Below are 122062 nucleotides of genomic sequence, written 5' to 3'. Positions count from 1 at the left end.
GACAGACAGACAGACAGACAGACAGACAGACAGACAGACAGACAGAGAGACAGATAGACAGACAGACCGAGAGAGAGAGAGAGAGAGAGAGAGGAGAGAGAGAGAGAGAGAGAGAGAAGAGAGAGAGAGAGAGAGAGAGAGAGAGAGAGAGAGAGAGAGAGAGAGAGAGAGAGAGACAGAGAGACAGAGAGAGAGATGAGAGAGAGAGAGAGGAGAGAGAGAGAGAGAGGAGAGAGGGGGGGGGGAGAATGTACGGAGGGCACACCTCTCCCTCTGCTTTCCCAGCGTGTCGCAGCCTGTGGGTCAGCCCACTAGTATTTACTCTCCTAGGAGCTCAACTGGTAAACAGAGCCTTGTAGGAAAAGAAGGGACCAGGAGACGGACAGCGAGAGGAACCAGCGCAGAGAACGGAGAGAACGTTGGTACTCGTTTGTTTCAGCCTTGAGGTTCCGATCACAGGAAACACAGAGGTAGAGGAGGTCTTCTTCTCTTCATCACCACCACCATCATCATCATCATCATCATCATCATCATCATCATCATCATCATCATCATCATCATTCACCGAACGCTTGAAAAGGTGGGTTACACTGGTTTACTCTATTCATTTTCTTTCTCCATCCTCCTTGCCATTGCTAACATTTTCCCTCACCAGTGGCGGAAAGTAACTAAGTATTTTCACTCAAGTACTGTACTTAAGTACAATTTCGAGATACTTTTACTTTACGTGAGTATTTTCGTTTTAGGGAACTTTATACTTTTACTCCATTACATTTCAAATACAATATTGTACTTTTTACTCCACTACATTTATCTGAACCCATCAGTTACTAGATTTGACATAGAAAACATGGCAAAAATGTATGAAGATGATATACTTTCACATTTGAAGCCTGTCGACTGCAAGAGGACGTAATCAGAGCAGCATAACTGGACCACATACCACTTTAACATTAACCTTTAATCAGAGCAGCATGACTGGACCACATACCACTTTAACACAACCTTTAATCAGAGCAGCATGACTGGACCACATACCACTTTAACACAACCTTTAATCAGAGCAGCATAACTGGACCACATACCACTTTAACACAACCTTTAATCAGAGCAACATAACTGGACCACATACCACTTTAACATAACTTTTAATCAGAGCAGCATAACTGGACCACATACCACTTTAACATAACTTTTAATCAGAGCAGCATAACTGGACCACATACCACTTTAACATAACCTATAGAGGTCAATGGATCGAGGGTTGAACGCTCCCAAGCACTGGAACACACAAACGTTATGTAGAATGCATAGTTTTACTTTAGATACTTAAGTACATTCAATAGCAAATACTTCTCTACTTTTACTTAAAGGAAAACTCCAACATTTTGGGAAATTAGCTTATTTGCCATCTACCCTGGAGTTAGACAAGAAGATACATACCTTTTTTCTTCACTGTGCATGCAGTAGGAGTAGGAAGACGTGCACCGTTATCCTAGCTTAGCGTCAGTCACTGGAAGTAGGTTCCTCCATTAGCCTAGTTCCCAACGTCTTCCTACTCCTACTGCATGCACAGAGAAGAAAAAGGTATGCATCTTCTTGTCTAACTCCAGGATTCCCAAAATGTTGGAGTGTTAAGATACATACCTTTTTCTTCTCTGTGCATGCTGTAGGAGTAGGAAGCCGCGCACCGTTAGCCTAGCTTAGCGTCAGTCACTGGAAGTAGGTTCCTCCATTAGCCTAGTTCCCAACGTCTTCCTACTCCTACTGCATGCACAGAGAAGAAAAAGGTATGTATCTTCTTGTCTAACTCCAGGGTAGATGGCAAATAAGCTAATTTCCCAAAATGTTGGAGTGTTCCTTTAAGTAGAATTCGAATGGAGGACGTTTACTTTTACCAGAGTACTCATTTATCTGGGTATTTCTACTTGTACTTGAGTAAAGGAACCGTGTACTTGTTCCAACACTGTCCCTCACTAACGTTATCTCCCACCAACACTTTCCCTGGCTGTCAGTCTGTCTCTCCATTGTATTATAGGGAGTCGCTCTGTCTGTCTGTGTGTTTCTGTCTGATGTCTGTTTCACAGGTTTACTCCTCACTTATTTATTTGTATTTATTCATTTACTCAGTTAATTTGATCAGGGACAGTGCATATCAATCAACAGTTATACATTTATAAATTAATTAAAAAAAAAATTAACTGTAAATATGCCAACGTTAGCACGGTTGCTAGTTTTCTCTTTTGATATTTCTATTGGTTTTTTTAAAGATTTTTCACATACAGTTACTTACATTACCAAACACACATTGGGACAGAAGGGGGGGGGGGGGGGGATTCCTCCAGTTCATCTATGCCGTCATGCCAGCAAAAACAGATCAAAAGGAAAAACAAGCAAAAAAAGGAAATCTAACCCAGACAGGCACTGCACAGTACTGCACTTGCCTCGAGCCCATTCACATGTAGGCATACATATATATATACATATATTATTTTTTTCTATCCAAAGTCTGTCCATACAATGGGGCATTGGGCCTTTAGAAGGATCTGAAAAATTGTAGCAGGAAATAGTCCAATAGTGGGGCCCACACATCCTGAAAGGAAGCGTCGTTGCCTCTATGCATTGCAGAGAGTCTTTCATGGGGTAGCACACCGAAGATCTCTCTGTACCACATCTGTATGGATGGAGGCCTATCCTTAATCCAGTTTATCAGAATGCATTTCCGGGCTGAAAGCAGAAGTTTATCAAATAGTTTGAATTGTAAGGGTGTCAAATTAATTTCCTTTGATGGGAGTCCCAGTAAAAAAGCTCCTGGATCCTTCTTTATTTTCACCTTGAAAATGTCGCTCAACTCACGTGCCACTTGGCCCCAGAACCTGGATATACACTTACATTCCCAAAAGTAGTGATAGTAGGTGCCCAGATCTGTTTGACATTTCGAACATAATGGAGATATTGAACGGTCCATTTTGTTTAGTAACACAGGTGTGATGTGTAATCTGTGAAGAATTTTATATTGTGTTTCTCTTAGTCTGTTACACGTATAAACCTTTTTAACTGAGTCAATGGCCTCCTGCCAGTCGTCTTCAATATATTCACTGTTAAAATCTCTTTCCCATTTGCGGATGGTAACTCCTGTGAGTCCAGTGAGTACAGCAGTGAGTAAACGCTGAGATGAAATGTGATACCTTACTACAGTTGGATAAGAAGTTCTCTGTTTTACTGTAAATGGAGCCCATTGGCGTTGGCAGCTGTAGTGAGTTAATAAAATGTCGTATTTGCAAGAAACCAAAAAAAAAATTCTTGGGAGGTTAAATTGTGTTTGCAGTTGCTGAAACGACATCAACACACCATCCCTAAACAGATCCCCCAATACACGAAGCCCTAGTGAGTGCCAGGTCTTAAAGATGGCCTAACTGCGCCCAGGTCCAAATTCATGGTTGCTAGAGATTGGTATTAGCAATGATCTTAGGTCTCCTCTCCCTGTGTAGATGGTAATCTGTCGCCACACTCTGATAGAGTTATAGATAATTGGATTGCCTCGTATCTCCCTATGAATCTTATCTTTATTACCGGTTACCAGTGCCCATAGTGAGTTTGGTGAGCAGCCCCACGAGTCCACACAGTTCTTATTGTGTAGATAGGCTTGTAACCATTCCCAGATGTAACGAGCGTGACAGGCCCAATTATAGAAGAGTATATTTGGCATGGCAAGGCCTGCTTTACTGGTTGGTAGCTGCAAGATTTTAAATCTTTGCCTGGGTCTCTTTCCATGCCAAATGAACTTAGAAAAAGCCTTCTCCAGATCTTTAACATCTTTTTTGGATACCCATATGGGAAGCATTTATAAGGGGTATAGAAGGCGGGGTAGAATGTTCATTTTTATTAGACTCGCCCGTCCCATGACCGATAGTGGGAGGTCATGCCACCGTTCCAGATCTCTCTTAACCGCTGTGGTGACTGGGGCCAGATTCAGACGTGCCATATCTTTTAAGTTGGGAGAGACTTTAATGCCAAGATATGTGAATCCTGACGTAGTCCATTTAAAATGAAAATTATCTGGGATGTCTGATTGGGTCAGGGTTCCTAGTGGCATTGCCTCAGATTTACTTTGGTTAATTTTGTAGCCTGAGATAGCGCCGAAGTCTTTAACAATTGACAGGACAGTAGGCACTGACCTCTTCGAGGAGGACAGAAACAGTATAATGTCATCTGCATATAGAGCTATTTTGTGGGGGGTGCCCCCTGTCGTGAGTGAGACCCCCTCAATTTCATGATGACACCGGATAGCCTCTGCTAGCGGTTCGAGTGCTACGGCAAACAGTAATGGGCTTAGGGGGTCCCCTTGTCTTGTGCCTCTTGCCAAGGGGAAAGGCTCAGAGCAGGTACCATTGGTAAGGACACAGGCCACGGGAGAGTGGTAGATGGTTTGAATCCACTTAAGGAAATCCCCTCCAAGTCCATATCTCTCCATGACGTCGAACAGGTACCGCCATTCTACTGTATCAAAAGCTTTCTGCGCGTCGAGTGACACTGCTAGCGCTTTGTGTTTCAGCTGATTAGAGTACTGTATAACATTCAGTAACCGCCTCACGTTTGCAATGGAGTGTCGGCCTTGTACAAAACCTGTCTGGTCTGGGTTTATTATCAGAGGCAGCAGTCCCTCTATCCTCCTTGCTAATAATTTGGAGAGTATTTTACTATCCACCGCTATCAAGCTATCTTTTTTAAGGATGAGAGATATATTAGCCAAGTTCAGAGTTTGGGGAAGACTGCCTCTTTGTAATGAGTCTGCATACATCTCTCTCAGAGGTCCGACTATAACCTTACTCATTTTTTTATAGAATTCTGGGCCATAACCGTCCGGGCCTGGGGCCTTACCCCCTTTAAGGGTTTTTATCGTTTTGAGTATTTCTTCCTCTGTTATATCTTTACAGAGAGACTCTCTGTGTTCTTCAGATAGTGATGGAAATGTTATTTTATCAAGAAAGTTTTTCCTCTGCAAGTCAGAGGTTCCACACTCTGAAGAGTATAACTTTTGATAAAAGGATTTCATAATTCTATTTATATCCTTAGAGGTGTGATGGCTAACTTCGTTGTCATCTTTGAGGGAGGTTATTGTGTTAGAATTCTGTTTACCTTTAGCCAGTCGAGACAAAAGTCGACCTGGTTTGTTTCCCGATTCATAGAACTGGTGCTTTGCAGCGTAAATGGTGGACTTAGCTTGTTTTGTCAGAAGTTGGTCTAGAGCTGAACGGGCGGCATCTAGTTGTTTTGCCAAATTATTAGCCCAGGAACGTTTACATTCAGATTCCAATTTTAAGATACATTTTTCAAGTTCCAGTTGATTTTTGATGGCCTCTTTTCGTTGAGCCGAATTGTACGAGATAATACAGCCCCGGAGATATGCCTTTGCTGCCTCCCATAATGTGGAGGGGCTCATCCCGGGGGTTTTGTTTACCAAGAAGAAAAACGTCCATTTGTTAGTAATATATTCCAAAAACGGGGGGCTGCTCATCAAAGAAGGATTCAAACGCCATTGTCTACTGGCAGGGTCCCTATATGGCATGTGGAGAGTCAGGCTAACTGGACAGTGATCCGACAGCGTCTGTGTGCCTATTATACACTCCTTAGTCCTATCCAATATCATTCTAGATGTCAGAAAAAAATCGATTCTAGAGTACACCTGGTGAGGTCGAGAGAAAAAAGTGAAGTCTCTTGTTCTTGGGTTGAGTACTCTCCAAACATCAAATAGCTCCAAATCATTACATAGCTCTCCAAGTCTGACACTTTTACGAGACGGGGTAGGTCATGGGGTTGACTGGTCAACATTTGCATTGGGAGCGGAGTTAAAATCTCCCCCAATGATGGTGTAGTTAATTGAGAATGCAGATATTGCAGACAGTAATTTAGAGAAAAAGGAGGCCTCAAATACATTAGGAGCGTATACACAGCCCAGAAGGATATGTTCACCATAAAGGAAACCTGATAGCAAGACATATCTCCCTTCATCGTCAGACACCGCCTTTTCTAGGGTAAATGGGAGATTCTTATGTACAAGAATAGCTACTCCGCGGCTTTTTGTATTGTAAGAGGAGTGATATACCTGGCCTACCCAGTTACGCTGTAATTTCATATGTTCTATGTCAGACAGGTGAGGTTCCTGTAAAAAGGCTATTTGACATTTTTCCTTTTTCAGATAGGACAATATTTTTTGACGCTTGACCACATTATTTATACCCTTCACATTGAGGGTTATAATATTAAGATCACTCATGTCAAAAACTAATATAATACATAATGTATTGCATGAGTGCGTACTGGGAGCCTATTGAAGCTAATGTGGGCAGGTATCTAAATGGCTGGAATAAGGAGGAGGTGAACGGAGGGGAGAGGGGGTGAAGTACATAAAACAAAATAACCCTACTGTCTTGTACAGACGGGTTACACATAAAACACATAATGGATGGGCTAAAATGATTAACATCGTTCCAGTGAAGCTGAGAGGAGTCCCGCCGCAGGAGAGTAAAAGGCCAATCTACCGAGTGATAAAATCCCTACAGAGATCGGCCCCTCTCCGCACACCCCCCCCCATCCCCACACCGCCGTATCAATTGGTAGTAAATAGTTACAGAACCCAACAGTACTGGAGCTTCACTCCTTGTCTGTAGGTGTAATTTCAATCAGATATTTAAAGATAATATAGGCTACTCGCATCCGATAATTTGACCAAAAATAGTATGACCATTTTCTTCTCTGTTTAATCCCTCTTATTTATTATTACCATTATTTTTGTCCACATATTATGGCCCTTATGGAGTTAAAGGACAAATTGCAATCAGGAGAAGAGGGGGGGGGGGGGGGGTATATAATAATAATAATAATAATAATAATAATAATAATAATAATAATAATAATAATAATAATAATAATAATAATAATAATAATAATAATAATAATAATAATAATAATAAGACAAAGATAGTTGTACCACTGATCTATAATCATGATTTTGAATCCATTGTTTGATATCTGAAGGAGTTAAGAGTATTTAAACCATAAATCACATGACTAAAGCATATCATGAAGCTGTATAGCCCATATCAGATAAAGTGATACAAATTAAATTAAAAGAAAAGAAGAAGAAAAAAAAGAAGAAGAAAGGCGGGGAGAGCCCGGGAGATTATGGTGACTATAAAAAAATTATCATCATAACCATGAACTACTGTAGCACTCCATAGGTTATAGATATGCTTGCCATATAGTTTTATCCAGACTACTCCATTCCAACTTGTTACAAAGGGTCAGATTAAACCGAATATATGTATTTATTGATTGATATATATTGCATAATATTTGTATATCGTTTGATATCTCTTGTGTATTCTTTGTACATATACACGGAATATCCCTTTAACCTACTACAGACCATAATATTTCGTTCTCTTATTGGATGGCGTGCCACCAGCGCCAGTGTCTTACCCCCAGAGTCGAGTTCAAAGCTACCGTCAAGACATGTCTGTACATGCCCGGTTTTGCCCAAGACTACGAGACAGAAATGAGGTGGGCACTAGTTTATTCCCCGTACATATAAATATGGCGCAGGTGAATACAGAAGTAGTTCAGTTCAGTTCAGTTCAGTTCAGTCTTAGTAACAAGTTGAAGCCTCACACTACGATACAACGTGCTGTGAAGTGGGTCCGTATTGCCCCAAAATAGAGTCTTGTCTTATCCTAATACGTTTGTTCAACGTATCGTTCGCTCCTTACTAGTAAGCCTTCATCACGAGTCAAAGACCAAGTGAAGTGAGCAACTGTGCGTCTAAATAGAGCACTTATAGCCGCGTGCGAATAGGATAGGAAAGTATCAGAGCTTGGTTGAATAACGTCAAGTTCAATTTAGTTAATGTGAAGAACCGCGCACCGGAGGATCTACACCGGTGAATGCAGAGCCCCTCTCCGGCTGGATTATTATTCTTATTGCTTTGAACCAGGCTGTTGGATCGGATAAGAGTCGTCTACACCCACTGCTGTGGGATCTACCGTGAGGAACATCATTCGAGCCCGTCTCTATTGGAGAGGCTGACCGGCTTCCACCTGTGCTGCACGCATACTGGGATTACAGCGGCTGCCTTTCGTCCGCTGATCCAGGGAGTAATACCGCCTCCCCGAGCAGGAGCTTATTGAGTCCCCGTGGAACCAGACTTTGCATTAGAGCATTTGCTCCCCCTGCTGGCTTACAACCGGTAGGAACCCCCCTACCAGTATCCCCTAGATATAATTCCTAATATTCAGGTTGTATTCTTATCTCATGCGTAACCAGAGAATGGACATTCCTTATTGATTTGCCTACGCACATTCCTTTGCCTTATAAGCGTATTCAAGTAAAGTATATTATGTACTCTTGCTGCTAATAAATACTTAAATCCAGATTGTGTGGAAACCGTATCATTGTGGGGAAGTGTTCTCATCATATACTCGTGTACGGTATGGCCAGTATAATGTACATAAGACGGTAGTGGTTTAATGATACCATACTTGATTAATACAGTCAGGGAATTGTACCCCTCAGTTACACAACTCATTGTGGGGGTTGGGGGAGCCCCAATATTTGTGTGTCTGAAATCAAAGCTGGACATTTCAATCATAAAAACTAGTCTTTTAATACATAATAACCTATACCAGTATAATGTGAAGTGTGCCAGTAAAAAAAATGGGGAGGAAAAAAACAAGAAAAAAAACAAGCAACAAAACTAGAGAGAGAGAGAGAGAGAGAGAGAGAGAGAGAGAGAGAGAGAGAGAGAGAGAGAGAGATAGAGAGAGAGAGAGACCTCAGTCCGTTCTGCATGAGCGCATTCCATCAGTCCGATCCATGTTTAGGGTGGGCAGTACCTTTAATCCACGCCTTTCAGAAAGTCTTCTGCTTCTTGTGGGGTCTTGAAAGAGTGGTCCTCGCCGTTGTGTGTAATAGTTAGTCTCGAAGGGAAGCGCATTTTAAATCGTATCCCTTTTTTGATGAGCTGATCACACACAGTGTTGTATTTACGTCTTTCCATCCTGGTCTGATAGGAGATGTCTGGTCTGATCAGAAGTTTATTGCCCTCGTAGTTCAGTACGCCTTTCGCCCGTGCTGCTGTCGTAATTCGTTGTGCATCTCGCATAGTTTGAAATTTTATGACCACAGGTCTGGTTTTATCAGGCTGGATGTCTCCTGCAGCCCTGCGACACCTGTCAATCTTCACACTGCCTTTTTCTGTATCGATATTAAGCAGAGTTGGAAGCCAGGTCTCGAAGAATTTAACAGGTTGTGTGCCCTCTGTCCCCTCTTTCAAACCCATAATATAAAACGCTTTCACGTCGGCTTTGATTGTCGGCATCTTCCGCCTGTTGTTGCAGAGTCGTCACTGTTTTTTCCAGCTTTTTCAGTCTTGATATTGTCTGACAGTCGGCTATTAAAGCCCTCCAGTGTTGCAGTCAGGGCAGTAAGCTTTAAGTCCATCAGGGCACTTATCTTTTCAGTCACATCGCGAACCACACGGGCAGCGATATTTTCCCATTGACTTTCCTCGCCGCGACCACCCGCAGCGCCAGGTTCAAGTTCAACTTCGGCGTCGTCCTGTTTGTTTGTCGCTGAGCGAGTTTCAATTGCGGCGCGTCCTTGTCCTTTCTTCTTCTTTTCCTCGTTGGTTGACATTATTAGGGTTACTTCAACTCTACCATGGATTAAAACTTTGTTGACTATAAGTAGTGTTTAAACTAACATTTTCTCGGTGGGGTTTGGGGAGAACAGCAGAAGCGTCTCTCATCACCGGAAGTGGTCACCGGTTGCTAGTTTTCAGTTGTAGTCCCTGGGCTAGATGTTTAAGCCAGAAAAGAAACAGAAAAATAGAATGGCATTAACCCTTTCACTACCACACTACCAAAGGGTTAACCCTTTCACTACCACACCGTCTGTAGTGTGGTAGTGAAAGGGTTAACCTTCTGTATAGTGTGGTAGTGAAAGGTTAAAGCTAATATTAAAAACAATTTAAAACATATTCTGTTTACTCACTGACTATAACTTCATCCTGGGAAATACCAGCAGATCAAAGAGCCATGTTCTTTAGCCAAACTTCTATCGTGTAAAAGTAAAATACTCTGATAGAGTAGTAGTGCTGTGGTAAAAGCACTCCGTTTTAGAATTCAACTTAAGTAACAATAGACAATTATTTGACGTTGAATGTACTTAACTATAGAAAGTAAAAGTACTCAGTACTTCAGAGTTGACCACTAAAGGTTATGTTGAAGTGGTTAGTGGTCCAGTAATACCTGCTTATCGCTTCCACTTGAAGTTGACGTGCTTGAAAATCTACTTTTCACACGTGCCTGAAAAACGTACCTCGTAAATTGCGGCAGGGTTCAGATCAATGTAGTAAATAAGGTAAAAAACTACAATATTTCATTGCAAAAAGTACAACATTCCCATAAAATGGAAATCCTCAAGTGACGTACAAGTAACTCAGAATTGTACTTTAAAGGAGCACTTTAACTTTAACCCTTTCACTACCACACTACAGAAGGTTAATCATTGCACTACCACACTACAGACGGTTAGTGTGGTAGTGAAAGGGTTAACCCTTTGTCGTGTGGCAGTGAAAGGGTTAACCTTCTGTATTGTCACAGTGAAAGGGTTAACCCTTTTGTAGTGTGGTAGTGAAAGGGTTAAACAATGCTGGTTTATGTTGTACATAATCTCACTCACATCCAAAACTCTAAACAGTCCTGCACACATGAATCTAGTTTGACAGTTATTGTGAGTATATTGAGAACATGAATATGGCCACCAGTGATTGAATCATTGATTGGATGTTGAATGAATGAATGAATGAATGAAAACTTTATTTAACAGATTGCAGAATGGGTACAATACAGTACGGCTCAATACATACAATTGTTAAGGGGATGCAGACCTGAGAAAGACGTTTGTCTTGTTTCCATCAGGGTCCCCCATTTTCAATTCATATAGACATATATGACATACATGACATACAGATAGTCAGTACTGCTACATCTATACATTTATGACATACCAGATTTGCAAATACAGTACTGTTTGTGATACAGAAGGAGTCAAGAAAAGGGAGTATATACATTTGACGTAGAAACTGTACATTGGAGGAGGTTGGGTGGGGGGGGTTGGGTACATTGGGATATTGACAACCATACTGGGTAATTTACATTGGAGGTGGTTGGGGGGGGGGGGGGGCGGGGGGCACACTGTATAAACAAGTAACACTGTACATTGAGGGGGGGGGGGGGGAGGAGACACTGTACAAACAAACACAATTGTACATTGAACTATTGACAAAACCATACTAGGTAAATGACTGTACATTGGAGGGGGTTGGGTTAGGATATTTACAGGGGCCAGTGTTGAATTGCAGTCTCCCGTAGGTGTCCCTTTAGAGAGGTTTTGAAAGTGGGTAGTGATCCACATTCCTTTACAGCTTTGGGTAGGGCGTTCCACATTGATGTGGCATAATTGCGAAACGTGTTTAGTCCCTTATTTGAGCCGAATCTGGGTTTAACATGATTTGTGGAGCTCCCTCTGGTGTTGTGATCGTGGTATTCACTGACCTTTGGGAAGTATTTTGACATGTACATGGGTACCTTGGTCGTGTAGTGTATCTTGTAGACCAGGCCCATTGCAAGTTGTTGTACTCTGTCGTCTACTCTAAGCCATCCTAGGTTGTCAAAGTGGGCAGGGGTGAGGTGGGTTCTAGGAGTAAGGTCAAGCAGTAGTCTGACCAGTTTGTTTTGAGATGTTTGTAATTTAGTTTTTAGCGCCTTTGAGGTGCTTTGGTACCATGAGGTGCAAGCATAGTCGTTGTGTCCTTGTGTTGTGTTAGTTACAGCTCAATGAAATGATGTAGATGAAAAAACATCAATACCTTGTCTTATAGAGATTGCTACCTTATCATTTGATTGAACTGTAATTAACACAACACAAGGAATTCAATGTCACCTGATGACGTCACTGGTGGCCATATTCAAATCGATTGACTCTCAATAACTGTCAAACTAAACAAAGTGCCCCTTTAAGTAGAAATACTGGAGTACAAGTAAAAGTAAGCAACGTTTTATATAGCACCTTTTACAGACCAGGGTAGCCAAAAGCCTGTTTGATTGATTGATTGATTGATTGATTGATTGATTGATTGATTGATTGAAAACTTTATTAACAGATTGCAAAATGGGTACAATACAGTACGGCTCAATACACACAATTGTTAAGGGGATGCAGACCAGAGAAAGACTTTCGTCTTGTTTACATCAGGGTCCCCCATTTTCAATTCATAATGACATTAATGACATACGCAACATACAGATATATCTCTTGACATTTCTGACATACAGGTATACAGTACTGTTACATTTGTGACATACAAGATATGCAAATATACAGTACTGTTATCCTAACAGAAAAACCGAACAGAAAATATATACATACGAGGGGGAGGAAACTGTACATTAGGAGGGGGTGGGTGGGTGGGAGAGAGGGGGGGTTTGTACATTTACGGGGGCCATACAGATATACAGATATATATCATGACATTCTTTTATTTGAATTTTTTATGTTTTTTGTAGATCTTTTATTGTTTTTTGCTACCGGGCAGTCCGGTAGAGAGAGAGAGAGGAAGAATGGGAGATAGACGGGAGAAGACATTCGGCAAAGGTCGAACCCAGGACGGCCGTGTTGCACTGCAGCGCTGTACGTGGTACACCACCCTGGCACCACATATCATGACATTTATGACAATAAATGTAAACAACACAGCTGCTTTTTAAAAGTGTTTACAGAGACCGTACGATCTTAAGTCCATGGGAAGAGCATTCCATCGCCTGGGGGCCACGGTTCAAGTACTTTGAGTACAAGTACTTTGTTACTTTCCAATCCTGGTCTTGGGTGATGTGGAAGCAAAGGAAACAAGAATTTGATTAGAAAATAAGGGTTGTATGCTGTGAGGGTGGGGCGTGCACACTGCGATGCTAACCCTTTCACTACCACACTACCAAAGGGTTAACCCTTTCACTGCGACAATACAGAAGGTTATATATTCGTACTGGCATCGCGTCCCGCTCTTAAGCCATACCGAGATATACCTCATCTCATAGTGTACTCCATCAACGAATAAAAAAACAATACACCCATCACTTGCCAAGCCCCGCCCTAGTGGCGTACTATATAGTACTAGGCGTGGTCACCACTCACTCTTCCTCTTTTTTCGTTTCCATCATAGCGGATGCATGACACCCTATGCAACTAGTTGTTGTGAAAAGTTTAGAGAAATTGCGTAATATTGAATGCTTACCGGAGATTTGCTTACCCCTGGAATCTTCGGGGCATGTTCCAACGACACGTCGGGTCTATTCTGATGTTTCCTCATCTTGTGGCAGCAGATCGAGGGACAGCGTGCAAGGTTTGGCTATCAAGCTGGCTCGCACACAGGTAGGCCCTGTGTCATCAGGCATTGATGCTAGTGTTAGTAATGCTGGTTGTGTTGTTACACAACCAAGTTGTGTGTCGGCGCCAGGGGCGGGATGGCTTGGTGAACGTTCCCCTGAAGTGGACGGTTTCCAGGCGATCCTGGAGCGTGCTGCTAACACTAATGCTAAAGCTAATGCTAACGCTAATGCTGAAATGGGTCACTGTTCTAATGTTCCCTGCCGTGGGATGTTGCCGCTTTTCCCTCCTCTTAACCGGTTCATTGATGAAGGTCAGTCGGTAGCTAATGTGGGGGGTTTTGCTGAGTCCTATTTACCCTTTTTTCGGATAAATGGGTTGACAACAGGGTGCAGGGCGGGTGTGCCGTGGCTAAGTAGCCAGGTAGCTTTGATCCTGTGCCCCGGCGGGGTTGGACGGTGTCCCACCCGGAAGCCGATGCTTGAGAGCGAATCGGCTCGGCGGGTGGCAGTATGGACGGATGAGAGCTATACTGCTGCAAGATGGAATTTAGCGGCGGCCAGTGTTGTGGCTCAGCTGACTGTTTTCCTGTCCACATTAGCGTCGGGTAGTGGGGCTACGGGACCAGCCGACGCTGAAAACATTTTGCATGTTTGTGGTGTTATAGAGATCTTGACTCAGTCGCAAGCTATAACTGCGGGGAGGATTAGGATGCTATCAACGCTTGTTAATAGGCATTTCTGGTTGGAGCAATCTCCTCTTGGGGAAGAAGAAAGGTTTTCTCTCCTCACGGCTCCTTTTTCCACAGAGGGACTTTTTGGTCGTTCTGCGGAGGCGCAGGCGGTTGTTGATCTGGGTCCCACACCGCCTCACGCTATGCAGCCAGAGGTTGGAGCACGGCCTCGTCAGCGACTGTGGCGAGGCCCTCGACAGGCGGCCATGTTTCCCCCGCCAGTGGTACCCTGGGCGGAGAGTCAACAGGGGTCCACAAGGCCGACAGCCTTGGCGGACGAGGGATCGGCCATATTGGGTGTACTCGGCTTGGGAAATACAAGCCGTCGTCATTCTGCCGCGAACAGCCCGCTCCCCGTTCACTCCTCTCTCCGTTACCAACGGAAGCAGGGCTCTGATCGTTTTCCTTTGGCTGCGGGCCACGAACCTTCTTTGAAGCGCATGCGGCCCCACTTTTCGCTTCTCATGGGGACAGGGGCTGACACCCAGTTGATGGCTGAGCCTGGGTCTGTCCGTGAGAATGTTGTGCTGTCGCGTGGCTCCCGCACCACACGTTGTGTGATGGGTGAGCCTGGTGTTACGGCTGCCACTATTTACAGTGGTCAGCAGGGGGACTCGAGGCCTCTGCGTTTGAATGCTCAGCACGGGTTACCCCGGCCTCGCCTTCGCCAGGCGGTGTATCACGCTGATGCCTCCCACTCCCGTGAGAGCGGCAGTGGTCTGCAAAGAAGAGGCGTGCGTGATTTGGGTGATAGCAATATCACTGCAGGGCTACGGCGTGTAGGAACCCATGGGGTCCTCACGCCTTGCATGTCTAGCTGTAGAACAACTCCTCAGCATGCGCTAGAGGGGTATTCAGGGGGGGAGCGTATGTCAACCAGTTTGATGGCAGCTTCTCCCGTATCAAACCGGCCCTTTCTGTCGGGGTCCCCCCTTGGGTGCGACCGCCCTGTCCGCGTTGGCGGGTTCAGGGGCTACGCACAGCGGGAGGGACCGGGCCACCTATCTACTGTTCCTTGCGGCCCAGCGTCAGTTGACGGCGGGTGCGCTTTGGGATTATTATCACATATGGCGACAAGAATGCCATTTGGAGGAGTGGATGGAGAGAATGTTGAGGCAGGGGCTTGTGTTGCAGTTTGCACAACCCCACCCTCCGTTTTCAGGTTTGGTGCAGACCCTATTGTCAGGGTCAGCAGCAGTGACAGCTCTGGCCGACGAGATCCAATCTCTGTTGGCGAAGCAGGCCATAGTCGTGGTCCCGAGAGAGGACGCGATGTCAGGCATCTACTCCCGTTATTTTCTGGTGCCCAAAAAAACGGGAGGGGTCAGACCTATACTGGATCTGTCCGCGTTCAATCGTCTGATTGTGGCGAGACCATTCAGGATGTTGACCGTCAAACTCCTGCTACTTGCTGTCAGAGGGGGAGACTGGTTCACCTCCATAGACCTGAAGGATGCGTATTTTCACATCCCGATTTACCCTCCTCACAGGAAGTTCCTACGGTTCCTTTTTCAGGGTGTAGCGTACGAATACCAGAGGTTACCGTTCGGCTATTCTCTGGCTCCCCGCACATTCACCAAGTGCGTAGAGACTGCGCTGGAGCCTCTACGTCGTCAGGGAATACGGATTCTATTCTATCTCGATGACATTCTGCTCCTCAGCCGGTCGGAGGAGGTCGCCAGGTCTCATACCAGGCTGGTGGTGGAATTCCTCACCAAGCTGGGTTTTGCTGTGAACTGGAAGAAGAGTACGCCTCTTCCCAGTCAACAGGTGGAGTACTTGGGCTTGACGTTGAGGTCAAGGCCCATGATTGTAACCCTCTCAGAGCAACGGAGGGTGTCTATCCTCCACGCGCTCTGGGGTTTCCGTCTTGGAAAGACGGTCACGGCGCTGCAAGTGATGCGCCTGCTCGGTATGATGGCATCTGCTCACGCGGTGGTTACTCTTGGCCTCCTCTTCATGAGGAGGATACAGAGGTGGTTCTCCAGTATGAGAATAGACTCGGTGAGGGACAAATGGAAACGGTTGACGGCTCCTTTGTCGATATGGTGGGATCTCGCCCATTGGAGGAGGCCTTGTATCCTCACCAATGGGGTCCCCATGGGCAGCAGGCGCTCACACGTCACGGTCTTCACCAACGCTTCCCTCACGGGTTGGGGAGGGACGTGTCGGACCAACGCAGTGGGGGGCAGCTGGACGATCCATGCTGCCCGGTCTACCCTGCACATCAATGTGTTAGAATTGAGGGCGGCCCTCCTGGTCCTCAAACGGTTTGTCCACCTGGTGGTAGGCGAGCACGTTCTGATCAGAACGGACAGTATGATGGCAGCGGCGTATATCAACAGGCAGGGTGGAACTCGATCCATCCGCCTGCACCGGGCGGCGGTCGAACTCTGGCTATGGGCATCTCGCAGGCTGGGCAGATCATCCCCCCTTGGGGGTGGATGCCTTCTCGATGTTTCCATGGCCGCCCGGCCTTCTGTACGCCTTTCCCCCTATACATCTGTTGAGTCAGCTGTTGGATCGGATATGGAGGGAGCGCAGGACAGTGATCCTGGTCGCGCCGGACCGGGGCACGGCGGTGTGGTTCCCGGTCCTGATCCAGCTACTAGTAGCTCCGCCGTGGCCTATTCCTTGGTCGGCGAAGGCCCTCACTCAAGCACACGGGTCGCTGTTTCAGCCCCCGGTGTTATGCCAACGTCTGATGGTTTGGCTGGTGAGAGGATAAGTCTGGAGAGGATGGACCCTTCTGTGGTTGATACCATCCGGAATGCGCATGTTCCCTCCACTGTCGCGCTTTACGCGGGCAGATGGCGTATGTTCCAAGAGTGGTGTAAGGCGAGGGGCAGGGACCCGGTGTCTTGCCCCCTGGATGCTGTCCTTATTTACCTTCAGTCTCTCCTTGAAAGACTGTCGGCTTCAATGGTGAGGGTATATGCAGCAGCTATATCCTCTTATCATGAGGGATTTGAGGGTGATGTTTTGTTCAGCCACCCTCTTGTGAAGCGTTTCCTGCTTGGCGCTCGACGCGTTAAGCCGGTAAAACGCTCTTTGGCTCCGAGTTGGGATCTTCAATTGGTCCTCGGTCGGTTGTCCTTGGCCCCGTTTGAGCCTCTTGAGCAAGCGCCGTTGGAACAGCTGTCGTTCAAGACCGCGTTCTTGCTGGCCGTCACCTCCGCTAAACGCGTGGGTGAGCTTTGTGCTCTCTCGGTACGGCCAGAGTGCCTGTCTTTTCGTTCCGATTGCGGTGCCACTCTGCGGCCTAATCCTGCCTTCGTGCCTAAAAATATCCGGAGTTCTTTCCGCTCCAGGGATATTGTGGTTCAGGCGTTTCATCCCCCTCCTCACGCTAGTGAGTTGGAGGCGGGCCTTCACCTGTCATGTCCGGTCCGGGCTTTGGTGGTTTACCTCAGCCGTACTCAGGGCCTCAGGGCTACCGATCAGCTCTTTGTCTGTTACGGTGGCTCTCGTGCTGGTAAGGCACTGTCGAAACAGCGCCTGTCCCATTGGTTGTGCGAGGGCATTGCCCTTTGCTACACGTTGGCCGGGCTGGCTCCCCATGGGGGCGTCAGGGCGCACTCCACTCGTGGGGTGGCAGCCTCTGCCGCTCTGCTGGGTGGGGCCTCGGTGGAGGACATCTGTGCTGCAGCTTCATGGTCCTCCCCGGGTCCCTTCGTAAGGTTTTACCTCATGGACATGACCAGGGGTTCTGTCTCCCAGGCGGTTCTGAGGTCTGTGGCCTCTCCTGCTTCCCGTCCTTTGGTGGGGTAGCAGGGGTGTGTGGGTGTGGGCCACGATGTGTTGTGTCACACGTGGTTACGCCTGTGCTGTGTGTTCAAGAGGTTCTAGTTCCCTCTTGTTCGCACTCGGGTGGAGTTGACTGCGCCCCCTCTTCATTAGGAAGGATGGGGTGACGGGACTCCCCTCCCCCTGATGTGGGCTTACGGGTCCTCAGGGGGTACATTTGTCGGGCCTCGCGTCCGCTCTACCCCATATCTCGGTCTGGCTTAAGAGCGGGATGCGATGCCAGTACGAATATATAACGACAGGTTATGTATATAACCTAGTTATATGAGTACTAGCTAAGCGTCCCGCTCTTAGCGTGCCCTGAGTTCCCTTGGGGAATTTTTTTTTTTTTAAACTTAATTTTTGTGCGTTTATCGCTTTACCGGTCAAGCATGACCAACAGATACAGGGTGAAACGGGATATAGAGCAGGGGAAGACATTCTGGCAAATGACGGCGGGTCCGGGAATCGAACTCGGAGTCCACCAGATCCGTGACGCAGCACGGTTTTCCCCGACGCAGAAATAGCGCCGAGATATGCGGTGAGCTACTGGAGCCCCCCTTGGGGAAACTTTTCTTGGAAACGATTTTCCGAGGAAGAGTGAGTGGTGACCACGCCTAGTACTATATAGTACGCCACTAGAGTGGGGCTTGGCAGGTGATGGGTGTATTGTTTTTGTATTCGTTGATGGAGTACACTAGGTAAATGAGATGAGGTATATCTCGGTATGGCTTAAGAGCGGGACGCTTAGCCAGTACTCATATAACTCGTTAACCCTTTCACCGCCACACGACAAAGGGTTAACCCTTTCACTAACACATTACAGACGGTTAACCTTCTGTAGTGTTGTAGTGAAAGGGTTAACCTTCTGTAGTGTGGTAGTGAAAGGGTTAAAGGGATAGTTGTGATTCTTAGAACCCCGGCCCTATTTCTTACTCAACAATGATGATGTTTATCAATTGAATCCTTTCTCAGCACAATCTACACTGTTGCTCATTACAATACTTATTAATCTCCACTCATTGGAGACCTTAAGCGACCTTGGGTTCTATGAAAGGCGCTATATAAATTTGATCTATTATTATTATTATTGATCATCCATAGCAACACTATACTATCACCGACATCTAAGAAGGGAGATAATCCCCCCTTTCACTACCACACTACAGAAGGTTAACCTTTCACTACCACACTACAGAAGGTTAACTCTTTCACTACCACACTACAGAAGGTTAACCTTTCACTACCACACTACAGAAGGTTAACCCTTTCACTACCACACTACAGAAGGTTAACCCTTTCACTACCACACTACAGAAGGTTAATTTTTCACTACCACACTACAGAAGGTTAACCCTTTCACTACCACACTACAGAAGGTTAACCCTTTAACGTTAGGTTATAACTATAACCAAGTTCTGTTAGTAATGGTGACGCTCGGCGTCACTCACGCACTGTACCTCGCTTGTGCACGCGCACTGAATAAAATTCCACAATGTACCTTTATCCCAATATTCGTCTGACCACACCCCTCATCAGCTTACCTTCATAAGCAGGTGTGTGGCCACCTACTCGCCTCCTTCCCAAGCTTTCACCACAAGGTGAGATCAAGGGCTGCAGCGGCGTTGGACGCCGAGCGTCACCATTACTAACAGAACTTGGTTATAGTTATAACCTAACGTTCTGTATCGTAACGGCTCTCGCTCAGCGTCACTCACGCACAAGGGAGGCCGAGCGAGAGCCATCGGCCGACAAATACACCCCGCTGAGGCCCCCCACAACCATCAGATCAGGGAGGACCGAGCCCCCCCGACCCCCCCTAATGGAGGGCACCCCCCCTATTGGGGGACCACGGGAGGGCGACGGACCCGACCGTGCGAAGAGGCACTCAAGCAACTCAACGCACAGGGTGAGCAGACCCCACGACTACCCACACGCACAACCCGCATGCCACCCGGGAACGAACGGAAGGAACGACCTTGTTACTGCCCCCAGAAATCACGGGGTCAAGAGCAAACCCAACCCCGTGGCAAGGCCGTAGCAGCGGAGCGCGAAGGAAGACCCAGACCCACCAAAGGGACTGGACCCCCTGGAAAACGGGGGCCCGGAGAAGTCCATGATGCCAGCATCAAGACCCCACCAGGTGGTCACCTAGTGACTCCGCCCCCCACATCGCCAGCGTATTCGGACAAAGGCCCCTCACAAGAGCGGGCCCTGTCCCCCCAATAGCACACCGCCTGGCACACTGACCCTGCAGGACAGGCAGCCAGCATGGCCGTAAGACCAAGGCTTGCCACGGAAGCAAGCAGCGCACCGGGGAAAGACCAGGCAACAGGCTGTAACCCGAGCCTGGAGTACTGCGGACGAGACAGGCGCCAGAGGGGTCAGCTGAAACAGCCGCCCCGGCGGAAGGTGCGTATGCTGGCGTTGTTGACCACCATGACAAAGCCTCACTCAATGAGGCAGCGAAGGCTGACACGATCGGCAGACGTCATGAACGTGCAGGGGCACACTCAACCGGGAACCCGGGAGTTGACACTGCACCAACACACCAGAGAACCAACCACCCAGACGTTACCTTATGCGGTGGTTGGTCCCATAACCCCTCAAGAAAAAACTCCAAAACGTACCTGTGGGCACTACCGCAGTACAAGTGTTTTAGTTTCCAACAGGGTTATCCCAGGCCTACGGGTTGACGAAACATTACTTCGGACCGGGCCCGGCGATACGGGGAGCACAGGGTCCCCAGAGGAGGTCAAGACCACCCCAACAGGCCCCTCTTCGCCATGTGTAAGAGAAGAGCAAAAAGAATGGAGAACCAGCCCCAAGCACCCCGTACTTGGTATTCCCAGGAGGTCTCCCAACCAAGTACTAACCAAGACCAACCTGCGTAGCGGCCGAGATCTGACGAGATCGGGCGTGTACAGGTCGGCACGGCCGTAAGCCATTACGACAGTGCAGAGTACCATGTACCCACAAGAGTCTCCATAGCGCCCAATCCTGTGACACCCGGACCGACCTGGCATTTCTCCCCCCGGAAAAAAGCCCAAGTCCCTCAGGGTACCTGAACAGCAGATCTGCATCCCCGGCGGACAACGGGTTTAACTGATCCGGACCAGCGTGACCAGAACCAGTCCTGTGCCCTAACCACGCCGACATGCCAACTCCAGGAGAAGGGGCAGATATGCGTGTTGATCCTAAACATGAAAAGAAGGCGCCACCCAGACGTTCGGTGCGAACCACGCCTGGTGGCCCACCCCCAGGGCGTGAGACCCTTCTACGTAAGTTCAGATCCATTCCGTCATCATCCCCCGATATGAACAAGAATCCGTCGACAACCAACATAGGTCGTCGGAAGAGGAAAAAAAACCCATCCCAGTTGCTTTATAAAAACGCTGTTTTAACCCCAAGCAACCAAGGCGCGCCAGTCAGTTGCTTGATGTTCAACAGAACACCCCGAGCTAGCACTATGTGTGCGTTGGGCATATCCACATCAATAACAGGCTATTTAGACCTTCATTGAATCCCCAAGGCGCCCAGGGGAACGACAAGAGGGGTGTGATGCTTCCTAACCCCAACTCTTTTTAATAACAAAGAAAGAAGCATCAACAACATAAAATCCAAGCTGCACAGCCGGGAGTAAAAACTGTTTACATTTTCACATCCAGTCACCCCTTACTTAGAGGGTTTAGACCGAAATTCCCCAGAAAGCCTTCCCACATGAGTCGTAGTATGAAAAAGACATGTCAACTGTGAGTCACGTGACCAACTGACTCAAGTGTACACAAAAAATCGAGCGTAGCAGACACGTAAGCCCTACGCTCTAACCCGACACTTTAACACCACAGACCTTACGTAAAGATCTAACTCACGGAAGCCGTCGTCATAGCAACGTATATGCTATGACGGGGGGAAACCCCGCACACGACTCCTGTTTGTAATAGGAGCCGTGTCAGGACAACCCTTCCCCCCCCCTCCCCCGCCAAGTCGTTGAACGGCTCGGCCCTGACTGGCTCAACAGGAAATGAGAAAAAATCCCCTTGACCAATCAAGTGGGAAGGAGGGGTTTATTCGGCACCCCCTCACAAAAAACCCTTTTTCCCTACACACAATAACAACTGTAGCATTTTGAGACCTTTGGTAGAACGCTAATGTATAGCGTAAGCTAATACAATGCCCGCTACCCACAGACTGTGAACAGGATTTATAACAAAACCAAGTCGTGTGTGTGAATCCTACACCCGCTTTCTATGTTGTTCATAGAAAAAACACTGACAGAGAGTATAACGGCTAGGCCGTGGAACGTGTGTATATGAGCATTACTGCAACTAACACAACAGTGTTGTGAATCAACATTACTTTGCTTAAGCAACAGATCATACAACCAGCTTCTACCTGCATGTGGAGCGTCAGGCTAAGATAGAACCTTTCTATGACTGAGTGTATGCTTGCAGACCTTGCTTAATCTCATAACACAAACGTGCCTCATCCCTCAATGTAACAATGCAGATTCACATTTCGCAACCTCATCATATGTATTGTTGAAGAAACACACAGTTTGTTTGGCCAAATAATATAGTCCCCCTTTAAGGGGACTTTTTATTTATTTAGGCACAAAATTATCATGAGGGCCGGGGAGGGTATAGAGGGGACCACAGGGGGAAAAAGTCACTCAGCGGCGTCTGCTGCCTTGAGCCGCTCGGGTTTTGCCACCCCGAGAAGCCCCGGAGGGACGGTAGTTAATCGGCTGCTGGTCTCGTCGTTCCCTACCGTCTCCTCCGGTCGTGGATGGGCCGGCGGCAGCAGAACCACGTCTCTCCTCCTGGCCTTCTTGGACGGGCCAGCAGTGGTGGCGGAGGCAGTGGTAGGCACGGCGGAGGGAGCTCGACGTCGTGGAAGCCTTCTGACTCCACCGGCAAGGACGGGAGGCGGAAAATGGGGTTGAAGAACGGATCTCTCCTCTGCCATCTCTCTGCACATTGAGGTCATCAGCTGCAGGGCCTTCCCGAATTGTCCAGCATCGGAGAGGTTGGCCGTCAGAAGAGGGGCTCTCTTCTTCTCTGGCACTCGAGCCTGCACCCAGCCAAAGGTGGCGCTGGTTCAGGGTAGCCAGGGCGGGCACTTTCCCAGAGGCTATGGCCTGCACCTGGGTAAGATGCAGTACAGCTCCTGCCGCCTGGGTGATCTGATCGCGTTGCACCTCGGTCAGATCCGTGCCGCCCGTCATTATCCCCGATACAAATCTAACCAGCTGCGCGATGTTAGAAGCAGCAGCCAGCGACTGTGTACCAGCAATAAATGACTGGTCACCCCAATATGCCAATCGCCTAGCCGATTTTCCTTGGAGAACCGGCTTGCATAACGGCTCCCACACCACATCCGGACAGAGGAGAGCGGCCATCGGCCTATCAAGCCATGGCACGCCCTCTCTCATACCTTTGACCAACCCCGCCACCCGCGTAACTGGTACGTAGGCGGGGGTAAGTCCCATGATGTGAGACACCACCTGGCCCCGACGAACATAGGCCCCCATTGAGGGGAAAAATGGGTAGACAACGTCCACCCCTCTCACCGGGCGACGCTGCCAGAGATGACCTATGAGATCATCGGGGGCAGGAGCAGGCAATGGCAGGAGCCGTTTGCAGCGGCAGCTACCGCCATGAGCTCGGGGAACAAAGCCTGCAGTTCCCCCTGCTGACCTTCCTCCACCGAACCCGCATCCCTCACATGCAGCAGGCTTCGACCGGTTGAGGAGCCACAGTCTGATGTGGCTGATAGCAGGGCATCCTGCCGATGAGGCCGAGGTGGTTCCCCGACATCCTCGAACAAGGCGCCCCAAGGAGACATTTCTCCCCCCTCCAGTGTTACCTGGACAGGAGGGATACTCGCCTCCACAGGGCCTTCAAACAAGAATCCGTCCGACCCTTCCATGTAATCCTCAGTTTCCATCGGGCATGCAGAGACCGACGCATCCTCGCTGGTCTCCAGCAATTCCCCAAACCCAGGCCGTTCGCGCCTGCAGGACACCATCTTGCGACGTGAACGGGCAGACGCGAAAAGTTTGCGTCGCAAATCCTCCGGAACCAAAGAAACCGGCCGCTCATGAACGGACGATTCCCCGGAACCAGAGTCGGGATCAGGCCACCGCCGGGGCGGCGGCACCGATGCACCGGCTCCTCGGAGAGGCAAACTACCCATCGGCTGTCTCCCGGGCTGGGCCGGCAACCACGAAAGTGGCAGCAGCCCCGCACCAGCGCGCACGACAGAGGCGGGAATGGAGAACCGCTGGTGAAGAGTGGGTCTACTCTCCGAGGTAGACATTATGACTTAGATTTTCCTTTTTGAATAGTTATGAGAGAAGAAAAAAATAAGCACAATGTAAACACGTCTCAACTTTCTTCAACTAGCAACACGTCAAGTGGGGATCTCCGAAGGCACTTCCTTGTGGTGAAAGCGAAGAAGGAGGCGAGTAGGTGGCCACACACCTGCTTATGAAGGTAAGCTGATGAGGGGTGTGGTCAGACGAATATTGGGATAAAGGTACATTGTGGAATTTTATTCAGTGTGCGTGCACAAGCGAGGTACAGTGCGTGAGTGACGCCGAGCGAGAGCCGTTACGATACAGAACTACCACACTACAGACGGTTAACCTGTCTTTTGAAGAAACGCCGTTTTGGCAGGAAAACGCGGTGTCCTACTGGCAACGCTGAAAAGGTGTTTCCGTTTTGGATACTCCATGCCATGTAATCTGCGTGAGCCGGATACGGAACCGTTGTTGCTCAACGCCCATGCGCAGTAGAGACCCGCACGGTTATTTCCAGTGTTTACAGCAGAGCTGTCACAAATAGCTGCGGCTACCATGTGTTGTCAAGTTATTATTATAAGGAGCCCAGTCCAAGCTACAACAGTCTGCATTCCCTTAACAATTGTTTGTATTGAGCCGTATTGTATTGTACCCATTCTGCAATCTGTTAAATAAAGTTTACATCCATTCATTCTAGCATTAACGTTACCAAGCTGCTAGCCACAATGCTATACTGTTATAATGGCATATCCCAATCACGTTAGCACGTAAGCTAACAAACTTCGCTGCTAGCCACAATGCTATACTGTTATACTGGCATATCCCAATCACGTTAACACGTAAGCTAACAAAATCGGCGACGATCTTTTTGTGAGACTAAACTCCGCTCTTGGTCGTCAATTGTGTTGATGTTAGTTTTGTTTCATCAACAAATGAGAGGCAGAACACACAGTGAATGTATCCGTTTTGTTTATTGCACTTTTATTGCACTTTCTTTGCTAAAAGATAAATGCTACGTTGGCTAAATGGCTCATGCGAGGCATTTAAAGATGGTGGATTGTTGATTTTTAGCAGGAAGTGTATTGGCACATTCAACTTTTCTGATTGGTTGAAAATGGCCTTCATGTTTGAACTACATCGCCACCTACTGCTACTGCTTTGGCATTGTACTACATGTACATCACTGTGCTCAGGAGGCAAAAACGATGTCTAACTTGCCTGCCATTACGTTGCGTTCTGAAAAGCGAAACTGACCCTGAAAACGAAACGAAAACTGCCCATAGTGTAACCGCAGCCTAAGGGAAGTGTTGATGATATCTAGCACAGGGCTTGAAACACTATTAAACACCCGTTTGAAGAATGCTGTAGGTAGAGGAGTCACATTCTGAGGCCGTTTTTCAGAGCTCATCTAATGTGATGCATGTGAATCTTCTCATGGTTACATTGTACGGTTTGCTGTGTTAACAGAAATGGCTATGGGGTGACAATAATATGTACAAGAGGCATGGTTTCCATCTTTGGCCTTGCTCTGCTGGCAGCGGTTTATTCAGTCACATTGACTCATACCACAGCAGCTCATGTGTTCTCCTCTCCGGGAGAGGCATGTGTGGGAAGAAGAAAAAGTAGGAGGGAAACAAGACGCGTCTCTACTTTTCGTAGCTCCATTTCTGCAGACCCCTCTCTGATTGGTTGAGCTCCATTTCTGCAGACCCCTCTCTGATTGGTTGAGCGAAGCCCCTCTCTGATTGGTTGAGCGAAGCCCCTCTCTAAGGTACGCGAGGGAGGTGCGCGTAAGGTTATCGAGGTTATCGTGCCAAGAAGATAAAAAGCAAAAGTTGCCGCAAATGTAATGCCGCAAATATAATGTTATGTTATGTTCGATATATTGAAGTATATATTGAATGTATAATACATTAATATGGCAGCAAATCTTACAAGACGCGTCAGCAATGATGAGCGTTTTCCCTGTACGCCATGTGAATCTAATCTGGATGCGTACCCTGAACTTGTGGTAGGCCTAGACTTTCGTCTTGTTTACATCAGGGTCCCCCATTTTCAATTCATCGTCTTGTTTACATCAGGGTCCCCCATTTTCAATTCATGATAACATATATGACATACACGTAGACAGATAGACAGTACTGCTACATCTAGACATTTATGACATACCAGATTTACAAATACAGTACTGTTTGTGATACAAAAAGAGTCCAGAAAAGAGAGGCTATACATTTGACGTAGAAACGGCATGTCCTACCATGCTCTGTAAATAACTTATGTACATATACCGATATGCCCTACTCTGTTTACTTGTTTTATTGCACAATGTCGTTCTATTGACAGGACCTAGCATGTCCTACCATGCTCTGTAAATAACTTATGTACATATACCGATATGCCCTACTCTGTTTACTTGTTTTATTGCACAATGTCGTTCTATTGACAGGACCTAGCATGTCCTACCATGCTCTGTAAATAACTTATGTACATATACCGATATGCCCTACTCTGTTTACTTGTTTTATTGCACAATGTCGTTCTATTGGATTCTATTATATGTTATTACTATTGTATTATGCACATCGTTGCGGGCAAGACCACCCGCATTTCATTGTAAACTTGTATGCCGTGACAAATAAAACTCTTGACTTGACTTGACCACCAGCCTCTCTCTCTTAAGGCATTAACTGGGTTAATTAATCTAAATTATATATTGTAACTGTCTAGTTAGGCATTAACTGTGTTAATCTAAATGTTACACTGGGTTAATCTAAATGTTAGGTATTGTCACACCAGGATCAGTTGGTATGATGAAACACATGTTATTATATGTTTGATTGAAATGTTGTGTCTTACTAATAATAACAGAAAGACAGCGTAAACAATATAATTAACTCTGAATATAATAATGAGGAAAAATAAACAGGATACACAACATGAGATGAGGTTATATGTAGAACATGGTACAGTTACAGTAAGTGGGGAGTGCGTCATGGTACAGTTACAGTAAGTGGGGAGTGTAAACAAGTTGAACTTGTCACGTGAAATAACGTTATGTGAATAAACCGCGAAATGTTATATAACGTTACAATGTACAGTTTCTGACAGCTGGCTGTGTTGTGAAATGTGCATAACGTTATGAATAAACCGCGAAGTCACGCGAAATAACGTTATACGCGAATCTGGTAGTACATTTCTTTTTATCTTCTTGATAATGATAACATTACATCCACCTTTTACCGCGTGACGAGCTAAACCAATCAGAGAGGGGCTTCGCTCAACCAATCAGAGAGGGGTCTGCAGAAATGGAGCTCAACCAATCAGAGAGGGGTCTGCAGAAATGGAGCTACGAAAAGTAGAGACGCAACCAAGACTTATATACTCCCAACCTGGCGTAGACAGTAGAAGCTCCGCCTATAGCGCCCTCCAGTGGACACAGATATATACGCAGTCATGGGAGTAGTAGAGGACAGTTACAGTTAGTTACAACCATACATACACCCTCTAGATTCAACACTCCCATTTATGGTTGCTTAGTACACTGTATGAACTCTTCAAAACTATTTTACAAAGAAAATAACACAGTCTTAGAACATCAAAAAGAGTATGGCAGTCAATATTTACACACCAAACATGACCTCTGCAAATCTCCTCAGTTTCAATTTTGAAGCAGGCTTCGTCATAGCGTCTGCTACCATGTCATCTGTTGGACAATAAACCAGTGTCATCCTTTCTTCTCTGATGACAGATCTGATGAAATGGTACTTTATGTCCATATGCTTACACCTCTGTCGACACACAGGGTTTCTCGCAATGGCAATAGTACCCTGGTTGTCCTCATAAACAACAGTTTTCTTCTATACATAGTTATCCATCCCTCCGAGCAGTTGCTCTAGATAAATACACTCCTGTATCGTCATGGCCAGGGCCATGTATTCGGCTTCACAAGTTGACAGTGCCACTGTGGGCTGCTTCTTTGTTTTCCATGAAACCAGTGAGCTGTTTGTGTTTAAACTAACACAGTATCCAGTAGTACTCCAGTAGCCCTAAGCCTCCGCTGCTCTTTCTGAAACAAAGTAGTTTATCTACTCTACCTTTGAGATAACGAAAAACATGTTTTACCGTGATCCAGTGTTCCTCTGTGGGATCAGCAAAGTGCTGTGACAACTTACTCACTACAAAACATAGGTCAGGGCGGGTACATGTTGTTAAGTAGATGAGGCTACCCACGGCTTCCCTGTACATTTTTACATCTGTCAGTTTCTGAGCATCCTCCTGGTAATCAAGTTTCTGATCACATGGTGTTTCCCTTGTTCTACATTCCTGCATGTCAAAAAGTTTCAGGATCTTTTCCACATATCTCTTCTGGGATACTGTTACACAATTTTCCGACTGCTCAAAGCCCATGCCTAGGAAATGCTTTAACCTGCCAAAGTCTTTCATTTTGAATCTGGTGGAGAGCATACCTTTCACCTGATCTAGGTTCCTAGAGTTGTCTGCTGCGATGATCAAATCATCCACCCAAATGACGATTATCACTTTTCCTGACTCTTTTGACTCCCGGCCTTGAGTAAACACAGGGGTCTACTGGATTCTGTAGGAAGTGATCCTCGATGAGGCATGTGTGAAGCATCTCGTTCCAATTTCGCCCAGACTGTTTCAGGCCGTAAATGGATTTTTCTAGCTTGCACACTAGCTTCCCCCCTTTTTTTTCGTAACCTTCAGGTTGTTCCATATATATCTCCCTATCTATGGGTGCATGCAGATAGGCTGTCTTCACATCCATCTGATGTAAAATCAGATTGTCCTCAGCTGATTTCTGAACCACTACCCTTACACTGGTCAGGTTGGCTGTGGGGGAGAATGTTTCACCATAGTCTATCCCAGGGGTGGGCAATTATTTTTCCCAGGGGGCCGAATGAGCAACTGAAAATATGTTGGAGGGCCAGGCCAAAATTCCAAACTCAATTATGCATAATATAAATTTTATTTCTATATAAAAAGCAGTAAATGGCATTGTTTTGACCCCTGGTAAGAGTGTATGTTATTATTTGGCAATTAAAAGGTGAGATTAGCTTTCAAAATTATAATTTATTCAAATAGAATTTATTTCCAAAATGATAAACAAAATGTGAAACATTAATAACAAAGGGCATTTTGAGTTTCATATACTATTGAAACAAGGATTTTCTTAGCTTTCTAAAGACATCGCATCATCTTATAGCCAAAATAAACAAGACATGTCACTGAACTGTGTAAAGAAAAGTGTCCCAGTTTTGTAGCCTTTTTTACTTTACATGCCTATATTAAACATTTAATGTTTTCAGAACTGTGCAAAAAAAATTAAAAAAAAGATCAAGTGTCCCATTTCACTTGTTATATTTCCACAATTTAGTGTTCTTCAGTTCTTTTTTTTCATTCAGTGTGAGAAATCCAGTCTCTGTTGAGCTTTAACAAGTCCATCAAAGTCAGGTTGCATGTCTGAGGTGGAGATGCGAAGCACAGCTGCCAGATGTTCATCAGTGAGAGAGGATCTGTACCTGGACTTGGTAAACGTCATGACTGAGAATGTCTGTTCACATATGTAGGTGGATCCAAAGAGAACCAACATCTTCTGAGCATGTCTCCTCATGTTTGGAAAGTTCTCCTCCTTGAGAGCAGAGTAGAACTCTAGCAGTGATGCTGACTTAAAGTGCTCTTTCAGTAGTGAATCAGACTGCAGGTCAATGAGTTCAAGCTGAACAACTATCAACACTGCAGGTAAAGGGAGAGGAAACCAGCTGCATTTCATTCTCAACTTTTTTGAAATCTTGAAAACGCCTTGAAAATTCATCATGCAGTGCTCCCAACATGGATGAGTACCTGTGCCGGTGATCAGCTGATGGTTTGACTTCTTTCAGGGTTTTCATGTGTTTGAGATTGTTGCTGCCTAGTTGCCTTGAAATTAATTGCAACTTTGTCATGAAGGCTTTCACATGGCTATGCATTTCATGAGCAAAAATGCCCTTGCCCTGCAGTTGTGTGTTCAGTAGGGATGGGTACCATTCACATTTGAACCGATACGGTACCGGTACCTGTGAATCGATACCGGTACCCAAAAAATCCAAACTTCAAATAACCACACTTTCGACCGTTTTCGGCTTGCCCCAACTGCTTTGTTGTTGAATCATGTCAAATCCTAGGTAAGCGTATATAGTGCGTGTGAACGTTGACATGAAAATAAAAAAGTAAACAAAAAAAAATAAAACAAATAATTAAATCTTTTGCGGGCCGGTCAGAATCATCCCGCGGGCCTTCGATCCCTTCCTTGATTGAGTACACCCACTTCCCTCCCACTGTCTGTCTGCCCTCTGGCAATTTGGTGAGGGTAAAGGTGTGGTTGTCCTCTAAGGACCTCATCTCCTCGTCCATCGCTCTCTCCCACTTACTCGACTCTGGGGACACTATGGCTTCCTTAAAGGACTGAGGCACGCCACACACCGCTCGGTAGCAGTAATCAATACTGGCGAGTGTACTGTCATCCTCGTCACTACCTCTCCGGGCATAATCTTTCAGATATCTTGGGGGTTTGTGTTCCCTTGAGGGATATCTCCCACTGCATGGGGCACTTGACGTCACCCTCGGGTGCTCCTCGTCATCGCCCTCTGGGGGTGTCTGGAGGTCTGCCTGCACGCCTGTGCTCAGTACACTAGGCTGTGGTGTCTCTGTCCCTCCATACCTTACCCCGGAGTCCAACCATGGCTCCTCTGTCGATTTCGCACATTGTCTTGGTGACAAATTTCACTAGTCTGTGCTTTTGCACCTTCCCTTTACCGGGATAGTAGACTAGGAGTGCGGGGCTCCTTCTGTCGTGTCAAAGAGTCCTTTTTCACATCTGGACTCAAGCTTGCCTCTGTCCTGCTGGTAAGCATAGCACACTGATCCGAATTTGTGCATTCTGGCTAGATTACATCTTTTCCCTGTCATTGCTTTATATGGGGTGGTGCCCTGTTTCTGGTGTAGGCGGCTTCTTGTACCGCATAATGCCACAGGCTCTTCGGTATGTTACTATTGTCTAGCTTACACCTGGCCATTTCAAAAAGAGTGCGCCATTCCCTCTCTGCTACCCCGTTCTGATGTGGGGAGTAGGGACATGATGTCTCGTGTCTGATCCTGTTTTTTCTCAACAGTGATTGGAACTCTCTGTTTGTAAACTCGGTGCCGTTGTCTGACCTCAAACATTTTACGTCCCCATAGGGGGGACATCGGCAAGGAACTTCGCCGTGGCTTGGAGTGCATCATTCTTTGCTTTAAGGAAATAGACGAACACTACGCCGGTACCCACATCTGTAAAGGACTGTACATAGTTAAAGCCACCTATGGACTCATTCCTTACTGGACCGGCTAGGTCGGTGTTAACTCGCTCCAGTGGTCTCTTTACCTTCTCTGTGGGGTCCCTGTTCCTTGTTTGAGTAAACTTCCCCCTTATGCAAACTTCACATTCTTTGTCAGGTCTATGCTTTTCACCCTTAATGTGCATACCGTCTGTCACTGCTTGCAGCTTTAGTAAATCCTCGTGATTACAATGACCCATAATTTCATGCCACATCTGGATGTCATGACTAACAGTCACATTACATTTATCATTATTATTACACTCCATTTGTAGGTAATACATTCTTCCATATACGTCAATGTTAAACCGTGTACCATCTTTTTCTACAAGAACATCTTTACCTTCACTGAAGAACACTTCGGCACCGTTAGCAGTAGCGGATTTTACTGAGAATAGTTCTTGTGGGAACGAGGGTATATATAGAGCGTCCTTTAACGTCACTGTACACCGGCGCCCCTTAATGTCTATAAGGCATACCTGTGCGTCTCCTCTCCCCTGCGCCAACCCGTAGGTGCGTTTCCCGTCCGCCAGCTCCATGCTGTGTCCCTCCGGCTCGAAGGATTTATCAAAGTTCTTGAAACTATTCCTGTCGTTGATGATGTGGGACGACTCACCTGTGTCCTCGATCAGTCCCCTCCTCTGGAACTGCTGTTGCTGCGTTGGCCGGGCGACACCCGTAGTCCGCGCCCCGAAAACGAAGTCCTCTCGTCCTGCCGCTCTCCGGGCGTCATCTCGACTCGCCTCACGATCACTGTTGCCGCCATCTTGTCTGTAGTCGTCATTTCGTCCACAGCCGCCATCTTGACCATAGCCGCGATCTCGTCCATCGCCGCCATCTTGTTCGTGGCCGCGACCTCGTCCGTCGCCGCCATCTTGTCCATAGGCGCCGCCTCGTCTCTGGCCGACATCTTGCCCATGTGCGTATCGGGCACTCTGGTCTCGTTTCTTTCGGCACTCTTTGTCTGTGTGCCCCGATGATCTGCAGAAGTTGCACCAGACCGTCTTGTTGCAGTTATCCCTCCGATGCCCATTCTCTCCGCATCGCCAACACGTCAGCTCCGTCGTGGGCCTGGCCTTCTCCCTCGGTGTCGCTCGGGCTTTCAGTGCTATCCCCCCCGTTTCCGCGGCGTCTGGGTGGATATCCTCTGAGGCCTCAAAGTTCCACAGCTTGGCTTTGAACTGCCCCAATGTCATGTCCGTTGAACCGTGGGTAACCAGTAGCGTGAACGGCCTGTACAACTCCGGTAGTCCTCTCATCACCATTGCCATCATTAACCCTTCGCCGGGTGCCTCTCCCGCACTCTTGAGCGCCGTCATGATCTGCTCAGCTCGGATGATGTATTCTGTCATCGTCTCTGTGTGCCCCTTCTTCAGGGCCGTTAACATTACGTAGAGGGACACTACTCGGGGCCTTCCCCGTCCGATGTAATGCTCCCTCAACACTCCCAGGCTTTCTCTGCCTTTGTCCTTCGTGTCGCGGAATATTAGCCCCAAGCTTGTATCGTCGAGCAGTGGTGCCAACTCACAGTATGCGTCCGCATTAAGCTTGTCGTCTTGGGCTTGTTCCTCCGCCGTCAGTGGTCCCGCGGGGGCCGCCAAGATCACCGCCTTGAGTCCCGCGCCGTGCATGCAACATAGCATGCGCTCTTCCCAGAGCTCATATCCCTCCGCTTTCCCATTAAATGAGGGCCATTTGCTTCTTCCCTTGGTCGCCATCCTCTTTCTTGGTGGTTGGTGGTAGGTGTAGCTTAAGCTTCGTTGGCCTAGTACGCTAGCCACGCGGTACTCCCGGTGCTACTCTGGCCTACACGTCAGCTAAGCTAGCTACCCTTATTATTTCGCCCCTGCGAGATCTGGGCCCATAACCTGTTAACAGAAATGGCTATGGGGCGACAATAATATGTACAAGAGGCATGGTTTCCGGGAGCTCCCGTAGCTCACCGCATATCTCGGCGCTATTTCTGCGTCGGGGAAAACCGTGCTTGTCACGGATCTGGGGGACACGAGTTCGACTCCCGGACCCGCCGTCATTTCTCAGAATGTCTTCCCCTGCTCTACATCCCATTTCAACCTGTTTCTGTCGGTCATGGTTGACCAGAAAAAAAGCGATAAACGCTAAAAAATAAAGTAAAAAAATAAAAATAAAAAAGGCATGGTTTCCATCTTTGGCCTTGCTCTGCTGGCAGCGGTTTATTCAGTCACATTGACTCATACCACAACAGCTCATGTGTTCTCCTCTCCGGGAGAGGCATGTGTGGGAAGAAGAAAAAGTAGGAGGGAACCAAGACTTATATACTCCCAACCTGGCGTAGACAGTAGAAGCTCCGCCTATAGCGCCCTCCAGTGGACACAGATATATACGCAGTCATGGGAGTAGTAGACGACAGTTACAGTTAGTTACAACCATACATACACCCTCTAGATTCAACATGCTGTAATCGGCTTTATTTCATCATGAGTAATGCTGGCCCTGATCAAGGTTATTTTGTTGTTAAAGAATAGTGCAAGTTCTTCACACTTAAAGAACTCTCTGTCTGCTTTTCAAGGGCCGCTCATGTAACATAAATTGTATTGTTTACAGTGGAAGTGTGACGTTCAAATTCCACAGACCACGTCCCAAAGAAAATGTATAAGTGGTGTTCTTTGTTGAGATGCGGTTGTTTGGAAATTCTGAACATTGACAACATTTGTTCTGTGTTTGTTTCCATAAGGATTCGTTTGTCACAATTTAGAATGTCAGACAGTCAGACTCACAATGTTTGTATAGAAATACGCTAGAAATCCCCCAGAAACACAGGCCTACATCTAATAGTCACTTTAAACTGTAACCTACAGAATAGATGACACAGTGGTGGTATCTTTGGTGGAATGTCTCTTTAACTTTTACCTACTCAGCTTGATATGGTGTGTATTTGTAAATTGTTGCTGCTGCTAAACTGTATTGCACATTGCATTTTACCCACAGCCAATTATTGCACATTGCTCATTGCACATCACATAACATACTTTTCTTGTTGGAACTGTACATAGCCTTTTTGTTATTTAAATTTGATATAGTATAATATCTACATCCTGTTATCTGCACTGCACACTTATTTAGAACTGTATATAGTCATCTTGCTGTTATTGTATCTTATTTTATTTATTATATGCACATTTTTATTTATTTAATAATAATAATAATAATAATAATAATAATAATAATAATAATAATAATAATAATAATAATAATAATAATAATAATAATAATAATAATAATAATAATAATAATAATAATAATAATAATAATAATAATAATAATAATAATAATAATAATAATAATAATAATAATAATAATAATAATAATAACAATAACAATAACAATAATAATAATAATAATAATAATAATAATAATAATAATAATAATAATAATAATAATAATAATAATAATAATAATAATAATAATAATAAGAAGAATAATAAGATCAATAAGAATAATAATAATAATAATAATAATAATAATAATAATAATAATAATAATAATAATAATAATAATAATAATAATAATAATAATAATAATAATAATAATAATAATAATAATAATAATAAATTCAATTTGTACCGCACTTTATATTTGTGAAAAGCTCAAAGTGCTACAGGAGATAAAGATAAAAAGTTAAATGAATAAAAACAATTAAAATGAATAAAACAACCAATGAAATGGAAGAACATAAAAATTCAAAAATATATATATATATAATAAAATGAATAGAAGTAAAAATAAAAGTAAAATAATTATTCAGGCAAATGCCTTGTTAAAAAGAAATGTTTTTAGGCCCCTTTTAAAAACCTCAACAGACTGTGGTGCTGTCAGATGGTCGGGGAGGGCATTCCACAGCCGAGGAGCAGCTGAGCAGAAGGCCCGGTCACCCATGGTGCAAAGGTGTGTCCTGTGTATGGGTTGGAGTTATTTATATTATATTGGATGCTGCTATGGTCGAGGAACCGCAACAAAGTGAATTTCACTCTTTTTGCTGTAAGGTACTGGACGACGTGACAATAAAATAATCTGAATCTGAATCTGAGGAGGAGTAGGGCCAGTGTTGAGTAGTAGATTAATAATAGTGGAAAAAAGGACTGTGAGTTTCCAGCATTTTATGTAATGATTTTAAAGAAGTAGTTTTTCCGTGCTAAGCGGATGTTTTTGTTATAGGCAGTTAATGCATCTTTGTATATATCACAGCCGATAGTGGTTTTTGTTTTCCTAAATTTTCACTCAGCTGCACGACATTTCCTTTTTTCTTTGTTGACCGCATTATAGTTCAACCAGGGGGAGGCTCTGGGATGACTGCAGTATCCCCAGGGAAATTACTGCAGTATCCCCAAAGAAATGACCAGGGGTGTAAAAAGTACCCAGAAATCGTACTCAAGTAAAAGTCAGAGTATCTGGCTAAAAACACACTTGAGTAAAAGTCAAAAAGTTTCAACTTTTAAATGTACTTAAGTACTAAAAAAGTAAAAGTAAAAACTTTTTTTCTGACTGTCTATACTTCTAATAATAATAATAATAATAATAATAATAATAATAATAATAATAATAATAATAATAATAATAATAATAATAATAATAATAATATCTTACATTTATATAGCGCCTTTCAGGAGACCCAAGGCGCTTAACAGCTAAGGGAGGGGAACAGGGAACAACGTAACTGTTAAGGATTGTATGCGACCCCAATTGCACGACGTCTGGAGTGGGAACACTGAGATCCTCCCGTGGAACAATAGAGAGCGAAGACGGTGTCCTACTCCAGGAAACGGCGATAGGTGGTAATGTACAGAGACGACCTGGCAAGGAGTGGAAGGCAACCAGCAGTACTAATACTCTCCCGAGGAGCTGATTGCCAACCACTCACAGGTGTGCGAGGAAGAAAGTTCGCCACGCCCCCTCGTTGGGCAGCATGCAGTCCTACCCAGCCCTCACGCGTCTATTCGAAGCCTAACCGGTTCATGCTTCCGCGTTCGCGTTTTGCTAATCTGATTGGCCACTGCCGTTTCTGGTGCGATCTGATTGGCCACTGACGTTTCTGGTCATGTGACATGTGCGCCCAATCGCGTGACGCGCCCATTTCCACCTCGACCAGCAGCAAACTACCTAACGCTAGTTTATCACTGGTTAAGCTTAGGCGACTCTTTCGAAGTTGGTTATGGTTAGAGTTTGGAATCAGGGCTGGCGTTCTATCGCCCTGCTCTAAGACAAACTCTAACCTTAACCAACTTCGAAAGAGTGCCTAAGCTTAACCGGCGAAAGAACTTGCCGTCACATGATTGGTGCGACCAGAAACATCAGTGGCCAATCAGAGCGCAAAACGCAAACGCGGAAGCATGAACCGGTTAGGCTTCGAATAGACGCAGCCCTCACAGTACGCCCCCTCCACGGGAGCCACCTGGCAACCAGCCAGGCCCGCAGGGCTGGGGGAAATTTTTTTTCAGAGAGCGGGGCAGGGGACATGACAGAGCAACAAACAAAAAATGGAGGCCATGCTAGCAGGAGAAGCTACACATAAAGTGGGGCTAGCAGAGGGACAGGGTGGCTGCCAGGGCATTACTGGCAACAGGGCCTATGCTAGCTGTAACACATACATCAGCATAGAGGCTGCGCTAGCTGCCGGAGCTAAACTAGCAGAATGGCTGGACTAGCATGAGAACACATGGGGTTAGCTGCAGGGGCTAAGCTAGCAGACGACTGGACTAGCTGAGGAAGCCGGTTAGCTGCAGGGGCTCTCTAATACACTGTCTGTGCCGGCTGGGGTCGTCGACAGGGCAAGGTCGTAACTGTTAAGGATTGTATGCAACCCCAATTGCACGACATCTGGAGTGGGAACATTGAGATCCTCCCGTGGAAGTCTAGAGAGCGAAGACGGTGTCCTACTCCAGGAAACGGCGATAGGTGGTGATGTACAGAAACGACCTGGCAAGGAGTGGAAGGCAACCAGCAGTACTAATACTCTCCCGAGGAGCTGATTGCCAACCACTCAAAGGTGCGCGAGGAAGAAAGTTCAGCACGCCCCCTCGTTGGGCAGCATGCAGTCCTACCCAGCCCTCACAGTAACAACAAAATAATAATCAAAAGGAAAGAAAGAAAGAATATGAAAGAAAAAAAGGGGGGGGGAAAGGAGTAATTTACGAATTTGGTGAAAAGGTGGGTTTTGAGTTGGGATTTGAAGGAGTGCAGGGATGTAACACTACGGATGTTTGGAGGGAGTGAGTTCCAGAGGGTGGGTGCGGCCACAGAGAAGGCTCTGGGACCAACAGTCCGCATGTTGGTGGTGGGGATGGAGAGGAGACCGGAGTCAGAGGGCCGCAGCCTCCGGGGCGGGATGTAGGGATGGAGGAGGTCAGCTAGGTACCGGGGGGCAAGGGAGTGAAGGGCTTTGTAGGTGATGAGGAGGATCTTGAAATTGATGCAGGACTTGACTAGAAGCCAGTGGAGGTGGATGAGGGTGGGGGTGATGTGGTGCCAGGACTTGATGCGGGTGAGAACCCTGGCAGCAGAATTTTGCACATATTGTAGCCTGTTCAGGGCATTGCTGGGTAGCCCTATGAGGACAGAGTTTTCATAGTCAAGACGGGAGGTGACGAAAGCGTGAATGGGAGTCTCTGCTACGGAGTTGGGGAGAGATGGCCGGAGTCTGGAAATGTTCCTGAGATGGAAAAAAACTGATTTGGTTATTGTTTTTATGTGGGAATGAAAGGAGAGGGTGGAGTCCAGTATGACACCCAGGTTGCGAACTTCTGGGGAAGGGTGGATTAGGCAGCCATGGTTGGACCTGTGAGATTTGTACTTTGTAGGTCTGCATTTTAAATGTAAGGAGTAAAAAGTATGTTTTTTTCTCTGAAATGTAATTGAGTAAAAGTACAAGTATACAAACCTAATAATACTCGAGTAAAGTACAAATCCCCCAAAACAGTACTTAAGTATTGTAACGAAGTACAATTACTCAAGTACTTTACACCCCCAAATGACTGCAGTATCCTCATGGAAATGACTGCAGTATTCTCATGGAAATGACTGCAGTATCCTCATGGAAATGACTGCAGTATCCTCATGGAAATGGCTGCAGTATTCTCATGAAAATGACTGCAGTATCCTCATGGAAATGACTGCAGTATCCTCATGGAAAATGACTGCAGTATTCTCATGGAAATGACTGCAGTATCCTCATGGAAATGACTGCAGTATCCTCATGGAAAATGACTGCAGTATTCTCATGGAAATGACTGCAGTATCCTCATGGAAATGACTGCAGTATCCTCATGGAAATGACTGCAGTATCCTCATGGAAATGACTGCAGTATCCTCATGGAAAATGACTGCAGTATTCTCATGGAAAATGACTCCAGTATCCTCATGGAAAATGACTGCAGTATTCTCATGGAAATGACTGCAGTATCCTCATGGAAATGACTGCAGTATCCTCATGGAAAATGACTGCAGTATTCTCATGGAAATGACTGCAGTATCCTCATGGAAATGACTGCAGTATCCTCATGGAAATGACTGCAGTATCCTCATGGAAAATGACTGCAGTATTCTCATGGAAAATGACTCCAGTATCCTCATGGAAAATGACTGCAGTATTCTCATGGAAATGACTGCAGTATCCTCATGGAAATGACTGCAGTATCCTCATGGAAAATGACTGCAGTATTCTCATGGAAATGACTGCAGTATCCTCATGGAAATGACTGCAGTATCCTCATGGAAATGACTGCAGTATCCTCATGGAAAATGACTGCAGTATTCTCATGGAAAATGACTCCAGTATCCTCATGGAAAATGACTGCAGTATTCTCATGGAAAATGACTGCAGTATCCTCAGGGATGACGGTGTCGAAATGCAGTTTCTTTAGACAGTGCACTAACATCTGGCGTGTTTTGGCCTGCTGTGTCTCTGTGCTCTGCCAATGAATACTTGGCTGTCTACGTAAGTGTGGCCGCAACTTGTGTGGAACTTCAAAAGCATTATACACCAGGGGTGAGTGTTAGAGTGGGTACATTTAGACAGCATGGTGGTGTGGTAGAAGGTAACCCAAACGCAGACAGGCAGGAAGGAGGCAGGTGTTGCTTCTCAAACAAAATAATGTTTATTAGTAAGGAGCAATAGGGCGTTGTGGAATAATATATTGTGAGGGACCCCTAACTATAACATCCCCCTCTCCTCTCCTTTGTTCCCTATCCTGTGTCCCCCCCCCCCCCCACTCACTTGACCTATCAAATGGGACCCCCCCCTCCCCCTTTTCACTATAAATATAGGGCTCCTCCCGACTGATTGATTGATTGATTGAAATGTTTATTAACAGATTGCAGAATGGGTACAGTACAGTACAGCTCAATACATACAATTGTTAAGAGGATGCAGACCTGAGAAAGACTTTCGTCTTGTTTCCATCAGGGTCCCCCATTTTCAATTCATCATATGACACACACGACATACAGATAGACAGTACTGCTACATCTATACATTTATGACATACCAGATTTTCAAATACAGTACTGTTTGTGATACTAAAAAAATCCAGAAAAAGAGTGTATATACATTTGACATAGAAACTGTGCATTGGGGGAGGTTGGGTAGGTGGGGTGGGGCTGTACATTGGAGGTGGGGGGGGGGGACACTGTACATTGGAATACTGACATACATTTGACGTAGAAACTGTACATTGGAGGAGGTTGGGTAGGTGGGGTGGGGTTGGGTGGGGCTGTACATTGGAATACTGACAAAGCCATGCTTGGTCTTTATTGTACAACTGGGTTAGGACATTTGTAGGGGCCAGTTTTGAATTGCAGTCTCCCGTAGGTGTTCTTTGAGAGTGTTTTTGAAGGTGGGTAGTGATTCACATTCCTTTACAGCTTTGGGTAGGGCGTTCCACATTGTTGTGGCATAATTGCGAAACGTGTTTAGTCCCTTGTTTGAGCCGAATCTGGGTTTTACATGATTTGTGGAGCTCCCTCTGGTGTTGTGATCGTGGTATTCACTGACCTTTGGGAAGTATTTTGACATGTACATGGGTACCTTGGTCGTGTAGTGTATCTTGTAGACCAGGCCCATTGCAAGTTGCTGTACTCTGTCGTCTACTCTAAGCCATCCTAGGTTGGCAAAGTGTGCAGGGGTGAGGTGGGTTCTAGGAGTCAGGTCAAGCAGTAGTCTGACTAGTTTGTTTTGAGATGTTTGTAATTTGGTTTTTAGTGCCTTTGAGGTGCTTTGGTACCATGAGGTGCAAGCATAGTCGTAGTACCCTTGAATGAGTGCTCCTGCCAGAGTCTTCAGGGTATTCTTGTTTACCAGGGAGGAGATCCGGTACAAGAATCGAGTTCGTTGATTGACTTTTTTTATTACATTGGATGCCATTTTGTCACAGGAAAGATTAGCCTCTAGGATGGAACCCAGGTAGGTAATTTCATCTTTCCTTGTGACAATATTGTCACCCACTGTAACTGAGAAGCCGTCGGTTTTGCTGAGTTTGTTATTTGAACCGAAGAGAATGGACTCTGTTTTGCCCATGTGTAATGATAGTTTGTTGTCGGCAAGCCATATGCAGATTTTGCCTAGTTCCGAGCTGAGGGTTTTTTCAACCTGTAACTTGTTCTTGTCAGAGACCAGCAGGGCTGAGTCGTCCGCAAACAGGAACAAGTTGCAGTCACAAGCTGACGACATGTAATTTGCATAAATTAGGAACAGTAGTGGTCCTAGTATGCTTCCTTGTGGAACACCACAGTTCACTGTGAGGGGGGGGATAGGGTACCGTTTACCTCCACCATCTGTTCTCTCCCCTCCAGGTAGGATTGTATCCAGCTCACTGATAAACTATCAAAACCAATTGCTTTTAGCTTGTCAATCAGAATGGAGTGATTGACAGTGTCGAAGGCCTTTTGTAGGTCTAGCATGACCATGCTGCAGTATTTGCCCGCGTCCACCTCTTGTTTGATGTGGTCGTTCAAATAGAGAAGGCATGTGTCAGTGGAGTGGGATGTTCTGAAGCCAGATTGGAATTCGTAGATTAGATTTTTATCCGTAAGGTACTTTTCGACCTGTTCGTATACTATTTTTTCCATGACTTTCGAGATGGATGTAAGGATAGAAACAGGGCGGTAGTTGCCTGGGTCTAATTTGCTGCCCTTTTTGTGCAGGGGTGTTACTCTCGCTATTTTGAAGTCCTTGGGGACGTGTCCCTGTTTTATGGAGAGGTTTATTATGTGTGTGATGACTGGGGTGATGGCGGCTGCTGAGTCTCTGAGGAATTTGGAGGGGATGTTGTCATGGCCAGTGGCCTTGTTCGGTTGGAGGGCGCTCAGTTTATTGAGTACCTCATCTGTAGTTACCATTTCCAGTTTGAAATCGTCTTTGTGGACGCCTAGGTTCTTGTAGTATGCTACTATGTGTTCTACCCCATACTGCCCTGAGTGGGAGGGTAGTTTGTTTACCAGTGTTGTGGCTATGTTTGTGAAGAAAGTGTTTAAGTAATTGGCTACATCCAGTTTGTCTGTGATGTGCGTGTTGTCCGTCTTTATGTTTATGTTTGAGAACCTGGTTTTAAGTTTTTTACTGCAGCCTAGTTGATTATTGAGTAATTTCCAAAGTTCACGTGGTTTATTTTTGTTTTCCTCAGTTTTGTCATTGATGAAATCTTTTTTTGCAGTTTTTATCATGGAGTTTACGTCATTTCTTAGTCTGTTTCTTTCTAGTTTGAGTTCAGTCACGTGGGCTTGGAGTTCACTGCTTGTGCTTTTGGTAAGCTTTGACTGACTTTTATGAAATTCAGAGAATTTTTTGTCTCTGGCTTTCATAGCGGTCAGTATTTCAGTGTGCATCCACGGCTCAGCGCGATTTTTTACCCTGGTGGTTCTTAGGGGGGCCATGTTGTTTAGTATTGTTGAGAATTTGGTTTTGAAGCCAAGCCAGGTTTCTTCAGCCAGTGTACCATTGAGTTCATCTGACCAGTCCAGGCTCTTCAGTTCAAGGTTAAAGGCCTCGCTAGAGTAGGTTTTGAGGTCTCTAGATGTGACCGTTTTGTGACAGCCAGCCTTTTGCTTTAGCTTTTTGCGGGAACAGAATATCATATAATGATCACTTAACCCGCATGCTATAACCCCTTTATTGGAGATCATGGACTTGTCGGAGGTCAGGATGAGGTCAATGGTAGTCTGGGTTGATTCACACACCCTTGTGGGTTGGGTGATTAGCTGGCTGAGGCCGTGCAGATCACAAAGCCTACTGAAGGCCTTGAAGACGGGTGCTGCTTTACGTAGCATGTCCGTGTTCCAGTCCCCAATAAGGATTTTTTCTACGCCCTCCACCCCAGTTAAGCACCCATCAAGTGTGTCATAAAAGCCACTCTGTTCTGGTGGTCTATAGATTGTGCCTATTAGTACTGATTTTGCCCTTTCAAATAAGATTTCAATCCATACAGTTTCAATCTCGTCATGGTTAAGGTCAGTACGGTTGCTGAATTTGGTATCTTTGTGTATATACACACAGACACCACCTCCATACTGGTTCCTATCCCTCCTGACGATTGAATAGTCCTCGATTTCTATCTCTGGATCCTGAACAGATGAGTCAAGTTTTGTTTCTGTGAAACATAATATATTAGCCTTACCGTTTAAAAACAAATGTCTGATTTCAGCCAGTTTGGGTTTCAAGCTGTTTATGTTTAAATGAAATATGTGAAGTCCAGACAACATTCAGTCGGTCCTCTTACCAACAGTATATATTTTCTAAGTCAGCCAGTCCCTGGTCACAACATATTAGTTCAGTCAGTACCCTCTTGGTCCTAACTAGGAAATCTACATTCCCTATTGCACATACTTTTAGCTAGTCTCTGGTTAAAACTCAGTCAGGGGATAGCACACTTTGACCCAGTACATATTTTAGCTAGTGCCTATAACACTCAGTCTGGGAACAGGTACCATTAACCCAGCAAATATTTCCTTCACACCTGAGGAAGACCGGGATACACGCATTCCCCCGTAACAATTCACAATACAGACCAAATAATCAATGCACGTCACTCTACTACTCAGCCATGATCTCAATATTAATATACACCGTAGATGCTCAAGCGTGCGCAGAGAAAGAGGGGGAATGCACCAATGCATTCCAATAAGGCCGGCTATCTACTCCCTTTTTCTCTATGCATGAGAGCGAAACACAGTTGCACAAGCACGAAAGTTTGCGACGCCAAATTGTAGGATATATCAATAGTAGGAATTGAGTCAAATGACAAGGGTGAATAACGAAAAGGGGAGACTACTCTCGTCTCTAACAAACAGGGAAAATAAAGAGAGACAATACTGTCTCCAAAATACATTAATACGAAATATGTAAGGGTGGCAGCAGCTTGTGTAGAACTTCAAAAGCATTGTACACCAGGGGTGAGTGTTAAGTTAAGTTGTACGTCTAGTTATTTCGAGTATCTTCCATACTATTTTAACCATTGTTTAAAGGCACTTTTGGTCAGTGTGCCCAAAATTCCAACTGGCAAGCATTCACTTTCAAATATGAATAGTGTGGAAGGTGCCAAAGGATAAGTGCAGGAAAGGTAGGACTAAACCTTGTTTCAATTTATGTAAAAAAAAATACAAATTTAAATAAAAAAGTATTCAACAAGTTATATATTTAATGGCCTCTGTAAATGCAACCCCTCTAACGGCGTCAACGTCCAGTCCTCTCACCTCTTCCTGTGGTAGAAACCGTATCAAATCAAATGTATTTGTAAAGCCCAAGATCACATGGAATAGCCCCCATGGGCTGTACAAGTCTTCTTGAACAAGTCAAGAAGAAACATCACAATAAATAAATAAAAAATAAAAACATAAAATTCAAATATGCGACACTCCCAGACATTCCCCAACGAAGATGAGGAACTACTCACTAAAAACCTAGCAATAGGGGGGGGGGGGGGGGGGGCGGGGGAGCACCACAGGCGACGTGGAGGAGAGAAACCTCAGATGGGCCGTTCCAACTTGGATGTCGGTGGTAATAATATAGTGTTGCTATGGATGATGGATGGGTGGAGAATAAAACAGGCGAATAGTTGGTATGTATGTACATATACATGTAATAAAACACATATATGTACATGCAATAGCTACTAAGGTACATTAGAACATTTTAGAAAATTAGAGAGAGCTAAGAACAACAACAACAAAAGAAAAAGCATAGGGAAACGAGTGCTGGTTCGAAAATAAGATAAAGGCTAAATGTCAAGGCTCGGAGCTCAAAATATCAGCGTCATATTCCATTTGGATGAATGTATGTATGTATGTATTCCGCTCTGATCCATTTGAAGTATGGGGGCGACGTAGAGAAGATCGCACCGCCTTGGCTATCACCACGAGACATCCACCACCTTGGCTATCACCACGAGACATCCACCACCTTGGCCATCACCACGAGACATCCACTCACAGAGAGACAGGGAGATGGGGACATGGGTTAGAGAGTTCCTGTGTTTGTAGTGGGCGGACATAGGAGCAATAAATAGATGTAATAAGCAAATATATGAATAGAATAGAAGTAATTAGCCCAGCAATGGAGTAGAGCAGGCATGGAGAGGAACGTTAGGGTTTTGAAAAACATGGTCTTTGACATTAGGCCGTGCAGGTTCCACATTGACCATATTCACATGGCGGCCATTTTCAGGGTGTTTCAAGTTTCAAGTTTCTTTAATAGTTGTCATACAGAAGTACAGAATACTTTCATACAAAATGCTTCTTACTGTTACGCTCCAGAGACTGTGCTAGACAAGATAGTATCAAATAACATAGTTTAGCATGTAATTTAGAAGTAGAAAATGAGGTCACAGTGTTCAGTATAGACATATGTACAATGTTCGATGCAGAATAGAGGTAACTGAGTTACCATATAATATACAATACTATGCAGTGTACTAATGTACAGTACTATATAGTGCAAAGCAGAAATGGGATGAGGTACAATTTAGGTACAATTTACAGTAAGGTGTACGAGTTGTAGTGCAATCCTTCATCAATAAATATAAAGTGTGGGGAGTGGGTGCTACAGTGTGTTTGTTTAAAGTGAGTGTGTGCTATAAAGTGTGTGGAGTGGGTGCTGCAGTGTGTTTGTTTAAAGTGAGTGTGTGCGTGTGGATGTGTGTGCTATGTGCGTTTGATGGTTGTTGTTGTGTAGTGTTCATTGTTCGTTTAGCAGCCTGATGGCCTGGGGATAGAAGCTTCTTCTGAGTCTTTCTGTGCTCGCCTTGAGACTCCGGTATCGCTTGCCTGACCGCAGCAGTTCAAAGAGGCAGTTGTTCGGGTGACTGGAGTCTTTAATGATTCTCTTAGCCTTGCCCCTGCAACGCTTGTTGTAAATGTTCTGGAGGGTGGGGAGCCCCCCTCCAATTGTGCGTTCGGCTGAACGTGTCACTCTTTGTAGTCTGCTTCGGTCTTGTGCAGTGCTATTCCCAAACCAGGAGGTGATGTTGCCAGTCAGGATGCTCTCTATTGTACATGAGTAGAAGTTCTTAAGGATCTTCTGACTGACTTGGAACTTCCTTAGGCGCCTGAGGAAGTAGAGGCGTTGTCGTGCCTTCTTCACAACACTGTCAATGTGTGTGGTCCATGTCAAATCCTCGGATATGTAGGCTCCGAGGTACTTAAAGCTGTTGACTCTCTCAACCGGTGCCCCGTCGATGCTGAGGGGGCTGTAGTCCTTGACCCCCGACCTCCTGAAGTCCACAATCATCTCCTTTGTTTTGCTGACGTTCAGGGAGAGGCTGTTTTCCTGGCACCATCCCGCCAGGACCTTGACCTCTTCCAGGTAGGCCCTCTCGTCGTTGGCAGAGATCAGGCCCACCACCACTGTGTCGTCAGCAAATTTGATGATTGTATAGCTACTCCGCTGAGCCACACAGTCGTGTGTGTACAGGGAGTAGAGGAGGGGACTCAGAACACAGCCCTGGGGGGAAAGGAAAGGAATCCCAACCTGAGCATGACATAATGACCACCGTGTGACATGGGGTGTAAAGTACTTGAGTAATTGTACTTCGTTACAATACTTAAGTACTGTTTTGGGGGATTTGTACTTTACTCAAGTATTATTAGGTTTGTATACTTGTACTTTTACTCAATTACATTTCAGAGAAAAAAAACATACTTTGTACTTACATTTAAAATGCAAACCTACAAAGTACAACGTACAAATCTCGCAGGTCCAACCATTTTAATTTGTTTCTCTGGCCGAACTGACGTTAGCGTTATTAATCCTGCGGCCGCACTTTATTTAAAAACAGCCAATCCAATCCCCATCAATGGAAAATTAACCCTCCCATACCCATGCTGATTGGTCCTTGTGCAAGACTAGAAAGCGGGGATCTTTGATTAAACACCTGCTATCAGAAGGTTTTTACTTAAACTTTTTAGTACTTAAGTACATTTAAAAGTAGAAACGTTTTGACTTTTACTCAAGTGTGTTTTTAGCCAGATACTCTGACTTTTACTTGAGTAAGATTTTGAGACGGTACCCATACTTTCACTTAAGTATAATTTCTGGGTACTTTTTACACCCCTGCGTGGTGTGACTAATGGTAAATTCAATGGTCTTCCCCAGAACCGAACCTCAGCATGGCCAACCGAAGTATGCCTTCCAGAGGCGTCGAGGACCAGAACCTCGTGAGCAACGACTTCACCGTGGCGGTGGGAGCCAGCATCCTGGGGCTGGTCTTCCTCCTGGGCGTCCCCGGCAACCTCTTCATCATCTGGAGCATCCTGGCCCGCGCGCGCCGCCGCTCCGTCACCACTCTCCTCATCCTCAACCTGGCGTGCGCCGACGGCTTCCTCATGCTGCTCACCATCTTCTTCGTCGTCTACCTGGCCAAGCAGACCTGGGTCTTCGGCGACATAATGTGCAAAGGTGAATACCGTATACTACATCATTATATTCAGCATTTAGCATTTTCAGATTATATATTAGATTAGATTTAGATTATTGGATTATTAGATTATATATTGTAACTATATGTATTTATTGTAGGGCAAATATAACTGAGAGGGCATACATGCCCTCATCTCGCACCTTGTTGCCCATATGCGCAATTTGCGCATGTCCAGAGTTAATTATATTGTTTACACTGCCTTTTTATTCTATTTTTATTTTTACTTCTCCACTGTACTATAATTCTATGACCTGTATGTCTCCTACTACCTGTACCTCCCCTCCCCCCTTCTTCTATACCTGTACCTCCCCTCCCCCCTTCTTCTCCTACCAGTACCTCCCCTCCCCCCTTCTTATTCTACCTGTACCTCCCCTCCCCCCTTCTACTACCTGTACCTCCCCTCCCCCCTTCTTCTACTACCTGTACCTCCCCCCTTCTACTACCTGTACCTCCCCTCCCCCCTTCTTCTACTACCTGTACCTCCCCTCCCCCTTTCTTCTCCTACCTGTACCTCCCCTCCCCTTCTTCTCCTACCTGTACCTCCCCTCCCCCCTTCTACTACCTGTACCTCCCCTCCCCCCTTCTTCTACTACCTGTACCTCCCCTTCCCCCTTCTACTACCTGTACCTCCCCTCCCCCATTATTCTACTACCTGTACCTCCCCTCCCCCTTTCTTCTCCTACCTGTACCTCCCCTCCCCCTTCTTATTATACCTGTACCTCCCCTCCCCCATTCTTCTACTACCTGTACCTCCCCTCCCCCCTTCTACTACCTGTACCTCTCCTCCCTCCTTCTTATTCTACCTGTACCTCCCCTCCCCCTTCTTCTACTACCTGTACCTCCCCTCCCCCCTTCTACTACCTGTACCTCTCCTCCCTCCTTCTTATTCTACCTGTACCTCCCCTCCCCCTTCTTCTACTACCTGTACCTCCCCTCCCCCCTTATTCTATACCTGTACCTCCCCTCCCCCTCCTTCTTCTACCTGTACCTCCCCTCCCCCTCCTTCTTCTACCTGTACCTCCCCTCCCCCCTTCTACTACCTGTACCTCCCCTCCTTTTCCTTCTATACCTGTACCTCCCCTCCCCCTTCTTCTATACCTGTACCTCCCCTCCCCCGTTCTTCTACCTGTACCTCCCCTCCCTCCTTCTTCTATACCTGTACCGCCCCTCCCCCCTTCTTCTACTACCTGTACCTCCCCTCCCCCTTTCTTCTCCTACCTGTACCTCCCCTCCCCCCTTCTTCTCCTACCTGTACCTCCCCTCCCCCCTTCTTATTCTACCTGTACCTCCCCTCCCCCTTTTTATTCTACCTGTACCTCCCCTCCCCCCTTCTACTACCTGTACCTCCCCTTCCCCCTTATTTTCCTACCTGTACCTCCCCCCCCCTTCTTCTACTACCTGTACCTCCCCTCCCCCTTTCTTCTCCTACCTGTACCTCCCCTTCCCCCTTATTCTCCTACCTGTACCTCCCCCCCCCTTCTTCTACTACCTGTACCTCCCCTCCCCCTTTCTTCTCCTACCTGTACCTCCCCTCCCCCCTTCTTCTCCTACCTGTACCTCCCCTCCCCCTTCTTATTCTACCTGTACCTCCCCTCCCCTTCTTATTATACCTGTACCTCCCCTCCCCCATTCTTCTACTACCTGTACCTCCCCTCCCCCCTTCTACTACCTGTACCTCCCCTCCCCCTTCTTCTCCTACCTGTACCTCCCCTCCCCCCTTCTTCTATACCTGTACCTTCCCTCCCCCTCCTTCTACTACCTGTACCTCCCCTCCCCCCTTCTTCTATACCTGTACCTCCTCTCCCCCTTCTTCTACCTGTACCTCCCCTCCCCCCTTCTACTACCTGTACCTCCCCTCCCCCTTCTTCTACCTGTACCTCCCCTCCCTGCTTCTTCTATACCTGTACCTCCTCTCCCCCTTCTACTACCTGTACCTCCCCTCCCCCTTCTTCTACCTGTACCTCCCCTCCCTGCTTCTTCTATACCTGTACATCCCCTCCCCCCTTCTTCTACCTGTACCTCCCCTCCCCCCTTCTACTATACCTGTACCTCCCCTCCCCCCTTCTTCTATACCTGTACCTCCCCGCCCTCCTTCTACTACCTGTACCTCCCCTCCCCCCTTCTACTACCTGTACCTCCCCTCCCCCCTTCTTCTACCTGTACCTCCCCTCCCCCTTCTTCTATACCTGTACCTCCCCTCCCTCCTTCTCCTACCTGTACCTCCCCTCCCTCCTTCTTCTACCTGTACCTCCCCTCCCTCCTTCTTCTACCTGTACCTCCCCTCCCCCCTTCTTCTATACCTGTACCTCCCCTCCCCCTTCTTCTATACCTGTACCTCCCCTCCCTCCTTCTTCTACCTGTACCTCCCCTCCCCCTTCTTCTATACCTGTACCTCCCCACCCCCTTCTTCTATACCTGTACCTCCCCTCCCCCTTCTTCTATACCTGTACCTCCCCTCCCCCTCCTTATACTACCTGTACCTCCCCACCCCCTTCTTCTACATGTACCTCCCCTCCCCCTTCTTCTATACCTGTACCTCCCCACCCCCTTCTTCTACCTGTACCTCCCCTCCCCCTCCTTCCACCTGTACCTCCCCTCCCCCTCCTTATACTACCTGTACCTCCCCACCCCCTTCTTCTACCTGTACCTCCCCTCCCCCTTCTTCTATACCTGTACCTCCCCTCCCTCCTTCTCCTACCTGTACCTGTACCTCCCCCCTTCTACTACCTGTACCTCCCCTCCCCCTTCTTCTATACCTGTACCTCTCCTCCCCCCTTCTACTACCTGTACCTCCCCTCCCCCTTCTTCTTCTACCTGTACCTCCCCTCCCTCCTTCTTCTACCTGTACCTCCCCTCCCCACTTCTACTACCTGTACCTCCCCTCCCCCTTCTATACCTGTACCTCCCCTCCCCCTTCTTCTACCTGTACCTCCCCTCCCCCTTCTACTACCTGTACCTCCCCTCCCCCCTTCTTCTACCTGTACCTCCGCTCCCCCTTCTTCTACTACCTGTACCTCCCCTCCCCCCTTCTTCTACCTGTACCTCCGCTCCCCCTTCTTCTTCTACCTGTACCTCTCCTCCCCCCTTCTTCTTCTACCTCCCCTCCCCCTTCTACTACCTGTACCTCCCCTCCCCCCTTCTTCTACCTGTACCTCCGCTCCCCCCTTCTTCTATACCTGTACCTCCCCTCCCCCTTCTTCTACTACCTGTACCTCCCCTCCCCCCTTCTTCTTCTACCTGTACCTCCCCTCCCTCCTTCTTCTATACCTGTACCTCCCCTCCCCCTTCTTATACTACCTGTACCTCCCCTCCCCCCTTCTACTACCTGTACCTCCCCTCCCCCTTCTATACCTGTACCTCACCTCTCCCCTTCTACTACCTGTACCTCCCCTCCCCCTCCTTCTTCTACCTGTACCTCCCCTCGCCCATTCTACTACCTGTACCTCCCCTCCCTTTCCTTCTATACCTGTACCTCCCCTCCCCCCTTCTTCTATACCTGTACCTCCCCTCCCCCTTCTTCTATACCTGTACCTCCCCTCCCCCCTTCTACTACCTGTACCTCCCCTCCCTTTCCTTCTATACCTGTACCTCCCCTCCCCCCTTCTTCTATACCTGTACCTCCCCTCCCTTTCCTTCTATACCTGTACCTCCCCTCCCCCCTTCTTCTATACCTGTACCTCCCCTCCCCCCTTCTTCTACCTGTACCTCCCCTCCCCCCTTCTACTATACCTGTACCTCCCCTCCCTTTCCTTCTATACCTGTACCTCCCCTCCCCCCTTCTTCTATACCTGTACCTCCCCGCCCTCCTTCTACTACCTGTACCTCTCCTCCCTCCTTCTTCTATACCTGTACCTCCCCGCCCTCCTTCTACTACCTGTACCTCCCCTCCCCCTTCTACTACCTGTACCTCCCCTCCCCCCTTATTCTACCTGTACCTCCCCTCCCCCTTCTTCTATACCTGTACCTCCCCTCCCTCCTTCTCCTACCTGTACCTCCCCTCCCTCCTTCTACTACCTGTACCTCCCCTCCCCCTTCTTCTACCTGTACCTCCCCTCCCCCTTCTCCTACCTGTACCTGTACCTCCCCCCTTCTACTACCTGTACCTCCCCTCCCCCTTCTTCTATACCTGTACTTCTCCTCCCCCTTCTTCTTCTACCTGTACCTCCCCTCCCCACTTCTACTACCTGTACCTCCCCTCCCCCTTCTATACCTGTACCTCTCCTCCCCCCTTCTTCTTCTACCTCCCCTCCCCCTTCTACTACCTGTACCTCCCCTCCCCCCTTCTTCTACTACCTGTACCTCCCCTCCCCCCTTCTTCTACTACCTGTACCTCCCCCCCCCTTCTTCTACCTGTACCTCCGCTCCCCCTTCTTCTTCTACCTGTACCTCTCCTCCCCCCTTCTTCTTCTACCTCCCCTCCCCCTTCTACTACCTGTACCTCCCCTCCCCCCTTCTTCTACCTGTACCTCCGCTCCCCCTTCTTCTATACCTGTACCTCCCCTCCCCCTTCTTCTACTACCTGTACCTCCCCTCCCCCTTCTTCTACTACCTGTACCTCCCCTCCCCCCTTCTTCTTCTACCTGTACCTCCCCTCCGTCCTTCTTCTATACCTGTACCTCCCCTCCCCCTTCTTCTACTACCTGTACCACCCCCCTCCCCCCTTCTTCTCCTACCTGTACCTCCCCTCCCCCCTTCTACTACCTGTACCTCCCCCCTTCTACTACCTGTACCTCCCCTCCCCCTTCTATACCTGTACCTCACATCTCCCCTTCTACTACCTGTACCTTCCCCCTTCTACTACCTGTACCTCCCCTCCCCCTTCTACTACCTGTACCTCCCCTCCCTCCTTTTTCTACCTGTACCTCCCCTCCCCCTTCTACTATACCTGTACCTCCCCTCCCTCCTTCTTCTATACCTGTACCTCCCCTCCCCCCTTCTTCTACCTGTACCTCCCCTCCCCCTTCTACTACCTGTACCTCCCCTCCCCCTTCTACTACCTGTACCTTCCCTCCCCCCTTCTATACCTGTACCTCCCCTCCCCCATTCTACTACCTGTACCTTCCCTCCCCCCTTCTACTACCTGTACCTCCCCTCCCCCCTTCTTCTCCTACCTGTACCTCTCCTCCCCCCTTCTTCTATACCTGTACCTCCCCTCCTCCCTTCTACTACCTGTACCGCCCCTCCCCCCTTATTCTTCTACCTGTACCTCTCCTCCCCCCTTCTTCTATACCTGTACCTCCCCTCCCCCCTTCTACTACCTGTACCTCCCCTCCCCCCTTCTACTACCTGTACACCCCCCCTCCCCCATGCTGCTATGATGCCTGAATTTCCCCAAGGGGATCAATAAAGGAATATCTTATCTTATCTTATCTTAAAGCCCTCTTCTACCTGTGCAACGTCAACATGTACGCCTCCATCTTCATGATCACGCTGATGAGCCTGCACCGCCTGGTGGCCGTGGTGTGGCCGCGGAAGCTCACCATACTGGCCAGCAAGAGGATCGTGAAGAGGCTGATCGCCGTCACGTGGGTGCTGGTGATGCTCATCTCCATCCCCGCCCTGGTGTTCCGCGAAGTGAGAGACGACAAGGACGAGAAGAACCGCACGAGGGAGGTGTGCGCCCCCAGCCACAGTGACCCTGACGACCACTCCAAGTCTAGAGATGTGAAGAGTGAAGAGGTAGGTGCTAAGCCCCCCACTCCCCCTAACCCCCCCCCCCCCCCCCCCCATACCTCCAGTGGTGGAGGAAGTACACAGTTCCTTTACTTAAGTAAAAGTAGAAATACCCAGATAAATAGGTACTATGGTAAAAGTAAAAGTCCTCCATTCAAATACTACTTAAGTAAAAGTGGAGAAGTATTTGATGTTGAATTTACTTAAGTATCCTAAGTAAAAGTACACATTCTACATGTCAACTTCAAGAGGACGTAATCAGAGCAGCATAACTGGACCACATACCACTTTAACATAACCTTTAATCAGAGCAGCATAACTGGACCACATACCACTTTAACATAACCTTTAATCAGAGCAGCATAACTGGACCACATACCAATTTAACATAACCTTTAATCAGAGCAGCATAACTGGACCACATACCACTTTAACATAACCTTTAATCAGAGCAGCATAACTGGACCACATACCACTTTAAGATAACTTTTAGAGGTCAATGGATCGAGGATCGAATGCTCCCAAGCACTGGAACACACAAACGTTATGTAGAATGCATACTTTTACTTTAGATACTTAAGTAAATTCAATAACAAATACATCTCTACTTTTACTTAGGTAGAATTTGAATGGAGGACCTTTACTTTTAGCAGAGTACTCATTTATCTGGGTTTTTCTACTTTTACTTAAAGGAACACTCCAACATTTTGGGAAATTAGCTTTATTTGCCATCTACCCTGGAGTTAGACAAGAAGATACATACCTTTTTCTTCTCTGTCTAACTCCAGGGTTCCCAAAATGTTGGAGTGTTTGGATGCATACCTTTTTCTTCTCTGTGCATGCAGTAGGAGTAGGAAGACGCGCACCGTTAGCCTAGCTTAGCGTCAGTCACTGGAAGTAGGTTCCTCCATTAGCCTAGTTCCCAACGTCTTCCTACTCCTACTGCATGCACAGAGACGAAAAAGGTATGCATCGTCTTGTCTAACTCCAGGGTAGATGGCAAATACGCTAATTTCCCAAAATGTTGGAGTGTTCCTTTAAAGGAAAACTCCAACATTTTGGGAAATTAGCTTATTTGCCATCTACTCTGGAGTTAGACAAGAAGATACATACCCTTTTTCTTCTCTGTGCATGCAGTAGGAGTAGGAAGACAAAGACACGCACCGTTAGCCTAGCTTAGCGTCAGTCACTGGAAGTAGGTTCCTCCATTAGATTAGCCTAGTTCCCAATGTCTTCCTACTCCTACTGCATGCACAGAGAATAAAAAGGTATGCATCTTCTTGTCTAACTCCAGGGTTCCCAAAATGTTGGAGTCTTAAGATACATACCTTTTTCTTCTCTGTGCATGCAGTAGGAGTAGGAAAACATGCACTGTTAGCCTAGCTTAGCGTCAGTCACTGGAAGTAGGTTCCTCCATTAGCCTAGTTCCCAACGTCTTCCTACTCCTACTGCATGCACAGAGAAGAAAAAGGTATGCATCTTCTTGTCTAACTCCAGGGTTGTTACGTACGAGCAACAGGTGTTCAGCACGGCTCGGGGAGTGGTAAGTCATAGTGACTCACTGTTAGTGGACCAGGAGGTTAAAAACACTGGCGATAAATCTCCCTTAGGTGATCTTAGCCCAGAGGGTGGTGCTATTAGGAAAAATGGTAGTACTCCCAGAGCTGAAAGTGAGGGCGCGGGCGATTCAGATAAAGAATCCACGTCTTCTGGCCATAAGCGCTCTGACCTGCGTTTTGCCCGTCTCCAGATGGAGGAGAGAGCGGTTTTGCGCAGGGAGGAGAGAGACAGGGAAGAGAGAGAGAGACAGGGATGAGAGAAGGGAGGAGAGAGACAGGCTGGAGAGGAAGGAGATGGAGGAGAGAGCCGGGCTGGAGAGGAAGGAGGAGAAAGACAGGGAACTTCAACTGGCCATAGAGAGGCTGAGGTTGGAGGCTGGAGCTGGTAGTGGTAGTGCTACCTCCTCTCCAGCTGGGGTTTCCCCGGCTCACTTTAATATCGGCCAGCATGTTTCTCTGGTGCCCATGTTCCGAGAGTCAGAGGTAGAGGCTTATTTTTCTGCTTTTGAGCGGATTGCACATGCTCTGCATTGGCCGGAGGAGATGTGGGTGATTTTACTTCAGACCAGACACACTGGCAAAGCCAGTGCAGCGGTTGGGTCATTAACTATGGACGACAGTCAAAATTATGAGCGAGTGAAGAATGCTGTTTTACGTGTGTATGAGTTGGTTCCCGAAGCATATAGACAGCGTTTTCGCTCGCTCAGAAAATCCCCTTCTCAGACGAATACAGATTTCTCCCGTGAACAGAGGAATCTTTTTGAACGATGGTGCGCGGCGAGTAAGGTGCAGGATCTTGCAGCCATGAGCGAGTTGGTACTCATGGAACAATTTAAACTCTGTATGCCCGAACGAACCGAGCTGTATCTGAATGAACAGAAAGTGTCTACTCTCCAGGACGCTGCTGTTTTGGCGGATGAATTGGCGTTGATGCACAAACATGCTTCTGTGCGTAACGATACTGTGTATGTTAAAGGCGGTGCGTTTCCCTCTCGGGAATTACCATTTCGGGGAAATGGCGAGCGAGCGTATCGGCCACGCTCGCCTCCGTCTGACAGGAGACAATGTCATTATTGTAAGAGGCCAGGTCATTTGATGGCGGACTGTCATGCATTACGCGATCGCGATCGGCAGGATACTAAAAGGCCAGCTCAGAAACCAAAGGGGGTGGGGTTGATTAGCACTGTCTCACGCCCAGAGCAGGAGAAACCAGACAGTTGTTTTGAACCTTTTATATTTTCTGGTTTTGTGTCACTGTCGGGTAAAGTCTGTGACCAACGCGAGGTGAGGATCCTTCGTGATACAGGTGGTTCGCAGTCCTTTATTCTGGCGGATGTATTGCCGTTAAATGAGGAGTCGTCTTGTAAATCAAGTGCTATTGTGCGCGGGATAGAAATGGGCTTTACACCCGCTCCGTTACATAGGATACATGTGAGATCAGAACTAGTCACAGGTTGTTTTTCCGTGGCGGTTCGTTCATCTTTTCCGGTAGCCGGAATTGATTTTATCATGGGGAATGATATAGCTGGGGGGAAGGTAATTCCATTTCTGGAGATGGTGGATGCCCCAGTGTCTGAGTTTCTGTGCGATGCGTTGATTAAAAGTCACCCAAATGTTTTTCCTATCTGTGCTGTGACTAGGGCTCAGGAGAGACAACGAGAGCAGGCGGTGACGCTGCGTGACTCCATCTGTGGCGAGGCTCTCGCTGAGGACAGGTGGCCGTCTAGTGGCGAGATAAAAAGGGGTGTGAGTAGCGTTCAGGGGAAACTGGTAAATCCCCAGTTTTCCGACATGCCGTTGCCTCTAACGCGTCAAGCTTTGATTGACGCTCAGAAAAATGATTCCTCCCTAACAAGTTGTTTTGCGGCAGTAGCCAGCACTACTGTAGTAGGAAACACACCTTCTTAATAGAGGAAGGGGTGTTGATGCGAACTTGGGTAGCTAGGCCAGGTGTGACAGGCTTAGAGTGTGGGGATGCCTGGAATATAGTGCACCAGGTTGTATTACCAGTGGAGTGTAGACGTCACGTTTTGATGTTAGCTCATGAACATATTTGGTCTGGTCATTTGGGTATTTCAAAGACTTATGACAGAATACTGCAAAATTTCTTTTGGCCCGGTCTGAAGGCTGATGTGGTAAAGTTTTGTAGTACTTGTAGTACATGTAAAATTGTGGGAAAGCCAAATCAGGGGGTTCCTTTAGCTCCCCTGCACCCCATTCCAGCGATAGGGGAACCTTTTGAACATGTGATCATTGACTGTGTTGGCCCCCTGCCTAAGACAAAGGCAGGTCACCAATACATGTTGACTATTATGTGTCTTGCCACCCGTTTCCCAGAGGCAATACCTCTGAGGAAAATTACTGCCCCAGCAATTACCAAGGCATTAAACAAGTTTTTCGCAACTTACGGTTTACCAAAAACCGTGCAAAGTGATCAAGGCTTGAATTTCATGTCTAAGACCTTTAATCAGTCATTACAGGCTTTGGGTATCAGTCACACGGTGTCTAGCGCGTACCATCCTGAATCGCAGGGGGCACTAGAGCGCTGGCACCAGACGCTGAAGGCGATGCTAAAAAAGTTCTGTGTTGATACGGGTTGTGGTTGGGACGAGGGTGTGCCATTTGTACTGTTTGCTATTTGGGATGCTAAACAGGAGTCACTTGGGTTTAGCCCAGCAGAGTTAGTGTTTGGTCACAGTGTGCGTGGTCCATTGAAACTGCTCAAAGAGAAGATGTTGTCTGGTTCTTCTCCTAAATCGACTGTGTTTGATTTTGTCTCCCGGTGCAAGGAGCGTCTCCGCTGTGCGTCCTCGTTGGCTAGGGAGGCCCTCGCCTCTGCCCAGGGGGAGATGAAGGTGAGGTTTGACAAGAAGGCGGTGGGGTGGCAGTTCGAGGCTGGCGATGAAGTGCTGGTTTTGCTGCCCATGCCTGGGTCAGCTCTCTCTGCCCGGTTTGCAGGGCCCTATAAGGTGGAGAGGAAAGTATCAGACACCAATTATGTTATATGTACGCCCGAGAGGCGCAGGAAGACACGGTTGTGTCATATTAACATGTTGAAGAAGTATCTCACCCGTGCTGGTGAGAGTGAGCAGGAGGTGCAGTCTGGCAGCCCAAGAGCTGTTCCAGCTGTTTATTAGATGTGTTAATCCCCTGCCGGACGACGATTTGAAGGCGTTGTCCGAGGGTCAGCAGACGGGGCGTTTGACTAACTCGGAATTCATGAGTGAGGTCACTGCCCATCTGTTGTATCTGCCCGAGTCACAGAGTGATGATGTACGTCAACTGTTGTTATCCTATCCTGTGTTGTTGTCTAATGTGCCTTCCAGAACGACCGTCCTGGAGCACGATATTGATGTGGGGGGTGCGACCCCCATTAAACAACACGCATATCGGTGTCCGGTGGCGAAGAGGGAGGTGATGAGGAAGGAGGCTGAGTATCTGATGGATAATGGGATGGCTAAGGATAGCCGTAGTCCCTGGAGCTCTCCTTGCCTTTTAGCTCCTAAGGCTGATGGGTCTCCCCGGTTCTGCACTGATTACAGGAAGGTGAACGCGGTGACGGTGCCTGACTCGTTCCCGTTGCCCAGAATGGATGACTGCATTGACAGTATTGGTCCCGCTGTATTTATTACGAAACTCGATCTCTTGAAGGGGTATTGGCAAGTTCCCCTGACAGAGCGAGCATCTGATATTTTGGCGTTCGTTACACCAGACCATTTTTTGCAGTACACCGTTATGGCCTTCGGGATGAGGAACGCACCGGCCACGTTCCAACGTTTGATGCACATGGTGTTGGGGGGTGTGTCTAGGTGTAACGTCTATTTGGACGATGTGGTGGTGTACTCCGATACTTGGGGGGAGCACATCGCTAACTTACGGGTGGTTTTTGCACGCTTGGCGGAGGCTTCGTTGACTCTGAACCTCGCCAAGTGTGAGTTTGGGAAAGCCACGGTGACGTACTTGGGGAAGCAGGTGGGTCACGGACAGGTCCGCCCGGTGGACGCTAAGGTGACAGCGATCCTGGCGTATCCGGCTCCTTCCACGAGGCGCGAGCTACGGCGTTTCCTGGGGATGGCAGTGTATTACCGGTGTTTTTGTAGGAATTTTTCTGTGGTGGTGGCTCCCCTCACTTCTTTGTGTAGTCCTATTGTACCTTTTGTGTGGTCCGAGGAGTGTCAGTGCGCCTTCGAGGCTGCTAAATCTCTCCTATGCAGTGCTCCTGTTCTGGCAGCCCCTGACTTTGCGTTGCCCTTTCAGCTGGAGGTCGACGCGAGTGCTGCTGGGGCTGGAGCTGTGCTGTTGCAGGCGGGGGAGGGCGAGGTGCATCATCCGGTTTGCTACTTCTCGGTGAAGTTCAAGCTACATCAGTTGAACTACTCGACCATCGAGAAGGAGACGCTGGCGATGCTCCTCGCTCTCCAGCACTTTGAGGTGTACGTGGGGTCCAGCGCTATTCCGGTGTTGGTCTACACGGACCACAATCCCCTGGTGTTCTTGGCTCACATGTACAATCACAACCAGAGGTTGATGCGTTGGGCCTTGCTGGTGCAGGGCTACAACATTGTCATCCGTCACAAAAAGGGGGTGGACAATGTTGTGGCCGATGCCTTGTCCAGAGGGTAGGTCTGGGGGTACTACTCTGATGTTGGTTGTATAGGCAATAATGTTTTGCTCACCCGGTGGGTTCGCTTCTATGGGGGGAGGTGTTACGTACGTGGGTTGTGCATTATCATTATTGCCATATATTTTAACACCATGTAGCATCAGGGTAATATATTATTTGTGTTGTTCTCTTGTGTGGTGTTGTGTCATCTCCTAATCGCCTGTTTCTGTCCGCAGATGCCACTCATCTCCCTGATTGGATTGGTTGCACCTGATTGGTGCATCTTCAGGCAGGCAGTGGAGATGGGTGGTTAAAAGAGTGGGAGGTGACACACATCGGCGCGCCTCATTGAATCACTGCCACCGACCAGAGTGGAGTGTGGAGGTGGCCGCTAGTTTGCCACTATTGAGTGGATACTTTTGTAGCCTAATTGTCAAAGCCATTAACCACTGTGTGTGGGCAATATTATTGTGTTGGTCTTGTCTTCCACTGTTGGGTGCTTCCCTAACAGGTGGGATTATTATAGTATATATTATTGGCCTCTGCGCCATCTCCCTCCATCAAGGGATATATATATATATACTGTAGTGTTTTAGTGCTGGGTGGTTCCCAGTGTTTACCTTTGCTTAATGTTTGTTTGTCTTATTTGTATATTTCCTGTTTGTTCCCCATTACCCTTTTCCCTTGGTTTGAACAGTGGGTTTCAAGCCCCACTATAATAAATATCATTTCTCCTTTGGGAACAGTGGATGTTTAAATCCCTACCCTGTATAATAAATATAATTTACTATTTGGGACAACGCCTTGTGTTTATTTCTTATCTGCTCGGGACCGTGCGTAGTGCACTACTGAAGGGGCTGGTTTTCACATACAGCCCGCTTCAGCTTATATTTTATATTGTCATTAGACATTACTATGTGACAAGGGTAGATGGCAAATAAGCTAATTTCCCAAAATGTTGGAGTTTTCCTTTAAGTAAAGGAACTGTGTACTTCTTCCACCACTGTTGATTTGTCTCTTAACCCTTTCACTGCCGCACTACCGAACGGTTAACCCTTTCACTGTGACAATACACAGAAGGTTAACCCTTTTCACTGCCACACGACAGCAGGTTAACCCTTTCACTGCCACACTACAGAAGGTTAACCCTTTACTATCTGTAGTGAGTAAGTAAGTAAGTAAGTAAGTAAGTAAGTAAGTAAGTAAGTAAGTAAGTAAGTAAGTAAGTAAGTAAGTAAGTAAGTAAGTAAGTAAGTAAGTAAGTAAGTAAGTAAGTAAGTAAGTAAGTAAAAATGTGTATGGAGCTGGCGTTCCTGATGTGTGTTGGTAGTGTGTTCCATAGTTTTGGGGCATAGTTGGCAAATGCCATACTTCCGATCCTCTTTTGGTTTCTGGGTGTGTCTAATAAACCTGTAGTGGATGACCGTAGCGTTCTTGAGGGCAGATAACTAACTAGGGAATTTGCTATGTATTTTGGGCCTTGCTCATTAAGAGCTTTATATGTCAGGAAAAGGACCTTAAAATCAATTCTATGAGTTATTGGCAGCCAGTGCAGAGTGGCTAGGACTGGAGTGATATGTTCTCTTCTCTTTGTACGAGTTAGTAATTGAGCTGCAGAGTTTTGGATAAGCTGAAGCTTCCCAATGGTTGCTTTGGGAAGACCAGTGAACAGTGCATTACAATAGTCAAGCCGGCTTGAGATGAATCAGTGTCTCGGCATCCTTTTTTATTTACGAATGGTCTTACTTTCGCTATGTTTCTTAGGTGAAAGAATGACGTTTTCATGGCCTTATTAATATGGGACTTAAAGGTCAGGTCTGAGTCCAAGATGACACCTAGGCTTGTAACCTCAGTCTTTACATAGTGTTGGTGACAGGTATAGACAACTCGGGTTGTTATGGTCACGTCATTCACAAATGGGTCACGTGGTGTTGTAGTATGAGTCAGCTGTTCACCGGTGGGTTTCAGGTATGGTAATGATGAGGGGGTGAACGGGGAAGTCACACTTTGCTGACCGCACGCTACTCAATACTAAATCAAGCTGTGATTTGCTTTTAATGACGTTACTATACGAACTGTTTTTAACCGCAATAAAGTAACCAAACGTAGTATCCTAGCCCCTTACGTGACTGCGATGTGCCAGGGGCTGGCTTTTTAATACACAGTCACTCTCAGCTATGTTGCTACCAGGCTCGTTTGGACCACCAAGCACTGCTTCCGAGCTCGGGGTGGGTAAAAAATATATCAGATATGAATTTCAAAGGTACCCAGCGTACAATATGGGTTTCACACAGCGACGCGCTGGGGTCTGAAAGCTTGGAGTTGCTAATAAACAGTTTAAATCATTGTTATAAAACGAGTGGTACTCAGAGCGAGCCGTGTATTTCCGCCGTTGGTGTCACAGCGCATGCGCACCAGGCAGCCAAATACGGAAATACACGGCTCGCTCTGTGATGCCGCGTTCACGTTACGTGAGAAGAAGCGGAAGAACCAGAGGACATCTCGTTAAACATTAAACATTAATGCTGAGACATTTGTATCACACAAGGATGGAAGAGGACAACCTGCATACGTTGGAGGCACAAGGACAAAGCAAAGGCAACCTGATGGAGCCAAATACCTCCAGAAGCCCTCAGCACTCACCCAGACCCAGATCTCAAACGCTACAGAGTACCCAGCGCCCACACAGAGACAGAGCACGGTCCCAAAGACTACATGGCCTCCATTGTCTTTGTATAGAGACATACAATCTGTTTCCAGGAACAACAGCAAGTCAAGTAAGTCAAGTAATTTATTTATAGAGCACATTTAAAAGCTTGAGAGCCAACCAAAGTGCTGTACAGTCCTTTGAACAGACCATAGAAAGGAGGACTGACAATGCTGTTGATTGCCTGCACTATTTGGAACAATACACCAGGGGGCAGCCTAAACAACTAGTCAGAAGTTGTCAACACATGACTGATGGCACTGGATATGCTACGGCGAAGGCTTTACTCCAGGAACACTTTGGAAATGAGCACGTCATAGCATCCGCTTACATAGACAAAATCTTTGCATGGCCAGCTATTAAGTCGGAGGATGGGAAAGCCTTGCAAGCATACAGCCTATTCTTGCGCGGATGCTGCAATGCCATGAAAGACATGCATAACCTATGTGACCTAAACACATCTGCAAACATGCTTGCTGTTATCAAGAAGTTGCCCTACAAGCTGAGGGACAAGTGGCGAACAGAAGCATGTAACATCCAGGAAAGACATCGCAAACGTGCTATGTTTACTGATATTGTGACTTTTATTGAGCGGGAAGCAAGAATCGCTACAGACCCTGTATTTGGACGGGGGCTTTCAAGGAAAGTGGCAGAGCTAGACCTGTGCTTCGTCTTCAGGCTAGAGGAAGTAGTTTTGCCACAACGTTCTCCACAATTGAAAGCGATGCTCTTTGGGAAAACAGAGTTAAGGATGGATATGAGGAGACTTGCCTTTTCTGCAAAGAGGGTGGACACACACTGGAGTCATGTACTCTATTGGAGAGGAGAGCTCACAGCGAGAAGATGGAGTTTCTGAAGGAGAATGGAGTTTGCTTTGGATGCTTGTGCACTGGGCACATCAGCAGAGAGTGCAGGGAACGTCTGTTTTGCAGGACATGTGGCTCACGACACCCCAGCTTGCTTCACATCCACTCTAAGGAGAATGGAGATGCAGAGAAAGGCAGGAGCAACTCAGACAGAGCAGTGGACAGTAGGGCTGCACGATTAATCGATTTTAAATCGAAATCGCGATTTGGAATGATGCAATTATAAAAAAAAAATTTACTTTTTTTTTTTTTTTATTTGTTTAACCAGGAAGTCCCATTGAGATACAAGATCGGTTTGGGAGAGGGAGGTAAGAGGTTTTAGATTGTGTGTTGTGAAGTTTAGACTTCAGAGAGGGAGAGTAAAGTACAAAAAAAAGGTACCGTTGGGTACCGGTATCAATTCCCAGGTAAAAAGAACATTTTCAGGCTCGGTGTCCCGAAAAGACCCACCGCGTAGGCCAGATGCAAGCCGCATTTTACAATAAACCTCTGTGGGGCTGCTTAAATTTTTTTTTATAATCGCAAATTTAATCGCAATCTCAATATCTGTCAGAAAAATCGCAATTAGATTATTTCCTAAAATCGTGCAGCCCTAGTGGACAGAACTCTAGTCGAGATCCATACCGGTGGCCTTACTGGGGCCGGTGATCAAGATTGCAAGCTTGCCATCGTACAAGTTAAAGTTAAATCAAGCAAAGGTCAAAGGTCAGTGGAAACCTACGCCTTTCTAGACCCAGGGAGTTCAGCGTCCTTCTGCACAATGGGTCTGATGGCTAAACTGGGACTGGGAGGAAAACAAGGATCCTTTTACGTACTATGGGCCAAGAAAAGGTGGTTGACAGTTGCATTACATCTGACTTGGAAGTTGCTGGATTGGACAGTGACCGATACTGTAAAATACCAAAAATCTTTGCACAACATCAAATGCCTGTCAATCGAAGTAACTTCCCACAATGGCTAGATCTGGAAAAATGGCCTCATCTGAAGCATGTCTATCTGCCACAGATAGATGCAGACGTGGAGATGTTGATTGGTCTGAACGTTCCCAGAGCCTTAGAACCACTGGAAGTCATCCGAAGTGTGGATGGAGGGCCATATGCAGTCAATACGATGCTTGGATGGACTGTAAATGGACCAGTTGGAGGAGACGACAGTGTCATGGCAGCGTTCGGAGCTAGTTCTGAAAGCTCGAGCAGCACCAATAAGAAGAGGGAGTATAAACGTAAAGCTCATCAGGAGGTGATCGACGAGGCCAAGCAGGAGTTGAAGATACAAAGAGGAGAGAACACATGGCTCCTCCCAGAGCTCGACCAACGTCTTCATCAGATACAGCAGGAGACCATCTTCAAGACCAAGAAGAAGAAAAGGTAAAAAAAAATCAAAAAGGAGAAGAAGAGACAAGAGGAGGAGAAATCCAAGGCAGAGGCCATCCAACAGGCTGGTCTGCATAAGCTGGAGTTGAACCCATACTGGAAAGATGGAGGGAGTGGTCTTCCCCCAGTGCATACGACTGGTACTGCAGCACATAAAGCCTCAGTAGAGAATGATGGAGGTGTTGGTTGGTTGAGGAAGGGTTTGAAGAGGATGAAGGAGCAGGCGGAGAGAGAACAACGCAGCCTCAGTGACGTGGTGTCTCAGAGATATGGATCTATGGAGAAGTTTCAGAATCGACTTGCAGAAGCTGAGAGAGCAGCACATGGAGAAAGGAGGAGAGGAGGAGAAAGAGAGGAGAGGATGGCAAGAGGAGGAGGAAGAGAGGACAGAGAGAAGAGGATGGAGGAGAGGAGGATGAGATGGAGAGAAGAGGATGAGGAGGGACTCCATACAGTACTCGAAGTGGAATCAATTCTCAACAGTAGACATCTCACATATCTGCCACAATTACAGGAACGACAGAACAAAGATCAAGTGGAACTTCATCCCCGGTGACATAGTGCTCAATAATGGACGATTCCGCACCACGGAATTCCTGGATCATTGGGAGGATTACAGAGACGATGCCAGACAAAAACGGACTTGTGCGACAGGTCTGGATTAAGACGCGGACCTGCAGCTTTCTCTATAGACCTGTGACAAAGATTTGCCTTCTTCAGGAGTCGACAGAGTCATGAAGGCTTTGTTTCTTTTTCATGACTTTGGATTATTTTGACTTTTTCGTGATTTTGAAGTTTGAATTGACTTGACTTTGGGGGGGGGGGGTTTGATTTAAGAAGAGTATCAAGACCTTATGAACTATGAACTCCTGTTTTATATTAATTGAAGTGTTGGTAATTATTACTGTGAAATGAGATTATGTAATAATTAGGGGCCGGATGTTGTTGACAGGTATAGACAACTCGGGTTGTTATGGTCACGTCATTCACTAAGGGGTCACGTGGTGTTGTAGTATGAGTAAAAGTCAGCTGTTCACCGGTGGGTTTCAGGTATGGTAATGATGAGGGGGTGAACGGGGAAGTCACACTTTGCTGACCGCACGCTACTCAATACTAAATCAAGCTGTGATTTGCTTTTAATGACGTTACTATACGAACTGTTTTTAACCGCAATAAAGTAACCAAACGCAGTATCCTAGAGCAGTGATTTCTTGACAATCGGCGCGTCTGGCAGGTAGAATTATTTCCCCGGTTTAGTCTCTCGGTGACTCCATAAATGTTTGGATAGTCACCATATACATAGGATGACAGACTCCCCAGGTTTCCACAAAGCACTTCCCTTTTCGCTTTTGGGCCGATCAATAGGATTTCGGTCTTGCTTTCGTTTAATTTTAGGAAGTTATTGTTCATCCACTTATTTATTGCTAAAAGACAGTTTGTGATGGACTGTATGGCTGTAGTGTTATTTGGTTCTGCGGAGATATATAGTTGTGTATCATCAGCATAACTATGGAAGCATACATTGTGGTCTCTAATGATGTCCCAGAGGGGCAGCATATATAGCGAGAAGAGTAATGGACCAAGGCAGCTTCCTTGTGCAACTCCAAAGTTGCTGTCATGTTTCTCGGATACATTGTCTCCAAGCTTAACATAGAACTTTCTCCCCTTAATGTATGTTATGAGCCAATTTAGTACATGACCGGAAAAACCAACCAGTCTTTCAAGACGACTGATCAATATATTATGGTCAATCGTATCGAACGCTGCACTAAGGTCCAATAGGACAAGAATTTAGTGTAGTGTGATAGTAAAGGGTTAACCTTCTGTAGTGTGGCAGTGAAAGGGTTAATGGCCATAGCCAATAGAGTGTATGGGCTCTATTCACTTGTGGGGAGAGGCCTCTCTTTGGGGCCACAGGTTTATGCACCTGGCAGAGTGCAACCTCATAAATATACATTTTTCTTCTTGACGTTGGCGATAAATATTACAATATATCTGTTATATGACCCTTTCACTACCACACTACCAAAGGGTTAACCCTCTCACTGCGACAATACAGAAAGTTAACCATTTCACTACCACACTACCAAAGGATTAACCCTCAAATGCGACAATACAGAAGGAAAACCCTTTCACTACCACACTACCAAATGATTAACCCTTTCACTGCGACAATGCAGAAGGTTAACCCTTTCACTGCCACACGACAAAGGGTTAACCCTTTCACAACCACACTACAGAAGGTTAACCGTCTGTAGTGTGGTAGTGAAAGGTTAACAGTCTGTAGTGTGGTAGTGAAAGGTTAACCTTCTGTAGTGTGGTAGTGAAAGGTTAACCGTCTGTAGTGTGGTAGTGAAAGGGTTAAAGTGTATCTGCAGCAACACCTCTGCTACATGCCTGTCTTGTCAAGTGTCTGACGAGGACTAAGATTCAGTGTTCTGGATCTGGACCCCATCTGTTCCTGTTCCCTCACGTTTTGACGGATCCACCCTTCAAGTTATTCACTACTATGCAATCATTGCTGTTGGGCAAATATGTGTTTTATATCCTCCTCACTTTCCGCATGCAGGTGAGGTTCCACTACACCTTCGAGACGGTCATGGGATTCATACTCCCGTATATCGTCATAGTGACCAGCTACGTTCTCATCCTGCGACGCCTGAGGAAGACAAAGTTTCGTCGCAAGGTCCGCAGCGAGAAGCTCATCCTGGCCATCGTGGTGGTGTTCGGCTTGTTCTGGCTGCCTTATCATGTCATCAACGTGATACAGGTGTGTGTGTGACTGTACTGTATGTCCATGAGGTGTTTGAGAAAAATATGTCAAAAAGCTTAAAGGAACACGGCAAGAAGATAGATACCAATTTCCTCTCTGTGCGTTCAGTAGAAAGCTATCTGGCTGCATGTTAGCCTAGCACAGCACAATTAATGGAAGCGGACATGACCGGTTAGCCTTCGGGAGAAGTGTTAGTTGGACAATGCCTAGGCTAACCGGTCATGTCCGCTTCCATTCATTGTGCTAAGCTAGGCTAACGTGCAGCCAGATAGCTTTCTACTGAACACACAGAGGAAACTGTATCCATGTGCCTAACCACTGCACTTTACTTTACAGTCTTATTGTTGTCTCACTGTTCTGTCCTGTTTTGCACTTATTTATTATTTATTATTATGTTATTCTTATTGTGAAAAAAATTATGCACTGTAATGTCGAATCACGTTCCATTTGTATATACAATATTAAATAAACTGACTTGACAATATGGTGAATGAAGTCATCTGAATCTGAATCTATCTTCTTGTCTCTCTCTGGAGAAGACGGTAAGCTAATTTCCCAAAATGTTGGCGTGTTCCTTTAAAAGCAAATGTATATAATGAACACTAAACAGCTGTGGTTGTCTCTTTAGGTGGCGGCTGCGTCGTGTGATAATTCCAAATTGAAAAGGACGTGAGTATAACTTTACGAAGCAAACTGTTAAGGCCTAACAAAAATAATAGTTGGTTTCAGGTTGGTTGTCAGTTTGGCCATGGGTAGGTAGGGAATTTTTTTTTATTTTTTTTTTATTTTATTCTTTCCCACGGCGACTATGGATAGGGAATTTCTTTATTTAATTAACCCTTTCACTGCCACACGACAGAAGGTTAGCCCTTTACTATCACACAACCGACGGCGATGCTCCATCATTAGCATCATTAGCTCCGCGGATGCGGAGCTAATGATGCTAATGATGGAGCATCGCCGTCGGTTGTGTGATAGTAAAGGGCTAACCTTCTGTATTGTCACAGTGAAAGGGTTAACCGGCTGTCGTGTGGCAGTGAAAGGGTTAAAATGTTCACAACAACATGGATGCATGTACTCTGCCAGCATGTTTAATATCCATAATACTAAATGTTTGACTAAGATTTCTATGAAACTTTATTCTTAAAAAAAAAAAAAAAAAAAAAAAAGGATTTTTTTTTTTTTAATATGTAATTTTTTTTTAAAACTCATAAAATATATTGGGTCGCACCTAAATCGGCAGGGTCGGTCGGCAACCTGAAACCAACCATTATTTTTGTTAGGCCCAAGTCCTACAGTACCGACCTCTTCCAACATCAAATAGACCTGTTCGCTGTTTACAAACATACCGTGTTCGAGCCAATCAGCAATACCAACTGAGTCACGTGACTAAGTTGCCTTCTACCTGCGCGAGCTGCTGCGCTAAAAGAATACGACGGGGCTCTATGGAGAAACCATGACACTCCTAAAAAAGCAGCATAACTGGATCACATACCACTTTAACATAACTTTTAGAGGTTAATGGATCGAGGTTTGAATGCGCCCAAGCACTGGAACACACAAACATCATGTAGAATGCATACTTTTACTTTAGATACATAAGCACAATTCAATAGCAAATACTTCTCTACTTTTACTTAAGTCGAATTTGAATGGAGGACTTTTACGAGCACTCCTTTATCTGGGTATTTCTACTTTTACTTAAGTAAAGGAACTGTGTACTTCTTCCACCACTGTTCATTTGACACCACAACTGAATAAAAACACCACACACCCTGACAGGGGGCATTAACCCTTTCCCCTCTGGACAGGCTAACCACCATCTGGCGGTCAAGCCGCGCCATCACCTCAGCGCTGGCCTTCATCAGCAGCTGCGCCAACCCCATCCTCTACACCTTCGCCGGGAAGTCCTACATCCGACAGGACGGCTTGGCCTTCATGGCTCGCCTGTTCGAGGGCACTTCCATGGACCCGTCGGGGACCAAGAAGGGCCGGTTCACCAGCAAAGACAATAGCGTGGGACTCAAAGACGTGGGGTCCACGTCCACTAGCAATGGGGCTAACGCTGTGAGCTGAACCGGAGCTATATGAATCAACTTGGGTTCATGCGTCAGAGTGCTCCGCGGCGGAACATGTGTGAGACGGCATGTGGAACCATAGATATAGATAACTAGATGGTGCAAGGCGGAGTCTCCGGCGTAGTTCACCGGCGGCCATCTTGTCACAGGCAGCACACCCACTCATAACATGAATGTCTATGGTGCATGTACGATTGAAATAACCATAGCTTGCACAATTTTCAACCGATTTACAAACGGTTTGGTTTATTACAAATGTTATTAACATGTCTATGATTCATGATGCTTGGACATGTTGAAGTTATTTTCATATGAAAGTCCATTATAAGTATGCAGTATGATAACTACATCTCTGACGTTTAGAACAAACCAAACCGTTTGAAAATCGAGCAAGCTATGGTTATTTCAATAGTACATGCACCATAGACATTCATGTTATGAGTGAGCGTGCTGCCTGTGGCAAGATGGCCGCCACATGGCAACGTCAGTCTCCATTGGCCAGCAGCGCGGGTGAGTCATCTAGCCTTTATATATGTCTATGTGTTGAACATGCAGACACTGGATAAAATCAGACCTGCGGAGTCAAGCATAGAGAATATGCTAGACAGCACCTCTATAATAAACGGTCCTGCACACATACGCTGTTTGTAAATACACCCGCAGTTCTGTCCGTCCGAAACAAGATTCCATTTGTTCCATCCAGTTTAATAAAGGAACGTGACGATAACATTAAACAAACAAGTCTCGGACGGGCCGAACTGCGGGTGTATTTACAACACCAATTTGGATCTGTGTGTGGTTAACCAGCAGTATTTTAATTTGTAAATAGTGTATTGTTGTGAATGTGCTCATCATAAAGATGTAATCATACAGTATTATGTCTCTGTTAGAGGTCAAAGTCAGTGCTTTGCTTGGATCTGTATTGTAATAGCCAAATTATTAGGGAAGCACAAACATTATGAAAGAATAACTTTGGTTCATTTAAAAGCCAAAGTCTAACACACATTGTAACCTTGATTTTTGATGTACAGGTCTAATGGATGAATGCTATTCTTAGTGTCAGGCTATTCTGAAGAAATACATTCTATAGCTCTATTGTGCCCAACATACTAGATCTGAGTGTAATGTAACATCTTTTATACATTCTTTCGGTTTACCTCAGCATTGCAAAGCATCATAAGCAATTATAATCATATCAGTATATAACGATTGAACACTATTATGAGCTAAGCTATATCACTGCTAGGGCCTGTGCTTTAAATAATCTTACAATGGGTGTCTGTGGGGAACTGCGCAGTATATCTGCAGTTACATTAGCGGTAGAATCTGAAATGCTGCCAAACAGCGATCTCTGGGCAAAAGAGCCCCACTTGGTATTGTGTTTCGTTAACTTTTTTGTTTTGGTCTGATTGATTGAAACCTTTATTTATTCTTGGAATTAACATTGAGGTTTCAAAAATTACATTTGCATAAATAGGACAAAACACAGGTGGGAAGAAAAAAACCAAAGAGATCAAATTAAATTAAAAAGTTACATATGGTAAGGTATGGAGGCTTGTGGTCATGTTTTTAATTTGTCCATAGGATATAGAGTATTGATTGTTTGTGCATAAAAAAAAAAGGGAAAAAGGCAGATTTACCAAGTTCAGACTGAACACATGGGACCAATCGTTTGAGCAGGTCAGATAAGGACAATAATTCCAATCTAGCATCATTGTGATCTGTGGCAATTCTCCATGACCTTAAAGATAAACAGACTTATCAAACTTTAAACAGGATGCAATGATGACTGTCGTAACCATCACGAGTTATAAATCTAAGAGCAGATGGTGCCTAGAGCTCCGACGTGTGGGCTGGAGTTCTCCAGACCTCTCGTTAGAGGCCGAGGTGTGGCCAGCAGTAGCAACCTCTCCCCTGTACCACAATGTAAACAAATCATAATACCAAGAGGGGCTCTTTTGACTAGAGAGGTCGCTGTTTGACAACATTACAGATCCTACCTTTAAGTGGCAGGGCGGAACTTTAGACCTCGAGGGACTTCTGTCCAAAACCCATTACTTCCTGTGAATGAGGTCTTACATTACACAAATTGAGCAAATGCGTATCTCTTAGCCAATTATCCTCCATTATGAGGGGGCAATGGGTCTCATTCTCCAACAGACTTACGACAAAAAGGGCTTTCTCTTAGGGCCAATTGAGACCTTTTTGGGCAAGACATGAATATAGACAATATATTATAATAATATTAATTATGTTTTATTGGGACGGTTGGTGAATCCCAAAATGGTCTCAAATGGCCCTAAGAGAAAGCCCTTTTTGTCATAAATCCTTGGTGAATGAGACAGTTATTTAATCTGACTGGTAATTTAACTCTGTTTGTAGATAATGTTACCCATTAATATAATTATTGTATACCCATGTATTTTAAGCCAACACTATCAGCTCTGCAGGGCCTCATGTACAGCCACAAAGAAAGATTAATCTGTTACTTTTGTTGATGGGATTATTGGTCATCACTGTTCTAAAGTTATTTAAAAATTCAAAATGCATTATACAACCATGCATGTTATCCATTTCCTCTTAGTGAATGTACAAGTGGTATGTTGAGCAAGCATGTAAATATAATTCTTGTTTTGTATTTTAAGCAGACACTAGCAACTCAGCCTTATGTACAGCCAAAGAAAACCGATGATATTTGTTGTGTAAGATCACTTGGTTGAGTGGTTCTTAGATTGTTCTAAAATGTTGGTCCACAATGCACCTCTGAATAACCACTTTAGCCTTAATTTTTTTTGTATCCACTTTCAATTTTTCTCCCATCCCAATTTAATTCTTCCCTCCCCTGTCTTGAACGTTGCTAGACTATGCCTCCCACAGGTCGGTTGTAGTGAGGACAGAAGCCTTGCATCACTTGTCCCCTCCGCGTGAATACTTTCCCTAAGGTGGTTGTACGTCCGCGTGATCTGATTGGCCTTTCTGGTCATGTGACATGACTGCAAGTTCTGCGCCAAATTTCCGGGTCTAACAGCCTGCAAACTACCTAACGCCTAGTTTATCACTGGTTAAGCTTAGGCGACTTTCGAAGTTGGTTAAGGTTAGAGTTTGGAATCAGGGCTGGTGTTCTATCGCCCTGCTCTAAGACAAACTCTAACCTTAACCAACTTCGAAAGAGTGCCTAAGCTTAACCGGTAAAAGAACTTGCCGTCACACGATGGCCGCACATGTCACATGACCAGAAACATCAGTGGCCAATTAGATTGCACAAACCGACAACCCCCTTAGGGAAAGTATTCACGCGTCCCCTCCGGTACACGAGGCAGCCTGTCGCATCTTTTCGCCGCAGCAGCTCGAACTCTGTGGCGAATAACGCGTGGGAGGCTCACGCTGTCCCCCGTCACTTCGTGCTTCCGTCGCACCGGCGTCACCAAACAGACCTGTAGGAGTCGCTGTCAAATCCCCACCCTCTAACACTTACCAATTGTGTTAGTATGAATGACCGGCCAGCCGGTAGCAACGCCGAGAGCTGGGCTCGAACCCAGCGTCTCCTGCGTTAGAGGCGAGTGCCTTGCGCACTGCGCAAATCAGCCGCCCTAGCCTTCATTTTTTTTGTCTGTTCGTTAATGTTGCACTGAAAACGACCAAATCAAATTCCTTGCATGTGAAAACTTTGCAATAAAGACCTTTCTGCTTCAGATTGTACCTAGACATTAACAAGTAGATAAGACAAGAACCTTAAGTATGTTATCGTTTTCAACCCATCTAAAAGATTTTAAGTCAAGAGTTGGTTCAGTACTTTCTCGTGATGGATAGCATTCACTCTTGAATAATAAACCATTTTCACAACAGCCATGCATTTACTCACTGCATGCAAGACCAGGCCCACGCCATAACACTCTGAAATGGCTACTTATCGTCACATGGTTATTTGCAGCCCATCTGGCCTCTTTTACAATATGATTTTTTTAGTCTGTCAAGTCTTTGATGCAGAGAATTCAAGGAGTCTAGCAGTAGGCAGTTAATGTAGTTATGACGGCATTCATTTCATTACACAAATAGTGTAGTGTCCAGTTAGGTATTGCACTAAGTTGTTTGGATTTTCAAATCAATAACCACTCACTGAGATCAAGAAGTTTGATCAACAGCTTAGCTACCTGTACTATAAAGACATGCACGTGGAAACCGATGTTGATTAATGTGCACTGTCCCTGGGTAAAAAATGAACTTAGAGGATGAGGTTTAGCAGAGACCCTCTGCCCCAGGCCCCTCATCAGTACGTTAGTGAGCTGATCTGAGGACCAAATGAGATCTAGGGCAAGGTAACCTAGTCAGTATAGCCATTAGGGGTCTGCAAACTGGATCTATGGTCTACAGTGACTAGTCTGAAATTTAGAGATGCAAACACAAGTGTTATTCCTAGTACAAATACCCCACTCCATGTACCGGTAGTTTACATGTCAAATTTCTTGCACAACTACATTTATTTCAGTTCTTTATAGACATACAAAGACAAATGACTAAACACAAACTAATAATATATACATATGTATAAAAGGCAGGAGAAAATAGTTCAACTCTTGCTTACATGATGTCAACCTCCATCTGTAATGGAAACATAATGCTGCACTTCTAATGGGATGCTATTAGTCTCCAAGGGTGTGAGAGAATGTGTCTGAGACATTTGTGTGTGTGTGTGTGTGTGTGTCTCAGATTATGTGTATGAGTCTCAGATGTGTACGAGTGTAAATTGTGTATGCATGTCTCAGATGTGTATATGTGCATGTCTCAAGATATGTGTACAAGTGTGACAGAGCAAATGGCTAAGCCATAATCATACCAGACATAAAATATATATAATACAAATAAAACACAGGTACCATCAGATCAGATCCTAATTCTCACAGTAATCATTGTACATGAATCAATTCTAACACTTTTCAAATGAACGTTTATTCAAATATATTGTACATACAAGTAGGTAGTGCTTTAAAATGAAAATAGTCCACGTTTACACCAGTTCTTCAAAATGGGGTCACAGATACCTAGAAACAGAAACTCACGTTAGTTGATAGAGGCTACCACAATATTAGTTTAAATCCCCCCCCCCCCCCCCCCCCCCCCCCATCGGCTTCATATCACGGCCAGGCAAATTAAAAGACTAAAAATTCACTTTCAATATCTCCCAGCCCAGACGACGGCATTGTCAAGTAATTTTATTTTACTTACTCCGGAAGAATTTTACATTACCTAAACATAAAATGCAGACACTTATTTAGTCAAAACACCGAAGTTGTTGGAATGGTCATAACTTCAAATGGATATTTAAAGTTAATTTCATTCCATGTTAATTTTTGCCCGGCTGTGATATGAAGCGAGCAAAGCAGCCAGGACTGGCGAGAACCAGCAATGTAACACACCAAGCAACAGAGGGGGTCAAATATAGCACCATGAAGTTAAACGATAAGTCAATAAAAAATTCTTACCTCATTACACTTGATCAAATCCAAGACTTTCCATCCCTAAAAACAGAGAATACTTGATTTTAGTCGGTTATAACTTCACAACTTTAGCTTAATGTGTGAATCCAGTCAAACCCATCAGCGTAGTTAAGTGTAATCATGAGATCAGGTGAAACACGGACTAGCAAATCATCATATCAGGTTTGACTGCGGCAACATAGTGGTCCAAAGACGGTCGGAAATGTAATATATGGCTGTTACTACCAACAACTGCATCCCATCTAGCACCTTTCGGGACTGTAAAATCACACCAACATTAGTCAAAAAACAAGATATATAGGTGCCATTAGGGATGTAAATCGAAGTGATACATACAAGGTACTCCTGATTTGTGGAAACATGGAACCGATCAGATGCCTTTTATGTATTTTAATCTATGTTGTTGGCCTTGTTTCTTTTGTTATTGTATTCTTGTTTTGTATGTGTGTAATATGGACCTAGAGTCTGAAATAAAGTCATCATCAATGCTACATTATGCAGCCAGGACTGGCGAGAACCAGCAATGTGACACACCAAGCAACAGAGGGGGTCAAATATAGCCTGAAGTTAAACCATAAATAAGAAGTCAATAAATTCTTACCTTATTACACTTGATCAAATCAAGACTGCCCATCCCTAAAAACAGAGAAGACTTGATTTTAGTCGGTTATAATAACTTCACAACTTTGGCTTAATGTGTGAATCCAGTCAAACCCATCAGCGTAGTTAAGTGTAATCATGAGGATCAGGTGAAACACGGACTAGCAAATCATCATATCAGGTTTGACTGCGGCAACAGATGTGGTCTAAAGACGGTCAAAGCCATCGAAAGAGTAGTCTTGTTTCGTTAGTGAGCCCATAATACAGTGTGTCACGGGGGGTGTACAGTACTACTTCGCTAAGGAGTATAGGTCCATACACTACATAGTATTTATTTAAGAGCACCAACCTTGTTATAAATTTTTTAACACAAGTGTGTGACCAATAAAAAGGCCATTTAGCCCGTAGTAGGTTAAGACATGGCGTCAAGCATGCACGCACCCCGGACATAACGTTACATCGTGGAAATGCGCTATATAGGCAAGATAATAATGGTACGCAATCTTCGACTTGAGAAGGAGCTATGGATACAAATAAATGAATCGATTAAAAAACACATACCAGGTCAGCACATATTATTCTTCCAGAGACAACTACTCGCAACAACACTACACGTGGGAAAGACTAGTAGTGAGGCTGCGGGCACTTTTATCTCTTCATCAAAACCACATGCTCGTTGTCTTTCTCCCGGGAAACATGCGCGCGCCGCTTCCGGGTCTGGCGTGAATCTCTGGAACATGTTTGAGGTGGTTGGGTTTGATTGATTGATTGAAAAGTTTATTAACAGATTGCAGAATGGGTACAGTACAGTACAGCTCAATACATACAATTGTTAAGAGGATGCAGACCTGAGAAAGACTTTCGTCTTGTTTCCATCAGGGTCCCCCATTTTCAATTCATCATATGACACACACGACATACAGATAGACAGTACTGCTACATCTATACATTTATGACATACCAGATTTTCAAATACAGTACTGTTTGTGATACTAAAAAAATTCAGAAAAAGAGTGTATTGTAGTGACTGTACATAATTCACAAGGAACTCGTTGGGAATGGTAGTTCCCCCCGGACGATTTATAGGGTGGCACTTCCTGCCACCGGCATTCTTATTTACTGTCGACACGACTACGTCGATTTGTTGTTACGCTGATGAATAAAGGAATTAGGTTTAACTTCGAGACACCGCCTCCGACTCCTTCTTCTCAGCGCTACACTGGTGACCCTGACGTTAGTCTCGAAGAAGTTTCCGAGACGGAGAATACGACGAACATGGCAAACAACGCTGGTTTTCTCAGACTGCCTGAGTTTTGGGAGCAGTCGGCGGCCGCGTGGTTCGCCCAGGCGGAGGCGCAATTCGCCCTACGGGGAATCGTGGATGACGCCGCTCGATACTTCCACGTCGTCTCGAGTCTGAACAACACTACGGCGGCGAGAACGGTAGGCTTCATTACCGCTCCGCCGGCCCGGGATAGATATGAGGCGTTTAAGACGCACCTACTCAGGATTTTTGAGTTGTCGCCGTCTGAGCGGGCCCGACGCTTGTTGGATATACGTGGCTTGGGAGACAGCAAGCCGTCGGCGCATATGGAGATGATGCTGAATCTACTGGGCGCCGAGCAGCCGAACTTTTTATTTAAAGAGCTGTTCCTCAGACACATGCCGCCACGGGTACAGCCGGCGCTGGCCAATACAAACATTGTGGATCCCCGTGCTCTGGCAGAGGAGGCAGATTGGTTCTACCTGGCCACGCAGCACTTAGCCCCAGAGGTGCTGGCCCCGACACGGGCGCACATGCCCAGAGGGGGAGGGGCGAAGATGGAGAGGGGCGCCGCGGCCGACGGCAATAATGACACAGGCCTGTGTTATTTCCATGCACGCTTCGGCGCGAAAGCAACAAAGTGCCGCCCGCCTTGTACTTTTGTCAGGGCGGGAAACGCCAACACCTGCGCCCAGTAGCGGCCGTGAGCGCAGGTACGTCGAACAGGCTACTCTTCATTAAGGACACACTCTCTGGTCGAGAATTCCTCTGCGACACCGGAGCACAGAGGAGCGTCCTACCGGCGACGGTGGAGGACACCGCCGGCGGGGGGGGGGGTCCGCGACTGACGACCGCCAACGGTAACCCGATCCGCACCTACGGCACGAGGACCGTGGAGTTGTGTTTCGGGGGACAGCGGTTCACGTGGGAGTTTGTCTCGGCCGACGTCTCGTTCCCACTACACGGGGCGGATTTCCTCTGCGCACATGGGCTCCTCGTGGACGTGAGGCACGGCCGCCTGGTAGACGCCCAGACGTACGCTTCCTTGACTTGTGTGCGCAATGAAGTGGTATACAGCGGGCTGGCCAGCTCGCTCGCAGAAGGGGACGTGTACCAACGCCTACTGCGGGAGTTTCCCGGCTTGACACAGCCTACGTTCTCGGCCGCGACCACCAAACACAGGGTCGAGCATCACATAGAGACTCAAGGAGCTCCCGTGTACGCTAGGGCCCGCCGGCTCAACCCTGACAGACTAGCAGTCGCTAGGTCAGAGTTCGCCAACATGGAGAAGTTGGGGATTGTCCGACGCTCGGACAGCCCCTGGGCCTCGCCGCTGCACATCGTGCCCAAACCGGACGGGGGATGGAGACCGTGCGGGGACTACAGACGCCTCAACGATGCTACCACGCCAGACCGCTACCCGGTCCCCCACATCCAGGACTTCTCAGGGCACCTGGCGGGTAAGCTGTTCTTTTCGAAAGTAGACCTGGTACGCGGTTACCACCAAGTGCCGGTACACCCCTTGGACGTCCCGAAGACGGCGGTGGTAACACCCTTCGGTCTATTTGAGTTCCTACGGATGCCGTTCGGACTGAAGAACGCGGCACAGTCTTTCCAGAGGCTAATGGACTCGACGCTCAGAGACATGCCGTTTATTTTTGTCTACCTGGACGACATCCTCGTCGCCAGCTCCTCGCCCGAAGAGCACCTGGAGCACCTACGATGCCTCTTTACGAGGCTGGGCCAAAATGGCCTAATCATCAACCCGGCTAAGTGTCAGTTCGGGTTGACCTCCATACGGTTCCTCGGACACCTCATCGACAGGAGGGGGGCCGCCCCCCTCCCGTCGAAAGTGGAGGCCGTTTCCGCTTTCCCACGACCCCCGACGGCCCGGGCGCTCAGGGATTTTCTCGGGATGGTGACGTTTTATCACCGGTTCATCCCCCGGGCGGCCCACACCATGCGGCCGCTTTACGAGGCGCTGAAGGACAAGTCCCCCAACCAGCCGGTCGACTGGACGGCCGAGAGGACGACAGCCTTCGCGGCCACCAAGGCGGCCCTGGCGGGTGCAGCCATGTTGGCTCACCCGTCACCGGGGGCCCCGGTCGCCATTACCACCGACGCGTCAGACTACGCGGTGGGCGCAGTGCATGAACAATACGTTGACGGCGCCTGGCAGCCGCTGGCGTTTTTCAGCCGTCAACTGACCCCCAGGGAGCGCAAGTACAGCGCATTTGACAGAGAGCTCCTAGGTCTCTGGTTGGCGGTGCGCCATTTTCGTTTCATGCTGGAGGGCCGGGAGTTTACGGCCTTCGTCGACCACAAACCCCTCACGTTCTCCATGTCCAAGGTGGCTGAACCGTGGTCCGCGCGACAACAGCGCCAACTCTCGTACATTTCCGAGTACACGACAGACATACGGCATATCGCCGGGAAAGCCAACGTGGTCGCAGACTGCCTATCCAGGGTCGTCATCGGAGCTGTGCAACTGGGCCTCGACTACGTCGCCATGGGCTCGGAACAGGCCTCCGACCACGACATCCAGGCCCTCAGGACAGCGGATACCAGTCTGCGCCTCAGAGACGTCGCGATTGGCGGCTCGGGCGCGTCCCTGCTCTGTGACCTCTCCACCGGGCAACCCCGGCCGCTGGTCCCTATAGGCTGGCGCAGGCGGGCTTTCGAGGCTGTGCACGACCTGTCTCACCCCGGTAGGAAGCCTTCGAGCAGGTTGGTGTCACAGAAGTTTGTGTGGCGAGGGCTCAAGAAAGACGTGATGGCCTGGGTCGACGCGTGTGTGTCCTGCCAACGGGCTAAAGTGCACCGACATACCAAGGCCCCGCTTGTGACATTCGTGGTTCCCGAGAGGAGATTCGACCATGTCAATGTTGACCTCGTGGGCCCGCTTCCTTCCTCTCACGGGTTTACCTACCTGTTCACTATGGTGGACAGGACCACCCGATGGCCGGAAGCCGTTCCCCTCGCCTCGACGTCTTCTTCCGACGTGGCCCGCGCCTTTATCAGCACGTGGATCGCACGTTTCCGGACCCCGTCTGACCTCTCCTCCGACCGGGGCTCGCAGTTCACCTCAGAGCTCTGGAACGCGGTCGCCAGCGGCCTGGGGGTTAAGCTGCACCGTACAACCGCGTACCACCCGCAGGCCAACGGGCTATGCGAACGTTTCCACCGGTCCATGAAGGCGGCGCTGCGCGCAGGCCTGACGGACGGCAACTGGGTGGATAAGCTGCCGTGGGTCATGCTCGGACTTAGGAGCGCCCCCAAGGAAGACCTGCAGGCCTCGTCCGCGGAACTGTTATACGGCCAGACATTGCGCGTCCCGGGGGATTTCATTCCGGACGCGACAACCCCTTGGTCCGCGGCCAGCCAGCGTTCCACCCTGCGAGAAGCGGCTCAGACCTTCGCCCCGATTCCCACGTCGCAGCATGGTACCCCCGTTTCCCGGGTGCCGCGCAGCCTGCACACGGCGGAGTATGTTTTTGTTCGCCACGATGCGCACCGTGGGCCCCTACGCCCCCCTTACGATGGCCCGTTTAGGGTCCTGCGACACGGTAACAAGGACCTCATGGTCGACATGGGCGGTAGGACGGAGACCGTGTCAATAGACAGGATCAAGCCTGCTCACGTAGACGTTTCACAGCCTTTGGAGTTGGCCCTTCCCCCCCGCAGGGGTCGTCCGCCGTTGCCCCGGGTGCCACCGCCCACAGAGCCACCGGCGGCCTCACCGATGCCAGCGCCCCCGGGTGTCGGTGAGGGTACGGGCGCTTGCGACGCTTTCCCCTCTCCGCCCCCGGTTTTCCGCGCTCGCCGAGGCCGTTTCGTGCCCCCGGGTGTCGAGAGAGATATACGGGGAGGGAATATATACATGCGGTGGGGAGGAGACTGTCTATTAGGAGGTGGTGGGGGTTTTGGGCATTTACGGTGGCCAGTTTCGAATTGCAGCCTCCCGTAGGTGCTATTTTTTATTTTTTTTACTTTGGCCATTCCCCTGGCTCTTTTTTGCGTTTATCGCATTTATTCTGGTCAAGGATGACCGACAGAAACAGGCTGAAGGGGTTCAGATGGGGGGGAAGACACTCTGAGAAAGGCACGGCTGCAGTCCGGGATTCGAACTCGCTAAACCCCAGATCCGTGACGAGCACGGTTGTCCCCGGCGCCGAAATAGCGCTCGAGGTACGTGGTGAGCTACTGGAGCTCCCCAACCGTAGGTGCTCTTTAAGAGCGGTTTTGAATGTGGGTAGGGATTCACATTCCTTTACAGCTTTGGGTAGGGTGTTCCACATTGATGTGGCATAATTGCGAAACGTGTTTAGTCCCTTGTTTGAGCCGAATCTGGGTTTAACATGATTTGTTGAGCTTCCTCTGGTGTAGTGGTTGTGGTATTCACTGACCTTTGGGAAGTATTTTGACATGTACATGGGTACCTTAGTCGTATAGTGTATCTTGTAGACCAGGCCCATTGCAAGTTTCTGTACTCTGTCGTCTACTCTAAGCCATCCTAGGTTGTCAAAGTGGGCAGGGGTGAGGTGGGTTCTGGGGGTAAGGTCAAGTAGTAGTCTGACCAGTTTGTTTTGTGATGTTTGTAATTTTGTTTTAAGCGCCTTTGAGGTGCTTTGGTACCATGAGGTGCACGCATAGTCGTAGTACCCTTGAATGAGTGCTCCTGCCAGAGTCTTCAGGGTATTCTTGTTTACCAGAGAGGAGATCCGGTACAAGAATCTAGTTCGTTGGTTGACTTTTTTTATTACATTGGATGCCATTTTGTCACAGGAAAGATTTGCCTCTAGGATGGAACCCAGGTAGGTAATTTCGTCTTTCCTTGTGACAATATTGTCACCCACTGCAACTGAGAAGCCGTCGGTCTTGCTGAGTTTGTTATTTGAACCAAAGAGAATGGACTCTGTTTTGCCCATGTGTAATGATAGTTTTTTATCAGCGAGCCATATGCAGATTTTGCCTAGTTCAGGATCTAGGGGTAACAGTACTGTATATTTGAATACCGTTTATGTCACAAATGTATCAGTACTAAATACCTATATGTCCCTATGCCATAAATGTCATGTATGTTGTGTATGTCATAAATGTCTATATGAATTGAAAATGGGGGACCCTGATGGAAACAAGACAAACGTCTTTCTCAGGTCTGCATCCCCTTAACAATTGTATGTATTGAGCCGTACTGTATTGTACCCATTCTGCAATCTGTTAATTAAAGTTTTCATTCATTCATTCATTCAGCCAGCTGTCAGAAACTGGACATTGTAACGTTATAGGTTTATTCACATAACGTTATTCACAACACAGCCAGCTTCACAACACAGCCAGCTGTACTGTACATTGTAACGTTATAGGTTTATTCACATAACGTTATTCACAACACAGCCAGCTGTACTGTACATTGTAACGTTATAGGTTTATTCACATAACGTTATTTCACGTGACGCGTTCAACTTGTTTACACTCCCCACTTACTGTAACTGTACCATGACGCACTCCCCACTTAACCCAGTTAATGCCTTAACTAGACAGTTACAATGTAACATTTAGATTAACCCAGTTAATGCTTTAGACAGTTACTAGGGCTGCAACTAATGACTAATTTGGTAGTCGACTAATCTGCCGATTATTTTTTCGATTAGTCGACTAATCGAAAACCAATGTAAACAACAACAAAAAAAACAAAAAAAAGGATTTTTTTTTTTTTAAATTACCTATCTTTGTGAAAGTGGCTTCTCAGCTCTGGTCCAGCTGAAGACAGAGCAGAGGAACAGATTGGACATTGAGCATGACCTCAGAGTTGCTTGTCTACCATCACCCCAGACTTTGAGACTCTTGTCAGGACCAAACAACAACATCATAACATGATGATCCCATAGCAAATTAAAATAATGACTCATGAAACATTTGAATTTGGATCTTTAAGCCACTTTAAATGAAAATGTATTTGAAGAACAATACAGCAATCACTCATAACAAGATAAATAAATTAAATAATACAAATTAAAGTGGAAGTGTACTTTAAATAACTTTTGTTTGCTGTGTGTGAGAGGAGTCCGTGTGTGTGTGTATGTGTGTGTGTCTTACTCTGATCGCTGTGTGAGTGAGAGGAGTGTGTGTACTGTGTAATTTGTGTGTGTGTCTTACTCTGATCGCTGTGTGAGTGAGAGGTGTGTACTGTGTAATTTGTGTATGTGTGTGTGTCTTACTCTGATCGCTGTGTGTGAGTGAGAGGAGTGTGAATGTGTGTGTGTCTTACTCTGATCGCTGTGTGTGAGAGAGAGGAGTGTGAATGTGTGTGTGTCTTACTCTGATCGCTGTGTGTGAGTGAGAGGAGTGTGTATGTGTGTGTGTCTTACTCTGATCGCTGTGTGTGAGTGAGAGGAGTGTGTATGTGTGTGTCTTACTCTGATCGCTGTGTGTGAGTGAGAGGAGTGCATGTGTAATGTATTGTGTGTCTAGTCTGATCATCATCTCCTGCAGGGGAACAATGTTTTCAATGTCCAAAATTTGCTATGGGATCATCATGTTATGATGTTGTCTGGAACCCTGAGAAGCCACTCTCACAAAGATAGGTAGTGCACACATTTTTTTTTTTTTTTTTTTTTTTTTTTAATGACTAATCGACGCAACAATTTCTCGTCGACGATTTTTTATAATCGACGTCGTCGATTATGTCGACTAATCGTTGCAGCCCTAACAGTTACAATGTAACATTTAGATTAACACAGTTAATGCCAATACAAAGTAATGATGACATAACTTGTGAATCAACATGGGTCAGTCCTGAAGGACAACACACACACACACACACACCTAGACCACTAACATCCCAGACTACAATGACACCACCCCACATGGAGGGTAGACAGAGAACCAAAAAATAAAATAAAAAGTAATAATAATTATAAAAATAAATAAATAGACAAAGTCAAGGTAAGACATAGTTCTTCATATTAGGATCTAACATCCCAATAGGCCTCTTTGTTTACGGCTTGATTGTCACACATGATATAGACAATTCTAACATAGACAGTAATAAAGCTGGCATACTCTAATTCACAGACTCCCTATTCTGATGCCCTGGTGGCCCTCGACGCACGTTACGGACGTACATGGGACTATGTCATTCAGGAGATACGTGAGATTGAACGTCTCCCCCCAGCTAAAGACAATCGAGCCCTGGACGACCTATCCATTAAAGTACAATCCCTGGTAGGGATGCTCGAGTCACAACGAGAGAAGGGGATGTACGAGTTGTACGCCAACTCCAACGTGGAGCGTATATTAGAGAAGCTCCCCCCATCCCGCCAAGAACGTTTTCGGCGGCAAATGAATCACCGTGACCCCAATGGCCCAGAACAATCACTCCTGGACCTTGCTGACTTCCTAGCCAGGGAGGTCAGCAGCCTAAGGATCGACACCTTCGCGTGGGGTGGCTCGAACGTTAAAGAGGGACCGAGAAGGTTTAAAGACCAAAGCAGGCCCATCACCGTGATGCACCAGGCCGAGTCGGTGCCACGACAGAAGAGTCATAACCCCCCCCCCGCTAAGGGAAAATGGAAGATCGCATGCCAATATTGCGACAACGAACACTGGCTGTCACAGTGCGACGCATTTAAGAAACTGACCGCCGAAGACGTGAGTCAGTGGATTAAAGCAAACCGCCGCTGCTTCCGCTGCGCGCGCAGCCACATGGCAGCTGAGTGCCGCCTTAAGAAAAAGTGCGGCAAGTGTGACGGCGCCCACCTCGAAGCCCTGCACGAGAGCAACAAACGGAGACCCGCCCCACAAAGCAGCTCGAGAGCAGAAGTCCTCTACATAGACCCTGCGAAGAGCGGGAGCTCCCGGGTGCTCCTCAAGGTGGTACGAGTACTCCTCAGTTACGGGGACAAGGTACTCGACACCTACGCCGTCCTCGACGACGGGTCGGAGAAGACTCTCCTCCTCGCTTCCGCCGCGACCCAGTTGGGCCTGCGGGGTCCAGAGGAGACCATGACAATCCGTACCATTCGTCGAGACTTAAAGACAATAAAGGGTGAAAACGTCTCGTTCACCATAGCAGCGATCGATCAGCCCGAAAAGCGGTACAGCATCAACAAGGCGTTCACAAGCCACGACATAGGTCTGTCACGCTATGACTACCCCATCCCACAGCTGAGGGAGAAGTACGCACACCTACGCCGACTGCCCATACCGCTCATCGACGGCGCTACACCGACCCTGCTCATAGGTTCCGACCACGCAGACCTTGTCGTCCCAACGGACGCGGTCCACATCGGACCCAGAGGCTGCCCAGCCGCGGTTAAGACCCGACTGGGCTGGACGCTCCAGGGCCCTCTCTCCGGGCCTTCCAACCGACCAACGTCCACACGCTGCCTTTACACCAAGGTGAGCGACCAAGACACTACCCTCTTGCAGCACGTTGAGAGACTATGGACACTAGACTCGCTGCCATTCAAGAACGAACGCAAAATGGTTCGGTCAAAGGAGGACAAGTATGCCATAGTTCTACTCGAGCAGAAGACTACGAGGGTCGAGGTCGACGGAGTGCTAAGATACGCGACCCCAGTCTTGAGGCGGGAAGGGATGCCCACTCTGCACGCGTCAAAGGAAGTGACACAACGCTATCTACAGAACACTGAGCGGCGTCTCGCCAAAGACCCCCCCCAAGCAACGATATATCGCGCCGAGATCAAAAAGCTGATCACGGCTGGCCATATAAAGAAAATCGATGACCACGAGGCAGACAAGACGACTGAGTCCTGGTACGTGCCCCACCACAAGGTCACCCACAACGGAAAGAACCGCATCGTGTTCAATTGCAGTTATCAGATTGGACTACAGAATCTGAATAACCTGCTCCTGCCCGGCCCGACACTCGGCCCCTCCCTCCTCGGCGTACTGCTACGTTTTCGGCAGGACAAAGTGGCCATCAGCGGCGACATCAAGGGAATGTTCCTACAAGTACGACTGATGGAGGAAGACAAGCCTCTGCTGAGGTTCCTGTGGAGAGAGAGGCTCGACGACGAACAACCCTCGATATACCAATGGGAGGTACTCCCATTCGGCACCACCTGCAGCCCGTGCTGCGCCACGTTCGCGTTACAGAAGCACGTGGCCGAAGACCCCGGAGCCGACGAGGAGGTCAGACCTCAGGCAATGGGCCAGCAGTGACCCTCAAGTCCTCCGAAGCCTCCCCCCAGAGACCAAGGCCGCGAGCAGCGAGACCTGGATGGCGACCACCCCAGGTGAAGCGCAAGAAATGACATTGGGCCTCGTCTGGCGTTTCAAAACGGACTCGCTTCATTACAAACACACACCCCTGACCACGGATCAGGGAAGGTCCAAGACTCTACCGACCACTCGGCGGAGTGTGTACCGAACACTCGCCAGCCAGTACGACCCAATGGGATGTATCCTACCTTACACCACTCGGGCGAAGATGCTGGTGAGAGAATTGTGGGACAAGGAGCAGGGCTGGGACGACCCCATACCCGAGCACCTGGCTTCCACCTGGAGAGAATGGGAGGAAGAACTCGACTCACTCCGAGATGTGACCATCCAACGGAGTTACTTCCCCCCTACAGTGCGGCTGGAGACATGTCAGATAGACCTGCACGTCTTCAGCGACGCCTCTGAAGTGGCGTACGGATCGGTGGCTTACCTGAGAGCCCGAGAAGAGGGAGGAGAAGTCCATGTAGCCTTCGTCCTGGCCCGCTCTAGGATAGCTCCCCGCAAGCAGCAGTCGATCCCGCGACTAGAGCTCTGCACAGCTCTGGTAGGCGCGCAACTCGCAACGATGATACAAAGTGAACTCACCATACCGGTGCGTGAGACCACCCTATGGTCAGACTCTATGACCGTGCTCACCTGGATCCAGTCCGACTCCTGTCGGTACAAGGTTTTCGTCGGAGTCCGAGTCACCGAGATCCAAGACCTGGTAGGAGCAGCATGTTGGAGATACGTTGACACCAAGCAGAACCCAGCGGATGTCATCACACGGGGGATGTCCTTAGACGACCTCACACGTCCTAACCCTTACAGTGACGGTCCTGAGTTCCTCAAGCTCCCGGAGGAGAAGTGGCCTACCCCCACACCACGGGAGGCGAACCAAGGACTTGCCCAACCTGTCGCAAGTGGAGGGCACAGCCTAGTATTCCGATGATGGCCGACCTGCCTCCCTGCCGCCTCTGACTCGGCGAGCGGGCCTTCCACTTGGCGTGGACTGCTTCGGCCCATTCAACGTCAAGAAAGGAAGAGGGACAGAGAAGAGGTGGGGCATCGTGTACAAGTGCATGACCACCCGAGCTGTTCACATTGAAATCCTCCAGACCATGAGTACGGACTCATTCCTCATGTCCTTCCGGAGATTCCAAGCCCGGAGAGGAACCCCATCAGTGCTGTTGTCCGACCAAGGGACAAACTTCAGAGGAGGAGATACAGAACTGAGAGAGAGCTTCCTGGCTATGGGTGAAGAACTCAAGATCCGTCTCGCTCCTGCTAAGGTCACCTTCCAGTTCAACCCCCCGAACGCCCCCCATTTCGGGGGAACGTGGGAGAGAGAGGTCCGTTCCATAAAGACTGCTATGTACACCGTACTTGGGGCCCAGACCGTGGTTGAGGAAGTCCTGATGACGGTCCTCACAGAGATCGAGGGCGTCTTGAACTCTAAGCCCCTCGGTTACGTTTCAAGCGACGTAGCGGACATCGACCCCGTCACCCCAAACTACATCTTGATGGTGCGGCTGGACCCTGCCCTTCCTCAGGCGGTGTACAGACAAGACGAGATGAACGGCCGGAGAATGTGGAGACACAGCCAAGTACTGGCCGACCAGTTTTGGACCCGCTTCCTCCTACACTATCTACCATCCCTTCAAGCCCGTCAGAAGTGGGTAAAGGACAGGGACAACCTGAAAGTGAATACCGTCGTAATGATAATAGACCAGTCACTACCCCGAGCTACGTGGCCGGCCGGCCGTGTGAGCAGAGTGATTACTGGTTCCGATGGGAAGGTCAGAGCGGCAGAAGTCATCGTCCAAGGGCGGACCTACACCAGACCTGTAGCTAAGTTGATAGAGCTGCCGGAGATCCCTGACTCCCCTGACGACGACCATGACCCACTGACTTTGTAGATCGTTTCCAACTCCCCATAACACAGTATGGAGAAGTTGACTTGACATTAATATTAATCTGTGCCCATTTATTTACTAATTAGGTGCGGACTAATTAGGAGGCGGCTGTTCTGAAGGGCCAGATTAACACTGAGAATCTACGTTTATTATTTTGTATAACTTGTATATTATTTATATATATAAGCTATATACCTTTAAGCTTCCGTTTGAATCATAGTATTATTCGCTCGCCTCATTGGACACCGCCCTTGACATTGGCGGCGCCAGCAGTCGCGCCCCCCAGACAAGTTCAAAGACGTGTCCGGGCAAGTTCAGACATGCCCTTAGCCGGCGCATTGATTCCGGACAAGTAATTCGGTTGCGCTCTAGAAATCACTCTGAGTATATATATTGTAGAAGGCGCAGCAGCCGTAGTGTGAACCTAATCTAATGTGCAGCTGTGTGTGAACTTAACGTAACGAGTATCAGAACACGAGGTAAAGTGTGAAGTAACCTAACAGCAGAACGAGTGGACATGTGAGCAGTGGAAGCCTACCCGCGGTGTATCACAAGCTGCAGCGGGTGATTCGCTCCGCGGAGAGGGTGATCGGCTGTCCCCTGCCCTCCCTCAGGTCCCTGCACGACTCCAGGGCGCTGAAGAGGGCGAGAAAGATCATGGCCGACCCATCCCACCCCGGTCACAGCCTCTTCACCCTGCTCCCCTCTGGGAGAAGGCTGAGGATCCCAAAGGCTGTGAAAGCTCGACACAGACTGAGCTTCTTCCCCTCAGCCGCCAGGCTGATCAATGCCTCAGGCCCCCCCCCCCCCCCCCCCTCAGTACCCCCCCCCCTCTGCCCCCAAGTGACACTGGCTCAATGACATTGACTGCACTGCACTAGTCCGTACTGGATCTCTGCACACTTCACTTTATATATATATATATGTATTTTATTTATTCATTGATTAATCCCCCACCGCACTGTTTTCGTTTCTTGTCTGTGTTGGTGTTTGTTTACTGTGAAAAAAGAAAGAATGCATACACTGTATTGCTGCAACAATTACCAATGTGTTTTACACAAATGGCTCAATAAAGGAATCTGAATCTGAATCTGAATCGTTACGGATAGCTAGTAGCTACTTAGATACGACCCTAATATTGTAGAACCATTGTTGGTGTATTATAGTGACTTGTGTAAGCGAAGTAACGTGGAGAAGAGCATAGTTAAGACCATTGGCGTTTGGATCTAACTACACCTGAAGACCTTCATCGGGCTAGCTTCTAGGACCAACGAAGCTAGCTAGCTATCATCACTGCCGTCGGGCTTTGGATTACGAGCTATTACCCTGCCATCGGGCACTTGGATTACAAGGACTGGATCCGTACGAGAACCCCTTTTCTTCAGTGACCGCAGGAGTATCCGACTATTCTTCAATTCCTCTGGAGCTTACCACTCCGTGGGGGAAATCATTGTCTCCAGCTATACCCCTCGCTTGCCCTGTATCACCTTCTCACTCCATGCAGAGCTCCGGTCGAGTATTCTTAACCTAGGAATTATTCATTCCCCCTGACTTTGATACTCTGACATTCTACTATCATTCACTATTAAAAGAGCAACGTACTAATTCAGTTGTATATTGATATTGCTATTAAAATACTGTAAACATGATCTCTTTGTCCCTGTGCCGTCTATTGAGTGTCTGCCATATTTAACTAACTGTACTGTCTGGCAAGTAATAATATTTAGTAGTGGTTTAATCTAAACAATCTTTAATACAGTCCGGGTTTTGTAACCCCTCAGTTACACTATTAAATAAAAATATATAGTGGAGGTTAAAATAAGAATATGACTTGGCCTGAAAAAAGTTCAGTCAGGAGATATTTTTTTTTGCATTAGACCTGAGGTCCCCTATCGCACCATGTCACCTGGTTATAATACTCTGGAGGTGGGCGTGGATAGGTGCATGATAAGTGCATGAGCAGGGGCAGTGGCTAGTTCTAGCGGAAGCCGCACTAGAATGGAGAATTAAGACAACTCCTTCCCTCCACTAGTCTGAGGGTCCACCTTGGGCAAGTGTTAGTACCCTCTCTAGCCTCCCTACCTAGGGATACAGGGTGCCGCTAAGGGAGAAAACCCTGAAAGAAAACCGCACTGCCTTGTGTGTGTAGGAATACGCAAAGGCTAGGTCCTCACCGACAATGGGGTTACATTGTAAGGAAGGGCATCCGAGGTATAAAGCTAGCCACACACCAAAAATGATGACACTACAACCACTGCAAATGGAAGACATGGCACAAAACCGTGCCCAGTTGCGTGGAGTCATCGCCCTGTCCAACCTCACTGTAGTGGGTGTAGTAACTTCCTAGCTTTAATCGTCGTGCTCTGCGTTGTGATTTAAATCTTACAAAGCTTCTTAGAAGAACTACTCTTTCCAAATGCAGATAACCAATGTTTAATCTGGTTTCTGCTTACCCTGAGAGAGCACACGGCGCGGCCGTTGAAATGAAGCGAAGTCGGAGCAGTTTGAAAAAGGATCCGTTTTTAATGAAAAAAGGATTTCAATCAGATTACAAATCAAATATTTGAAAGAATGGTGCAATGAATTCTACCGGAAGCAGTCGCTATGCCGAAGGACAGTAGAATTCAGTCTAAACGTTCAATATCTAAAAAGCTTGTAGCTGCTCGTTGTTCGTTCTTCAAGGATGTTTTTGCTGCGTCGGTCTCTCTGCTGCAGGGTCCTCAATATCTAGTGGAGAAAAAGGGTGTGTTTTGGTAGTGGCTTCCTGGTCTGGTCTGTGGGTCTGTTCTGTGTCTCTCCTGGCGAGGAGTTTTGGTTATATCCAATTTAGGCTCCGCCTCTAATTTTACGGCAAGCGGGCGTTTCCAAAACTCGCCTCGAGCGTTCCTATTGGAGAACACTTATTCTCAGCTCTCATTGGCTAACTCACTACCGTGACGTTTTGAACTGATTTAGGTCACGAAGTGGATTCAAATGGTCTTTCTTTGATCAACTGGTCCTTTGTTTCAGAAGAGACAGTCTGGCGTCTCCCAAGGCAGTTTCTTTGTATTCAATCTGTTTGGACCAGATGGGCCTAGGGCCCTGGGTTGTAAAATCACCCATTTTGTTGACTTTCCCAGGAAGATCAAACGATCACTATCTCTCATTTAATCAGCGTCTGCCTGCTTCAACACCCCTTTTAGGAAGTCTTGAGCCAAGCAGCTGCGTTATTAAATCAGCGATGTGTCTCGTTTCTTATGTTTATAGAGGTAGAGGAGCAGGGGAAAATAGTGAATGTATTTTACCTCTGGGTGTTTCTGCCATTCTGATTCGTTGTACACATACACAGTTTGCTATTTGACGGAAATCTACCACATGGGAAAATAGGGACGTAAAACGAAGATGATGATGATGATGAGGAAAGGCTTTTTTAACGAGCGCCCAAAGGTGCGGGCATAGTCCAATAGGTGAAGCAAGATGTGTATGAGATATACCTGGGGGAGGGGACAGTATACTAACTAGCCAAGTGGTTTATGTTTGTATTTACACATATATACACATTTTATAAGCGTTTATTTAAATCTTTTTATTTTTCATATTTAACCTATTTATTGTTGTGCTGAACCACATAATAAAACAACACATGGTTCCCCAGGGGACAATAAAGTTATTCTTGTCTTACCCTTAATTTGGAAACACTTCCAACACTCCCAATGTCAGAACGGCTGCGTCTGTGTCCGCTCTAAACCGACACAGACTTTCATAAAGTTACTTACCACAAGGAGAAGCGGCCTTTTCTCAGTCCTTGCCCCACAATGGTGGAATGAACTACCCACCCCAGTTAGGACAGCCGAAACCCGTCCAATCTTTCACCGTCGACTAAAGACGCACTTCTTCAACCATTATCTGAAAAAAAAAAAAAATATATATATATATCTAACCCTAACTAACCTTACTGTCCTAAGCACTTGTCCTAATATACTAAACTACACTGTAGTACTCAACACTTTGATGAACATTGTTACTCAGCTGATAGAGTTGTGCCCTTCCTGATGACTTGTCGTACAGAACTTGTAAGTCGCTTTGGATAAAAGCATCAGCTAAATCAGGGGTTCCCAAAGTGGGGGGTCGCCAGATGAATAAGAAAAATATTTTTTTTTTTATTTTTTTATGCAGTCAGGCATAAAAAAACGTAGAACTTAGAAAAAACACTGAACTTAGAAGCAGGCCAGGCCAGTGTTTCTAGTTGCAGCAGCGCAATAGTTAGATAACCTAGGTGGGGAACAACCAGGATATCACTGCAACTCACACAAGTTTGATCTCAAGTGACTACCTGGTAAAATAAAGGTTAAATAAAATAAAAATCTCCCTCTCTCTCTCTCTCTTGCTCTCACACACACACACAAAGGGAGCCGCATGTGATTGGTGGAGGCGGGACCCTTACAAAAAACTGTTGTTTGCCATCACACACACTGGCATTTAAAGGGTTAGAATTATAAAATTAATATGTGGTGTTATGATCAGAGCTGAAGTTGAATAAAAGATTGTATTTTTTTCAATCTGACATTACAAAAAAACAGAAAATCCATCAAAATCAGTGTTGTTGCTAATCATACATAACGTAACGGACCACTTGAGATTAAACATGTCTAGACAATATCCTTTGCTGTTTACTAAATAATATTCAGTATGTATGTATGCCTTGAAATGACGTGTGGGATTTTACCCAAGTTCGGGTATGCCTATATAAATCTGTCCCTATTGGCGCACCGTTAATCAGTACAGCTGGAAGCACCTGTTAAGTGATGTAGTCGGTCGGCAGCAGGAACGTTTGGTGCGTCCTTTTGTATCGCCTTTGTATTCCTGTGCGTCGCAACTTTTATCCTTTTGTATCCCCATGTATTGATTGTGTGTTTTAAACGAAAAGAAAAGAAAGGACCTTTTCGGTTTACATTCCTTGGAGAGCGCAACAAGGTATGCTTTGTTGTTTATTTGATTATGGTTGTAACTTTGTATAATGTAATTTGTGAATGAATGATTTTATGTCTTGTGTAGGAATGTAATCCTTGTAATTTTGATACCAATGTTATTTAGTTTAGTGTTTGTACTGTGCTGTGGAAACCGTTATGTGAAATGTTTGTTTGTCTGTTTATGTACGTTTCCAATGTCACGGATGGACAAATAAATAAAGATCGTCTTGTTATGCATTAATCGAGACTCTGTCGTTTGGATCCAAGGGCTGTAACAGCTAGCCTGTTTTTTAACAATAATTTGTGATGCCATCACAAACACTGGCAAATTCCAGGGTACAAATAAAAAAATTCCTGCACCAGAATGCAGGAAATGAAGTCTTTGTAACAAAAAGATTCCTGGTGGGGGACCCCCAAGACCCCCTTCTTAAAAAGTGGCCTGACTGGGGCTATATTTTGCACTATATTTCCTGGCCTGAATGATTTCCCCAGTCCGGCCCTGGTTAATATATTAATATTTTTATGAGTGATGCAATAAATTAACGTTTTTAAAATCAAACGTTTTCAAGTATTATTATCACTACTATGTCACAAATACATGTAGAATGTAAAACGTTAGGTTGGCAATAGTTTAGCAATAGGTTAAAAGTGCATTTATATCATTTTAAGTTTTTATTTTCCACTCGTGTTTTGACCCGGAAGCGGAAATGGAAATATTGAACCATGGGAATTGGAATCTTTTTGTGGCCATTTTGAAGAGGAGATCGCTGGCTATCGTTCAGTGTCAGAATTTCTCCGTTATACACTTCCTGTGGTCCAATATGGTGTTTCAAAGTTCAGCGTTCTGAATGAATCATATCAATAATTGTTATGATTCGCGATAATAAGCTACAAAAGGTAACGTTTTTGACAAATATTGAAACGCAGTCAGTTTCTCCACACTATTGTAATCATGTAGGAATAATTAGATCTGAAATTAGTTACAAAATGATTACACTGTGGGAGAAATAAAAAAGTAGTTGATTACATTAAATATCAGTATATTATTATTAGTTATTATGCACGCCTGGTGATACTATATCCAAATTGAACTCGGCCATTTGAAAGATACTATATGTATATATATATATAAATGTGCGAATTGGCTATAATAAGGTAATGTATAAGCATATATTCTTTTTTTTTTATATTTTTTTTATTATTGCAAAACAAAAATTATTAAAAGTCAGTACTCAACACACAATGCATAATGAAACTTTCAGTAAAGGTGGTTAAAATATATGCAAGTACAGAAACAAGATAAAACAAAATTAGTCTATAATAACATTTTAACCGTATACAGTGTATATCCAGCGAAATTACAATTATATAAATGTTAGTATATAATATACCCCTAATACCTATTTTCTAAAACCCTACACACATATGCTCCAGCTCGAACCCCCCCCTCCCGGACCCCCTCTTGGATAGTACCTCCATTATCCCTCACTCCTAACCAGACACTACCATTATAAGCTAGCTTTTATTCTCTCCACCACTTCTAACCACATTGACATTTTGGATTCATTGAGACCCAGAATTCTTGCTGTAGATATTTCTTGATATATCACATCGAGATATGTAAGAAACCACACTTTTCGGCAATTTTTTTCCGGTTGAAACCAACGTGATGCGATCAGTTTTTTAGCTACTGTGATACCCGATAAAACCAATCTCTTTAGTTGTGGATTCACTGCAAACTCAAAAACATCATTCAATAGTAATACCGAGGGGTGTACAGGTATATTCCAAGATACGAGTAATGATAATTGTTGGGACACATCTTTCCAGAATGCCTTAACTGGTGGGCAGTCCCAATACATGTGCATAAATGTTCCTTCGTCCCCATTTGTACATTGGGAGCATTTGGAGTCTTGTTTAAGCCCCATTTTGCACAGCCTTATAGGAGTCAAGTATGTCCTGTGAATATAGTTCAGATTGATTTGTTGATGATCCGGGTTCCTTGATGTAAGTCGGACATTTGCCCAGGCTCCTTGCCAATCAAAGTCATTTTCCAGGTCTGGTATATCCCTCCTCCAGACAGTGTCTAGTTGAAGGGTTTCATACGAGGACGTTAGTAATTGATAATAAAAACCTGATACAAAACCTCCCAATGTTTCTCTTTCATAGAAAAATTTGTGGTATCTGTGGTGTTCAATTGGTATGAGTAATGGAACACCGTGAGACCTCAGACAAAGTCGTAACTGTATGTAAAAAAGCCATGTGGACTCGGTGAGGTTAAACTTTGTGCATATTTCGACATAACTACAGAGGCCCTTGTTATTAAAAATATCCCCTAATGAGTGTATGCCTTGCTCTTCCCATATAGGGAATCTTATAGGGCGTTTTCGCATTAAGAGTGCATTGTTATTGAATATGGGAGTGTGATTATGCCATTCTTGAGGGTTAGGATATTTCTTTTGTGTTTCCCGCCATGTTCTGATTGCATGGGTAATTATTGGGCCAAATTCTCGCTCACAATGCTTGATTGAAAGTTTAGTGTGTGCTATGTCTTTTAGTCTCTGTGGGGCTACTATGTTTTCTTCTAAATCTCTCCAAGATACCAAAGCCTGGGGGTCAAACCATATCTTCAGTGGTCTTAATGTGAAGGCCTTAAAATATTGTAAAAAATCTGGAACTGCCATGCCACCGTCTGCTTTATTTCTCTGTGCGGTGGATCTTTTTATGCGAGGTGGTTTGTTATTCCAAATAAATTTGTATGTGGAGGTTTGTAATCTTTTCCAGTAGCCCTCTGGAGGAGGTAACGGAAGCATTGAGCTGAAGAAATTGATTCTTGGTAATACATCCATCTTAACTATTGATACCCTTGCCTGTACTGAGTTTTTAAGTTTTGCCCACCTGTCCAGGTCGTCTTTGATTTTGTTCTGTATTTTTGTGTAATTGTGCTTCACCGTTTGTCTTATGGTGGGAAATATTTCCACTCCCAAGCATCTAAAATGTTTGACCATGGGTATCGCACCTGGGAGGGTTGTGTCTTTTTTTGCACTGATGTTAAGAGGAAGAAAAGCCGACTTAGGCCAATTTATTTTAAATCCCGATAAATCACCAAAGTTCTCTATCAACTTGAGTATATGCAGCAATGTGTTGTTGGGGTTTTGCATGAACAATATTACGTCGTCCGCATATAAACTAATTTTATGTTGTGTGCCCTTGATTACTATTGGTTCTATGTGTTGGGATTGTCTTATAAATTGTGCTAAAGGTTCTAATGATAGATCGAATAGTCCGGGACTAAGAGGGCAACCCTGTCTGGCTGAGCGTGATACCGGAAAGATATCGGAGATGAATGTGCCTGTTGTAATCCTGGCCGATGGGTCCTTGTATAGTACTTTAATCATATCAATGAATCCTTTTCCTAACCCCATCCTTTCTAATACTGCCCATAGAAACGACCATTCCAACCTGTCAAATGCTTTCATAGCATCCAGGGATAGCATCGCCTTAGGTGTGGTGTCCTCTTTGTCTGCGTCTAGTACGTGCAGTATTCGCCTTATGTTATCATTGATCAGGCGACCTTTTATGAAGCCTGTTTGGTCCGGGTGAACTAAAGACGTCATATGCTTTTGCAATCTGATGGCTAATATCTTAGAGTACAGTTTGACATCGGTTCCGAGGAGGCTTAAAGGTCGGTAACTACCGCACTCAGTGGGGTCTTTGTCTTTTTTGTGAAGAACTGAAATGAGTGCGATATTTTGGTGTTTATGGAAGCTTCCCTCTTTGACTGAGTATAAGATCATATTTAGTAATAGGGGTCCAAATATGTCCCAGCAAGAAATGTACATTTCTGATGGGATACCGTCAATTCCGGGAGCCTTGCCGTTTTTCATTCCGGTTATGGCCTTCTTGAGTTCTTCTAATGTGATCGGTGCTTCTAACTGTTTAGCGTCGTCCTCCGAAAGTTTAGGGAGAGTAATTTGATTAAGATATGTGTCTAATTTGTCTTGATCAAAGGTCGTCTCTGAATTATACAAATCGGAGTAGAATTCTTTGAATGTATCGTTTATTATTTCGGGTTCTGTTACTAGAGCTTGTTGTTTCCTAATGGCAGTTATATCTGCAAATTTTGCATTAACTCTTAGTCGCATGGCTAATAGGTGACTAGGTTTAGATCCTTGGAAGTACTGCTGTTGTCTTGTGCTGCGTATTTGCAGTTCCGATTTTTGTCTGTATATTGCTTTGATCTCTGTCTTTAGAATGTTAACTTGGTTTTCTAGTCTAGTAGAGTTGTTGTATTTTAAAGAATTAAAAAGAGTTGAGTAAAGCGTTTCCATTTCAGACAGTTTTGTGCTTTGATTTTTGCGCAATATGGAGGAAAATCTATCCGTGAACTCCTTGATCATACTCTTTACCGACATCCATAATATTCTGGGATCTTGCACCGAGTTTGCATTATCCCGTAGGAATATTGTGAGAGCTTCTTTAATTTGTGTAATGAATTCCTTGTTGTTAAGCAGCATAGAATTAAAACGCCATCTTGGGGCCCGGGAAGATAGTGTACCAAATGTTGCTTTCAGGATTAAGTAGCAGTGATCTGATAACGCATTGGGTGTCATTTCCACTTCATATTTATCAAATATTCTCGGGGATGCAAAGACGTAATCAATTCTGGATAGTGTGTTGTGTCTCGCCGAACGACAGGAGTACTTGCGGGTCATGGGATTAAGTGAACGCCATAAATCAATTACCCCTGTTGATTTTGACCAATCTTTTAATGCTTTAGATGAATTTTTTTGTTCGCTGGAAAAGGTAAGGTAAGTTTTGTCCATCCTTGGGTTCCAAATGGCATTAAAATCCGCACCTATTATATATGAGTACTCGGGATGGTTTAACATTTCTCCGGTTAGTGAAGTAAAGAAACCCACTTCGTACAAATAAGCATATATTCTATATTCTATAATAATATTTCAAATTGCATTGGTCCGGATGGGAGAATTCAGTACTGTATATACAAAACCTTCAATTTGATCATCTTTCCTTTATTAATTTCCTTAGATCTTTTGTACACATGATCTCAAGAGGGTACTGAATGAGCTCAGTGGCAGTTTTTTAAGTTTGGTCATTATTATCATGGTTTTATTCACTGTCAAATATGAAAAGAAAAATCATAATTCATATTTTCCTTTGTTTCATCAGAATTTAAGCAAGCCTAGTAATAGACACAATATTTCTGACACTGAGAATACATTCATTGAGGTCCATAGATGTTCCTAGATACCAAGAATATGCAAATAGCCCTTGTAGAAGTGGAGCAATATTCCATTTACCTAGGTATACATTTTATGCAGATTTTCACCTGGGGTGGAACAGGTTAAAAGCCTCCAATGCTTATTAGTGTGTGTGCGTTTGAACGTTTGCATGTTTCAACCATAAATTTCCATTTATAAAAAAATAATGATAAAAAAATAAAAAAATACTTGATCTCCTATAATAGTGGGGGTCGCGGCTCTCTGACACCGTTATTTGGGGGTCGCGGCCTGAAAAGTTTGGGAACCCCTGAGCTAAATGTAAATGTACCACATGTTTCCAGAGTGTCTGCCCTCTGAAAGTATTCCAGTCATTATTTTCAGACCAAAGATGTAAGAATTTCACTGAGACAATTTCCATCTTGCCGCCCACTCGTCACGGGGGAAACCATAGACGCTTCTCTTTTCTTGTCCAAAAATACTTATTGGAATACTTTCAGAGGACAGAACACTGGAATATGTGGTAAGTACACGAAAGCCTGTGTACATTTAGCATGGTCATAGATGCGGCTGTTGTGATATTACTGTAGGGGTGGAGTTAAAGGAACATGCCAACATTATTGGAAATGCACTTACCATCTTCTCCAGAGAGACAAGAAGATGGATACCAGGTTCCTCTCTGTGCGTTCAGTAGAAAGCATGTTAGCCTAGCTTAGCACAACGAACGGCCATGGAATGAATGAATGGAAGCGGACGGGTAGCCTTTGGGAGAGGTGTTAGTTGGACAATGCCTAGGCTAACCGGCCATGTCCGCTTCCATTCATTGTGCTAAGCTAGGCTAACGTGCAGCCAGATAGCTTTCTACTGAACGCACAGAGAGAAAACTGGTATCTATCTCTGTGTGCGGCGGACAGCGGTGATATGCATACGTTTGTCTCAAGGCTAGTCCTGCATGTATCAACAATGCGCATGTCGGTGATTTTATGTTTTGTGCCATTATTACTATCTAAAATGTAATAATTGTGGAATATTACTATAATGAGCTGTATGTGTATGAACCAAGCATCCTATGATCTCACACTATTAGGAGCAAAACAGAAAAAAGCAACTCACTGTAATGTACCTGTACTTTATTCGTGACAATAAACTACTACTACTACTACTATCTTCTTGTCTCTCTCTGGAGAAGACGGTAAGCTAATTCCCCAAAATGTTGCTGTGTTCTTTTAAAGGAACACGCTAATATTATTGGAAATGCACTTACCGTCTTCTCCAGAGTCAGACAATAAGATGAATACCAATTTCCTTGCCGTGCGTTCAGTAGACGGCTAGCCTAGCTTAGCACAATCTTCTTGTCTCACTCTGGAGAAGCGTGGTAAGCACATTTCCCAGAATGTTGGCGTGTTCCTTTAAAAGAACATGCCGGGCGGCCGGGTAGCGCAGCGGACTAAGCGTCTGTCTACCACCGCAGAGACAGTGGGATCGAATCCAGCTGCGGTACCTCCGGCTTGGTCGGCCGTCCATACTGACACAATTGGCAGTGTTAGCAGGTGGGAAAGCCGGTGGGGTGGGTCCTGGTCGTTGTAAACAGCGACTCCTACAGTTCGGTCGGGGCGCCTGCACAGCGAGGGAAGGATCTGGGGGAGGTAGTGTGACCCTTTCACACGTTACACTCCCCCAGTGAGAGTCCGTGCTGCCAGGTGAAAAGAAGCGGTGGGCTGGCTACACATGTGTCGGAGGAAGCATGTGATAGTCTCCGCCCTCCCAGACCGACGGTAGGGGGTAGAGTGCGCAACGACCAAGAAGGGGATTGGGAATTGGCATAACGACTAACATTGGGATGGGAGAAAAACGGAAAAAGATAATACAAAAAGAAAAGAAAAAGAACACGCCAACATTTTGGGAAATTAGCTTACCGGTAGGCTACCGTCTTCTCCAGAGAGAGACAAGAAGATAGATACCAGTTTCCTCTCTGTGTGTTCAGTAGAAAGCTATCTGGCTGCACGTTAGCCTAGCTTAGCACAAGGAATGGAAGCGGACATGGCCGGTTAGCCTTCGGGAGAGGTGTTAGTTGGACAATGCCTAGGCTAACCAGCCATGTCCGCTTCCATTCATTGTGCTAAGCTAGGCTAACGTGCAGCCAGATTTCCCATGTTAATAAATAAATGGAAGATCCAGGCTAAATCTGAATTTACATTGTGCTATACAACAGAAATCAGAGACAGAATCTGTGACATCGAGTGACATCGGTCTACTCCCGTCGAATTAGTGGCCGACTTTGTGACCTCAGAGTTATCTCTGGTCCAACGATGCTCTGCGTTTCCCTGACAACACTGTTGCTTTTGTTGTTTTCAGGTGGAACAAAAGTTACAAGAAGGATTTGTTCTCCAGTCGCATCGACACCACAGGGTCTCTGTCCGAGGCCATCGCTGCGTCCCTCGCTCCTCCTCGCTCCTGGGTTCTAGTAACGGGCGTAGGTGGGTCTTCTGACAGCCGCATGGAATTTAGGAAGCATTGGCATTTTCTTTTTTTTATATCATGATAAATATTTTTGTCGTCTAAATTGGTGGTTTTCAAGCCGTTTCATGTCAAGGATCCCCACATTGATACCAGTGGTGGAAAGTAACTTAAGTATTTTTACTCAAGTACTGTACTTTTTATACAATTTCTAGCTACTTGTACTTTACAAGTATTTTCATTTTAGGGAACTTTTTACTTTTATTCCACTACATTTCAATGAAAATATTGTACTTTTTACTCCACTACATTTATCTGAACCCATCAGTTACTAGTTACTTTAACATAACTTTTAATCAGAGCAGCATAACTGGACCACATACCACTTTAACATAACCTTAAGTACAATCATTAGCAAATACTTCTCTACTTTTACTTAAGTAGAATTTGATTGGAGGACTTTTACTTTTACCAGAGTACTCATTTATCTGGGTATTTCTACTTTTACTTAAAGGGGCTATGTACTATAAATGTCATTTTTCAGTCTCTAGCATTGTATTATAGTAATAGGAGTTCGTATCAATGTGTTTTAGTGTCTAAATACCATATTGGCGGATTGCTCTGTTTCAGCTCAGCCCCTTTCCTCCTCCAGTAAATCAGGCCATTTTGATTTGAACGGCCGATATACGTCATACGGCCGCTGGGTGATGCGATTGGCTCTGTGGTTGGAGCTAATGCCGCCCCCATTCTACCTAGACTAGACAGCGAGTGGAGGAAGCCACTTCCTCAGCTGTGAGGCGGAGTGGGGATGATGTAGCCTGCCTTTCAATACATGAACTTGAATTCCATCATGTTTGTGTGCGGGAGCTCACAAGGCTGTTGTCACAATGGGTGGTACAGTAATAACAGTCTACACAACATCACGATGGACCATGCCATGTAGCCTATGTTCTATTATGACATGATCTGTGACGACAAATGTTCTAGAATGTTTGATTAAGATATCATACTCTTATTTATAAACTTAATTTCAATACTATTGAGAAAGGGAATGATTCAGATGGCAGAGTCACTTATGTAAAGGGCATTCTAGGTGACAAAGAGATATTGCTGCTATCAGCATATGCCCCTAACACTTATGACTCTGCATTCTATGCCCAACTAACAAAGACCTTACAAAAGTATTCAGATTGTGGAATAATTATTGGTGCAGACATGAATACAGTTTTATCACCAGGCTTGGATAAGTCAGGTCCAACCTCAGTTAATTCATCCACTACAGCATTTAAAAATCTGGTGTCAAATCACTCATTGATAGATGTTTGGAGAAATTATAACCCAAGTTTAAAACAATACACCTTCTTTTCAAATAGACATAAAACATTTTCAAGAATAGATTATATACTAATATCTGCTAATATTTTACACTGTATTAAAAAAACGGACACTATCAACATGTCTTTATCAGATCACCATGCCAATCTGTGTGTATATACAATTGAAAATTGTCCAAAACGTGCTACTAGATGGACATTTTATTTAACATTACTGCAGGATCCATCATTCTGTGAGCAATTTAGATCAGACTTCAACCTTTTTATCAATATCAATAAAAATAGTGTTACAGATATAAGATTTCTATGGGATGCAACTAAAGGCTTTATTCGCAATAATACAATATCATTTGCTTCAGCACGTAACAAAGCCCACCATCAAGAAATATCCAGACTGGAAAATAGACACTCATTGCTAACTGCAGAACAACAAAACAACTACGATCAAGAAAGAGAAAGGGAGCTTTGGAAAGCGAAGTCTGAACTAAATGCTCTAATGGCACAAAAAGCAGAGTTCCTAGCTCACAGAGCGAGGCAAACTGAGTATTTGAATGGAAATAATCCAAGCTTTGTGTTGACTAGGAAAATCCAATATAATGAACAGAAAGCAGACATCACATCAATCCTAAATAAAGAAGGAGCGATGGTAAACGATCCGGCCAAAATAAATCTAGAATTTAAACTTTTCGATCAACAATTGTATTCATCTGAAGCTCAATTCTCAAAAGCTGATTTAGACTCCTTTTTTGAAGACTTGGATCTACCTAAATTAACAGAGCAACAAATAACCTCAACGGATTCTCCCTTTACCCTGGAGGAACTTTACGATGCACTGAAAGAAATTAAACAGGGGAAATCACCAGGTTTCGATGGTATCCCACCGGAGCTGTACCTGACCTTTTGGAAAGAGTTGGGTCCATTACTACTCGAGATGTTCCAACAAGCCATTATGAAAGGGAGTTTTAATAGAGACATAAGTACAGCAATTATCACACTGATACAGAAAAAGGAAAGGATGGAAACATCTGTGCTAACTATCGTCCATTGTCCCTTCTTAATGGAGACTTAAAATTATATGCCAAGGTCCTCGCACGACGTCTAGAGACGATACTGCCAATATTGGTCCACCCAGACCAAACTGGATTTGTTAAACAAAGATTTGCATCAGATAATTTAAGACGACTGTTACACATTATTGACAAAGCTCCAAAAATATCACCATGTGCAGTGTTGTCCCTTGACGCCGAAAAGGCCTTCGATAGGCTGGAATGGGAGTACTTATGGCACACCATGAAGAATATGGCATTTGGAGACACATTTATAAATATGCTCAAAATCTTATATCATAATCCAACGGCCATGGTTATCACATCCAATCAGTGTTCCACACCCTTCCCTATCAGACGTAGAGTCAGGCAGGGTTGCCCCGCCTCCGCATTATTATTTGCGTTATCTCTTGAACCGGTGGCACGGTGGTGTAGTGGTTAACACTGTCGCCTCACAGCAAGAAGGTCCAGGGTTCGATTCCCGCTTGGGGACCAGGTTTCCATGATGCCAGGTACCCAGGTGGGGTATCTCCCAGGCCTTTCTGTGTGGAGTTTGCATGTTCTCCCCGTGCTCGCAAGGGTTTCCCCCCCGATAAGATAAACCCAATGGAAAAACATGCACAACAACAGATCGCTAACGCTGTGGTGTCCTTGACGAAGACGGACAGGAGCACTTGGATTGGTCCCCTGGCGCGGCTCACGTTGATGCCTGTCTGCTCCCGGCTGCCCTTGGGGGGAAGGACGACGGGATGGGTTAATCGCAGAGACGAATCGCATCAGCGATCCTACAGACAATGCATGCGTGTGTGTTCTGGTGTGTGTGTGTTGTGGATAATAGCCAATGCCAATTAAAGACCTCTGAGCAGGTCCTGCATTATTATATTATTATAAACCCTTGACCCAAAAAATTTGAAATTGTGCCGAAATAAAACCCATAATAGTAAATAACACCTACCATAAAATTTGTCTGTACGCAGACGATCTGTTATTATTTCTTGACAATACACCACGGTCCCTACCTGTAGTCCTAGACACAATTTTACTTCCCCTAAATACAGCAGCAAGTAGTCCCCAACTACATACAGAAATACCAGTGGGCTCTGGTTTCAGATATTTAGGTATAGATATATACACATCCATTGACAAAATTGTGTCAAAAAATTTCAAGAGCCTTAAGAAGGTAATATCTGACGAGTTAAACCGTTGGTCACTATTATTAATCCCATTTTCAGTCAGGCTTTCAGTAGTCAAGACCCACATTCTCCCTAAGATCAATTTTCTGGTAAGCATGATTCATTTACCGCCACCTCCAGGATTTTGGGAGAAGCTACAGGGACTAGTATTCAAATTTATATGGCGTGAACAACATCCACGAATCAGCAATTCCACACTCCAAAACAGTAGGAAAGCAGGAGGGCTATCTGTTCCTAATTTTGAACAGTACTATTTTTCTTTTATGCTCAGACCGTTGCTAAGATGGTTCAATAATGATTCTGACATACCATGGGTGAATATGGAGAGGCACATTGTATCTCCATATACATTCAAAGATATACTCTTTTCTGGTCTATCCCCAAGCTTTTGCCGTACTAAATTCGGCCCAATTATAGCACATTCAATTTTACGTCTGGAAATATATTGCCAAAACGGGACAGTGGAACACAAAATGGCACATAGATACCCCTATTTTTGATAACAACTTCTTACTGTTGGGAGGGAAACCAGCTACATTTCCCAATTGGCAAAGACAAGGTATTCACAAACTATCTGACATATACAGTGAATACGGTCTCAGATCATTTCAAGAGCTCAAAAAATCTATAATGTCCCTAGTACATCCTTCTTTTTTTATTTACAGTTACGCACTGCAATGCGCACTTATGGTGTCCCATGGAATCAGCCTTTACCAGGTCACCCTTTAATGAATATAGTGAATGGCATAAATGTTAAAAATGGTTTTGTTTCTGGGTTATATAATAAAATACAAGGAAAACTAAACAGAACTACAGGTAATACCACTGTCTGGAACATAGATTTAAAGAATTACAACGCCTGCATAAATTGGCAGAATGTATGGGATAATATTCCACTAACCTCTCGTAATTATAATAACCAATTAACTCATTACAAAATGATACAAAGATTTTATCTGTCACCCAGGAAACTCTGTCAAATAAAAATATTACAAAGTCCTCTATGTGCTTTATGTCCGCAAAAAGTTATAGGAACATACATACATATGATGTGGGAATGTCCAGGAGTACTCGCTTTTTGGGCCAAGGTTGCATTATTTCTCACTAATATAACGGAGATAAACATACTTTGTTTGCCACACATTTTATTATTAAATGATGATTCATCTCTAAAATTAACACCTCACAAAAAGAGAGTGTTTCTGGCCGGTTTAACGGCAGCAAAGAAAATGCTCGTAATGAGATGGAAACCACCCCATAGTCTCAATATTTACCGTTGGAAACTGTCCTTCTACGAAGTATTGAGATTAGAGGCATCCAGTGCTAGAGCACAGGGAGCAAGGACAGAATCGATCCAAATATTACTTACTGCGGCCCAGAAGGTAAAATCAGTACTCCACTAGGTTGAACACTTGTACCTTGACACCAGAGAATGAACAAAAATCATGTTGCTGTTGTTTCCATTTATATTTTCCATTTATCTTTTCCTTTTCTGTTTACTGCTATAATTTGTTGTGGTTGTTTCTAAATTGTATTGTATTTTTCCCTATTACTTGGTTATCTAACAAACATAATTATGATTTCTTTTCTAATTAAGAGTATCCTATACATGTATGCATCAAGGTTTCCCCCTCTCCTAAAATGTCTATGCAAACCCGGGGGGCTGGGAGTGGGGTTAAGAAGCGACCTGGGCTGTCTCGCAGCCACAGGACCGCCAGAACGGAGGACAAGACTGTCACAACTGCAACAGGCAGGCTACACAGTATATGAATATACTGACGGACAATCTATACTGAAAAGACACTTTTTATGCCACTGTGTGAATTAATATGAAATGCTGATGTGAATGTCCTTCCTCTGAACTTGTTTTAAAAAAAGACAAAATAAAAAGTTGGTCACAAAAAAAAAGAAGATATCATACTCTGACAGCATGCCTATGATCAATAAAAACGCGAACTTGAATCCCATCATCATATTTACATAGTCTGTCCACTATCTTTATTACTTTGTTATTCCCCCCCCCCCCCCATCTATGTAAAGCGACCTTGCATGGGTCTCTTGAAAGGCGCTATGTAAAATGAAGCTATTATTATTATTGTTGTTGTTATTATTATTATTATCATGTCTGTGTGCTGAGCTCAGTGAAGTTTCAACGGAGCGAGGTAATCTATTATAATCAACAAATTGAAGTAGAAAGCATTCCGTTGTGGCCAATCTTATTTGGAAACATGACTTTTTATTTGAAACAATATTTAATGGCGTTTGGAGGTGGGTGTTCTGCTTCTGCCCCCCGTGCCAAACAAGCAAGCCAACCTCTTTTTCCCGCATGAGCCCGTTATAATTACACTACTGTCGCTATTTTACAGTCCTCGATATCCTCGCGGACGGACCAGTATACCTTTATATCATATCATATTCATATTCATATCATAGTTTACTCTATCAGCCTACCAGCATGTAATACGTTCTTTGTTAGAACTCAACTTGTTATTATTTTGCGCATAGATTGCAGAAATACGGGAACGTTTTGATTTAGGCTTTGACACAGAATACAAGTCATGATATCACCCACATGATATATGCTCTGTGTCCAGAGCATGTATGCTTTTCATTCATGTAAGACACATTTATTGCAAGGGTTTTGTATACACATACACTCAACAAATAACCTCTGTCTGTTCTCGTTGCAATGCGTTTATATCGTGGGTGTTCATATGACTTGTATTCTGCTTACAGCTTCGGGGTTCCACTTATTACGTTTAACAATGGCAAAGCCTTTTAAATATAATCAAAACGTTCCCGTATTTCTGCAATATATGCGCAAAATAATAACGAGTTGAGTTACGCGGAGCGTAGTCAGTGCTTATTTCCGCGTTGTAAAAATATTCTACCACCGGGCGCCAACTACGCATGGTCCGACCTGTGCTTAAATATATGCACAAAGTCAAGCACAAGTTCAAATAGATAAATCCCACACTTTGCTTAGAAATGATCGTACGCACGGCTTAAGCACATATCTGTGCGTACGTCAAGTTGATAAATGAGGGCCCAGGTATGTACCAAACAAGTGGTCGTCAGACCAGGTATGTACCAAACAAGTGGTCACAAGACCAGGTATGTACCAAACAAGTGGTCACAAGACCAGGTATGTACCAAACAAGTGGTCGTCAGACCAGGTATGTACCAAACAAGTGGTTGTCAGACCAGGTATGTACCAAACAAGTGGTCGTCAGACCAGGTATGTACCAAACAAGTGGTCGTCAGACCAGGTATGTACCAAACAAGTGGTCGTCAGACCAGGTATGTACCAAACAAGTGGTCGTCAGACCAGGTATGTACCAAACAAGTGGTCACAAGACCAGGTATGTACCAAACAAGTGGTCGTCAGACAAGGTATGTACCAAACAAGTGGTCACAAGACCAGGTATGTACCAAACAAGTGGTCACAAGACCAGGTATGTACCAAACAAGTGGTCACAAGACCAGGTATGTACCAAACAAGTGGTCACAAGACCAGGTATGTACCAAACAAGTGGTCGTCAGACCAGGTATGTACCAAACAAGTGGTCACAAGACCAAACAAGCTACGTATTGCTTATCTGTCATTTAAAATGCATTTTCTTTTAATTTCTGAGTCCTCCAGTTAAGGATAATGAATGAAACGGGCACTGAAACAGAATTCTTTGGTTTATCAATCTGACGTTACCTGAATTTCTGTATTTTCCTCGTATATATTTTGGAGGTTAGATCTCTTTAGGGCAGCGTTTCCCAAACGTAGGGTCGTGACCCAAAATGGGTCGCGGACCCGTTTTTATTGGGTCGCCAATTTAAAAAAAAAAAAAAAAAATTTTTAATCAAATAAAAATAAAAAAAAAGATTTTAAATATAAAAAAGCTGTAGATGTGTTGATTCGGTGTGGCACCACATACTTATGTGAATCTGGGTTTTCTACTCTAGCATACCTGAAAAACAAATACAGAAACAGACTAAATACTCAGCCTGACCTCAGAATAGCACTTTCAAAAACCAACCCCGAATAGATCTGCTGGTTGAAAACTTCAACCAGCCACATACCTCTCATTAGATTTCATTGTGCTATACATTAAATATTATACCCCTTCTAGCATGTCAGGTCAGTAGAATTTTTAAATAAGTCAGTACAAATTAATCAGAATGTTGCTCAATGTTGGGGTTTAAGGTTGAGGGATGGAGGGAGGGAGTAAGAAATGGAGAGTAGAACATGTTTGTTCATTTAAAAGTTACAAAATTGTATGTACATAATGTTATGAGGTGGTGAGCAACTTAACATTACACTCTGATTATTGCTGTGATGTACTTTTATAATTAAATAAATGCATTTCATATACATTTGAAATTCATGGTTTGTTGTGTTCTTTATCAGTAGTTTATAAATGTATGTTATGGCAATTCATGATGTATTTTTGTAAGTTTGGGTCCCGGGGAAACACCAAATTACTCTTTTGGGTCTCGAGCTGAAAAAGTTTGGGAACCCCTGCTCTAGGGGAGAAAACTTGATTTTATGTGTAGAATTATTTTGTCCGACCATTCAGAATGAGTGACCTAGGTCCATATTGTTCAGTAAGTTACAAGTTGCCTAGGTCCATATTGTTCAGTAAGTTACAAGTCATCACAAGTGGCCTACAGTAGGTCAATTTTATTCAGTAAGTTATGTCACAAGTGGCCTAGGTCCATATTATTCAATAAGTTATGTCAGAACGGAACTCTGTATTGGCTTCATCCCTGATTACCTGTTTCCCTCGCCCTCCTCCTCCTCCTCCTCCACCACCAGGGGCAGTTCTGGGTCGAGACGGTGGTGCCATGAAGCAGATGCTGCTTCCCTTCTGGCTCGGCCTCGGAGGCACGCTGGGGTCCGGAAGGCAGCCGTTCCCCTGGATCCACGTCTCCGACCTGGCGGGGGTTATTGCTCACACCCTGGAGCCCCCTCCCGACCACGCTGCCCCCCCCCCACGGGAGCCCCCCGGGTCTTCAACGGAGTCGCCCCCGTGCAAAACACCAACTACGAGTTCACCAAAGAGCTGGGTCGCGTGCTGAGGCGGCCCACCATCCTGCCTGTGCCCGGCTTCGTCCTGGACGCTCTGCTGGGCTCCGAGAGAGCGGTGGTCCTCACGCAGGACCAGAACGTCACGCCCAAGAGGACCCTAGAGTCAGGGTTTTGGTACGTGTACCCCGACCTGAGCTCAGCCTTGAAGGAGATTGTTGGCAGTTAGCAGATGAGAGATGCAAAGGAGAAGAACCTACATTTAATGCGATACTGTAATAATCACACGCACAGTTGAGATTATTCAAGCGCACGGAAAAAGATCCATCTACAACATGATACCTGATTCAGAACAACATGAAAGATCATCTACAACGTGATACCTGATTCACAACATAAAAGATCATTTACAACATGATACAAGTTACAGGTTGAAAAAACCCTCAGCTCAGAACTAGGCTAAATCTGCATATGGCTCGCTGATAACAAACTATCATTACACATGGGCAAAACAGAGTCCATTCTCTTTGGTTCAAATAACAAACTCAGCAAGACCGACGGCTTCTCAGTTACAGTGGGTGACAATATTGTCACAAGGAAAGAAGAAATTACCTACCTGGGTTCCATCCTAGAGGCAAATCTTTCCTGTGACAAAATGGCATCCAATGTAATAAAAAAATCAACCAATGAACTCGATTCTTGTACCGGATCTCCTCACTGGTAAACAAGAATACCCTGAAGACTCTGGCAGGAGCACTCATTCAAGGGTACTACGTCTACAACTATGCTTGCACCTCATGGTACCAAAGCACCTCAAAGGCGCTAAAAACAAAATTACAAACATCTCAAAACAAACTGGTCAGACTACTGCTTGACCTTACTCCTAGAACCCACCTCACCCCTGCCCACTTTGACAACCTAGGATGGCTTAGAGTAGACGACAGAGTACAGCAACTTGCAATGGGCCTGGTCTACAAGATACACTACACGACCAAGGTACCCATGTACACAGGGCCGCCTGGGAGAAATGCGAGGCCCTGTGCGAGATTTAAACGTGAGCGATGAATTGGAAATGGGGGACCCTGGTGTAAACAAGACGAAAGTCTTTCTCTGGTCTGCATCCCCTTAACAATTGTATGTATTGAGCTGTACTGCACTGTACCCATTCTGCAATCTGTTAATAAAGTTTTCATTCATTCATTCATTCAGCCCCCCCCCCCCCTTTTTTTTCTTTTTTTCCATACAGTCAACATATTCTTAAATAATAGCGCTGCCCGAGGCTAGGCATGATACAGTCAACATATAGCAAGAGAGAGAGCGAGAGAGAGCTCCCGTTCTACAGTCAATATACAGTGTTATCGCTGCACAGACCCGGCAATGCCCCTGACCCTCCACCAGAGCAAGGCCAGAGAGAGAGAGAGAGAGAGACACATTGGAAAGAAACAACCCAAAACCAGAGCAAATTGAAATGCTATTTGGCCCTAAACAGAGAGTACAGTGGCAGAATACCTGAGCACTGTGACTGACCCAATACTAAGAAGATCCTTGACTAGGTACAGACTCAGCGAGCACAGCCTAGCCATCGAGAAAGGCCGCCATAGGCAGACCTGGCTCCCAAGCGAAGACAGACCCACTGCACACAAGATGAGGTGGAAACCGAGCTCCACTTCTTAACAACCTGCCCACTATACCAAGACATACTTCCCACAAATTGCAAACACCCAAAGAGACTTTGAAAACATCGACAATAACTCAAAACTCCCATACCTACATGTCTGTGTGTGTTAGAAAGAGAGAGATAGAGAGAGATCATGTCTGTTTGTGTGTGTGTGTTAGAGAGAGAGCATGTATATGTGTGTTAGAAAGAGAGAGAAATATAGAGAGAGAGAGCATGTCATTTTGTGTATTAGAGAGATATAGAGCATGTCTGTGTGTGTTAGAAAGAGAGAGAGAGAGAGCATGTGTGTTTGTGTGTTAGAGAGAGAGAGCATGTCTGTGTGTGTGTGTGTGTTAGAGAGAGAGCATGTATGAGAGAGATAAGCAAAGATGAGCCCCTAAAGGATATTCAACTTTTAATGGAAGAACAAAACAGAAGGAAAAGATAACTTCACAAAGGCAACATGAATATACATAGATCCAAAAGGACAAAGATCAACACTTAAATCCAAAGAGAAGAGGGTCTATACCAGAGAAAACAAAGTAGCAAGGAGCCAATGGCCGACATCAGCTAAATAGGCTAACTGCAAATAGAGTAGCCAGGTACTGACACCAGGCCACACACCGTTAGCTACTACAACAGCTAGCCGGCCCATTTGGCTCCCGAGAGAGAGAGATATATCCACGGCGGGAATAGAATAGAGTGCATTAAAAACTCACCAAACGTCCAAGAGGATGGAGACAACCGCGTGGAGTTGACGAAGTTCATCTGCCGAATGACCGTCCTCTTCATCTTGGCATAACAATGCTGCACGCGCTCTCTCTAGGTTAGCTAACGCTAGTTAGCCTTTAGCTAAGCTAGCTACTAGCCGACATCATCATGGCTATCCCGACTGAACCACGCGTTAGCACTCGATATTATAACGTAGCTAAAGCTAACTAGCTGTCCCTGCCTTTAGATAAGCCGACATGGCTAGCCTGACTGAACTGTCTAACATGCAACAACTTTCATCTTCAGTCCATCTGCCGAATGACCGTCCTCTTCCTCTTGGCTGGCATAACTAAGCATAAGCTCCAAAGCTGCACGCGCGAAATAGTCAAACGCAGCTGACGCACGCCGGCGTACACATGATGTAACCCCTCCCTTCGTTGAAACCAATAGTATGTCTGCTGCAGAGCCGCAGAGCCAGGAACAAGTCACACACATTCTACAAACGTGTCTAATGTGAAATATATAAGCATATAAGCAAAACTAGATTTTAGGTCTGTGATGAAAAAGGGCCTCGCGGGAAGGGGGGCCTCGCAAAAAAATAAAAATAAAAAATAAAAAATTGTGCAAGGCCCCCCTTCCCGCGAGGCCCTGTGCGACCGCACTGCTCGCACACCCCCTGAGTTGGCCCTGCATGTACATGTCAAAATACTTCCCAAAGGTCAGTGAATACCACGATCACAACACCAGAGGGAGCTCCACAAATCATGTTAAACCCAGATTCGGCTCAAACAAGGGACTAAACACGTTTTGCAATTATGCCACATCAATGTGGAACACCCAAAGCTGTAAAGGAATGTGAATCACTACCCACTTTCAAAAACACTCTCAAAGAACACCTACGGGAGACTGCAATTAGAAACTGGCCCCTGTAAATGTCCTAACACAACCCCCTCCAATGTACAGTAAATGACCAAGTATGGTTGTCAATATGCCAATGTACAGTTTTGCTTGTACAGTTGTACAGTGTCCCCCACCTCCAATGTACAGTCCCCCCCAACCCCACCCCACCTACCCAACCTCCTCCAATGTACAGTTTCTACGTCAAATGTATATACTCTCTTTTCTGGACTCTTTTCGTATCACAAACAGTACTGTATTTGCAAATCTGGTATGTCATATATGTATAGATGTAGCAGTACTGTCTATCTGTATGTCATGTATGTCATATATGTTATGATGAATTGAAAATGGGGGACCCTGATGTAAACAAGACGAAAGTCTTTCTCTGGTCTGCATCCCCTTAACACTTTGCCGCCCAACCACGAGTTAACTCGTGTTTCGATTCCACCCGTTGAGGACCAGAGCAAGTTGTTATTGTTTTATTCCATATTAATAAACGGATCAAGGTCCCCGATCGGCTCTGCAGATTTACCCGCCAGATTTAAATCGGCGACATGCAATACCGGCCAAATCCTCTTAGGGGCGCCATCGCTCCACTTTTTTTACTGTCTGGGGCGTTTCATATGAGCCTCGATCCCAGCCGAACATACTCCATCTTTGATCACGTTACCGAACGCAGATTTCAGCCTGGGATAATGGGATTTATTATCAGCCAATGGACATATCGATCTACCAGATTCCGATTACTAATGACGAAATGCTGCCGGCGATCACATGGGCTGACGGTAGGATACTATTCACCCAAATTACAACCGGATTGGACATTGTTGTAACACGCAAGCAATCGATCAGTGAAAATGGCTACTTGAACGCACACTGTATTGCTAATCAATACTACTAATCGGCGTCCCCCGCCGCCCCCATTTCATCCATAGATGCTCTGTAATAGTCCGGATGCTACAGTTTGTTTTATTTCATTCGTATATATACAACAGAAATGGCGTTTGATATAACGTGACTAGCCTTTAGCCTCATATCTAGCTTGCCAGAAAAAAGACGAGACAAAAACTGCGATAAAGCTTATATTCACGACGCTATAAAATGACAACCAACCGATGGATTTTTATTTTCTTTAAGCCATTATGAAGGCACGGTTTATGCACTCAAGTGACAATGAGAATGGACAGATAGCAATACTATAAAGTATATATATAGCTGTTAGAAAGTACATCGGTTTGTTGACAAATTTAGGGGTGTAACTGTACACGTATTCGTACTGAACCGTTTCAGTATGGGACCTTCAGTTCAGTATGCGCTGTGTACCGAACGAATACGTTACTTTAACCACATGCGTTCCTTTTTTTTTGCGTGCAGAACTTGATTAAAAACTCAAGTCCCCCCCCCCTTCCCAAAATATAACTTGCGCAAAGGGGCGAATGTTGGTTCAGCCCGCGTGCACCACAGAGTTTACCTGTCATTTTGCATCGCCTCATAGTATGGTGAATGCAAAGGACAAGCCAGAGCTTGAAGACCTACCTACCTAGAAGACTCGTTTTTTTTTTTCACAATCCAATATACATTTTACAATCTAATGTAAGTTTTTTTCCCCCACAAGTCGATTATTAATTTGAATATAGAATATTTGTTGACAGGCCTACTTAACAGTAACTGCACAGACTACGTCACCCCAGAGTGGAACATGGAAAGCCACATTCTGTAAACTTTCCCCCACTGTACCGAAATGAACCGTGACTTCAAAACTACGTACCGAACCGTGGTTTTTGTGTACCGTTTCACCCTGACCAGTTACACCCCTAGTGGTTATTGATATGTCAACCAGTTCAAAGTACAATGTAGGTTAATTGAGCTGAGAGGAGTGTTCTCCCGGTGGTTAAATGAGGAGTGTTCTCCTGGTGGTTAAATGAGGAGTGTTCTCCCGGTGGTTAAATGAGGAGTGTTCTCCCGGTGGTTAAATGAGAGGAGTGTTCTCCTGGTGGTTAAATGAGAAGAGTGTTCTCCCGATGGTTAAATGAGAAGAGTGTTCTCCCGGTGGTTAAATGAGAAGAGTGTTCTCCCGGTGGTTAAATGAGGAGTGTTCTCCTGGTGGTTAAATGAGAAGAGTGTTCTCCCGATGGTTAAATGAGAAGAGTGTTCTCCCGGTGGTTAAATGAGAAGAGTGTTCTCCCGGTGGTTAAATGAGAAGAGTGTTCTCCCGGTGGTTAAATGAGAAGAGTGTTCTCCCGATGGTTAAATGAGAAGAGTGTTCTCCCGGTGGTTAAATGAGGAGTGTTCTCCCGGTGGTTAAATGAGAGGAGTGTTCTCCCGGTGGTTAAATGAGGAGTGTTCTCCCGGTGGTTAAATGAGGTGTTCTCCCGGTGGTTAAATAAGGAGTGTTCTCCCGGTGGTTAAATGAGTGTTCTCCCAGTGGTTAAATGAGAGGAGTGTTCTCCTGGTGGTTAAATGAGAGGAGTGTTCTCACGGTGGTTAAATGAGAAGAGTGTTCTCCTGATGCTTAAGAGAGGAGTGTTCTCCCGGTGGTTAAATGAGAGGAGTGTTCTCCTGGTGGTTAAATGAGGAGTGTTCTCCTGGTGGTTAGATGAAGACTGTTCTCCTGGTGGTTAAATGAGAGGAGTGTTCTCCTGGTGGTTAAATGAGAGGAGTGTTCTCATGGTGGTTAAATGAGGAGTGTTCTCCTGGTGGTTAAATGAGAGGAGTGTTCTCCTGGTGGTTAAATGAGAGGAGTGTTCTCCCGGTGGTTAAATGAGAGAAGTGTTCTCCTGGTGGTTAAATGAGGAGTGTTCTCCCGGTGGTTAAAGGAGAGGAGTGTTCTCCTGGTGGTTAAATGAGGAGTGTTCTCCTGGTGGTTAAATGAGAGGAGTGTTCTCCTGGTGGTTAAATGAGGAGGGTTCTCCTGGTGGTTAAATGAGAGGAGTGTTCTCCTGGTGGTTAAATGAGGAGGGTTCTCCTGGTGGTTAAATGAGAGGAGGGTTCTCCTGGTGGTTAAATGAGAGGAGGGTTCTCCCGGTGGTTAAATGAGAGGAGGGTTCTCCCGGTGGTTAAATGAGAGGAGGGTTCTCCCGGTGGTTAAATGAGGAGTGTTCTCCCGGTGGTTAAATGAGAAGAGTGTTCTCCCGGTGGTTAAATGAGAAGAGTGTTCTCCCGGTGGTTAAATGAGGAGTGTTCTCCCGGTGGTTAAATGAGAGGAGTGTTCTCCCGGTGGTTAAATGAGGAGTGTTCTCCCGGTGGTTAAATGAGGTGTTCTCCCGGTGGTTAAATAAGGAGTGTTCTCCCGGTGGTTAAATGAGTGTTCTCCCAGTGGTTAAATGAGAGGAGTGTTCTCACGGTGGTTAAATGAGGAGTGTTCTCCTGGTGGTTAAATGAGAGGAGTGTTCTCCCGGTGGTTAAATGAGAGGAGTGTTCTCCCGGTGGTTAAATGAGAGGAGTGTTCTCCTGGTGGTTAAATGAGAGGACTGTTCTCCCGGTGGTTAAATGAGGACTGTTCTCCTGGTGGTTAAATGAGGAGTGTTCTCCTGGTGGTTAAATGAGAGGAGTGTTCTCCCGGTGGTTAAATGAGGAGGGTTCTCCTGGTGGTTAAATGAGAGGAGTGTTCTCCCGTGGTTAAATGAGAGGAGTGTTCTCCTGGTGGTTAAATGAGAGGAGTGTTCTCCCGGTGGTTAAATGAGAGGAGTGTTCTCCCGGTGGTTAAATGAGAGGAGTGTTCTCCTGGTGGTTAAATGAGGACTGTTCTCCTGGTGGTTAAATGAGGAGTGTTCTCCTGGTGGTTAAATGAGAGGAGTGTTCTCCTGGTGGTTAAATGAGAGGAGTGTTCTCCTGGTGGTTAAATGAGAGGAGTGTTCTCCCGGTGGTTAAATGAGAGGAGTGTTCTCCCGGTGGTTAAAGGAGAGGAGTGTTCTCCTGGTGGTTAAATTAGGAGTGTTCTCCTGGTGGTTAAATGAGGAGTGTTCTCCCGGTGGTTAAATAAGGAGTGTTCTCCCGGTGGTTAAATAAGGAGTGTTCTCCCGGTGGTTAAATGAGTGTTCTCCTGGTGGTTAAATGAGGAGTGTTCTCCCGGTGGTTAAAGGAGGGGAGTGTTCTCCCGGTGGTTAAAGGAGAGGAGTGTTCTCCTGGGGTTAAATGAGAGGAGTGTTCTCCTGGTGGTTAAATGAGAGGAGTGTTCTCCTGGTGGTTAAATGAGGAGGGTTCTCCTGGTGGTTAAATGAGAGGAGTGTTCTCCCGGTGGTTAAATGAGGAGGGTTCTCCTGGTGGTTAAATGAGAGGAGTGTTCTCTTGGTGGTTAAATGAGAGGAGGGTTCTCCCGGTGGTTAAATGAGAGGAGGGTTCTCCCGGTGGTTAAATGAGAGGAGTGTTCTCCTGGTGGTTAAATGAGGAGTGGTCTCCCGGTGGTTAAATGAGAGGAGTGTTCTCCCGGTGGTTAAATGAGGAGGGTTCTCCTGGTGGTTAAATGAGAGGAGTGTTCTCCTGGTGGTTAAATGAGAGGAGGGTTCTCCCGGTGGTTAAATGAGAGGAGTGTTCTCCTGGTGGTTAAATGAGAGGAGTGTTCTCCTGGTGGTTAAATGAGGAGGGTTCTCCTGGTGGTTAAATGAGAGGAGTGTTCTCCTGGTGGTTAAATGAGAGGAGGGTTCCCCCGGTGGTTAAATGAGAGGAGGGTTCTCCCGGTGGTTAAATGAGAGGAGTGTTCTCCCGGTGGTTAAATGAGGGTTCTCCTGGTGGTTAAATGAGGAGTGTTCTCCCGGTGGTTAAATAAGGAGTGTTCTCCCGGTGGTTAAATAAGGAGTGTTCTCCCGGTGGTTAAATGAGTGTTCTCCTGGTGGTTAAATGAGGAGTGTTCTCCCGGTGGTTAAAGGAGGGGAGTGTTCTCCTGGTGGTTAAATGAGAGGAGGGTTCTCCTGGTGGTTAAATGAGAGGAGTGTTCTCCTGGTGGTTAAATGAGGAGTGTTCTCCTGGTGGTTAAATGAGAGGAGTGTTCTCCTGGTGGTTAAATGAGGAGGGTTCTCCTGGTGGTTAAATGAGAGGAGTGTTCTCCCGGTGGTTAAATGAGAGGAGGGTTCTCCCGGTGGTTAAATGAGAGGGTTCTCCCGGTGGTTAAATGAGAGGAGTGTTCTCCTGGTGGTTAAATGAGGAGTGTTCTCCTGGTGGTTAAATGAGAGGAGTGTTCTCCCGGTGGTTAAATGAGGAGTGTTCTCCCGGTGGTTAAATGAGGAGTGTTCTCCCGGTGGTTAAATGAGAAGAGTGTTCTCCCGGTGGTTAAATGAGGAGTGTTCTCCCGGTGGTTAAATGAGAGGAGTGTTCTCCCGGTGGTTAAATGAGGAGTGTTCTCCCGGTGGTTAAATGAGGTGTTCTCCCGGTGGTTAAATAAGGAGTGTTCTCCCGGTGGTTAAATGAGTGTTCTCCCAGTGGTTAAATGAGAGGAGTGTTCTCCCGGTGGTTAAATGAGAGGAGTGTTCTCACGGTGGTTAAATGAGAAGAGTGTTCTCCTGATGCTTAAGAGAGGAGTGTTCTCCCGGTGGTTAAATGAGAGGAGTGTTCTCCTGGTGGTTAAATGAGAGGAGTGTTCTCCTGGTGGTTAAATGAGGAGTGTTCTCCTGGTGGTTAAATGAGAGGAGTGTTCTCCCGGTGGTTAAATGAGGAGTGTTCTCCCGGTGGTTAAATGAAGACTGTTCTCCTGGTGGTTAAATGAGGAGTGTTCTCCCGGTGGTTAAATAAGGAGTGTTCTCCCGGTGGTTAAATAAGGAGTGTTCTCCCGGTGGTTAAATGAGGAGTGTTCTCCTGGTGGTTAAATGAAGACTGTTCTCCTGGTGGTTAAATGAGGAGTGTTCTCCCGGTGGTTAAATAAGGAGTGTTCTCCCGGTGGTTAAATAAGGAGTGTTCTCCCGGTGGTTAAATGAGTGTTCTCCTGGTGGTTAAATGAGGAGTGTTCTCCCGGTGGTTAAAGGAGGGGAGTGTTCTCCTGGTGGTTAAAGGAGAGGAGTGTTCTCCTGGGGTTAAATGAGAGGAGTGTTCTCCTGGTGGTTAAATGAGAGGAGTGTTCTCCTGGTGGTTAAATGAGGAGGGTTCTCCTGGTGGTTAAATGAGAGGAGGGTTCTCCCGGTGGTTAAATGAGAGGAGTGTTCTCCTGGTGGTTAAATGAGGAGTGCTCTCCTGGTGGTTAAATGAGAGCAGTGTTCTCCCGGTGGTTAAATGAGGAGTGTTCTCCTGGTGGTTAAATGAGAGAAGTGTTCTCCTGGTGGTTAAATGAGGAGTGTTCTCCTGGTGGTTAAATGAGAGAAGTGTTCTCCTGGTGGTTAAATGAGGAGTGTTCTTCTGGTGGTTAAATGAGAGGACTGTTCTCCTGGTGGTTAAATGAGGAGTGTTCTCCCGGTGGTTAAATGAGGAGTGTTCTCCCGGTGGTTAAAGGAGCTGAGAGGAGGGTTCTCCTGGTGGTTAAAGGAGCTGAGAGGAGGCTTCTCCTGGTGGCCACTGGAATCATACCGAGAGGTCAAAGGACCCAGCTCTCTTGTGGATAGAAGGGTAGGGCATAGACCTGTTGGCTGTATATGTCAGAACGTAATCCTGGTCAGAACAACGGTGCAGAGTCAGACTACAATATATTTACCTTTGTTAGCCATGCTAGCAATCTAAGTCAATCCATGCCAAATCTAGATATGTAAAAGGTGAAAGACTCACACTCAGAGCCATGCTGATTTGGCAAAATGACATCCAGCCGTTTTCGTTTGAAACAACTTCTAGTCAGGGGAGTGTCATGGTTTCTCCATAGAGCCCTGTCGTATTTTTTTGCGCAGCATCTGGCGCAGGTAGGGGGCAACTTAGGGTGTCATCTCATTAGGAACGGGTGCTCTGCTCCGTCCTCGCTCCGTCCTTGAGTGCGAACTCCCCCCCTCCCTCTGGTTTGCGTACACACTGCAGTCTTGGTTTACTCCCAGCCAGGCACAATTGAGGAGAGCAACTCTCTATAGTCCATATATTTCTGAATAACCAAAACAGTTACACAGGACATTTTCGCTGTACCTCGGGAAGTAATGTACCAGCTAAACCTACACAATGGGTTTTGGATACTTTTCCTACACTAAAAACATTATGGCCATGCCGCACACTAACCACATAGATTGACAGATAGACAAAACATATAACGAACGTAAAAGATAATATGCATACCGTAATTCCTCTAATAGTGACCTGTATTCAATTAAAAACCGACTATTAATGACCGGGTGCGCTGTTGAGCTAAGCTATTATAAGCCGACCTCCTAATACAAACCGGGTTACTAATATACGCGTGAGCGAACCTCTCCTTACTTCCGTATGGAACACGGGTTGCGTGCAGCACGTAACACAACAACAACAGAGCAAGCATGGCTACCGGTACTAAACAGACGAAAGTTTGACGTTAAGTTTAAAGAGGAAGTTTTGAGGTATGCGGCAGAGCATTTGGGAGAGAAAGCCGCAAAGCACTTTAACATTGATTCCAGACAAATCCGATATTGGAAAAAACAAAGGAATGAGCTGAAAGCAGCTGACGGTAAAAGAGCATGCATAACTGGAGGATGGACAAAAAAGTGAGCGAGGAGATGGAGACACTACTTTCTGAGTGGAAACGTTATGAGAGCTAATGTTGCTACCTACTGTACTCGGAGCTGCTAACTAGCTAACGTTATGAGAGCTAACGTTGCTACCTACTGTACCCGGAGCTGCTAACTGGCTAACGTTATGAGAGCTAACGTTGCTACCTACTGTACCCGGAGCTGCTAACTGGCTAACGTTATGAGAGCTAACGTTGCTACCTACTGTACCCGCAGCTGCTAACTGGCTAACGTTATGAGAGTTAACGTTGCTACCTACTGTACCCAGAGCTGCTAACTGGCTAACGTTATGAGAGCTAACGTTGCTACCTACTGTACCCGGAGCTGCTAAGGTAAAGTTACTTGATTTCACTTTGAAAACGTTGAAATGACCAGTGACCACCTGTAATTGCACTGTTTACTATTTCATACAGTACTTGGTTTCAATAAATGAACCCAGTACATTTTACTGGGTTCAAACTGACACAAAATGTTGATTTATTCATTATGATCTGTTTGAAAATTAGAAATATAGGCCTCTCTCTTATACATGCCTCCTCCTAATAAAAGCCTGGTACCCGCTACAGTTGAAACAAATACAAGCCCGGGTCACTATTAGAGGAATTACGGTATATACATCATCGCTATATAGGGCTGAACGATTAATCGATTTTAAATCGAAATCTGAAATGATGCAATTATCAAATCACAAAAGAAAAATCGCAATTCTTTTATTAAAATCTATTTATTTTTTACAATTTATTTAACCAGGAAGTCCCATTGAGATACAAGATCTCCTTTGCAAGTTGTTGTTATTGTTGTAGAAACGGTTTGGGAGAGGGAGGTAAGGGGTTTTAGATTGTGTGTTGTGAAGTTTAGACTTCAGAGAGGGAGAGTAAAGTACAGAAAAAAAGGTACCGTTGGGTACCGGTATCGATTCCCAGGTAAAAAGAAAAAATGTCAGGCTCGGTGTCCCGAACAGACCCACCGTGTAGGCCAGATGCAAGCCGCATTTTACAATAAACCTCTGTGGGGCTGCTTAAAAAAATTATAATCGCAAATTTTATCGCAATCGCAATATCTGTCAGAAAAATCGCAATTAGATTATTTCCCAAAATCGTGCAGCCCTATCGCTATAGTCCCGCTGAACACAACTAGTCACAATGTCGGGCTCCCAATTGCTTTGGATGGGCTAACCGGCCACATTACTGTGGACAACGGATCACTGGTTGGTTTTGGCCGATTATGCCGTCCACTGCATCAAACCACACTCTATTTTGGTGCAATCGTGCTCTGATTCAACCCCGAATGGCTAGTGTGAAAGCCCCCTTAGTCACATGACTCAGTTGGTATTGCTGATTGGCTCGAACACGTTATGTTTGTATACAGCAAACAGGTCTATAGGCTCTCCTAGGTGTGAGATTTAAGCTATTGTCTTAGGACAACCAAAGGGGATCAACTTTGTCAATGCCACTCATCATTTTCCATGCGAGTAGATTTAAGGGCAACAGCATGAAAAAAGGGAAACGGAGGCAGTCTGTGTTGGGGTTGTCTGTTTAATACGTCTCTGCTGCTGATGGAAATGGTAAATGGTGCATTTATATAACAGCTTTTATCCAAAGCGCTTTTACAATTTGTTCCTCTCATTTTACCCATACACTCACACACCGACAGCAGAGTGCCGACCTGCACATCGGGAGCAGTTGGGGGTTAAGTGTCTTGCTCAAGGACACTTCGACACGCAGCCCAGGAGGAGCAGGAATCGAACCGGGAACCTCCGGATTACCAGACAACTGCTCTACCCATCTTTTCTCAAGTTCATTCCAACATCTCAGTGGTGGTGTGTCCATTCCTTCGCTCTGGCTGAACACCCTCCTCTGGTTGAATGATTGGCAGCTGATCCCCCCAATCACTGCTCCGGGCACAGCGGTACACATCTCTGATAGGATAGAGGGGGGGGGGGGGGGGGGGGGGGGTAAAACAATAACATCAGCAGAACTCCAAATAACCTAGCATGATGCTAGCAAGTACGGGCGATATATTTAATTTGATTACAATTATTTAGGCAAGGACTTGATGTGTTGTACATTTTCAACACAGATTGACTCAATTAGTATCCAATACTAAAATAAAAAGTGCAATAGGGATAAGAAAATGTGGACTGATTCACTCAGCAATAATTGAATATACTATAAGATAATAAAAACCTTATTAAAAGGGTATTGGTTAATAGAATTATGTTTACAAATCAAACAAACACAAT

The 122062-nt window shown here is 45.7% G+C and overlaps 2 protein-coding genes across 3 annotated transcripts in view; one reads left to right on the top strand and one right to left on the bottom strand.

Annotated features, from left to right (window-relative positions):
• Positions 1-385: 385 nt before the first annotated feature.
• On the top strand, positions 386-72954 carry ltb4r2b (leukotriene B4 receptor 2b). The gene is made up of 6 exons (XM_084327264.1): positions 386-580; positions 47253-47555; positions 52955-53256; positions 66928-67128; positions 67760-67800; positions 68943-72954. Exons 2-6 carry the CDS (start codon positions 47267-47269, stop codon positions 69205-69207), a joined length of 1098 nt encoding a protein of 365 aa, XP_084183390.1. The 5' UTR covers positions 386-580; positions 47253-47266; the 3' UTR covers positions 69208-72954.
• Positions 72955-121355: 48401 nt separating this feature from the next.
• mettl17 (methyltransferase like 17) overlaps positions 121356-122062 on the bottom strand; it is a 30766-nt gene continuing 30059 nt past the window's right edge. For both annotated transcript variants that reach the window (XM_084328125.1, XM_084328126.1), the window contains exon 14: positions 121356-121738. In XM_084328125.1, the coding sequence (XP_084184251.1) occupies positions 121618-121738 (121 nt within the window). In that variant the 3' untranslated portion in view covers positions 121356-121617. The remainder of the gene's footprint in view (positions 121739-122062) is intronic.

Source organism: Notolepis coatsorum, assembly GCF_963971535.1.
Source record: "Notolepis coatsorum genome assembly, chromosome: 13".
Taxonomy (NCBI): domain Eukaryota; kingdom Metazoa; phylum Chordata; class Actinopteri; order Aulopiformes; family Paralepididae; genus Notolepis; species Notolepis coatsorum.
This window is presented reverse-complemented; position numbering and strand designations above follow the sequence as displayed.

Coding starts and splice junctions, on each gene's coding strand:
- ltb4r2b (XM_084327264.1), top strand. CDS start 47,267: ATGGCCAACCGAAGTATGCCTTCCAGAGGCGTCGAGGACCAGAACCTC. Junction 47,556..52,954: donor CGGCGACATAATGTGCAAAG/GTGAATACCGTA, acceptor CTTATCTTAAAG/CCCTCTTCTACCTGTGCAAC. Junction 53,257..66,927: donor GAGATGTGAAGAGTGAAGAG/GTAGGTGCTAAG, acceptor TTCCGCATGCAG/GTGAGGTTCCACTACACCTT.